The 108,757-nt window shown below is 34.7% G+C and overlaps 1 protein-coding gene and 1 pseudogene across 1 annotated transcript; both read right to left on the bottom strand.

Annotated features, from left to right (window-relative positions):
* Positions 1 to 4,394: 4,394 nt before the first annotated feature.
* On the bottom strand, positions 4,395 to 65,933 carry LOC138321367 (inositol 1,4,5-trisphosphate-gated calcium channel ITPR2-like). The gene is made up of 51 exons (XM_069265012.1): positions 65,815 to 65,933; positions 65,277 to 65,384; positions 64,952 to 65,062; positions 64,759 to 64,827; positions 64,068 to 64,200; positions 62,770 to 62,855; positions 62,440 to 62,571; positions 61,809 to 61,938; positions 61,364 to 61,457; positions 60,853 to 60,907; positions 60,453 to 60,574; positions 59,395 to 59,482; positions 58,937 to 59,044; positions 58,101 to 58,237; positions 57,053 to 57,120; positions 51,282 to 51,337; positions 51,006 to 51,167; positions 50,429 to 50,667; positions 49,852 to 49,933; positions 31,330 to 31,517; positions 30,813 to 30,926; positions 30,288 to 30,366; positions 29,738 to 29,824; positions 29,346 to 29,450; positions 29,066 to 29,137; positions 28,576 to 28,705; positions 28,025 to 28,163; positions 27,659 to 27,811; positions 27,072 to 27,228; positions 25,249 to 25,346; positions 24,613 to 24,712; positions 24,202 to 24,288; positions 23,638 to 23,853; positions 22,529 to 22,843; positions 19,642 to 19,743; positions 19,435 to 19,542; positions 18,994 to 19,062; positions 17,783 to 17,809; positions 17,232 to 17,343; positions 16,710 to 16,828; positions 15,481 to 15,650; positions 14,718 to 14,825; positions 14,352 to 14,507; positions 13,854 to 13,968; positions 13,304 to 13,427; positions 12,922 to 13,100; positions 12,353 to 12,502; positions 11,852 to 11,929; positions 9,113 to 9,232; positions 7,655 to 7,831; positions 4,395 to 7,216 (listed from the first exon to the last, which is right to left on the bottom strand). The coding sequence occupies exons 1-51, from the start codon at positions 65,908 to 65,910 to the stop codon at positions 7,139 to 7,141; spliced, it is 6,108 nt and encodes a 2,035-aa protein (XP_069121113.1). The 5' UTR covers positions 65,911 to 65,933; the 3' UTR covers positions 4,395 to 7,138.
* A 15,214-nt stretch (positions 65,934 to 81,147) lies between these two features.
* On the bottom strand, positions 81,148 to 92,745 carry LOC138322247 (armadillo repeat-containing protein 3-like; annotated as a pseudogene).
* Between the last annotated feature and the right edge of the window lie 16,012 nt (positions 92,746 to 108,757).

The raw sequence follows: 108,757 nt of genomic DNA, 5'->3' as shown, positions 1-108,757 counted from the left end.
CGGTCTTTTTAGTACAGTTATACAGAGGTGGCCGCTGAAGCAGGTTTTAATGTAAGATCGCGTACGATAAAAATATAACAAAGTCCTTTATAAGATTTTTTAACAATGAAGTACGTTTCTGCAACGATTAAAAACGAAAACATATTATATTTTAATGTTGTCAGTAATTATGGTAAAGAGCATGCTGAAGTTTTGTTTGAGGTGTCAATGTTTTCTTTACCATAGTCGATATACATGAAAATATCATCATTGACCACATTTAAAGAATTTTTCTACCATATGTTTTGCTCATATACATTTTTTTATATATATTGTTACAGAGACAGGCGTATCACTTTTATTCTATATATGTACAGTGTACGAGGGGTGTTCCAAAAGTAATGACACTTGCCTATTTCTCAAAAATTATGAATGTTTTGATTATTTTAATTTTCCATGTCTTTCACAATACGCACCAACTGCATAAATGCACCTTTTTAGACAGTCAATCCAATTTTGAAAGCATTGTTCATAGTCTTCAATAGGCACACTCCTAGGAAACTGATAAGAAGCAGACACAATGGTATTTCTTGACTCATGTCCCTTTCCTGACAGTTGAGATTTTAGTTTGGGAAACAGAAAGTAATCGCTGGGACCAAGTCGGGTGAATGAGGAGGACGGTAACTTTTTCCGATTCTAAAAACTCCGTCACAAGGCGTGCTTTATGAGCAGGAGGCGTTATCTTGCAAAAGCTACTTGCGTCCTGTTTTGGGACGGCGACTCTTGAAGCAAGCCTTCATTTTTTCAAAACAACTTTTTTGTAAAATGTTGATGTGACCGTTCTGCCCCTTGGTACATGTATTGACATAGTTGGACCCTTAATATCGAAAAAATACCTAAAACTTTCTTGATCGTACGTTGTCGATTGGCAATTCTTGGGCGTCTTGCATTTTTGGTTGCCCATATTTTGTTGGAACATTTCCGTTTTTTGGTTCGAAATAGTAAACCCATGTCTCATTACCAGTAACTAAATTGTCGAAAGCTTTTTTGTTATATTTTGGATACATTTTGCAGAAGTTTTTGTGTGTTTGCGACACGGGATCTCTTCTGTTCATTTGTTAACAAATGGGGTATCCATCTAGCATTTATCTTTCTTGAAAAGTTTTAGATGTTTCTTTAAAATACCATGAACTCGCGCTAAAGACAAGTTCGTCCATCACGCTAAATCCCTCACAGTGTATCGCACATCTTTTTTTCAGCATATTGTTGATTTCTCCAATGTTGTTCTTTGTTGTAGTTGAGGCAGGACATCCTGGACGAGCAGCATCTCTTAGCTGCTGTTATCCAGTCTTAAATTTAACTACTCACCTACAAGTAGACCTACGAGACTTTATACCTTCCCCATAATTGTCACACACTTTACCTTGGATATAAATCAGTTTTACGCCGATTAGCGACCTACCTCATATGTTGCCTCTAATTTCAATCGCACATTAGAGATCTGTTCCTCCGTCATATTGAGTATAGTGTAATAAATGCGTTATAAAGCAATTTGCACTATAGCAAGGTCAGTCAAGTTATGAAGATGATTTTTACCTTTGTTATGCTCCATTGATCATCCAGAGGTGGTTTTGAGTAAATAGGGCATGTCCTCAAAATAGAAGCCAGATGACATTATTTATGGAACACCCCTCGTATGTACCAAATGAAGACTGACAATTACAACACCTAGCACACAACATAAAGTGCTACGTAAGTTTTGTACACGTTTCATATTTCAGTCCATCACCTGATGATGGTGGGCTTATTGGAATCGTCCTATTCCATTGTTCCGTTCATAAACAATGCTTGTTAACAACCATTTCTAATGATTTACATGTATATATAAAAGAAATAAAGGGGGTCTTTTCCAGATTTCATACGTAGGTTACCTTTGGTCCCTAGTTCCAGATCTGATGCACTTAAGGTTCTGACTCCGACATCCTGGAGGTAGAAGAGGAGGGCAAAGCACGGACAGTGGCGTAGGAAGATGAAACGTAATGGGGGGGCAAAGGTCCTCAATATTTTGTAAACCCCCCCCCCCCCGCCGTCGCACCTTCAGGAGGAGATTAACTCCCAACCATATATGCTTTATGTACATTTTTCATATATCATTAAATTTAATCCTTGTACACATTTATAGACAGTGGGGTCGCTAAAAGGAAATTAACGAATAATTAACAAAGATTTTGGTGTTTTAGGGGTCGGAGGGTGACCCCCGGGAAAAATATTGTAATTTAGAATGGCTGAGATGAGTTTTACAATGTATTTTGATGATTTTGCGAGCGCCCGATAGCGCGAGATTTTGGTGGATTTTTTTTTTTGTTTTTTTTTTTTTTGGGGGGGGGGGGGGGGGTCTCTCCCCGGAAAAAAATTACGATTTAGAATGGCTTAGATGAGGTTTTATTTACGATGCATTTTGATGAATTTGTGAGCGCCCAAAGGCGCGAGAATTTGGTGTTAGGGGGGTCCGGGGGGGGGGGGGGGTCCCCCGAGAAAAAAAATTACGATTTAGAATGGCTGAGATGAGTTTTTTTAATGATTATAAAGCGTTCTTAACATGGTAATTTTTCGATTTAAAGCTACCTGCATTTAGAAATGATAATTTTGTCGTCATAACATTATGCAACCCTACTCGATCTGAATATACCGGCTTCACACCATCGGCACATTGTTGTGTAACATAAACAAATGAATTTATTGTCTCGCTAAGACATATAAATAAATTGATCTTTTAGAGACATTTTTTTAAATAGTACATAGAATCCCTTGATGGACATTTTTAGTCTAGTTTGTGTGCATTGAATTTTTACTATTTAAAGATGCCCCACCGCTGACAAATGGTATTTTTTCATTATCACAAACAGGAGTAGACGATTTAGTATTTTTCTTCAGTAACAAAAGTTACTTACTTTACACATTTATCACCATTGAAAAGTTTGAGCTTCTTATTTTACTTCAAGTTAAAAATATGAAAAATAATTAATTGCATCCCGAAAAAATTCCATGTCACTATATTCTATATGAAATGAAGTACTGATTGCGCATGCACCAATGGCGAAACAAATCATTTTATTTTTTGTGTGTGTTAATTAGGCATATATATACACGATTAAACACCAATTATTATTCAAATGATGAATATCATTTTTACTCTGTCGGCGGTGGAGCATCTTTAAGGTTTGGCATCATGTGCTTGAACGTTTTAGGAAATGCGCCGCGCAGCGGAAAATTTTCTGGAATGAAGTACGAAAAATGTGCAGGAGGACCCTTTTTTCTTTCAAATAAGCATTTTTTAGAAAATTTCAGTTGGCGAAAATGGGGGGGCAAAAAGACATGTTTGCCCCCCGTCCTGGGGAACGGGGGGGCAGTTGCCCCCCTGCCCCCCCGCTTCCTACGCCCCTGACGGACATTTAGCAAGCCTGTAAGGCCAAGACCATCTGTAGGTAGACTTTTATAGTCTATATACCGCGCTAAATACGTTTTGACAAAGTATCCTGTATATCGGTTTTCTGTTAGGTTTGTGAAGTAGGATAAGTGGTGGAAAGGACAGTTGAGAAGCGAGTCTTCCATACAGGACAGGGAACAATCATGGGAGATGAAGATGGACAAGGGTGTGAAGCTTTTATCCTAAATATAAAGTCGTGATGATCATGGGGAAAAGGTAATGAAGGAGCCAATGAAGGAAGAGGACAAAGTACGACGAGCTGAAGTGCAGGACCAAGAGATGACTGTGTGGCTCTTCCCTGGGGAAGTAGGTTGCATATCTAGACATCCTAGAACGAATAACCGTTCTCTCCCGACAATGACATCTAGAACTGTCGCCAGAGTGGACGACTAATACCCCCGCTGCACACATTTAGTAATGCCAATAAGGGACATTAATATTGCAGAACCCTACATGTATTTCTCAACTCCCCTTTATGTCCGGGTTCTGTGTACCAAATTTCATCAAAATCTGTAGTAGTTTAGGAGTTCACCGGACAAAGATGTGTATACCGACAGACGGACAACCCGATTTCAGTATACCCCATCAATTAATTTCGTTGCGGAAGATTTAAAAATCTTTCGTCCGTCGCCCAGAGCTAAATATGTATGTGATCGCAGCGTTGAAAACACGGGGACTTGGCACGATTTTTTAACCAACAGTATACATATATATGTATCATAGTATATATGTATACTTTTGGTTAAAGTGTTCGTGCCAGGTCCCTGTGTTTAGGAATACTGCATACACCTGGGGTGACAGACAGAGCCAGACATGCAGTCATCAGACGTTTGACAGAAGCTGCAGAGCGAGCAACGTGCTATATTGGCAACCGACGAGACATAACTATTGCACGCCATTTCATATGTGTAAAGGACAAACAAAACCATTTTCTAAAACATTTTATTGAAATCTTACATATCTAACAATTAGAAGAGCAATCAAAATATATCACAACAACTCACATGATATAATGCCTGGACGGAATCAATGCTGAGGACGATTTTAAGACAAATTCACGCCTTCATAACCAGTTGGAAAACCGATGATAAAACTATTACATTATTTTTGTTCTAAAAAGTTGCTTGAATCGAAGGTGACATTGGTGTCATAGAAAAATGTGTTTATTTTCTTATAGCAGACGAAACCAACATTACTAGATTTTTTCCCTTTTTACATACTAAACTTCCCACCATCTGAATATCATTTGTATCTGTAATATGCTTGCTACATTCTTTTAATCTGCACGAGATACGTTTCCAAACTCATTACCATATATGTAAAAAAAATTCCAAAATCTCAAAGTAAGATTACATACACGTTTTACCAGCACACATAATAATCATGGTCAAATCGTCCATTGTGTAGCTTGATCCGATACCTTTCCTGCTGAATATCCTGACCAGAATTGATGGAAACTTTTGATGAAATGTTTGTGTTTTCTGTCACATTTCAAGCCATGATAATTAACATCATATACATGTACATACTCCTATAAAGATTTATCTTTAGGTTGTCCAAATACAAACCTTGTCAAATGGAATGAAAATAAGATTTGTTTGAATGGGTGATCTCTGAGCCAAGGGCCCTATATGAAAAATTCTGATGTAACTAGACAAACGATGAAAATATTGTTCATATTGGCATGTTTACCGGTATGACTTAAACACAAAGAAATGTGCAATTCAAAGATACTTGTATTTCTATTCAAAGTATAATTGTATATCTTCAATATTTTGTTTAGAAGAGATTTGTAATTTAATATTATTTTGTTTAGAAGAGATTTGTAATTTAATATATGTATTTAGAAAAGGATTTGTAAAAGTTTTAAAAGTTTTACACATTTTGATTTATCTCCAAGGATTTTTTCAGTAATGCTGTTTCCTAGGTTTCAATACACATCATGCAAAATGTTTCAGCATGAAATTATCTTCCCATTAACATTTAGAGAAAATTGTTCACAACATTCTTAATATGTTCACAAATGCAATTCTGATACAACTCTTAAGTACAAATGGATATCACCAATGAAAAAATAATTAAACAGCTGAATGGTCTACATCATGTCTGGATTGGCATAACATCAATCAAATTTCTACCCTGAGTTAAACAATTTGATTTAAACACTTATAGTGTATTTTTAGATTGTTCACAAACTTAATGATATGAGATGTAGCCTTATACTATGTTCTATTTGATCGGATGATTATGTGAGCTATATTTCTTTTCTGGACATATAATGTTGACACATCTGATGTGGACATATGCATTGATAAAATACTAATGTATTATATGACAAACTTATGAAATGAAATTATGATACATGTATGTTGACACATCTGAAGTGTACATATGCATTGACAAAATACTAATGTATTATATGACAAATTTATGAAATGAAATTATGATACATGTATGTTGACACATCTGAAGTGGACATATGCATTGATAAAATACTAATGTATTATATGACAAATTTATGAAATGAAATTATGATACATGTATGTTGACACATCTGAAGTGTACATATGCATTGATAAAATACTAATGTATTATATGACAAATTTATGAAATGAAATTATAATTACATGAAGTGACAATATATGAAAGACAAGCTAAAACTTGATGATAGCATGTATTATACAAATCTTTAAAATTTTATTTATTACATATACAAATGTAGATTGTTTTAGCGACAGAAGTTTATTTCAAATATTTTCTATTATAGCTATTATAACTAACATGCATTCAAACACATATTTTGATTTTTTTTTTCAATTCGAATTCTAAGTTGCAGGAATAATTGATTCAACACTTGGAAAAATTAATACTATCTTAAAATATAAATATATATAAATCTACATCAATTTCTACAAAATTGCCATTTTATCAAAACAATTTACACAATGCTTATATACTATAAACCGACTTTTGTTTTGCATGCGATTTACTTTCTCGAAGTTCTCGATCACAGTAACATCGCTTATATTGATATATATATTTCGATCAATTTTCGAATTCACGAAAATTAATCTTCATTAACTTGTTTTGAAATTGAAATCGCTTAATTTAGAAGCAGCAAAAGAAAGTTGGTTTACAGTAATAAACTTTACTGTATATATATATATATCTGGGAAAAGTCAATATCACAGTAATGCTATATATAAATATCTGCTAACCAATAGAACATTTACAAGTTGAATAAAGCTATTTTCTTTCATTTCTTGAATGATTTCTGTTACAATACTATATTTCTCATATTTAAAAATTCCCTAACAAATCCTCTCCTGTTCAGATGAAACAAATAAACTACAGATACTAAAATTACCAAAATGTCCAGCAATAGAATTTTCCTCATAGCTTGAGGATTTCTGGCAAACTTCACACATCCAAAGTACCTATTAGGATAATTTCTAGGAATTACTTAAAGCTCTCATTATAATAAAATATTTAGACTTTCCAAATGTCTATACAACAATACATATAGGTACGAGTAATTTAAAATGCAATGTGAGTAAACTTCTTTAAAAAAACATATTCAGAATTATTGGTCCTTAATATTCTTTTATTCCTTTTCAAGCACTAAATAAGAAACCTCTTCCTTTACGTCAGTGTCTATCATTTTGTGGTATTTCATTCACGTGGAGTTTTTTGAGTATCCTCCCATTCCTTCTGTTTTTTCTTTTCTCTCTCCTGAAGCTTATGTGCATCCTGAAATCATTTTTGAATTATTGTCACAGAAAAACATTTAGGAAAAAGATACAAAAAATGAGATTTTTTTTGTAAATGTAATGTAAAATCGCACCTGCACACTATATGCATATGGGCACTACATGTATATGAGCAAAACATATGATAGAAAGAAATCCTTTAAATATGGTCAATGAAGAAATTTACATGTATATCAACTATGGTAAAGAAAATATTGACAGCTTGAACAATACTTCAGTATGAACTTAACCATAATTACTGACATAGTAATGTTTCAAGAAATGAACTGGTAAAGTTGAAAATTAAAGCTTGTCAATATCTTACAGAGGGTATGAGATTCTCGATATCATTAAGTATTACATTAATTTTTGACATTTTTGATAATACTTCTTCCTTTAAGTTGCATCATTTAATGGGATAACGTAACAATTTACTCACATCTTCCTTAATTTTGTTGGCCATAAACTGGACCATCATCATTTGGTTGCTGAGTTTTAAATCTAATGCCTTGATGGAGAGCTGAAGCTGTTCTATCATCTCATCTGTATCGTACTTATCACTTTGGAGACAAAGAGCTCTGTTCAAGGGGAAGAACTCAAAGCGATTCAGGTCCAGCTGTTAAAATGGAATTCAAATAAAAATCACAATGGTTGTATAAAGATTTTTATAAAGCATATGAAAATTAATATGAATCATACTATTTAGTGATATGAATGCAACAGCTCAGAAACACTAATAATGTCTTTACAATACACCAAGGGGCAGGTTACAGCATAATGGGACTAACATAAGGACAAAAAAAATGTGAAATAAGCCAATTGGACCCCCCAATTGAACCCCGCCCCCAGGCACCCGGGGGTCTGCCCAATAATTTGTACGATATTTTGAATTCCTCATACACTATAAGTATGCTACCATTTGCATTTATGGGTGCTTATTTCATATGCTTGGTTTCAAGAGAAGATGTCGGTTTATATGGAAATAGCCAAATTGAACCCTTTTGACCCCGCCCCTCAGGACCCAAGGTGGGTAAGCCACATCATTTGTACATTTTTTAATCTCCTACCCATATAACGATTAAGACCATTTGCCATTATGGAGTGGCTACTTCACATGCCTTAGTTTCATGAGACAGAAGCTCGCTTTATATGGAAAGTAGCCAGATAGACCCCATTTGAGACCCCGGACCCCTACATGCCCCCGGGGGTCAGCCCCATCATTTGTACAATGTTGATCCCACCCACACTATATGGATTGCTCACCATTTGCTTTATTGGTGACTTATCCCATTGCTTGGTTTCAGAGAAGAAGTCGTTTATATGTAAATAGCCAAATGGAACCCATTTGACCACGCCAAAAAAGAGTCTAGTTTAGGGTTACCGACCGAATCTAATTTTTTACCCCTGACCCTAATTTTCCCCCCCACTTTTCTACGAAAAAATATAAAAACAGTAAGGATTTTGATCTCAGACTCCGGTTCCGGCCATCATTTTAGAGTGAAAAACACTAAAAAAAACAAAAGAAAAAAAATCCTCCCGACCCTATTTTTTTGCCAATGTAACCCTAAACAATTTTTTTTTTGGCCTAAGAATATAAATAATACATACAACAGTAAGACATGTTTATAACAAACATGCTTACAATACATTAATGGTTATAACAGTAATTTTCGTTCCCTGCCAAAGTTCCTATAAGATGTTTGTAATATGATTATAACAAACTATACTTATAACGAAGTGATTCTGCAAGTCCCCAGAAGTTCATTACAACCGTTTCACAGTAAATGCCCAATGATGGGGGCATAATAATAAAGGATATTTGACCTTGCATTGTAGTTACTTTTGATCAGGTTAATTGTACTCATAGGTTTTAAACATGGGATAGAAGAAACATTACCATGTTGTACACATGAAGCTCCAGAGCAGAGTAGTCATTGGGTCGGGTCTCGTCCAGATGGATAAAGAAGAAGAGGTAGGCCCACTGGTTATGTTCTGATTTCACATGCTTCTCAAATCCCTGTATAGAATACAGTGACAAATCAACAAAATACATGGAACTTATAAAGTAGGGGCAATAACTCTTTCAAATGCTTTTCATGTGAAAGAAATGCTCTACAATAAAATTTTAGTGGACTACAACAACACTGTTTATACTACCCTGGAAGACATAGTTTGCAAGTTACGGTAAGTGTTTTGGGGGACTGCTATAAGTTTATGTTATGGTTCTTTGAAATAGAGGGACTCTTGCCCATTTTTATAGTGCCTATCTCACTGAAGCATGTAGCCAGAGTCACACAGAACAAGCACATCCAATCCGGTCACATTATACTGACAATGGGTTACACAGAGAACAAGCACCTCCCAGACAGTCACATTATACTGACAATGGGTTACACAGAGAACAAGAACCTCCCAGCCAGTCACATTATACTGACAATGGGTTACACACAGAACAAGCACCTCCCAGCCAGTCACATTATACTGACAATGGGTTACACACAGAACAAGCACCTCCCAGCCAGTCACATTATATGGGTTACACAGAGAACAAGCACCTCCCAGCCAGTCACATTATACTGACAATGGGTTACACAGAGAACAAGCACCTCCCAGCCAGTCACATTATACTGACAATGGGTTACACACAGAACAAGCACCTCCCAGCCAGTCACATTATACTGACAATGGGTTACACACAGAACAAGCACCTCCCAGCCAGTCACATTATACTGACAATGGGTTACACACAGAACAAGCACCTCCCAGCCAGTCACATTATACTGACAATGGGATACACACAGAACAAGCACCTCCCAGCCAGTCACATTATACTGACAATGGGTTACACACAGAACAAGCACCTCCCAGCCAGTCACATTATACTGACAATGGGTTACACAGAGAACAAGCACCTCCCAGCCAGTCACATTATACTGACAATGGGTTACACACAGAACAAGCACCTCCCAGCCAGTCACATTATACTGACAATGGGTTACACAGAGAACAAGCACCTCCCAGCCAGTCACATTATACTGACAATGGGTTACACACAGAACAAGCACCTCCCAGCCAGTCACATTATACTGACAATGGGTTACACAGAGAACAAGCACCTCCCAGCCAGTCACATTATACTGACAATGGGTTACACACAGAACAAGCACCTCCCAGCCAGTCACATTATACTGACAATGGGTTACACACAGAACAAGCACCTCCCAGCCAGTCACATTATACTGACAATGGGTTACACACAGAACAAGCACCTCCCAGCCAGTCACATTATACTGACAATGGGTTACACACAGAACAAGCACCTCCCAGCCATTCACATTATACTGACAATGGGTTACAAAGAGAACAAGCACCTCCCAGCCAGTCACATTATACTGACAATGGGTTACACACAGAACAAGCACCTCCCAGCCAGTCACATTATACTGACAATGGGATACACACAGAACAAGCACCTCCCAGCCAGTCACATTATACTGACAATGGGTTACACACAGAACAAGCACCTCCCAGCCAGTCACATTATACTGACAATGGGTTACACAGAGAACAAGCACCTCCCAGCCAGTCACATTATACTGACAATGGGTTACACACAGAACAAGCACCTCCCAGCCAGTCACATTATACTGACAATGGGTTACACAGAGAACAAGCACCTCCCAGCCATTCACATTATACTGACAATGGGTTACAAAGAGAACAAGCACCTCCCAGCCAGTCACATTATACTGACAATGGGTTACACACAGAACAAGCACCTCCCAGCCAGTCACATTATACTGACAATGGGTTACACACAGAACAAGCACCTCCCAGCCAGTCACATTATACTGACAATGGGTTACACAGAGAACAAGCACCTCCCAGCCAGTCACATTATACTGACAATGGGTTACACACAGAACAAGCACCTCCCAGCCAGTCACATTATACTGACAATGGGTTACACACAGAACAAGCACCTCCCAGCCAGTCACATTATACTGACAATGGGTTACACACAGAACAAGCACCTCCCAGCCATTCACATTATACTGACAATGGGTTACAAAGAGAACAAGCACCTCCCAGCCAGTCACATTATACTGACAATGGGTTACACAGAGAACAAGCACCTCCCAGCCATTCACATTATACTGACAATGGGTTACAAAGAGAACAAGCACCTCCCAGCCAGTCACATTATACTGACAATGGGTTACACAGAGAACAAGCACCTCCCAGCCATTCACATTATACTGACAATGGGTTACACACAGAACAAGCACCTCCCAGCCATTCACATTATACTGACAATGGGTTACACACAGAACAAGCACCTCCCAGCCAGTCACATTATACTGACAATGGGTTACACACAGAACAAGCACCTCCCAGCCAGTCACATTATACTGACAATGGGTTACACACAGAACAAGCACCTCCCAGCCAGTCACATTATACTGACAATGGGTTACAAAGAGAACAAGCACCTCCCAGCCAGTCACATTATACTGACAATAGGTTGAGCCTTCTTCTTTTGATCTTGTCTAACCTATCCGGCAAAGTAAAGACTTCATTAATTACTTGAGCTTTTACATGGAACACACATGTAATGATTGTCTCTAAAATGTACCTTTCCCTGTCGCTCAAAGTCGTAACTCTCTCTGCTACAGATAAAACAGTTGTTCTGCATATCTTTGTCAATCTCCCACTGAAACATGAAGAATGTAAGTTTGCTTTAAATATTCTAAACAAATATTCTCAAAGTATAATATAATGTGAAAAAAGGATATTTTAAATAGCGTCCTGATGCTAAAACTGCTGAAAGAAAAGCAGGAAAACAGCATGTTTTAATAACAGTGTAAAGCATCTTCACAGTAAAACAAGAAACCAAAAACTTATATTCCCTTATCATTTCCCCTTGTTTGAAACTTAGACAAGAATCTAAATCAACAGGTTCAAACTATTGACAATTTTGATGTTCAGACTCTAGTCTATTTCTCTATGATTTTTTCAATTATTAGATATATGCTATACTGAAGTCTCTGAGACGATAGAACACATTTCATATTACTACAAACATAATGTTTGAGTCTCTTAGATTTAACAGAATAATCCTAATATTATACATTACCTTGGAATCTCTGAGTTGAGAGAAGGTATCGACGATGACACCAAAGATGATGTTCAGGCCGATGGTGGTGATGAGTATGAAGAAGGTTACATCAATAGCTGATAACATTATCACATCATTTATATCACTGTCCATGGCACCCTCAAACGTCTACAAGGAAATACAAAAATTCATTTCACTAGATAGCTTGTCAAGGTTCCCATAACATTGACCTGAGTTCAGTACTCATTACTAAGCTTAAACATAAGCTAAGGTTAAACGAACATAGAATACCAAAATGATGCAGGAGCAAAACAATTACCAATGTTTGAAATATTAACAAAGAACAGTAAGTAACTCTATATATTAAAAATTAACTTTTCTTTTTTTAACTAACCTGTGTCATAAGAGTACTTGTCTATAATTTGACAAGACTGTTATCTGATTTAATATTTTGTTCAGGTCTAGAGAGAGTAGTTTAAAACATAAGTAACAGTACAAATTTGAGAGTATAGTATTTGTTTGGAAAAATGCTGTGAAAACTAATGGGCTATCAATCCGGACACTACAGTATATCATTCTTTACTTACGGTGTAAGGTACATCCACAAAGCCATGATGGGTGATGGTCACAAAGCACTGGGCTACTGTCCGACAGTGACGACCTTCATCCTCCTTGAAAAATCTCTCTCGCAGGAAAGCAAATCCAACCAAAGAGTAGATAAACATGATTGCCAAACCAAGCAAGGCAACCAACAATAGTGACATTCCTGTTTGATAGCAGAAAAACAATAAAATGTTATTACATTTGGAAGGCAACCAACAAAAGAATATCACATTTGTGAAGATTTAAATCCCAGCAGATGCATAATGTAATGTATATATTGTTTGGGCCTCTATAGCATGTTGTTCAGTGACGTAGCCATCAGTTACTGTAAAATGTCCCCGAATGTTAAATTCCTACTAGACTTACCGTTGGTTGTAACGGCCTGAATCACTCTTTTCAGCAGCTGGTTAAGCTCCGCGATGTGTAGGAGATGGAAGGAGAAGAAGTAGCCATAATAAATTGTTCCCAAAATAGAACAGGCCACAAATACCTGAAAGAGACAAAAATATTTCTGTATATCTACGAAGGCAGGCGGAAGTGTCTTTTGAAATAATTGATACTTTCACCCAAAAAGAACAAGAAAAATATTCAGAAATCAAATGTTTGTCAAACATCCTACATTTAAACCTGCCTTAGTTACCACTACTGTGTATAACTACCACCTGTCTAATATCCCAAATGACCAATCTTAATGTAATTTTACCTCTTTATACACACCACTTGAATGTAAAGATATTTTTTCTTCTTTGTCCTTGTAGTCTTTAAATACAGGTTTGATGAGTTTTTTTCATATTACTAACCTCTCCAAGTCAAACTTAAGAACAGAAGGAATTTATTTTAAAATTTTCTGATCTGATGAACATTTTAATTGAAGAACTTTAAATGTTCATATGTACATGTGTCATTGAAAACATACCACATAATACAGAGCTTTTATGCTGTAGATGTTCAACTCAAGGTTGTTGGTGTCATAAGGATTTTTTCTCTCATTCCAGGTCTTAAATTCCTCTTCTTTTTCATTGCTCTTCCCTCTGTCAAATAGAAGGCCCAGTATGAAAATACAACTTTGGGAAATAAATTATCCTCACTTATGTAAAATACATTTTTCAAATTATTCACCTAACAATATTTTCAAGCCCTCAGTCCCCTCCAAACATTCTTTTTAAAATGTCAATACCCATCAAAATCATTGTTTTTGCTGTTTTAAAATTTCATTCAATTTTTCTTTTAATTTGTTTATTTTTGTGTTTACTTTTCAACTCAACATCAATGACCTTACATTGTTATATTAATATAAGTACCTTGCATTAGAGACAATTTTGTGATTTACCTACAAAGTGGCAAGTGTTATTAACAAATACCTTGCCACATCTAGAATTAGGTTATAACCACTACAGTTGGTAACTTGACTTACATAAGCCTTAAGAAGAACTGCCATGGCGGAAAGCTAGGGTTGTTGGAGAGGAGGAAGGTGACATAGATACACACACTCAGGAAGTTGTGTATCCCACCTACTATATACAGGAAGTAGAAGTACATGTTCTCATCAATGCTGAAGATCGGCACTCGGCTGAAAAACAGACAACACTATTTGTTAAATACTACAGGCCATGGTCCCAGATCTCTCGACTGAAAAACACACAACACATGTAATACTATAGGCCAAGGTCCCAGATTTTCCAACTCATAGACAAAGACTTTCCAGAAGCAAAATAAGCTACAAATAAAGTGACTGAAAGTTTTGGGTTTTTTTTTCTCTAGAAGTACATGTGTAACAAACCTGTTGGTATCGGAATCTCCATTTTCATCCTTGGGATCACGCCAAGTGATCATGATGACTGTGCAGATCAAAATGCTCAGAAGTAATGCTGCATAGTTCATAGGCAACCTACAAGTTATAAACATAGTTTCAGCGAGTCATGATAGATTTTATACATTATCAGCATATTGTAATTGTCTAATTGTTAACACAATTAGTTCAACTATTAATATCATTTTTGATGTACAGATCAGAGAAAAATTGATAAGGATCATGTACTATAAATGCTCATATATCTTTGATGATTTTATATGTGAGATTCCCTAGTCGATGCAGGATCTGATAAAAGTTAAATAATTTTTATAAGCAAATAAAAGACCCACTACCTTTCCGAAGCGATTTCTATTTTTTTAAATGGGAATGTAAAACAAAATTGATAATTTTGTAGAGTCGCAAAAGTTTTTAGCTTAATGTTAATACTACATTTATCATCACCTTTTGAACAATCTAATTTCAATTAATTAAATGTTAATTTTCATTACACGGGTTGTATGTTTCCCTCCCTCGTCCTTATTTCCTCACGTTTGTTGACTGTAAAACAGCGAAATGAGTCTTCACAGTTAGCATATATTACGACAGGAATCTTGTTTTTGTTTCGGAAAGGTATTGGACCTTTGGCACTTTTAGATACTTAACTTCATCAACACAATAAAAAGGATAGGTTCCATACAGTGGAAAACTGAAGATTGCCTAATCTTCGAAAGTCAGAAAAGATAAAATTTACCACATCTTAATGAGGATTCTCCCGACAGGGTTGGCCAGGACTTTCCGTTGGTATTTGATGTCCTGCATGATATCACTGGACCAGTCCATGAAGCCTCGTATCTTGTTACTGGGAGTGGAACGGTCCACCTCATACTTAAACTTTTCCTTGATGTCTTCTCGCAGCACACTCTATCAGAAAGATAGCAAATATGTTATCTATAAATCTAGGCTGTCATATTCCTGGCATTTAACTTTTAATTTTGCTCAATGTCATGCTCAAACATCTTTGATCAATGTACATCCTCTGAATGCTGGAAAGGTCAGTCCCCTGATGCAAATTTATTAAACCAGAGGAGCTAGTGACCCAGGGAAGTATTATTACTGTCGTGTCGGTCTAACCGCTGACGATGAAAGTGATGTACTCACCGCGCAACTTGGGCAATACCTATTGCATACTGGGTTACAATATAATACTAGACGCGAGTTGATTGGTTTGTGGGCGTGGCTTATTGTATCGTGTGATATGTGTGACCCATGTGTGATAGATCCATCCTGAACTCATCGGGTGTTACCGTATTCATAGAACTGCATGGTGTACTACCTGTAGTTTTAACAACAGACGTTTCTTCAAAGAAGTGCAATTGTTGTGGAATGAAGTTCATAGCTGTGGCAATAAATGAGATAACGCAACAACGTAATGGCTGCTTTGAGGCCTGCCTCGCGGTAAGTTTACCTCTATTTGTATCTTTATCAATCAACTTTTAATTATCAATGCCGTCTAAAGTACTTTTGATTCACTACAGATTTATCGGCTGTTTATGGATTTCTTGCAGAATTTACCGATTTTCCCCCCAAACATTCAAGGTCAAACATCATACGCTCTTAGATCTAACGTTGTTATATTATTGTTAGGACTTCTAGTAATTTTGCTTGGGTTCCGATGAACAGGTGACTGGGTCAAATGTTCCCCGTGCAGTCACGTTCTTTACAATCAGCCATTTGCCTATCAAACTCTAGAACATTGTCAGATAAACTCTGCCCACTCGTTCTATTGCCTGACGTCGGGTAGGCTATCTTAACTCCACCCCTCCAGACAATTGACAGAACTATTCGACCAGTTGATAATACTGTCGCTCAACATACCGAGGTATTACATCATTTATTTTGTCAACGGTTAGACCGACACGACAGTAAAATCTGCCAGTAGAATACAAAATCGTCATACATCCAACCCTCTATCCCACTTACCTTGTCCCTGACCCTGAAGTATATTGTCTGAAGGTCCTCTCCTTTCAGTACCTCTATTGACATGGTTCCTTGATCAAAATAGTCCCAGGCTTCCTTGTCTATTTTCGTTTTCACAAAAACTACAAAATAACAAAAACTACAAAATAAATTATATTTTTATATTCTTATTATTTCAGATTTAAGATTTCCTAGCTTGTTCACATTTTTAATTCAAAGAGGTTGAAAAAGAATCTGAATTTGCTGTATTTCTCCTAATTGGACCCAATCCCTTCATCCAGGTGAGCTTAAATTTTTTTTCCCAAATTTCTCACTACCTCGTAATTTGATGAATGCCATTGCTTTTAAAAAGTCATAATTTATCGCTATAAACTAAAATTCCATGCATTTGGAAACTAGGATTTTCAATTGATTATACAAAAATAATCTATCATTCAGATCAGATTAATATGGCAAATGCAATATTTTTTATTGCTCTTTTTCTTTAATAGATTTTATTCCATAGGAAACACCACAATAACACACCTTCCTTGGTCATGCCTTTCTCTATAGCCAGCTTCCGCAGCAAAATTTGGAAATAGGCATAACCAACATCTTGTACCAAGTCACAGAGGTCATCATAGTCATCGTCTTTTCTCTGGAGTAAAATAAATCACACATTATAACCTACTGTATAATTCTAACTATAACTAAAGTTTTACACACTATATATTACAATGTGAGTCCGACTCATTAACGTACCACGTGATACCTGATAAGGTTTGTGCTGGACTATTGTTTCAATTGGTGATGGAATGAAGTTCAAAGAGGATATCCCACACTAATGACATTTCAGCGGGAAAATTACAAAGAGTTATGTTCTATTAACGTTGGAGATACTAGTCCTGCACAAATATTGGGTATCATGTGGTAGGTACATGAATAAGTCCAATTTCAAAATCACACAAACAATTCAATGTATTTTATGGTAAAATTAAGTCGGAAACAAAACCTAAAATATCTTAAAACATTAATGTCTATATGAATGCCAACTGGACAGAGGTAAATTCCATGAAGCATACTATGAATTGGCTTACCTCTTTTCTGGAAGCCTTAGTTAAATTCTGTAAAAAGAGAAACAAGAAAAACATCATTTTAATACTATCAAAAGCAAGTATTGTACCTATCTGAAGAAGCTCATGAATTCTGTGAACTATCTGCACTAAAATTGCAAAGCTTTTCAACAACCCATATTAAGGCCAAACAAAATTAATTCTTAGTTTCTCAGGCCCCGCCGCATCGACATTTACCCCCCGCACCAACGTTTTTATGCACCATAACTTAAAAATTAAAATTGAGACCGCCGCATCGAACGCACCCCAAATTTCCATTCGAACTCGCCCGAAATTTCCATTCGAAAACGCATCCAGAAATTGGCTCCAATTTTAGTATGCACCTTTCATTTCCGGTAAAAAATGGCTGCCGATGTCAGCATTTGCTCAAAACGAAATGTTTCCTCCAAGGATTATGTATTTTCAACTGGTTTTCTTTGGATATAGAGACGATTGAGATATTTAAAAGCTGTTCTTAAAGACTGAGTAAGAATTTACATTTTCTACACATGTTTTCATTGATTTTCATGTCCTTCAAGTGCCGCATTTGTTTTCAGAGAAATAAAAAATAAAAAATATTCCCGCCGCCCGCACTGACTTTTTAAAAAAGTGGCCTGAGAAACTAACAATTAATTTTTTTTGGCCTAAGTAGATAAAAATATGTGTTTTTTTAATAAGTCTACCATTAATTCATGTAAATTCAGAGGAATCCATGGCCAGAAAGTTGTATTCTCATGACAGTTATTTCAATAATAATGTTATTTTCATAAAATTATCTGTTACCAATTTTATCCTTCTTTATCTTTGCATTTCAACTCTGTGTCTATGCATCAATTAACCTTGATTTATTTGAATAAATTTTTTTTTTGAAATTTTTTGAAATTCTAAATATTATTTCATTATTGAAGAGTATTTTTTGCTGATATATAACATTATGTATATGACTGTATAAATTCATTAAGTTACAAAAAGACAATTCTATGCATGCTATTTACAATGGGAATAATTCACGTACCACATTATACCTGATAAAGCTTGTGTGGAACTATTGTTTCTTATGATGATGAAATGACATTAAAAGATTAAAGTCATTTCAGCAGGAAGATTACATAGTTCTGTTCCATCACCACTGGAGATACCAGTCCCAGACAAACATTATCGGGTATCATGTGGTACATATTTGAGTGAGATCTTACCATCATGTGGGTGTAGGCATCACTGAGTGTTTTCATCAGTATGTGTTCGTCCACTGATTCCATCACCTCCTGTAGAACAAACAGAAATAGTTTGCAGGAATGATATTTTTAAAATTTCATGGATCATCACCATGACCAAAATTTTGATCTGTGAAATATTTGGAATAAGTTGAAGTATATGTATACTTTTAAAGCCAAATTTTGAAACTTTGATTTGCTGAAATTTCAATTAACTAATTTCAGATTCAAATTATGAAATAAACAATTTTATTTTTTATTCAAATAATTATCCTTTTTCTTTTTTGAGTTTAGTTGACTACATCAAGGAGAGAGGGGGGCATTGATTGGGACACAGACTTTATGACTGTATGACTATATGCTACCGAATTTTAATCTGTAGTGTAATTCATATTTTACATTCTGTATGACTTTCAAACTAACCCTTGCAAGAGTGGCCAGTGGATTTTCTGTCTGGATGAAGTCCTGGGGAGCATTTTCTTCACTCATGGCTCGGATCACTGTAGCAATGGACATCTTCAGTCCGTACACCTGAAATGAAAATCATCATCATAAGTTATCATTTACACGAAGTCGGCTGTTTTATGTCTTATCTGACTAATATGAAAGTATTTTCAAAACTGTTCCTACCTCCATGTGACTGCAGCCTTTGAAGACACCCATTCTTAAGATGTGATTCATGTAGTCACAGATCTTGTTGTCAAACACACAAGCCTGATTGGCAAAGTTACCCTGTGAATAGGCAATGAAATACATAGGTAACTGAATTTATAGGGATTCAATCATTTTGATTTGATTCAAGGTCAAAGAGTACATCACATTTTAAGCAATGAAATAGGAACTTAAATGCAACATGTTTAAGAAACTTGGAGTGTAGTTTGGATCACCAAACTTAAATTCTAAAAAGAATTCACATACAAGATTTATGTTGTGAATCAATATGTACAAAGAAAGGTAAATGGCATTAAAAAGAAAAAAAGTGTCCCTAAACGACTAATTTAGACATTTCATGACCATTATTTATCAGCACCCTATATTCAGTATGGAGTCAGGCCAAAAGGCAATGGATCTTTACATTTTACAACTTCATATAAACCAACAGTATAGGCTCTGATTCAGATATTTATAGGGTAACAATAAACACCAACTTATTTTTGGTGCAATTATATTTCATATGCAATTAGATTTCATGAGAATAAATTATCAGCCACAAAAATCTTTCAACTACAAGAACAATATAGCTTTCAAACTGTAAGTGCAAAATTAAAGTGTACACGGAATGGTTTGGTATATAAGGCTTGACAAATGCGTCTTTGGATAAAATTTAGAATGGAGAAAGTACGAGTTTCATAGCGATTACGGTATTAGAGATAATGCGACTTTTCTCTAAAACACACCTGAAGCCCCAAGCCATTGACCCCGATTCGGGACCCCTGACCTGTGACGTCACCAGGACAACGGGACCTATTCTACTCGCATAAGATAGAGAGGCGATTTTTGGTGTCTGTCATGTATGTTTGTAAATATCGATTTTGAAGACACAAATACCTGTGTTCATGTCCGATACCTATTTAATATTATCCTTAATCACAGATATGAGTTTGAAAAACGCTTGAAAACAGGGATTTATGCCATGCATACATGTATATTGATGTACCTGTCTTAGATAAATGAACATCTCTACGCAATTACTGCATAATTTTACACAATAGAATCTTCATAATAATCCACGTACGTTGTATATCTGCGGTGGTTGGAACCACATATATGTGAGTATTATATCAAGGATTCTTGATTATGTTATCCAAAGCCCGACTGGGGTCTTTGAATGTCTACTGGTCAAACCCGCTTAACAGATTTCTGACTTTTTTTTTTTTATAAAACCTGCCCATACGATTAAGTTATGATTCCAAACAGAATTTTTTGCATATATGTAAATGCATCTACATCTGAAATCGATCTATTTGTTTTTTGACGAAATATATTCAGCTTACATATAATACATTACACTCGACGACTTGTTGATATTTCGCTCAAGTTCATTCATTAGTGTCTTTAATTGAAAAATAAATCATGCACGGGTCAGACGAAAACAATGAGACTGAAGATGTCTATGTGACAAGTCTAACCCAAGAAGCAGATATCAAATACAGAACAAAAACAGAACTGTCATTCCGAATAGCCAATGTCGTGCTGCGTTAATCTCTATACCTGTATACTGCAGTAACTAAACCGCGTGGTCAACCGAGACTAATGAGGGGGCTAACCAGATTACGTAAGAAAGGTGTTTAGTGACCTGTCACGCTTTGTTGATTAGCTCGCGTCAGGTGTCAAAAGTAAGATCACAGGTAAGTTAGCGATGGACCATCATGTAATTGTTGTATAATGTAATATTTGTTTACACTTAAAAATCCCTGGTTTACAGTAAAATATACCGTTCTAACATAACATATAAATGTAACAAGTGTATCAATTATATATATAATTACTAGATGTACAGTATATATTCCAGAAAGACTCATTATACATTTGTCTTGTTTATATGTTCTGGTTACACGTAAATGTATTTTTATAACAAAAACTACAAAATTATTTACAAATGGCATGTCGAGAAAGAAAAATGCAAATATAATGCTCAATGTCGGAATTTTGATATTTCTGATAGTAGATTTCGGATATCCATTTTTCACTCCCCTCCTAATTTATGTCTATGATATCTACGTGTATTGAACTATGAAAACATTTTCTTTTCGTTATGTTGGTTCTTGAAATCAGAAACATACATACATATTTCTATTGAAGTCCATAGGCCTAGAGAGAATTTTAATTTATACAGAAACATATTCAAATGAATAATTATATAACCATCATTTTTCTAATTCGTCTCTTTTTAGATCACATTATGAAAATGGGATATTCCCGAGGTTTGATAATTTAGAAAGTTGTTAAAACAGAGATAAGATCTCTAGTTAAATGTACCAGAAACATAAATAACGTATATATGTTTCCGCTTAACTACATATGTATTTAGCCTGATTTCAGTTGTAATATTTCCTATTATATATATAATTAAATCGTCAACATAACTGTATACTGTATATATATTTGTAAAATTCTCGTAACCCCATTTCAGGAATACATATATGTCCCCCTTTTTGCTATAACCCCACTACCAAACACCTCACTGCCGTTGTCCTCGTGACGGCACTTCCGGTTATTCCTCAAATCAGCGTGAGCGGCCGATTCCCCGATTAGCAGTCGATATACAGGTAAAAATCGAGCACTTAGGAGGGCTGTATCTCGGTACTGAAGCGGCCGATTTTTGTGTGGTTTTCAACATTCTTGTCAGGAGATCAAACAGAATAACATATCGAAATATTATTTTCCGTTCCTTGTACACTTTAAATTGCATAAAAAAGTTATTGTTGTTTGGTCTGAAAACATGAAATTAAGTCATGAAAATAATATGGTTTACAGTAACAAATTTAAAGAACAACAAAGATCTTAAAGGAATTACCGAACAAAACTCCACAAGTGTGTCAAAGAGCTGACATATGAGAGGCATGGACTTGCTGTTAACACTGCCGTATAAGATATCCAGGAACCTTGTTGTTTCTGCCACTAAGTTGGCAGACTTGATGTTGTCCGGTTGTTCTCTCAGGTAATCCTGTAAAGGACGATACTGGTTATCACACATAAGTCCTAATATCCTCAACACCAGTTCAATGTAACCGTCGTCCTCAAACTCCAGATCTCCTGTCTGGCCGAAATCCTCACCAAGCAGTTCTTTGATTTCATCTTCTCCCAGCTCTTCTTCCTCATCTTCTTCCTGCTGTAAAATCAATGGTTTAAATTCAGTAAATGAAATGTAAAGCTGACCATGTCTAAAAAGTCATTAAAGGCTCTGCGCAAAAATTCCAATGGCGTTGAATGCTCAATGTAATTCGCTGGGTTCCAATGAAACATGAAATCATAATAATGTTAGAGCCGAAAACAATGTATTGTTGGTAAAAAAAGAATCCAACAGGATTTCAGTAAGACTCTTCAATTTTGTTCATTGTTTTTGTAAATATCAAAACAAAAATTGATCTAAATTAAATAACAACTCTGAAGAAAAATCTATCATCAGTTATGGAAACAAAGTTATGATGAATTCCAAAGACAGGTACAATGTATATAACTGATTGTACAATAAAATAGTTTCTATAACAAGAATAATTCTTCAAACATTATGACTTTCAATTAAAGATGCTCCACCGCCGACAGAGCATAAATGATATTCATGATTTGAACAATAATTGGTGTTTAATTGAGTACATTTATGTCTAATTAACACAAAAAACAATATAAGATAATTTATTTTGCCTTTGGTGCATGCGTAATCAGTACTTTATTCCATATAGGATATAGTGCCACGGAATTTTTTCGGGATGCAATTAATTATTTTTTATATCTTTTACTTTAAATAAAAGCAGTAGCTTAAACTTTTCAATGGTGGTAATGGTGTAAATTAAGTAACTTTTGTAACTGAAGAAAAACGCTAAATCGTCTACTCCTGTTTTTGATAGTGAAAAAAAATACCATTTGTCAGCGGTGGAGCATCTTTAAAGTATTATGGACAGTTACCACTGGTTTCGTCATAGGCGATACTTTGGAAGTGACACCCACACCATTGGGCATAGGTGGTTTGACCGATACACTGGATGACAGAGCGCTGCCTCGTGGACTCTGTGAAATTGCTGGCGGGGGATCGCCATGGATACCATTAGCAACCACCAAAGACGTCCCAGGCTTGGGGGAGGTGGATGCATTGTCTCTAACAGACAAAGATGAACCAAGTTTCTTGTAAAATAAATCAAAATTAGACTGTTATTTCTTCATACCTTGTGGTATTAAATACATAACAATAGCAAGTGCAAGTGAATTTTTCTTCAAGTTTTCTTGCATACACAGATTGTGAGGTTTTCATTTAAACCTTATTTAATCTTTGAAATCAAACTGCAAATACAGGTATATATATTATAGTGTTAGATTTCTCTTCTATTAACTTACCGTTGAGGCACAGATACCATTCACATGAATCACTACTTAAACACAATACAGACAAATGATGCCAGAATCTACAAAATATTGATTTAATCATAAATTTGCAAGAGCCATAACATTTTGTTGAACTTCTGTGTTTTCTACCTGATTCAGAGCTGAGCCGAGATTGAGAGCTGACTTCTGCATGTTAGATGACAGGAAGGATCCAAAGTTATTGGCCTTGGTGATCTCCTGCAATCATAGAGTAATTGCTGGAATTTATCATGATCATACTAGTGTGTTTGTTACCAAGTATATAACATGTTAAGTAAACAGAACACTGGGTAAGTGTATAATTTATTTTTTTTGTACAAAGAGATTTGTTAAATTAGGAAAATTGCACAATATCCATTCAATTTACTCAAAATACAAAATGTATCGGCCATTTGTTCAAAATATAGTATAATTTACATATTTTGGTTGTGCAAAGTTTGCATTCAAAGTGTACCCTAAACTGACATTCACTAGAAACATCCACAGATTCTAAACTCAGTTATTGTTGGGTATTATACATACATTGGTGGCCAACTGTCCCGTTTTCATGGCAATCTTAAGAGCTTTGGCTTGTTGAATTGCGTCTTCCATTCGTGCTTGGTGCATTGCAAACAGATGACGTCTGTAAAATTAAGAATATGAAAATTATAAATATGCTGAGGATTTTATTTGTGAATTCTGGAGTAAATATGTTTATAACTTGGTCAACGGTTAAAATAGAAGATTTGTTAAAGATGCTCCATCACTGACAAACTGTGTTTTTCCTCTATCAAAAACAGGTGCAAACTTATTAGTATTTTTCTTCATTTACAAAAGTTACTTACTTTACACCATTAAAACAATTGAAAAAATTGAGCTTGTAATTACTTCAAGATAAAAACATTTAAAATAATAAATTTTAAATCCCAAAACAATTTCATGGCCCTACGTCCTATATGGAATGAAGTACTAATTACATATGCACCAAAAGCAAAATAAATTATCTGATATTAGATTTTGTGTTAATTAGACATACATATACAAGATTAAAAACCAATTATTGTTTAAATGAGGAGTATTGTTTATGCTTTGTCGACAGTGGAGCATCCTTAAGACTGACTTTTACATTTAAAAGAAATGTTGATTAAATTTCAATACAAGCTTGCAATGGAGACTCACTTTTCACGAGTAGCAATAGCAGACATAGTCATCCTGCCTTTGATGGAGAAGAAGAAAGTCTCCTCTCTGGTCCCTGTGAAGAAGTCTATTAGGCTGATCTGTGTGGAAATTAAACTGAATTACAATGTCATTTACTCTAAACAACATCAACTACCTCAAGAAAGTATGTATACATAAAAGTCTCAGATATAAAATAAGTCAGCAGGGCTATATGGTGAAACTTCAAGCATATGACTGTCAGTACCTGGAATTCAAACTCGCGACCACTTGGAATTCAAACTTGCAACCCAGAGATGGAGGGCTTGTGGTAATATGTTGAAACATCTAAACCACTTGGCCACCACCACCTGAGTTAAACAAGGTCTTTCAATTTGGGTTTAATTCAAATAGATAAGTCTGTTTTTTATCGAGTATATTTATCACTTAATTACTATCATGGAAAGAGTATTAATTGTTATAAGAAAAGAAAATGGCTGAACATTTCTTCAGACAGACTTATCGCCGGAAGGCTTTTTCTGGAACTCACTGCTAACATTGAGAAAATATTCCTGTATGTACATGAAAAGTTTCAGTGCTGAAGAAATTACATTACTGTTATATGCAGAATATTGTTGTACCTGGACAGACTCATTGTCGTTATATAATTTTGTTGTACCTACCTAGACAGACTCATTGTCGTTATATAATTTTGTTGTACCTACCTGGACAGATTCTTTGTTGTTATATAATTTTGTTGTACCTACCTGGACAAACTCTTTGTCGTTATATAATTTTGTTGTACCAAACTGAACAGACTCACTACCGTTATATAATTTTGTTGTACCTACCTGGACAGACTCGTTGTCGTTATATAATTTTGTTGAACCTACCTGGACAGACTCATTGTCGTTATATAATTTTGTTGTACCTACCAGGACAAACTCTTTGTCGTTATATAATTTTGTTGTACCTACCTAGACAGACTCATTGTCATTATATATAATTTTGTTGTACCTACCTAGACAGACTCATTGTCGTTATATATAATTTTGTTGTACCTACATGGACAGACTCATTGTCATTATATATAATTTTGTTGTACCTACCTAGACAGACTCATTGTCATTATATATAATTTTGTTGTACCTACCTAGACAGACTCATTGTCGTTATATAATTTTGTTGTACCTACCTGGACAGACTCATTGTCATTATATATAATTTTGTTGTACCTACCTAGACAGACTCATTGTCATTATATATAATTTTGTTGTACCTACCTAGACAGACTCATTGTCATTATATATAATTTTGTTGTACCTACCTGGACAGACCCATTGTCATTATATATAATTTTGTTGTACCTACCTAGACAGACTCATTGTCGTTATATAATTTTGTTGTACCTACCTGGACAGACTCATTGTCATTATATATAATTTTGTTGTACCTACCTAGACAGACTCATTGTCATTATATATAATTTTGTTGTACCTACCTAGACAGACTCATTGTCGTTATATAATTTTGTTGTACCTACCTGGACAGACTCATTGTCATTATATATAATTTTGTTGTACCTACCTAGACAGACTCATTGTCATTATATATAATTTTGTTGTACCTACCTAGACAGACTCATTGTCATTATATATAATTTTGTTGTACCTACCTAGACAGACTCATTGTCGTTATATATAATTTTGTTGTACCTACATGGACAGACTCATTGTCATTATATAATTTTGTTGTACCTACCTGGACAGACTCATTGTCATTATATATAATTTTGTTGTACCTACCTGGACAAATTCTTTGCCGTTAGATAATTTTGTTGTACCTACCTGGACAGACTCATTGCCGTTATAGAGAAGATTGGCCATGAAGACGAGGACTTCCCTCACCACTTCATCCTGTGGCCGTGATAAGTGGTCCAGTACACTGCCCACAGCTCCACAGTTGTCTAGGGCATCCTGTACCTGGTCAATCACACGCAGCTGTCTGTAACACACACGGTAATATCTCGGAGTTAAAATCAAGTACAATTCAAGATACATTACATCAAAAACAGTATCATTCCCCTTATATTGTTTCTGACGATAAAATGTGAACATATATCGGTATTTCTTAGTACAGGTATGCATGTGAGGCTGTATTTCTCTGGCTTCTTCAAGGGTATGGAAATTGTAAGTCTAATTTTTTCAACCAGATGTCTCTGTAACCAACCTTACCTTGGGCAAAACATGGCATTTAAAATCAGATAAACAAAATGAAAATTGTCTCATTGTCTGAACAAAGATTTGGACATTTTTTTAAAATATGATCTAATATAGGTAATTAAGTAGAATATGCAGTAGTTGATGGTAAAAGAATGAAGAACTCCAATGAAGTGAATTGATGATGAAATTGATTTACATTATAGGTTACTTACTTTCTGTGATCTGAGGAGTTCTGTTCCCAGCCCTCAGGGAGTTTACAGATCTCGTTGTAGATGAGGCCACGGAGAAGCTGCAGTGTCTTGATGTCCAGATTTACCTGATCTAACTTCTCTTTCTCACTTAAGTTTGTTAGACTTGACGAGATGCTGTTTAATGAAAAGTAAACCGTAACTACAGGTGACTATGAAACATTCATGTACATATTTATAATATTCAAATCCTTTCATCGATTTCTCAAAGGTGAAATAAGAAATATTACAAATAATTATAGCATTAGTTTTCTTAGATTCTTGTTTTCAATCAGAATCATATAACTTTGCATCTATTACCAGATTCAGTTGAGGACATTCATGACTTACGACATCATTTTGACGAGTTTACTGGCTAGGGCATATTTCTCCCGTGGTGTTTTTGCCTGCCTGTTGATAAAGCACTCTAGATGCTCCTGGAACTCGCTTCCGAGGGGGAGCTCCTCATCTCCACCCACTTCAGAATAGGCTGAAAACAAGTCCAGACATCACATTTAGTTCTATAAACACTACATTTATACAGATAAATCCTAAAATCCTAAAATTCCAAAATGCAAAAAAAAAAAAAAAAAAAAAAAACCACTCAAAAGCAGAACACTTACTTGATAATAATGAATGTCTATACATGTATTTTCTAAAAATTTTACTTCAGTACAAATTAACCAATAAATTTCAGATAATGTATTCAGCACTTCATTAATGACTTGACATGTCTGATTTAAAAAAAAATTAAAAGTCATCTGTAATTCCACACCAAACAAAACAAAACATTTTGTTCCACACCAAACAAAACAAAACAAAACATTATAAGAATCAATATGATAAAAAAAATAATTTGAAATAACATATGGGATATTAAGTATTTTTTTAAATAAACATACGCAAATCAGATGGAAATCCAATCTGTGCTTGTACAGTATTGTTTCCTCCATAAGTTTTCTTCATATTTAGGGAGAAGTCATTGAGTTGGTTGTTGATTTCATCCTCTGCCTCATAGTAACTATCATATGCCTGTAAAAAACAATATATCATTAGATCATTCCAGATTTTTGTTGTTTCTGTTTTAAGTCCAATTACAGAGTGTAAATAACGGGATCCCCTGGTATTGCTCCGTCATTGCTTCAATTCTGATTAACTACAGCATTTTCAATTAAGAAATATCGCCATAAGGTTATCAACTCTATCATTTGGCAAAATTTGAGTATTTTTTTTTACGATTAAAAATATTATGAAAACATAATAGGACTTAAACATTGCATTTGTAGCTTTTTTGATTATTTTAATAAGAATCCATCCATGATGTGAAAAGAATGACAATTTAAAACTTTTAAAGAAAGTTCTTTCACCCGGTATTGGACTAGCTTTGCTTACCTTTTTGCTGTCACTGCGGACATCGAGGTGTCCATTCCCATTGCCAATTTGCTCCTGGAACTCCTGAATTTCCTGTAAATCAGTAAATTTACTTCTGTTTGAAATCTTTTAATATTCCAAAATTGAACCTTCTATAACTCAGCGAACTTCCCAACAAAATTTTCTACTAAACATTAACCTAAATTCTTTGATAACCTCTAATACATATTTCCTTAAAGATGGGCGATACTGATTGGATATTTTGATAATATATATGGCACTTTGGTTTCCATGCACTTACTGTTATGGGGAGTGTAGAGGCAGACATCAAAGTCGTCATTACTGCATTAAGTTTCTTCATCTGTGCCTCGTTACTAATCAGCGGACCAATCACACTCATAAAATCCTGAAAATATCATATACTTCGTCCTAATACTGTCTCATAGCAACCTAAGAGACCTCATAATCAAATTTCATTTCAGATTTTCAGAAATTAAGACATTCGTGATAGTGATAGATTATAGTTGAACTGGAGTCCTGTTACCTCAGCAAGAGGGTGATACACATTCACTTAGTTTGCATATCAACCAGTTTAATGACAATAACTATAAATGGTATATTTTAGAAATGCAAAAGGTGACAAGCAATTAATTGACAAGTACAGACTTTAGGTTAATCATGTGAAGAGCTGACCTTGAAATTCCTTGCTAGGATGTCCATGTTCTGTGGTTCTGATGGATACATGGTCAGGTCAGGCTGGTAGTAGTTCTTACAGAAAATCTACAGGTAAAACAAACAACCATTGAAACACTTGTTTTCTTTCTCAGTTTGTTCTCTAGGGATTATTACTGGTGAACAAATCGACTAATGAATCATTAGAATTTTTCTTTAATTGCAATGACATGCAGTTTATCAAAGACATTTCATAAATAGAGGATCTTACATGAGTGGCTATGTGATATGAAATGAGTTCAATAATTTGATATGCCACGAGCCTTTAGGCGAGTGGCATATCAGATTATTTAATGAGTTTGATTAATTTCATATCACATAGTCACGAGTGTAAGATTCTATTTATCTCTGGACTTTGACTTTGGGGATACAGAGTAAGGAACTATAGAACTATCTGCATTCCCCCTGCGTCTAGATGAAACCTTGATGAGATATGGTAAGACATGACTAGCCAGGCCAGGACAGGACGGGCAGACCTTGGAACGACTAAGGAAGAAATATTCTTAATTACCTGTAGGAATGGCATAACTGCATCAAACAGGTAATGCATACTGCCTTGGATGATAATCTCTCTGGTCAGCTGTCTGGCACTGAAAACACCAAATACATGTAATTACATTAAAATACATGTAATTACATTAAAATACTCTCACAGTTTTCACAGACAACAAAGGCCTATACATGTAACTACTATATCTGTGTGACAGATAAAGTAACATTTCTGAAATTTGAATTTTTTTTTTTTAACAAGTGGAACAATATTTAATATTAATTCACCATTGCAAATTAATATGATAAAGGGAGATAATTAGAATGAATATTTTATTCGGTAGGATTGAAACAAATTGATTTTTCAAGGATTTCTGAGTCCTTTTATGTCATGTGTCAAACAAACATTAAAAATATTCAACATGTTTTGTTATAAGCCATAAAGAAACTGGTTTAACTAGCTGCAGTGTAATACTTTATTGTTATTATTCCTATCAACTAACATTTGTAACCAAAATGTAGACACATCATCAAGGTGTATACTCACACTTTTGGTGGTGCCTTCTTCACCAGTAGTTTGGCACTGCGTGGATTTTCGCGGCTGTAATCTGTGACAGCCTTCAGCGTCTTATTAAGGGTCTCTATGTAATTCCACATGGCTCTGTGTGAAGGAATAATTTTGATAATTTTTAACATTAAGTGTTGCTTTGTAGGTAAAAATAAAACACATACCAAGATTTATGGAATACAAAAAAAATTTGGATAAAATTTTATTCTTTAAAAAGTAGGTCTAAGGTCACTGTCAAGGTCAGCTTGGTGTCTGTAGTGGTAATAAGAAGTTTCTGGCACAAACAGATCAAAAACTTCACTCCTTTCCAATTGCAAAAGAAACATTTGTGAAATCTTAAACAAATATAAATGTATAATCTTCCACTTGCTATAACTTAACAAAATGTTTGGCTACTATGACAGCAGCCATTGTTGTGTTTGTGAAGAGAGTTACGTCAAATTTTTATATGGAGTCTTGGTGATATTTGTGATCAGAATATTGATGTTGAACTGACTTGTCATGTGGCAGGTCTCCAGCCCCACTTTCTATCATGCCACCAGCAGAATTGAGATACACCCAGAGAATAAAGCGCAGGAATGGCCTCTTGAGGTTGTCACTGACTTTGGGGTTATTCAAAATCCTCATCAGCTCAGGAATCTTGAAGATGGTCTGACAGATGGACTCAATGAACTGGTTCTCACCCTGGAAATGAATTTAGTAAAATTGATAATCTATATCTAATACAAGAGGCCCAAGAGGCCTTGACGGTCACCTGTGTGCTGCTACAGAAAAGCATTGCAAAGTTGGTTCAAATCTGTAAAAAGTATTTACGAATTAATATAAACTTTAAAGTTGAACCTTTTAGAATTTTTATTTTTTGTTTTTCATTTTGATAGTGTATTATGTTACCAAACCTTATGCTTAAAATTCCAATTTGCTTTGCCAATGTTAAAACAAAACCAAACTAGAAATTGTCACCGGGACAATTTGACGGGCTTTTCACCTAAAAGCTACTCCGTTCAAGGTCATTCATAACACACTTGGTAGTGCTTATAAGTTTCAACATACCAAAAGTCTAATACCAGGTCTTAGGCCTTTCAGAACTCTACAATAAGTCATTTGAAGATTTTAGGATTGTTAGCCCGAGTGCCCTTTGATATAGGTCCAGGTCAATCAAAATTAACAAACTTGGTAGGCATTTATGTCAGCATTGCTTCATGCTTAATATTAGGTCTCTAGGCCTTCTAGAAATTGAAAGAAGAAGATTTTTTTAATCATTTTGTCGAAAAATTGCATTTTTGAACTTTGTCCCTTATTTCCAACCGGAAGTTGACGTTTTACAGAAAAGTTGTAACAAAATGAATTGTTTCATTTTTTATTCTGCATAACCTTATCCAACAATGAAAGTGAAAGAAATTGGTTTTTGTGGTTAACGGAGCTAAGTGCTGTCTCATTGAACTGGAACTTTTCACAAGAATTATTTTTCAATTACTCCTACTATCAACTCGCACTCTGGGGACCTTTGGAGGACGTCCAATAGCTCGATTATTTTTCCAAACCCAGTATAGGTCCAAACTACCTAGAACTTTACATCATGCAAATTCATGAACGCCTCTATACTATGGTCGGAACTTTTGAAGAAGAGATTTTTTCAGTGGATTTTCACCGTAAAAGGTGGCGTATTTCCAATTATGAGGGATCAAGAGTGATGCACCCGGCTGTTTCGGCTCATTTTTAGAGAAAACATGTACAATTACAAGTTTCTCAGAATGCTATTCTTCTACCCTAACATGTAAATTATGAAAGTAATTGACTCAGTGGTTAAAGAATTATGGCTGTCTTGATAAAACCGGAAGTGACGTCACTGCGGCCATATTTGATTTTGAATCAACACCATATTAACAAGAATTGGTCACGTTGATAAGTGGAAGATCATGTGTGAGTTTGGGTTTAATCGGACTGGCGGAATCAGAGGAGATGTTTAAAATATAATTGTCGAAATTTGCAAAAAAATCTTTGTTAAAATATTAATTACATCATAAAAAATTAATTAGTGGACCAATTTTTAAAATTTGAAGACATCAAAATCTTCAGAATGAGATACTGCATCGATGTATTGTAAAGCAGTTTTGAAAAAATTGAATAATAAAAAAAATCTAAAAATAGTCACTTTTTTGTAAACTTTGACCTCTAGCGAGCTTTTTAACGAGGACATATTTTGTGGAAACATGTCATGAGTTAAAAGTTAGCTATGTTCATCTCCCTACAATAAATAATACCTTCAGATTTAAAATAGCTTTCATACTTATTGTGTTATAGCAGATTTGGTGTTTTTAGGTTTTCCGTCATGGCGGCCATTTTGGAGGGAATTTTGACCTACAGAGAAGTAATTTTGTTCATGGAAGCACACCTTCAGATGTTTGGTTAAAACATACTGAAATCATTTTTAAACTGTTTTTTTGTTTACCGTTTTGACCGACTAGAGCGTTCACAAAAACAGGGAAGAAGAATAATAAGAATAATACTAGAAATTGTCACCGGTGACAATTTGACGGGCTTTTCACCTAAGAGCTACTCCGTTCAAGGTCATTCATAACACACTTGGTAGCGCTTAGTTTCAACGTACCAAAAGTCCAATACCAGGTCTTAGGCCTTTCAGAACTTTACAATAAGTCATTTGAAGATTTTAGGATTGTTAGCCCGAGTGCCCTTTGATATAGGTCAAGGTCAATCACATTAACAAACTTGGTAGGCATTTATGTCAGCATTGCTTCATGCTTAATATTAGGTCTCTAGGCCTTCTAGAAATTGAGGAGAAGATTTTTTAATGATTTTGTCAAAAAATTGCATTTTTGAACTTTGTCCCTTATTTCCAACCGGAAGTTGACGTTTTACAGAAAAGTTGTAATTAAATGAATTGTTTCATTTTCGATTCTACATAACATATCCAAAAATGAAAGTAATTGGCTTTGTGGTTAACGAGCTACGGCTGTCTCAATGAGCTGAATTTTCACAGGATCATTTTCATAACTCTACAATCACACGCACTCTGTGACCTTGGATGAAGGTCAAGCTCGTTTTTTTTTTCAAACCCGATAGTCAAGTACCTAAGCTTACTTCATGCAAAACATGAAGCCTCTATACTATGTAGAACTTGAGAAGAAGATTTTTTCGTGATTTTCACCGAAAACGGCGATTTTGCACTATGAGTCAATAAACAACCGGAAGTTGACATTTTAGAGAAAAATGTACAATTACAGAGTTTCTTAGTATGCTATTCTACATAACATATCCAAAAATGAAAGTAATTGGCTGTGTGGTTAACGAGCTACGGCTGTCTCAATGAGCTGAATTTTCACAGGATTATTTTCATAACTCTACAATCACACGCACTCTGTGACCTTGGATGAAGGTCAAACTCGTTTATTTTTTCAAACCCGATAGTCAACTACCTAAGCTTACTTCATGCAAAACAGCAAGGCTCTATACCATGTAGAACTTGACAAGAAGATTTTTTCGTAATTTTCACCGAAAACGGCGATTTTGCAGTATGAGTCAATAAACAACCGGAAGTTGACATTTTAGAGAAAAATGTACAATTACAAAGGTTCTCAGTATGCTATTCTACATAACATATAAAAAAAATGAAAGAAATTGGCTCAGTGGTTAACGAGTTATGGCTGTCTAGGTTAAACCGGAAGTGACGTCATTGCGGCCATATTTGAATTTGAATCAACACCATATTAACAAGAATTAGTCACGGTAATAAGTGGAAGATCTTGTGTGAGTTTGGGCTTGATCGGACTGGTGAAATCAGAGGAGATGTTTAAAATATAATTGTCGAAATTTGCAAAAAAATCTTAGTTAAATATTAATTACGTCATAAAAAATTAATAAGTGGACCAATTTTATTTTTGAAGACATCCAAACCTTCAAAATGACATCCTGAATCGATGTATTGAAAAAAATTGGGGAAAAATGAATAATAAAAAAAAAATCTAAAAATAGTCATTTTTGGTAAACTTTGACCTAATAGCGAGCTTTTTAACGAGACATATTTTGTTGAAAAATGTCATGGGTAAAAGTTAGATATGTTCATTCCCTACAATAAAATATCTTCGGATTTGAAATAGCTTCCATACTTTTCGAATTATAGCAGAGTTTGTGTTTTTAGGTTTTACGTCTTGGCGGCCATTTTGGAATTTTTTGACCTACTTAATTTTGTTCATGGAACACCTTCAGATACATGGTTTAAACATACTGAAATCATTTTTATCCTATGTCTTACCGTTTGACCGATAGAGCGTTCACAAAAACAGGAAGAAGAATAATAAGAATAAGAATAATAACTAGAAATTGTCACCGGGACAATTTGACGGGCTTTTCACCTAAAAGCTACTTCGTTCAAGGTCATTTATAAAACACTTGGTAGCGCTTAGTTTCAACGTACCAAAAGTCCAATACCAGGTCTTAGGCCTTTCAGAACTTTACAATAAGTCATTTGAAGATTTTAGGATTGTTAGCCCGAGTGCCCTTTGATATAGGTCAAGGTCAATCACATTAACAAACTTGGTAGACATTTATGTCAGCATGCTTCATGCTTAATATTAGGTCTCTAGGCCTTCTAGAAATTGAGAAGAAGATTTTTTAATGATTTTGTCGAAAAATTGCATTTTTGAACTTTGTCCCTTATTTCCAACCGGAAGTTGACGTTTTACAGAAAAGTTGTGACAAAATGAATTGTTTCATTTTTTATTCTACATAACATATCCAAAAATGAAAGTAATTGGCAGTGTGGTTAACGAGCTACGGCTGTCTCAATAAACTGAATTTTCACAGGATTATTTTCATAACTCTACAATCACACGCACTCTGTGACCTTGGATGAAGGTCAAGCTCGTTTATTTTTTCAAACCCGATAGTCAACTACCTAAGCTTACTTCATGCAAAACATGAAGCCTCTATACTTTGTAGAACTTGAGAAGAAGATTTTTTCGTGATTTTCACCGAAAATGGCGATTTTGCATTATGAGTCAATAAACAACCGGAAGTTGACATTTTAGAGAAAAATGTACAATTACAAAGTTTCTCAGTATGCTATTCTACACAACATATAAAAAACTGAAAGAAATTGGCTCAGTGGTTAACGAGTTATGGCTGTCTAGGTTAAACCGGAAGTGACGTCATTGCGGCCATATTTGAATTTGAATCAACACCATATTAACAAGAATTAGTCACGGTAATAGGTGGAAGATCTTGTGTGAGTTTGGGCTTGATCGGACTGGTGGAATCAGAGGAGATGTTTAAAATATAATTGTCGAAATTTGCAAAAAAATCTTAGTTAAATATTAATTACGTCATAAAAAATTATTTAGTGGACCAATTTTTAATTTTGAAGACATCAAAACCTTCAGAATGACATACTGCATTGATTTGATGCAAAAAGGTTTGGAAAAAATTGAATAATAAAAAAAATTCTAAAAATAGTCACTTTTTTGTAAACTTTGACCTTAGCGAGCTTTTTAACGAGACATATTTTGTGGAAACATGTAATGGGTAAAAGTTAGATATGTTCATTCCCTACAATAAAATACCTTCAGATTTGAAATAGCTTTCATACTTTTTGAGTTATAGCAGTTTTTGTGTTTTTAGGTTTTACGTCATGGCGGCCATTTTGGAATTTTTGACCTACTTAATTTTGTTCATGGATCACCTTCAGATACATGGTTTAAACATACTGAAATCATTTTTATCCTATGTCTTACCGTTTGACCGATAGAGCGTTCACAAAAACAAGGAAGAAGAATAATAATAACTAGAAATTGTCACCGGGACAATTTGACGGGCTTTTCACCTAAAAGCTACTTCGTTCAAGGTCATTTATAAAACACTTGGTAGCGCTTAGTTTCAACGTACCAAAAGTCCAATACCAGGTCTTAGGCCTTTCAGAACTTTACAATAAGTCATTTGAAGATTTTAGGATTGTTAGCCCGAGTGCCCTTTGATATAGGTCAAGGTCAATCACATTAACAAACTTGGTAGGCATTTATGTCAGCATGCTTCATGCTTAATATTAGGTCTCTAGGCCTTCTAGAAATTGAGAAGATTTTTTAATGATTTTGTCGAAAAATTGCATTTTTGAACTTTGTCCCTTATTTCCAACCGGAAGTTGACGTTTTACAGAAAAGTTGTACAAAAATGAATTGTTTCATTTTTGATTCTACATAACATATCCAAAAATGAAAGTAATTGGCTTTGTGGTTAACGAGCTACGGCTGTCTCAATGAGCTGAATTTTCACAGGATTATTTTCATAACTCTACAATCACACGCACTCTGTGACCTTGGATGAAGGTCAAGCTCGTTTATTTTTTCAAACCCGATAGTCAACTACCTAAGCTTACTTCATGCAAATCATGAAGCCTCTATACTATGTAGAACTTGACAAGAAGATTTTTTTCGTGATTTTCACCGAAAATGGCGAATTTCCATTATGAGTCAATGATCAACCGGAAGTTGACATTTTAGAGAAAAATGTACAATTACAAAGTTTCTCAGTATGCTATTCTACATAACATACAAAAACATGAAAGGAATTGGCTCAGTGGTTAACGAGTTATGGATGTCTAGGTTAAACCGGAAGTGACGTCATTGCGGCCATATTTGAATTTGAATCCACACCATATTAACAAGAATTGGTCACGGTGACAAGTGGAAGATTTGTAGTGCGTTTGGGCTTGATCGCACTGGTGGAATCAGAGGAGATGTTTAAAATATAATTGTCGAAATTTGAAAAAAAATCTTAGTTAAATATTAATTACGTCATAAAAAATTATTTAGTGGACTAATTTTTAATTTGAAGACATCAAAGCCTTCAGAATGAGATACTGCATCGATGCAATGGAAAAAATTTGGAAAAAATTGAATAATAAAAAAATTCTAAAAATAGTCACTTTTTTGTAAACTTTGACCTCTAGCGAGCTTTTTAACAAGACATATTTTGTGGAAACATGTCATGGGTAAAAGTTAGATATGTTCATTCCCTACAATAAAATACCTTCAGATTTGCAATAGCTTTCATATTTTTTGAGTTATAGCAGTTTTTGTGGTTTTTAGGTTTTACGTCATGGCGGCCATTTTGGAATTTTTGACCTACTTAATTTTGTTCATGGAACACCTTCAGATGTTTGGTTAAAACATACTGAAATCATTTTTAACCTGTGTGTTACCGTTTGACCGAGAGAGCGTTCACAAAAACGGAGGAAGAATAATAATAATAATAATAACTAGAAATTGTCACCGGGACAATTTGACGGGCTTTTCACCTAAAAGCTACTTCGTTCAAGGTCATTTATAAAAAACTTGGTAGCGCTTAGTTTCAACGTACCAAAAGTCCAATACCAGGTCTTAGGCCTTTCAGAACTTTACATTAAGTCATTTGAAGATTTTAGGATTGTTAGCCCGAGTACCCTATGTTATAGGTCAAGGTCAATCACATTAACAAACTTGGTAGGCATTTATGTCAGCATGCTCCATGCTTAATATTAGGTCTCTAGGCCTTCTAGAAATTGAGGAGAAGATTTTTTAATGATTTTGTCAAAAAATTGCATTTTTGAACTTTGTCCCTTATTTCCAACCGGAAGTTGACGTTTTACAGAAAAGTTGTAATAAAATGAATTGTTTCATTTTTGATTCTACATAACATATCCAAAAATGAAAGTAATTGGCTTTGTGGTTAACGAGCTACGGCTGTCTCAATGAGCTGAATTTTCACAGGATCATTTTCATAACTCTACAATCACACGCACTCTGTGACCTTGGATGAAGGTCAAGCTCGTTTATTTTTTCAAACCCGATAGTCAACTACCTAAGCTTACTTCATGCAAAACATGAAGCCTCTATACTATGTAGAACTTGAGAAGAAGATTTTTTCGTGATTTTCACCGAAAACGGCGATTTTGCACTATGAGTCAATAAACAACCGGAAGTTGACATTTTAGAGAAAAATGTACAATTACAGAGTTTCTCAGTATGCTATTCTACATAACATATCCAAAAATGAAAGTAATTGGCGTTGTAGTTAACGAACTACGGTTGTCTCAATGAGCTGAATTTTCACAGGATTATTTCCAAACTCTACAATCACACGCACTCTGTGACCTTGGATGAAGGTCAAGCTCCTTTATTTTTTCAAACCCGATAGTCAACTACCTAAGCTTACTTCATGCAAAACATGAAGCCTCTATACTATGTAGAACTTGAGAAGAAGATTTTTTCGTGATTTTCACCGAAAACGGCGATTTTGCACTATGAGTCAATAAACAACCGGAAGTTGACATTTTAGAGAAAAATGTACAATTACAAAGTTTCTAAGTATGCTATTCTACATCACATATAAAAAAATGAAAGAAATTGGCTCAGTGGTTAACGAGTTATGGCTGTCTAGGTTAAACCGGAAGTGACGTCATTGCGGCCATATTTGAATTTGAATCCACACCATATTAACAAGAATTGGTCACGGTGACAAGTGGAAGATTTGTAGTGCGTTTGGGCTTGATCGCACTGGTGGAATCAGAGGAGATGTTTAAAATATAATTGTCGAAATTTGAAAAAAAATCTTAGTTAAATATTAATTACGTCATAAAAAATTATTTAGTGGACTAATTTTTAATTTGAAGACATCAAAGCCTTCAGAATGAGATACTGCATCGATGTAATGGAAAAAATTTGGAAAAAATGAATAATAAAAAAATTCTAAAAATAGTCACTTTTTTGTAAACTTTGACCTCTAGCGAGCTTTTTAACAGACATATTTTGTGGAAACATGTCATGGGTAAAAGTTAGATATGTTCATTCCCTACAATAAAATACCTTCAGATTTGCAATAGCTTTCATATTTTTTGAGTTAAAGCAGTTTTTGTGGTTTTAAGGTTTTACGTCATGGCGGCCATTTTGGAATTTTTGACCTACTTAATTTTGTTCATGGAACACCTTCAGATGTTTGGTTAAAACATACTGAAATCATTTTTAACCTGTGTGTTACCGTTTGACCGAGAGAGCGTTCACAAAAACAGGAAGAAGAATAATAAGAATAATAATAATAAGAACTAGAAATTGTCACCGGGACAATTTGACGGGCTTTTCACCTAAAAGCTACTTCGTTCATGGTCATTTATAAAACACTCGGTAACGCTTAGTTTCAACGTACCAAAAGTCCAATACCAGGTCTTAGGCCTTTCAGAACTTTACAATAAGTCATTTGAAGATTTTAGGATTGTTAGCCTGAGTGCCCTTTGATATAGGTCAAGGTCAATCACATTAACAAACTTGGTAGGCATTTATGTCAGCATGCTTCATGCTTAATATTAGGTCTCTAGGCCTTCTAGAAATTGAGAAGATTTTTTTAATGATTTTGTCGAAAAATTGCATTTTTGAACTTTGTCCCTTATTTCCAACCGGAAGTTGACGTTTTAACAGAAAAATGATACAAAACTAATTGTTTCATTTTTGATTCTACATAACATATCCAAAAATGAAAGTAATTGGCTGTGTGGTTAACGAGCTACGGCTGTCTCAATGAGCTGAATTTTCACAGGATTATTTTCATAACTCTACAATCACACGCACTTTGTGACCTTGGATGAAGGTCAAGCTCGTTTATTTTTTCAAACCCGATAGTCAACTACCTAAGCTTACTTCATGCAAATCATGAAGCCTCTATACTATGTAGAACTTGACAAGAAGATTTTTTTCGTGATTTTCACCGAAAATGGCGAATTTCCATTATGAGTCAATGATCATTCGGAAGTTGACATTTTAGAGAAAAATGTACAATTACAAAGTTTCTCAGTATGCTATTCTACATAACATACAAAAACATGAAAGGAATTGGCTCAGTGGTTAACGAGTTATGGATGTCTAGGTTAAACCGGAAGTGCCGTCATTGCGGCCATATTTGAATTTGAATCAACACCATATTAACAAGAATTGGTCACGGTGACAAGTGGAAGATTTGTAGTGCGTTTGGGCTTGATTGCACTGGTGGAATCAGAGGAGATGTTTAAAATATAATTGTCGAAATTTGAAAAAAAAATCTTAGTTAAATATTAATTACGTCATAAAAAAATTATTTAGTGGACTAATTTTTAATTTGAAGACATCAAAGCCTTCAGAATGAGATACTGCATCGATGCAATGGAAAAAATTTGGAAAAAATTGAATAATAAAAAAAATTCTAAAAATAGTCACTTTTTTGTAAACTTTGACCTCTAGCGAGCTTTTTAACAAGACATATTTTGTGGAAACATGTCATGGGTAAAAGTTAGATATGTTCATTCCCTACAATAAAATACCTTCAGATTTGCAATAGCTTTCATATTTTTTGAGTTAAAGCAGTTTTTGTGGTTTTAAGGTTTTACGTCATGGCGGCCATTTTGGAATTTTTGACCTACTTAATTTTGTTCATGGAACACCTTCAGATGTTTGGTTAAAACATACTGAAATCATTTTTAACCTGTGTGTTACCGTTTGACCGAGAGAGCGTTCACAAAAACAGGAAGAAGAATAATAAGAATAATAATAATAAGAAGAATAAGAAACTTAACGAAAACAATAGGTCTTTTCACCAAAAAGTGAAAAGCCCTAATAACTAGAAATTGTCACCGGGACAATTTGACGGGCTTTTCACCTAAAAGCTACTTCGTTCAAGGTCATTTATAAAACACTTGGTAGCGCTTAGTTTCAACGTACCAAAAGTCCAATACCAGGTCTTAGGCCTTTCAGAACTTTACAATAAGTCATTTGAAGATTTTAGGATTGTTAGCCCGAGTGCCCTTTGATATAGGTCAAGGTCAATCACATTAACAAACTTGGTAGGCATTTATGTCAGCATGCTTCATGCTTAATATTAGGTCTCTAGGCCTTCTAGAAATTGAGAAGAAGATTTTTTTAATGATTTTGTCGAAAAATTGCATTTTTGAACTTTGTCCCTTATTTCCAACCGGAAGTTGACGTTTTACAGAAAAGTTGTAACAAAATGAATTGTTTCATTTTTGATTCTACATAACATATCCAAAAATGAAAGTAATTGGATTTGTGGTTAACGAGCTACGGCTGTCTCAATGAGCTGAATTTTCACAGGATTATTTTCATAACTCTACAATCACACGCACTCTGTGACCTTGGATGAAGGTCAAGCTCGTTTATTTTTTCAAACCCGATAGTCACCTACCTAAGCTTACTTCATGCAAAACATAAAGCCTCTATACTATGTAGAACTTGACAAGAAGATTTTTTTCGTGATTTTCACCAAAAATGGCGAATTTCCATTATGAGTCAATGATCAACCGGAAGTTGACATTTTAGAGAAAAAATGTACAATTACAAAGTTTCTCAGTATGCTATTCTACATAACATACAAAAACATGAAAGGAATTGGCTCAGTGGTTAACGAGTTATGGATGTCTAGGTTAAACCGGAAGTGACGTCATTGCGGCCATATTTGAATTTGAATCCACACCATATTAACAAGAATTGGTCACGGTGACAAGTGGAAGATTTGTAGTGCGTTTGGGCTTGATCGCACTGGTGGAATCAGAGGAGATGTTTAAAATATAATTGTCGAAATTTGAAAAAAAAATCTTAGTTAAATATTAATTACGTCATAAAAAATTATTTAGTGGACTAATTTTTAATTTGAAGACATCAAAGCCTTCAGAATGAGATACTGCATCGATGCAATGGAAAAAATTTGGAAAAAATTGAATAATAAAAAAATTCTAAAAATAGTCACTTTTTTGTAAACTTTGACCTCTAGCGAGCTTTTTAACAAGACATATTTTGTGGAAACATGTCATGGGTAAAAGTTAGATATGTTCATTCCCTACAATAAAATACCTTCAGATTTGCAATAGCTTTGTTATTTTTTGAGTTATAGCAGTTTTTGTGGTTTTTAGGTTTTACGTCATGGCGGCCATTTTGAAATTTTTGACCTACTTAATTTTGTTCATGGAACACCTTCAGATGTTTGGTTAAGACATACTGAAATCATTTTTTATCCTATGTCTTACCGTTTGACCAATAGAGCGTTCACAAAAAGAAGAATATAGGAAGAAGAAGAATAATAATAATAAGAATAAGAAACTTAACGAAAACAATAGGTTCAGTTTCACCAAAAATAATAAGAAGAATAAGAAACTTAACTTACAAAAAGTCAATAGGGTCTTTTCACAAAAAAGGTCAAGAAGATTTAGGTGTTAGCTCGTTTATTTTTTCAAACCCACATAATCAACTACCTAAGCTTACTTCATGCAAAACATGAAGCTTCTATACTATGTTAGAACTTGAGAAGAAGATTTTTTTCGTGATTTTCACCGAAAACGGCGATTTTTGCACTATGAGTCAATAAACAACCGGAAGTTGACATTTTAGAGAAAAATGTACAATTACAGAGTTTCTCAGTATGCTATTCTACATAACATATCCAAAAATGAAAGTAATTGGCGTTGTAGTTTAAGGAGCTACGGTTGTCTCAATGAGCTGAATTTTCACAGGATTATTTTTCCAAACTCTACAATCACACGCACTCTGTGACCTTGGATGAAGGTCAAGCTCCTTTATTTTTTCAAACCCGGATAGTCAACTACCTAAGCTTACTTCATGCAAAACATGAAGCCTCTATACTATGTAGAACTTGAGAAGAAGATTTTTTCGTGATTTTCACCGAAAACGGCGATTTTGCACTATGAGTCAATAAACAACCGGAAGTTGACATTTTAGAGAAAAATGTACAATTACAAAGTTTCTAAGTATGCTATTCTACATCACATATAAAAAAATGAAAGAAATTGGCTCAGTGGTTAACGAGTTATGGCTGTCTAGGTTAAACCGGAAGTGACGTCATTGCGGCCATATTTGAATTTGAATCAACACCATATTAACAAGAATTAGACACGGTAATAAGTGGAAGATCTTGTGTGAGTTTAGGTTTGATCGGACTGGTGGAATCAGAGAAGATGTTTAAAATGGAATTGTCGAAATTTGCAAAAAAGTCTTAGTTAAATATTAATTACTTCATAAAAAAATAATTAATGGACCAATTTTAAGTTTGAAGACATCAAAATCTTCAAAATGTCATACTGCATCGATTTAATGCAAAAATTTTGGAAAAAAATGAATAATAAAAAAATTCTAAAAATAGTTACTTTTTTGTAAACTTTGACCTCTAGCGAGCTTTTTAACGAGACATATTTTGTGGAAACATGTCATGGGTAAAAGTTAGATATGTTCATTTCCTACAATAAAATACCTTCAGATTTGAAATAGCTTTCATACTTTTTGAGTTATAGCAGTTTTTGTGTTTTTAGGTTTTACGTCATGGCGGCCATTTTGGAATTTTTGACCTACTTAATTTTGTTCATGGAACACCTTCAGATGTTTGGTTAAAACATACTGAAATCATTTTTAACCTGTGTGTTACCGTTTGACCGAGAGAGCGTTCACAAAAACAGGAAGAAGAATAATAAGAATAATAATAACTAGAAATTGTCACCGGGGACAATTTGACGGGCTTTTCACCTACCTAAACCAACTACTCCGTTCAAGGTCTTTCATAACACACTTGGTAGCGCTTAGTTTCAACGTACCAAAAGTCCAATACCAGGTCGTAGGCCTTTCAGAACTTTACAATAAGTCATTTGAAGATTTTAGGATTGTTAGCCCGAGTGCCCTTTGATATAGGTCAAGGTCAATCACATTAACAAACTTGGTAGGCATTTATGTCAGCATGCTTCATGCTTAATATTAGGTCTCTAGGCCTTCTAGAAATTGAGAAGAAGATTTTTTTAATGATTTTGTCGAAAAATTGCATTTTTGAACTTTGTCCCTAATTTCCAACCGGAAGTTGACGTTTTAACAGAAAAGTTGTCACAAAATGAATTGTTTCATTTTTGATTCTACATAACATATCCAAAAATGAAAGTAATTGGATTTGTGGTTTACGAGCTACGGCTGTCTCAATGAGCTAAATTTTCACAGGATAATTTTCATAACTCTACAATCACATGCACTCTGTGACCTTGGATGAAGGTCAAGCTCGTTTATTTTTTCAAACCCGATAGTCACCTACCTAAGCTTACTTCATGCAAAACATAAAGCCTCTATACTATGTAGAACTTGACAAGAAGATTTTTTTTGTGATTTTCACCAAAAATGGCGAATTTCCATTATGAGTCAATGATCAACCGGAAGTTGACATTTTAGAGAAAAATGTACAATTACAAAGTTTCTCAGTATGCTATTCTACATAACATACAAAACATGAAAGGAATTGGCTCAGTGGTTAACGAGTTATGGATGTCTAGGTTAAACCGGAAGTGACGTCATTGCGGCCATATTTGAATTTGAATCCACACCATATTAACAAGAATTGGTCACGGTGACAAGTGGAAGATTTGTAGAGCGTTTGGGCTTGATCGCACTGGTGGAATCAGAGGAGATGTTTAAAATATAATTGTCGAAATTTGAAAAAAAAATCTTAGTTAAATATTAATCACGTCATAAAAAATTATTTAGTGGACTAATTTTTAATTTGAAGACATCAAAGCCTTCAGAATGAGATACTGCATCGATGCAATGGACAAAATTTGGAAAAAATTGAATAATAAAAAAAATTCTAAAAATAGTCACTTTTTTGTAAACTTTGACCTCTAGCGAGCTTTTTAACAAGACATATTTTGTGGAAACATGTCATGGGTAAAAAGTTAGATATGTTCATTCCCTACAATAAAATACCTTCAGATTTGCAATAGCTTTGTTATTTTTTGAGTTATAGCAGTTTTTGTGGTTTTTAGGTTTTACGTCATGGCGGCCATTTTGAAATTTTTGACCTACTTAATTTTGTTCATGGAACACCTTCAGATGTTTGGTTTAGACATACTGAAATCATTTTTATCCTATGTCTTACCGTTTGACCGATAGAGCGTTCACAAAAACAGGAAGAATAATAATAATAATAATAAGAATAAGAAACTTAACGAAAACAATAGGTCTTTTCACCAAAAAGTGAAAAGCCCTAATAATAATAAGAAGAATAAGAAACTTAACAAAAACAATAGGTCTTTTCACCAAAAAAGGTCAAGCTCGTTTATTTTTTCAAACCCGATAATCAACTACCTAAGCTTACTTCATGCAAAACATGAAGCTTCTATACTATGTAGAACTTGAGAAAGAAGATTTTTTTCGTGATTTTCACCGAAAACGGCGATTTTGCACTATGAGTCAATAAACAACCGGAAGTTGACATTTTAGAGAAAAATGTACAATTACAGAGTTTCTCAGTATGCTATTCTACATAACATATCCAAAAATGAAAGTAATTGGCGTTGTAGTTAAGGAACTACGGTTGTCTCAATGAGCTGAATTTTCACAGGATTATTTCCAAACTCTACAATCACACGCACTCTGTGACCTTGGATGAAGGTCAAGCTCCTTTATTTTTTCAAACATGATAGTCAACTATCTAAGCTTACTTCATGCAAAACATGAAGCCTCTATACTATGTAGAACTTGAGAAGAAGATTTTTTCGTGATTTTCACCGAAAACGGCGATTTTGCATTATGAGTCAATAAACAACCGGAAGTTGACATTTTAGAGAAAAATGTACAATTACAAAGTTTCTAAGTATGCTATTCTACATCACATATGAAAAAATGAAAGAAATTGGCTCAGTGGTTAACGAGTTATGGCTGTCTAGGTTAAACCGGAAGTGACGTCATTGCGGCCATATTTGAATTTGAATCAACACCATATTAACAAGAATTAGACACGGTAATAAGTGGAAGACCTTGTGTGAGTTTAGGTTTGATCGGACTGGTGGAATCAGAGAAGATGTTTAAAATGGAATTGTCGAAATTTGCAAAAAAGTCTTAGTTAAATATTAATTACTTCATAAAAAAATAATTAATGGACCAATTTTAAGTTTGAAGACATCAAAATCTTCAAAAATGTCATACTGCATCGATTTAATGCAAAAATTTTGGAAAAAAATGAATAATAAAAAAATTCTAAAAATAGTTACTTTTTTGTAAACTTTGACCTCTAGCGAGCTTTTTAACGAGACATATTTTGTGGAGACATGTCATGGGTAAAAAGTTAGATATGTTCATTTCCTACAATAACATACCTTCAGATTTGCAATAGCTTTGTTATTTTTTGAGTTATAGCAGTTTTTGTGGTTTTTTAGGTTTTACGTCATGGCGGCCATTTTGGAATTTTTGACCTACTTAATTTTGTTCATGGAACACCTTCAGTTGTTTGGTTAAAACATACTGAAATCATTTTTAACCTGTGTGTGTTACCGTTTGACCAAGAGAGCGTTCACAAAAAACAGGAAGAAGAATAATAAGAATAATAATAATAATAATAAGAAGAATAAGAAACTTAACAAAAACAATAGGTCTTTTCACCAAAAAGTGAAAAGCCCTAATAAGAATAAGAAACTTAACGAAAACAATAGGTCTTTTCACAAATAGTGAAAAGCCCTAATAAGAAGTCAGTCAATGTCAGTCATTTCATAAATTTCACTTTTTAATCTATGAAGATTATTTGGTTCCATCAAATCTGTGAATTCAGAATAAGATTTTTGAAGTTTTAGCCTATTTGACCCCTTTTGGCCCTGCCCCTCTGGCCCCTGGGGGTCAGCCTGAGGCCTGGACAAATATGGATATGGTGTTAAATTCTATTTCAGGCTAATAATTCTAACTCAGTTTGACTAATTTCCAATGAAAAACAAAGCAAATAATGTTCATAAATGTGTTTTTTCCTATATAAACTATAGTAAATTTGACGCCCTACACCCCAGGGGAAAAACTGAGATCCCAGGGCAATGAGATTCACAATTTTTGTAAAGGGCCTTAAGACCTTCCAATCTATGAAGAGTATCAGGTTCCATCAAATCTGTGAATTCAGAAGAAGATTTTTTAAGTTTTAGCCTATTTGACCCTTTTTTGACCCCGCCCCTAAGGCCCCTGGAGGTCAGCCAGGACCAATATGGTTATGACGATAAAATGCTATCTCAGGCTAAACATTCTAACCCAGTTTTACTAATTTCCTATGAAAAAAAGCAAAAAACATTCATAAATGTGTTTTTTTCCTATATAAACTATAGTTAACTTGACCCCCTCCCCAGGGGGAAACATGAGAACCCAGGGTCATATAATTCACAATTTTTGTAAATGACCTTAAGACCTTTCCATCTATGAAGAGTATTTGATTCTACCAGTTCCAGAATTTTAGAAGAAGATTTTTGAAGTTTTTAGCCTATTTGATCCATTTTGGCCCCGCCCCTATGGCCCCTGGGAGTCAGTCATGGAAAATTTGTTAATAGGATTCAATGGCCATTTCATAGGGATAATTCTGACAACATTTAACTAATTTTCTATTATAAATGACCAAGTAATGCTCCAAAATGTGTTTTCACTATATAAACTATAGTAAACTTAACCCCCTCCCCAGGGGGAAACCTGAGACCCCAGGGTCATATAATTCACAATTTTTGTAGAGGGCCTTAAGACCTTTCTATCTATGAAGAGTATTTGATTCTACCACATCTGTGAGTGGAGAAGAAGATTTTTGAAATTTTAGTCAATTTTACCCCTTTTGGCCCCTCCCACAGCCCCCTGGGGGGTGGGGGGTCATATAATTCACAATTTTGATTGGCCTTATGCCTTAGAAGGTTTGTGCAAAATTTCATTGAAATTGCTTCAGCGGTTTTTGTTAAGAAGTCGAAAATGTAAATTGTTTACGAACACACGATGGACGACGCACTACGCACACCGCACGACGACGGACAAAAGGTGATTAGAAAAGGTCACTTGAGACTTCGTCTCAGGTGACCTAAAAACAAAAACTTTCTGGACAAAATACATTGTTTGTCAACCATCATGTGTGTATGATGATAATAATAAAGATTTCCAAGTTTGTTCCATTTGTTCCATTATATACAAATTAAGTATAATACAAATATGGTGATCAACAAATAAGCCCATGTTCACAAATAAGTTCATGTTCACAAATCAGCCCAGATATATATATTCACAAATATTAGCCCATGTTTACAATTCTATCTTCATAAATATGCCTATGTCCACAAATAAGCCCATGTCCACAAATAAGTACTTGTATATATTCACAAATAGGCCCATACATGTTCACAAATAAGTCCATGTTTAAAAACAAGAGGCCCAAGAGGCCTTGTCGGTCACCTGAGTGTTGCTACGGAAAGAGCATTGCAAAGTTGGTTCAAATCTGTCAAAAGTATTAACGAATCAGAAAAAACTTTAAAGTTGGAACCTTCGTATTAGAATTTTTATTTTTTTTGTTTTTCATTTTGATAGTTAGTGTATTATGTTACCAAATCTTATGCTTAAAATTCAAATTTGCTTTGCCAACGTTAAACAACAAAACCAAACTAGAAGTCATTCAGTGTCAGTGATTTTATAAATTTCACTTTTTAATCTATGAAAAGTATTTAGTTCCATTAAACCTGTGAATTCAGAAGCAGATTTTTGAAATTTAAGCCATTTTGACCCATTTTGGCCCCGCCCCTCTGGTCCCTGGGGGTCAGCCAGGACCAATATGGATATGGTGTTAAAATGCTATTTCAGGCTAGTAATTCTAACCCAGTTTGACTCATTTCATTAAAACTTTGCAAATAATGTTCATAAATGTATTTTCTTATATAAACTATAGTAAATTTGACCCCCTCCCCAGGGGAAAGTCTGAGATCCCAGAACCATGGAATTCACAACTTTTGTAAAGGGCCTTATGACCTTCCAATCTATGAAGAGTATTTGATTCTACCAGTTCCATAATTTTAGAAGAAGATTTTTGAAGTTTTAGCCTATTTGACCCCTTTTGGCCCCGCCCCTAAGGCCCCTGGACTACGGACAAAAGGCGATTAGAATGGGTCACTTGAGACTTTGTCTCAGGTGACCTAAAAACACATCTAAAACTAAGTTTGTGCTACATGGAGACTGACCTCAGCACAAGTGGCCAACATATCCATCATGGCCACCAGGTATTGTAGGTCCTTATGGCTGTTATCCATCAGGATCTTCTCCCTATCAAATGTCAAGTAGATATTAAACTATATTAGTAAGATAGTACATGTATCATATTTATAAGAAAGTGTTCTTATGACTTAAAAAAGATAAAACAATGTTGGAACGTAGTACTTGTACTCAAGATTTCATAATGAACTTGGTTGCTTACTATTATCTATGCTTTTGGCTTAAAGTATTCCTGACAAATTCTACAAGGACAAAACAGCTGTATGATGTTGTCTATTTCATTTCATAAAGGTGCTAAAATAATTGTCTCATACTGTCATTTGAGCAATACAAAGGTAGATGTGTGAGCTAGACAGGCAAAAGTACTGTCAAAATAACATGAGAAGCACCACACATGATTTATATGTGTGGCACTTTCATCAGTGTATATAGTTGCAACCTTTTTTTTTAGTTGTGACACTTTCTAATTCTAATGGAAGTTTAGAGAAATTTTAGAAAAGTGACAATATTGAGGGGACAATATACATAGGGAGTTCAGTCAGTTACCTTGCCGACTCATCCTGGTCTATGACATAGGCTACATCTGCTCTGAACTGCATGAAGTACTGCATGACAAAGCCCTGATTACGCTTGATGGGTAAGTCCAACTCCTCGACCTTGACGACGGCATTGAGAAGGTCGAGGAACTGTGGGACAGTCTCCTTACATCGTGCCACCATTGACATGACGGTCTGTACCTGTTTCCCTGTGATCTTCATACAGGTTTTCGTGTTCCCCACAAACAGCTGCACATATAGGAATTAACTTGCCATTTGAAACTTTTAGTTAATATTTTCTATCTTCTGCAAGTCAGTGCTGTACAACACATCTCATAATCCATCACTTATTGTAAAATGTATGCGTGGTAAATAAATTGTACGCTTAGACATTTTGCTATGAATTGAGATAATGTATATCCTCCCCATTAGAAAAAAATTCACATGTATTAAGATCTTCAGAGTTTGCTTGAAAGTGAACAAAGTGCAAAAGCCATGTAAAAGTTAGATTTAAAGTATGATAATGAGAAATCTGAAATCCATATCTTATTGAGTTTGTAATAGATGAATAAAACATGCTGCTTTACCTCAGCAATACATTCAGCTAGCTCCACTTCTACACCCTGTACTTTCAGCAAGAGATCCAGACGGTCAAACAGTCGGTTTTGTACAAGTTTGTTCAATCGAGCCATGAGTTTCAGCAATATAAAAGTCTTCCCAAAAATCTTCTGCTGTCCAGAATACTGGGCCTGTGTCACGAAGTGAAGAAAGACTTCAAATTACTTATTTATCTTTGAAAAAATTATCAAATGGCAAGATAATCTTATAAATAAACATTGTAAGTATTCAACTAATCTACTTACCAGCAACTTGGTGTCAATCTTCTGTGTCAGAATGGTGAAACACAGTTCAATAATACCTGCAAACAAGAGAGAGATCACTTATAAAAATTGTAATATAATTTGTAATATAACTTATACAGAAATAAACAGCTACAATGTATTAAACACATATATTTACGCCCCCTCCCCCTGATAATTGAAAAAAAAACAAACAAGAGGCCCAGAGGGCCTGTATCGCTCACCTGGTTTGTAATGCCTAGGAATATTCTGAATTCAAGTTCATTGTTTCTTTTCTGAATTCCCCTATTAGGCCCCATCTTTCTGCTCCAGGGGGTCAAAGCCAAAATTTATACAAATTCTGTTAACCCCAAGGATGTTTCTGGGCCAAATTTGGTTAAAATCCAAGCAGAACTATATGACTATTAGCGATTTACAGGATTTACCTCTATTTCCCCTATTGGGCCCCGCCCCTCCTGCCCCCGGGGGTCAGAGCCAAATTTATACAATTTTCTGTTCTCTTTTGTTCTGTACTTTATACAATCTTTCAGAGCAAAATTATACAAGTTCTGTTCCCCTTCCCCAAAGGATGTTTCTGGTCAAATTTGGTTACAATCCATGCAGAACTCTAGGACAAGTAGCAATTTATAAGATTACCTCTATTTCCCCTATTGTGCCCCGCCCCTCCTGCCCCCGGGGGGTCAGAGCATAAATTTATGCAAGTTCTGTTCCCCTTCTGCCAAGGATGTTTGTGGCCAAATTTGGTTACAATCCATGCAGAACTCTGGGACAAGTAGCAATTTATAAGATTTACCTCTATTTCCCCTATTGGGCCCCGCCCCTCCTGCCCCCGGGGGGTCAGAGCATAAATTTATACAAGTTCTGTTCCCCTTTCCCCAAGGATGTTTGTGGCCAAATTTGGTTACAAGCCATGCAGAACTCTAGACAAGTCACAAGCCATGCAGGCAGAACTCTAGGACAAGTTAGCGATTTATAGGATTTACTTCTATTTCCCCTATTGGGCCTCACCCCTCTTGCCCTCATGGGGTCAGAGCCGAAATTTATACAAGTTCTGTTCCCCTTCCCCCAAGGATGTTTGTGGCCAAATTTGGTTGCAATCCATGCAGAACTCTAGGACAAGTGGCTATTTATAGGATTTACCTCTATTTCCCCTATTGGGCCCCGCCCCTCCTGCCCCTAAGGGGTCAGAGCCAAAATTTATACAAGTTCTGTTCCCCTTCCCCAAAGGATGTTTGTGGCAAAATTTGGTTACAATCCATGCAGAACTCTAGGACAAGTAGCGTTTAATAGGATTTACCTCTATTTCCCTTATTGGGCCCGCCCCCCTGCCCCCCCTCTCCTATCCTGCCCCCAGGGGGTCAGAGCCAAAATTTATGCAAGTTCTGTTCCCCTTCTCCCAAGGATGTTTGTGGCCAAATTTGGTTACATTCCATGCAGAACTCTAGGACAAGTAGCGTTTTATAGGATTTACCTTTATTTTCCCTATTGGGCCCCGCCCCTCCTGCCCCTGGGGGGTCAGAGCCAAAATTTATACAAGTTCTGTTCCCCTTCCCCCAAGGATGTTTGTGGCCAAATTTGGTTACAATCCATGCAGAACTCTATGACAAGTAGCGATTTAAAGGAAGTGTTGACGGACGGACGGACGGACGGACGCCGCGCCATGACATAAGCTCACCGGCGCTTCGGGCCAGGTGAGCTAAAAAATGATATGCTTATGATATATTGAATAAGAAAATCAGTAGACTGACCGTGGCTGTAGAAGATGTGTTATAATTCTATTATGGCCCATTTCAGAGGAAACTGTTCCTGACGGTAAGGGCTATAATAGATTTAGTACGTCACATGACATTCATTATGACGTCATATATTTGGTCACGTGCTCAAACCCGGGGGACTACACTTTGGTATAGTTTCAGTAGTCAGGTATAGTCTCCCGTATACGTAGTCAAGAAGGAGAGAAAACTGTCGCAAAATTGATCATGGCTGTTATCCAATTGCATTCCTAGTAATTATCATGTGACGTACTAAAACAGAATTACACTGACCAAGGTTGTAGAAAATGTGTTATTAACAGAATTACACTGACTGTGGTTGAAGAGAATGTGTTTTAACAGAATTACACTGACTGTGGTTGAAGAGAATGTGTTTTAACAGAATTACACTGACCGTGGTTGTAGAGGTTGTGTTATAACAGAATTACACTGACCATGGTTGTAGAGAATGTGTTATAACAGAATTACACTGACCATGGTTGTAGAGAATGTGTTATAACAGAATTACACTGACCATGGTTGTAGAGAATGTGTTATAACAGAATTACACTGACCATGGTTGTAGAGAATGTCTATAACAGAATTACACTGACCATGGTTGTAGAGGATGTGTTATAACAGAATTACACTGACCATGGTTGTAGAGAATGTGTTACAACAGAATGACACTGGTTGTAAAGGATGTATTATAACAGAATTACACTGACCATGGTTGTAGAGAATGTGTTACAACAGAATTACACTGAACATGGTTGTAGAGAATGTGTTATAACAGAATTACACTGACCATGGTTGTAGAGAATGTGTTATAACAGAATTACACTGACCGTGGTTGTAGAGAATGTGTTACAACAAATTACACTGACCATGGTTGTAGAGAATGTGTTACAAACAGAATTACACTGACCGTGGTGGAGAATGGTTATAACAGAATTACACTGACCGTGGTTGTAGAGAATGTGTTATAACAGAATTACACTGACCATGGTTGTAGAGAATGTGTTATAACAGAATTACACTGACCATGGTTGTAGAGAATGTGTTATAAACAGAATTACACTGACCATGGTTGTAGAGGAATGTGTTATAACAGAATTACACTGACCATGGTTGTAGAGAATGTGTTATAACAGAATCACACTGACCATGGTTGTAGGGAATGTATTATAACAGAATTACACTGACCATGGTTGTAGAGAATGTGTTACAACACAATTACACTGAACATGGTTGTAAGAGAATGTGTTATAACAGAATTACACTGACCATGGTTGTAGAGAATGTGTTATAACAGAATTACACTGACCATGGTTGTAGAGAATGTGTTATAACAGAATTACACTGACCATGGTTGTAGAGAATGTGTTACAACAGAATTACACTGACCATGGTTGTAGAGAATGTGTTATAACAGAATTACATTGACCATGGTTGTAGAGAATGTGTTATAACAGAATTACACTGACCATGGTTGTAGAGAATGTGTTATAAACAGAATTACACTGACCATGGTTGTAGAGAATGTGTTATAACAGAATTACACTGACCATGGTTGTAGAGAATGTGTTATAACAGAATTACACTGACCATGGTTGTAGAGAATGTGTTATAACAGAATTACACTGACCGTGGTTGTAGAGAATGTGTTACAACAGAATTACACTGACCATGGTTGTAGAGAATGTGTTATAACAGAATTACACTGACCATGGTTGTAGAGAATGTGTTATAACAGAATTACACTGACCATGGTTGTAGAGAATGTGTTATAACAGAATTACACTGACCATGGTTGTAGAGAATGTGTTATAACAGAATTACACTGACCATGGTTGTAGAGAATGTGTTATAACAGAATTACACTGACCATGGTTGTAGAGAATGTGTTATAACAGAATTACACTGACCATGGTTGTAGAGAATGTATTATAACAGAATTACACTGACCATGGTTGTAGAGAATGTGTTATAACAGAATTACACTGACCATGGTTGTAGAGAATGTGTTATAACAGAATTACACTGACCATGGTTGTAGAGAATGTGTTATAACAGAATTACACTGACCATGGTTGTAGAGAATGTGTTATAACAGAATTACACTGACCATGGTTGTAGAGAATGTGTTACAACAGAATTACACTGACCATGGTTGTAGAGAATGTGTTATAACAGAATTACACTGACCATGGTTGTAGAGAATGTGTTATAACAGAATTACACTGACCATGGTTGTAGAGAATGTGTTATAACAGAATTACACTGACCATGGTTGTAGAGAATGTGTTATAACAGAATTACACTGACCATGGTTGTAGAGAATGTGTTATAACAGAATTACACTGACCATGGTTGTAGAGAATGTGTTATAACAGAATTACACTGACCATGGTTGTAGAGAATGTGTTACAACAGAATTACACTGACCATGGTTGTAGAGAATGTATTATAACAGAATTACACTGACCATGGTTGTAGAGAATGTTTTATAACAGAAATTACACTGACCATGGTTGTAGAGAATGTGTTATAACAGAATTACACTGACCATGGTTGTAGAGAATGTATTATAACAGAATTACACTGACCATGGTTGTAGACCATGGTTGTAGAGGATGTTATAACAGAATTACACTGACCATGGTTGTAGAGAATGTGTTATAACAGAATTACACTGACCATGGTTGTAGAGGATGTTATAACAGAATTACACTGACCGTGGTTGTAGAGGATGTTATAACAGAATTACACTGACCGTGGTTGTAGAGAATGTGTTACAACAGAATTACACTGACCATGGTTGTAGAGGATGTTATAACAGAATTACACTGACCGTGGTTGTAGAGGATGTTATAACAGAATTACACTGACCGTGGTTGTAGAGGATGTTATAACAGAATTACACTGACCGTGGTTGTAGAGGATGTGTTATAACAGAATTACACTGACCGTGGTTGTAGAGGATGTTATAACAGAATTACACTGACCGTGGTTGTAGAGGATGTTATAACAGAATTACACTGACCGTGGTTGTAGAGGATGTTATAACAGAATTACACTGACCGTGGTTGTAGAGGATGTTATAACAGAATTACACTGACCATGGTTGTAGAGGATGTTATAACAGAATTACACTGACCATGGTTGTAGAGGATGTTATAACAGAATTACACTGACCGTGGTTGTAGAGGATGTTATAACAGAATTACACTGACCATGGTTGTAGAGGATGTTATAACAGAATTACACTGACCATGGTTGTAGAGAATGTGTTATAACAGAATTACACTGACCATGGTTGTAGAGAATGTGTTATAACAGAATTACACTGACCGTGGTTGTAGAGAATGTGTTACAACAGAATTACACTGACCATGGTTGTAGAGGATGTTATAACAGAATTACACTGACCGTGGTTGTAGAGAATGTGTTACAACAGAATTACACTGACCATGGTTGTAGAGAATGTGTTATAACAGGAATTACACTGACCATGGTTGTAGAGGATGTTATAACAGAATTACACTGACCATGGTTGTAGAGAATGTTTATAACAGAATTACACTGACCATGGTTGTAGAGGATGTTATAACAGAATTACACTGACCATGGTTGTAGAGGATGTTATAACAGAATTACACTGACCATGGTTGTAGAGGATGTTATAACAGAATTACACTGACCGTGGTTGTAGAGAATGTGTTATAACAGAATTACACTGACCATGGTTGTAGAGAATTGTAAGGATGTTATAACAGAATTACACTGACCATGGTTGTAGAGGATGTTATAACAGAATTACACTGACCATGGTTGTAGAGGATGTTATAACAGAATTACACTGACCATGGTTGTAGAGGATGTTATAACAGAATTACACTGACCGTGGTTGTAGAGAATGTGTTATAACAGAATTACACTGACCATGGTTGTAGAGAATGTTATAACAGAATTACACTGACCGTGGTTGTAGAGAATGTGTTACAACAGAATTACACTGACCGTGGTTGTAGAGAATGGTCTGGTTTACAGGGTGAGGTTCATCCTCCTCTCCGTCCAGATGACACGTCCTAACAAACAAACCAGGATTATATAACAAGTGTCTATAGAGAATTTATACTGTAGTTTCAAGTTTTGTTATAATAACATAATATTGATTAACATAAATAATTGATAATTGTAGAACATGATATTGATTGTCAATTTCAATCTTTTTACTAAATTTACAGTGGAACTCGGTTAATACCAACTCGAAGGGACAGAGATAAAACTTTGAGTTATCCGAGTGTTCAAATTAAGCGAGTTCTCATATCTACTGACAATCTCTTTACTTGGTATATATAGACTAGTTCCATGTCGTAAAATGATGTGAACAAGAGAGACGTCAAAATCGCCAATGGAAGTTGCAAAATTATAACAATGAAACCGAGATATATATTCTGAAATGCCGTTCTACGGCAGATTTATGAAAAAGAAATCAGCATTTTCCCCGATCTCGTTGTCCAAAAAATCTCCTTTGGAGTTATAAGAACATTTTATGTATGATATTTGTCATTCGAACCCAAAATTTACTTCGTATTATCCGAGTTCTCCGAGTTTTCCGAATTCAAATTATCCGAGGCCTTTAAACAAAGATAAAGAGGGAATTTGGCCGGGACTGACAGAGTACTTCGTATTAAGCCGGGTTTTCGAATCATCCGAGTTCGTATCAACCAAATTCCACTGTATTTGTAATTTTCATTTGATTGGAGGATAAAGGATTAAAAGATTATGTTGCAATCTGTTTGCATACAAAGAGAACATGGTTCATCAATATCCTTAAAGAAATATGCCTAGTACCCATCTTTGTACACCTATATACAATAATATATCTGTAGTTCTTAATAACTAAATCATATAACAAGAAAGTCTTTGTCAAAGCTTCCCCTACAAACTATTGTTTTTCTATTACTGAGTAAGCTAAATAATTTTCCATACTATATGAAAATATTTTCTATTGCTTTTTTTTGGTATTCTTTAGCAAGCTAATTAACCTCCCATCTCTACCTACTTTATGAGTGTATCCAGAATGGTACACAACTCGATCGTCTGCTCATCAGTCAGGCGGGCACTGGCATACAGCCTCATTTTGGGAAGTACTTTCTCCAGGATGTGGTATACCTCCACAGATCGGTCTGTGATACACACCTGGAATAAAATAAATATCTCAGTGATGTTACAAGCATTATTTCATCATCATTTATGTTAATACTCAAAAATTGAGTCAATTAAATTGGCAACAGTAACTACATCAACCTGATTTCATGCAAAATATGATGTATTGAATGTCATTATTTTCCTTAGCAGAGACAATATAACGGTTTTTCCTAAGCAGGGCCAAGTAAAACATTGCCTTTTAATGTTATGCTTCACATCCTTTAATACTCTGGGTCAGGCAATCTGTGCCAGCTAAAATACAACCATGGGTCAAAACATGGAAATGCATGATGTAATACTGTAAAAGGTTGGACAATTTTACTGGAAAACCTGCCAATTCTGTATAAAAACCTGCCAATTCTGTAAAGACCACCTCTGTATAAAGACCATCTGTTTAATAAGACCACAACTGTAAAATTCCAAATGGTCAATTTCAACACATTTCAACCTGTATAAGAGACCACCTGTCCCTTGGGTGATCTTTATAGACAGGTTTGAGTGTATGGCTTCGTAGAGCAAACCACACCCTCATATTTAGATGCTAATAACTTTTTTGCTTAATTTTTAGAATTATCATCAATGCATAACTGGTTGGATATTAAATGACCATTATTAGCTAAACTTTGCTTTAAGATACACTTGGTGAGTGGGCCTATAAGGAGAAGGGTTTTATTACAGTTCATGACATACCTGAGCCTGGACGGCCCTGGAGAAGAGGTCGTTGTAGGCAGAGTAGTACCTGTCCAATAGGTTCAAGGACTGTCGGATGATTTCATCATACTTGTAGTGAGTCAAGTCCTAAAATCAAAGTTAATTTATACAAAAGTTTAGCCAAGAAAACAAAAGGAATAGTTATATAAAGGGTTTTTTTCAATGAAAAGAGTTTTTTATGAAATGATATGGAAGAAAACATACCTATGAATGATTATTTTCATCTGCAAATAATGAGAATTTTCTAATCCATTTTTTTTTTAAGTAAAATGGTTTAATAATAATTTTACAAATTGTTTTGGCTTCAAACAGAATTAGGATTTTATTGTTTGTCAACAGTACTAGTGCTGCTATTTATGAAATCACCTTAAGGACTGATTAAAAGTGTATATTTGTATATTTTTTCTTTACCAAGATATGTCTTTGTTAAAACATACCTTCAAGACATCCACCAGGTTGTAGCCTTTCAGGAAGGATGTAGAATCAAAGATTTCTGCTAATCTCCTCAACGCAACCTTTACCAATCTATAACATTTTCACAAAATCATTGTTCAGAAAAATTCTTTCGTAAAATCCAAAATTCACTCCAAAACAATAACATTTTGTACCCAACATAACAATAACATTTTGTACCCACCATAACAATAATATTTCATACCCGCCATAACAATAACATTTTCAATAACTTTAAATCCTCAAAACTGTGAAGATAGTGAAGAAACATAAAACATTCAAAGTGTTCTTGCGAATGCTTATCTCTACGGGTTGTTAAAAGTATGCTCTAACCGTCAACAGTGCAGAAAACGTTTTCTGCATAGAAAGTAGGGGTGGTATTGAGGGTTTTGTTTTATGTGTGATGTAACGACAATAAATAATATGGAAATGTTTTTATTGTGCACTTCGTGGGGCTCGACCATGCCAATTTACGGGCATTCCATGTGAGGACATAGTTGCCGCAGAATGTTGTTCGGGTATTTACATATGCAAATTAGTTTGGATGTTGTGGGGGGGCGGGTTGGTTTTTGATGATAGCGCTAACTTAGGGGTATGGGGGGGTGGGATTTGGGTGGAGGCTTTGGTGGGGGGGTGTAAAGTAAGTTACTTTTGTAACCGAATAAAAATACTAAATTGTTTGCTCCTGTTTTTGATAGCGAAAAAATGCCATTTGTCAGCGGTGGAGCATCTTTAAATGCTTTTGTTCTTCCCAGACCTTGATGACTTGAACTGGTCTCAACTACTGTAAACCACTATATTTTCATGCATAGACTATTTTGAACCTTCACTATTTTCAACATGTTAACAAATACAAAACATATATTCGCGACCAAAATGTTTTACTGACATCAGTGCATTTATGTACAATTATTTGTGTAACATTTTAAATCGTGTTCGAGCTCTCTCACAAAATTACACAATGAAAATTATTCTTTTTCACAAATAAAAAAATGATTTACAGAAATTTCAATACCGAATGCTTTGAGGACAGCTGACTTACCCTGGTGACTTAAGAGGATCACAGTCTGAATAGACCATTGGAGCTAGTTCTGTCTTGTGACCAAAAAATCCTGACGGAGCGTTCATTTCTGTGTGGGTCACTTTAAACATGTTGATAAATTTCTGTAAATAATTACAAATCATCAAAGCATTACCAGGTGGAAATAACTCATGTTGTAAGAATTTGTTTGGTTGCCCATATATAATGGGTTAGAATGAAAATTCTGGACGTCTGAAACAGACTGACCTTTGATCTTCTTTGGGTAAAGATTAAAAAAAAAAAAAAAGAATTCCAGTAAACTGCTCACTTTTGCAAAATCATCCTGCTTTGGTAGCAATAGTGAATATACCACAACATAATTAACACTTGATAAGCCTTAAACCTAACAACTTTGTTATACCTCAAGTCTCTGGTTCAGGATGAAGTCAAAGAACAAATCCAGCACCTCAAGTGCCCTGCAAAACAAATACATAGTCTAAGATTTTAGAAGTTTTTCATTTAACTTTCAAGAACCGATCTAACTAGTTTGGTCCAATCTTCAGATATTTTTAAACATAAATTGTGTCACGATCTTCGAGTGTGATGCTGACAAACGACGATTATCTTGAAAAAAAAACATTTTTTACCACTATTAAAGCAGAATCAAAGTCTTAATTTGAATTCTACCTTTAGTTTGATCTATTGTCAGATATCTTTTTTCCAACTGTTGACTTTTGGTTCAAGAGAATTAGCAGTAAGTCTCTATCAAAACAAATTTCCAGTTTTTTGTGTTTTAAACTGGCCAAAAAACATACAACACGACATGTTCAATTCTTTGCCTTGTTTTCATATCGGACTGAAAACTCTACTTTATAATTGCATTAAGCTGATATTTTCATTGTATCCTTAACTTATCCTGAAACAATACTTACTGACATTTGGCATCAACAATAGCCTTGGTTTCCTGGCCTCTCTCATAACGACCAACTTTACGGAAATGTTTTAAAATCTCCTCTCCATCCTTGCCTACAAAAATCAGTTGATAAACTCAAGTTACATATCATCTGAATGGTGGGACAGTGTCGGTTTACTTGGTTTATGGTAATGTACAATTGACAGCAAGGGTCATTGAAGGTGGTTCTAGGTATAGAATGTGTCAGAAAGCTGAACAACCCAGAAAAAAAGAAAACATCAACCTATGGTCAGAACTTGACAACAGCCTAACATATGTTAGCTTTAAAATTTCACTACCCAGGCATTTTTGCCCCTGAGCAATGACAGTCTGTTAATATGCAAGCTTTCCCAAAACTATTTTTCACTATTGCGCAGCAACTATTTTAATTTCATATTAAATCAATTTAAATGTTAACAACTAACCTGATATGTTTGGGTAGGGCTTGTCGTTTCTTCCATCCAGCAGGCTCATCAGAGGTTCGAGCAGCTTTTTGATGTCCTCAATTTTGTAGTAGAATCCAAATGATACCAGGTAGTGCACAAGTCTCAGGACCTAGAGCAAAATATAAGTTTCATGGTACAGGAAAATCTTCATTATCTTAATTTGTAAGAGGAGTAGGGACAATGCACTGCCAGACCTCCAGATACTAGCCAGATATAACTCTATCAATTGAGCTACATGGCCGCCGATGACCTGATCCACTAATATTATACTCTTCCATCTGAACCTTTTATAATCTTAACCTCAAACACTCTATACAAAACCCAGGTTCAGATATCCCCTTGTCAAGCATTCACCTTACTTTAAGCCATATTTGGCCAGAGTACCAAATGTAGAAGGTGCAGAGTAATGTAATGCCAGCCTGGGGATCAAATCTAGGATCTCTGAACACAAGCCGGATGCTCTACCAATTGAGCTATACCTGGTCAATGGCAATCAACCCGATCCAGACCTGTTACATGTTTATCTTACAGGAAATCATAATATTCTCACTGGAAATCCTTCATGATGTAAGAAGTGCAGAGTAATTCTTAACAAATGTTTACTACCCACCTGTCTGACAAGCATGTTGTTTCCTATCTCAGACGCTGTCATGTCACTGTTCTTTCCCAGGAACTTGGAAATCCAATCATTCAGCGTGGGGAAGAATTGGTAGGTTGTGGATCCAGTACGATCCACCACATCCTGTCAAACATACAGAGATGAACAGATTCCCTAGATTGTACAAGCATAACACATGAAATTTCTTAATGAAATGTTCCTGTCATGTAATTGGAATAATTCAAATGAGCCTTAGGGGTAAATGAGTGAAAAGAATCAAGACACCTTAATTAAGTTTACTGAAATAGAAAGACTGATACTTATGGAGGGGAGATAACTTACCTCAATATTATCAACTTCTTCGTAGATATAAGATAGCTTGACTTTGTCTGTGACAGCCTGGTTCTCACTGATATCCACAAACATGGCTGCAAACAAGTGGATATTGATACAGATTATAATTGTCTAAAGCAAAATGTTGATATTCTATTCACAGGTTGTCTAAGGCAAGTTAGTAACCTTCAAAAGTTAAAGGTAGGTTTCGCCCAATGAAATATAAAGACTACGAAATTGAAATTTATCCTATACATAGATATAATCTTCAGATCATTTTCAATGCATACAGCGAACAATATGGGTGGTCAGTTGCCTAGCTTGACCAGGAAAATACTTCTCTAAAAATAGAGCGAAGTCAAGCTTCCCTACATAGAACATGACGTATTTTTTCCAAAACGAGGCCGCAGCAACAAACGGAAGCGTGCAACAAAATGTCGAGATGTCAGATGGAAGTGACAGTCTTGCCACGGCATGTTTAGTTAAAATACAACAACAACAAATCGAAGTGCGAGGGACTGTTTATACATATCATATAATCTAAAACACTTCATGTTACTTACATACGCTCGCTAACTTTGTACACCAAATATACATGTAGTTAGTCTGCGGCTATCTGTGCGCTGGCATATGCATATGTGTTGAAATTTAACTCACCACGTGCAATGCCGTTACACGAGTCCCAACAGATCCCGGCAAGTTCCGCTTGAGATGTGGCTTCTGTTTCTTCTATTGCTACATGCCATCTCTGAATTTAAATCCCTATAGATCTATCCTAGGGTGCTACCGAATCCATTATAATTTCCTCCACTTTGTTGCCGATTCAGATATATTTTTTTCATCTCACACACTTTTGTTCAGCCATTTTGTTTACTTTTAGTGCATGACAATGCGCATGCGCCAAACTTCGACAACGCAATCCATCGCAGCTTCATTTGCATATTATTTTGTCTGACGGACACCGTAATATTCCGAAGGATTTCCTTCAATTTTGTATTCAAGACACATTTGTTCAATCTCAAACACATAAAGAAATTAAATTGAGATATTTTAATATGTTTTTTCATCTTTTCTTCCGCTTATCGCATTTCACAAAAAAAATATTTATTTGGTTGGGCGAAACCTACCTTTAAAATACGTTCAAGTTATACCTGAACCTCAATGAAAAATAATGAAAACTGTTGCAAAAAGTGAACACAGTTTTAGCATCCTTTTTATATGGAGAGAAAATTGGTTTCATTCAAATTACACTGAATGAACATGTGAGGTAGGTTCAAATACATTTTTCATTTGAAATAATTCCTTACTTGTGATAAGCATGCAGTATCTGGCCCTGAGCTGGTCTGGTAGAACTTCATCACTGAGACAGGTGAAGGCTTCCTCCCACGTCAGGTAATTCAGCTCCTGGGTTATTACCTTGATGGAGAACTCGTTCTGACCCTGCAATGGCAGAATTACAAATCAGGGGAGACAATCGATAGCAATTCAGCTCATGTATTACCACCTTTTTAGAGCTTGTTCTTATCCTATAACAAGTTTTGAATCAGCCAAAGGGAGACAACTTATAAGTAATTCAGCTCCTGGGTTTTCACCTTTATAGATCAATTGGCTCTAACCCTAAAGCATCAGAATTATAAATAGAATTATAATTATAAATTCGAGAGACCATAACTCTGATGTAATATGTACGACAGCTGTAGAAAGGGGAGATAATGCAAAGGAGAGATAATCCAATGCAAATCAACAATTTAAAGATATTTAAAGGCATTCTGTACACATGTTGAAAGATGGTAGACAACTCAATGGTAACACAAATACAAACACCTTTGTAGTTAGATGATTTTTTGTCAAAGTGTTCATCATATTGAGGCACTACAATCTTTTAACTTTGAAATAATTTCATAATACATATATTGAAAGATAACATGTATAAAAGAAAGTATAAATGAGAATAAAATGAAGTATAAAGTTTTATTACTCAGATGCTTTATGACTTACATGACACAACATTCCATAAAGTTCCAGCTGATGTTCCAAGAACAGATAGGACTCGTCTGCACCCTCTCTCTGTAACAGGGAAGAAATAGAGGAGTCTAGGATTACAATCATCTATTAAATAAGCGATAACCATACGGACATTTTAATTTTTTAATGCGATTTTTTTTTTTTTTTTGTAAAGCCTATAACTGACCTGTACAAAGTCCCGGAGATCTGTCCAGGTGCGGCCCATGTTTGTGGAGACGTACACGACACCAGGCACCTTACCAATCTTCTGTCCAAGGTCGGTGTAGAAAACACAGTTCTGAAAATATACATTTTAAAGTAAGAAATCATGCTCTCTCTCTCTCATTATCTTTTCCGTTTTGTTTTCATTTAGAAAATATTTATACAACAACCAACATCAATTTTTACAGTATTATTAAACAGTCTTGATAAAGGATGTCTGTTCAAGACCACATTAGGTTTGTCCTTCATATTTATAATGTTACCATGGTCACTAGATTGGTGTAACTTACCCGATTTCCCTTCATCAGCCAGACTTCTGTGATGTACTTTTGGTTGTCGGAGATGTTGATATCTTCACAGACACACAACACACTCAGCAAATCAAGATAGCGATAATTCTGATCAAAAAGAAATATCTCTACATAGTACATATGATAAAACTGTATTTACTGTGTACAATAAGTAGTCAATCTATGTTGAACAGTTACGTATTCAAACCATCACTCGAGTGCCCACCATGTATAGAATCTCTAAGAAAAACTTGAAAATGCTTAATACTAATATGAAGCATGATTAAGCAACCGGAGGCTATGGAGGCCATTTTGAATGCTTTATTCAGTGAAAAATAGTGCAAAAATAAATATCTTGTTGATTATGATTGTGAACTGCAGAAATAGGTAAAATCTCTTATACTTACGACAATCAACAAATTGGTGACTATCAACAAATTTCAAACTGTAATTATGATAATGTTAAATTATCAGTAAAACGTTTTGGTGAATTGTTTAAGAGACAAGCCATTCAATGAAGATGACCAGACTGTGGTACCTTGTCCCTCTGTAGGAGGTCGATGAACGTGTCGATGTGTTTGTGGGTGATCCTGTCCACGATCTTACGGTTGTCTTTGATCAGTTCCATCACCATGTGGGCTGCATTGAGACCAATCTGGCCCTACAAAAGCGTATTTTAAATACCTATATATAATATGCACGTTGATTTGGCCCTGCAATACTTATCAACAGCAAATTGCAAGTACAGTCGAACTTGGTTGATACGAACTCAGATAATACCACAACCCGGCTTAATACAAAGTACTTTGCCAGTCCCGGACAAATTCCCTCTTTATCTTTGTTAAAAAAACTCAGAAAATTCTAATTAAGAAATTACTCGAAAAAAACTTGTTTAATACGAAGTAAATGTTTGGTCCGAATGACAAAAATCCTTCATAAAATGTTCGTATAATATGAAGTGAGATTTTTTGTGTGTAATAGTTTGCTGAAAATGCTGATTTAAAAAAAATATAGATGTTAGATGTTAAACAATTATCCTTAGTTATTGTATCAACAATCATCAGTGAATAATTTGTTGCAATTTTATTAAATCAATATTTTGGATTTGAAAAACAGAGAACCAACCAAAATGGGCTAATGGACCTTTTGCACCATTCGTAACAACTATGATTATTATCTGGTCTCCGTATCTAGTACTCTGCTAGGCGTCGCTCATCGTCAACAGTTGGTTTATCAATGAATTATATGCCAAATTAGACCATTATTCAACAAGACCTTATTATTATATTTTGAATACAGATACAGTCTTGATTCTGTATGGCATATAACATATAACCAATTCTGGATCATGTTGCGAAGTTCCTTGAGTGCTGTTCATTAACAATTCGCGTATGTACCTGCCTTGTTTTGGTTGGGTCCCGCAGACGATTACAACATAAAGTCGAAGATTCTGATGTATATATATAACATGAACCCTGTTCATCAAGTAATTACTCAACACTGTAGGGAGGATAACTACTCCGTTTTAAAAGTGTATCAATAGGAAAAAACAATTACAAGAAGATTCGGAAAATATTTAAAAATTAAATGTTGTTCGACCTTTTATGGGTCTTCAATCGCTTATTTCCATCGGCATATTTTATTATAGTGTTTTCCTAACTTAAGGTATGTCGATGAAATGCATTGGGACTCAGTCTCAAAATACCAATAAGCTCGTTATATGCTCTGGCAAATTACACCAATCACTGAAATTCTCAGGGACCCTAAAAAGGCAGGAAATATGCATGTATTTCCAGTGTTTCGGAATGATTTTGTACATTCTTTAGCGACCGTTATTGAACAATTTCAACGATATTTTCATGCCATAATAGGTCTAATAATATTTATTTAAAAACAATATATAGAATTTGATTTGGGACATACGAGAAATTTTTTGAAGATTGGGCGTTCATGAGTGACGACTTTACATAGAAAGACAGCTCTCAAAGATAGTTCATCGTCTACCACTAGTCTTATTCCAGTCTTTTGATTGACGAATTTCTGAGGGTCGTTCGGGATTTTTCCCACCAGCTTATAATTGATAACTTGTTGATTAAATAACACAGCTGTTAGTAAACACATTATCATTTCAAATGTTGGAGTCGGGGTAAATATAATACAGTAAATTATGCAATCTTATCCACCATCGAAAACGTTGCTTTAAATATACCTTATACTGATCAGCGCAGGATTCACGATTGTGCTACGCAATCTATCTTGCACGTCTGTCGGGATAGACTCCGTCTGGAGCATAATTGTTGATAACATTACGTACATTTACTAGCCATTGTGGACGTTAGTACACCGTGTGACGCTACGCTTCACTACTACTATATCTAGCGTAGGCTGGTAGCGTAAGGAATTAACCGGAAATTATTTACTGTTTTGCTCATGATATGCGACTCTTTATAACCATGCTTTCTTGTAATTATTCATTTTCAGTGTTTTATGATTATACGCACCACAAGTGACTGCGCTTCTATTTGTTTACGGGTATAGTCGATAAGCCGTAGCAACGTGGGGGTCCTTTTTTTTTTTCTGTTTTTCATGAACCCCACTTTGTGGTGGTAACCATATGAATGACTCGCTTTCCTTGCTCAGCTGTTCATATCGATATTCCGTTGACGATGACAGCTAGAAGAAAAAAAAAAATAAAAAAAACACATTCATCGGGTTATTTAAAAAAAAATTTGCCAATCTTTGCGACGAGAGAATTATATAATTATCCATTTTACTTGAAAAAACTGCTAAAAACTAAGGAATAGATTTTTATTGTGTCGTAGGTTCATGAGGGGTATATTGTTAATGGGACCCACGTGATAAATTTTATGTAACCCGGCTTCGCCATGGTTCTTACATAATATACACGTGCTCCATTATCGCATTATATCCTCATAATCTCAACAAATATAAAAATCTATTACCTTAAACAATATACCTTAGCTCGATGTATCTTTACACTTTTGCACTACCCCTGTAATGAAGACCACTGTATCAGTGCATGGGCAAAAGACATTTCACTACACAGTATTAGATACAGCGGATGATGTATTTAAAGGGCAATTATATGTTAGATCAATTGTACCTTATTTATTGTCCTGTTATAAAATTTTTAATGAAAATCTTTCTATTCTGATGTATTAGCAGCCTTTAATTAGGAATATATCATTCAGCTATATACCGGTATGATATAGTACCGCTAAATCCGTATTTTGTCATAATTACGTATACTTTTGTGAAATAACTATCTTTATTTCCCTAGATAGATCAGCAATCCCGATCAGCATATTAAAGAAGTTAATTTTAAGCCTAAGGTAGAAACGGATGCATAAAATTGTTTTAAATTCACATCTTTAAATTTTCGAAGCTTGACATTTGACATTTTTTAGACACATTTTAAAAGTGCTTTCTTAGATATTCAACAACTACTTATATGGTTTTCTGAAGATCATTTTGTACTCTTAACGAATTATTCTGATATAACTGCAGAGTAAATAAATGTATTAGCATAACCTTTGACTTTAAAACATTATAGCTGATTATATTGGTTCGGTCCTATAAATATTATTTGAGATGGCGATTGCTAATTGAAATGTGATTTTTTAAAAGACTAAAGTGATATCTAGTATACTTTGATTTAGATGTATTGGCACATGTACTAAAGGTTGAAAATATCAAAACAATATCCATTAACAGAAAATTATGCAATGCTCACTGAGTGCAAGCCTGCCTTAAGTAGAATTTTATTGAAGATACAACTGCAGTTTTTGTTTACCTTTCCGCTAACGGATATGGAATAAATTTGGAGATGTAGTGACTACGAATAAGAGAATCGTAAATACTGCTCGGAGCCTGTTGGACCAACTACTGAGGACACGATTTTAAAACTGCTTAGAGATCAATAGTTTTAGTTTTTATGTTATGAGCAGCCGAAAAACTGGTGATAACAAAGATAATTGATGATGTAAGCAAATCGCGGCGGTGTGTGTTAAATTTATTGGTAAATTATATATCAAGTTATTCTACAAATTCCTGATAACATAGCATACACTGTAAAGGAAAATATAGAAAAGTGAGCACTAGAATACATTCTGATAATAAAGTTTTGAAATACCCAGAAAAACCAGAGAACCAAGGGATAAAAACCAAAGACACCATGAGATGGAATCAAAAAATTGTTTCGCGTAAACGGGAAGTTATTACGATTTACAAACCATTTTAACCATCACTACTAAATAAGTCGTCATGAACTATTTTCAAATGTGGGTATAATAAGGGACCTGGCCCAGGATCATGGAACAATCTTATTTCAAAAAATGGCTTAGGTTAGACTAAGCCAATAAAAAATGACGTTACAAAATGTTACGTAATAATTGATTGGCTAAGCCTAAAGTCTAAGATTGTTTCATGATCCTGGAGACAGATGGTGTGTGATGACCGGCATTCTATAGATATCTGGACGGCATGTTAAATAGAAAAAAGGAGTTTTCACTATCGCAAAGGACAAACAATCTGAAAAACATACCGCAGCCTCCTATAATATACAGATATTCACACACAACGCACTGCAAATATAGGAGAGGCTGACTTTAAATGACTCTAGCTGCTGTTAATTGGTGGTTAACTCTTTCAATCACCCAATCAAATTTAAGAGTTATTAATTACAAGGGCTGATTGAAATGTTGTCTGACTTTGTGTTGAGGGGGGGTTAACAGGATTTTCCTTTTTTGTCCTATTACTGAAAAAGCATCTGGACAGCTGCCTTATTTATCGGACGGGTTATAGCAATAGTTCATATTGATCAAGAAAAGTGGCAGTTGAAGCCATTAGATATTGTTGATCATTGTTGCTTCGATCTAATTGAAATTATGATGAAAATTAAAAGCAATATTGCACCATGAAAAAGGTTTACTTTTATCCGCCCATCCATCGATCGTCTATCTGTCGTCTGTCATAAAAAACATGCAGGAGTTGATTGAATAACAACAAAGCTTGACTCAAGACTTCCACCAAAACCTTGCTTTGGTCAATTCTGGCAATTGGGCTTCTTGAATATTCTCAAAAATACATTCATTTTTCTTCTTTTTATTTATTGCCTATGCCCATCACAATAATTTTAGATAAAAATCATTGTAGAAATCAATGTAAGTTGTTACGATTAATTGCACTTTAAAACTTGCACCAAAACTTTAACCTGTCATTTCCAACGCCGACGCCGACGCCAGGGTGGTTCCATAAGGCCCTCTCTCTTCGAAAGGCGAGCTACATTTGTAATAAGCGAACGGTATTTGATACATTCCGAAGAATCTCGATGTAGATTACTTAATCACCGCTTGGGGACCTTTTCTTTTACAGTCAATCCTGTTTTTAACGACCTCCCAATGGACAAGGAAAAATGTCTTTATGGCCAGGTAGTCTTTATACACATGATAAATATGTTAACACTGGTCATTTGGTAGTGAAGAAAGTTGTATCATTACGAAGGCGGTCTTTATACACAGGTATCTGCTAAAACATGTTACTGCACAATGGAATCATCGGAACTGTGCGGACGTTTCAAGTTGACCGTGATTTGAATATTCTGTGTGCAGACGTCTGTTCTCTTGATGGGATGGGTCGGTCATGAAGGTCAGACAAAAAAACTCATAGTCATTGTATCTTCAACACACCAGGCAATTATTGTGCACAACGTCGTTATACGGCAGTCTCGTCAGAACGAGGCCTTGTATAAGGTTTGAAGCACACATTTGTTCCTCACAACGCGATGAGTCGACATACTCGCGCCACCCATGGTAGTTTTGGCGTCCAATACTATACGAGTAATAAGGTTTCTCCAGAACCGGTGAGGTGTCCTAGCGCGGTGATTTAAGTGCCTATTTCTGTCTCGTCCAGAGATATAGACCTGAAGTTATTGCAAATCTATTCTGAATTCATTTGGCAATTAAAGAAACTTATCTTGGCGATCACACCTTCCCTTCTATAGGCCAGGTTACTGTGACATGAATTTGCACACGGAGACTCTTTTTTCGATAATACGGGTGTCATGTCCCCCCCCCCCCCCCCCCCCCCCCCCCCCTTCCGCCCCCCAACACAGAGTCAGGGTGCTTCGTTTAAAAGTAAATAAACATTGTCTAGAGAAGCGATTAATTTTGAATATTGAAATATAAATTGAAAAAACTCATTTGGTACGTTTTCATCCCAGCTTATGTAGTGTACCATATTGAAAAATACTCTCCGTATTTGACATTTTATATACCTAATCAAAATATATCATAATTTAAAACCATTCACAATGTACAACATTTCAGATAACTACTTTGTTTACAGAACAATTAATCACAACGGGCAGGCAGCGGTCGTTACAATTGGAAAATGACGCGTCGGTTTTGGACATGTCACATCATGATTTTTGTGTTGTCCAACAGGCACAAACGGAAAGGCGATTTCCGTGCAAATTGTTTCCAGCTGTCTTCATTGAAACCGCTATAAAAGAGGACGGAAACAATTCCGATACTAAAATCTAATTTTATTGATGGTGAAAAGTTCGGCAGCTTGTGTTTTAAGGACCCAAAATGTGTCTAGATGTTAACATGGGCCATGGCGTTTTCTATTCGAAAAATTCTCATTCTTGCACACAGTTAACTTTACTGATGTCTTTTTACCGTTCATGAGCGACAGTCAAAACAAAAGACGTTATGAGTCAAATAAAACACATACTTTTTTTTCAATTTTCAATTACACCTCAGTGACTCTTTCTAGACAGGAAACCAGGAAGTTATTTTCACTTTGCGCAATTTTGTCAGTTAACGCCTTGTTAAAAAATTCGGAAATGGTAAAAAAAATGAACAAGGTAAAAGATGTAAACGGGATTGATTGTGATAGACATCTTGCGTCTAAAACCCGTTTTTGTCGGAACATTAATTGCCGATAACATTCAGTGGCAATTCTGCTAAGAAAATTACCGTTAAAATCATAGACTAAGGTCTTGAAAAAACAGTACCCTAACTTCTTGACACTCGAAACCACCACTTTTTCCATACTTGGTCTACCGGTATTACAAGCAAATTAGATCATTTTCTTGTCTAAATGCCACTAACGTTTGAAAATCCTTTTAATATTGCCTACGGATATCTTTACTGGATCCGAAAACGTTGATCTTGTTTCTCTTGGACAAAAATCTTTGTTGCTTATTTGATCAATGAACTAAGTTTCTTATAATGCGTCATAGTGTGTCAGTGAGATTTTGTACATTTACACTTATTATTTCTCTTAGTCGAGAATTTTTCGAAAAGATGTTCGCGATTGATCATTGTGTTTTGTTTTTATCCTTTGGCTTTTTTTATCCTCAATATATCAAGTTTTTCAATGTAAGCAACCAAAAGCATTGTTTTCATATTGTCATTGGAGTGAATGTATTTTATAGTAATAAAACTGAGACTCATTAAAATTCTATTTTGCAAATAAACTTCATGTCTTTTTAGCATTGAAGGTTTTGGGAAGATAGCTATAGTTCGGAGTATACACTTTCAATGCACACTCGGATTTTTTGACCGTCTTTGACTAATCGGTACACAATCATTAAGTTCCAACTATCACATGGAGACACAAACACACAATTATTATCATAAGCCTCCCCACAACATACTGACATTCACCACACCGCCAAATAAATTTTTCACACATAAGAGGCCAATCCAATAAAAGTAACATGGGGAATTTGGTAAAAGGACGTTAATATAACAAAATCCATACCCAGATTCAGATTACATGTAGTGTCTGCACTTGTTGGTTTCGGTAGAAAAACGTTTAACAGAGTACAAAATGATTTCCTCACACAAGGATTGTTGCTATATTTTTGGTTTGAAACCCCAACTAAAATATTGAACTCGGGCTAATTAGCAATACATCTGCCTCCTAGTGATCAGAGGAAAGGGATTTAGAATTGCGTAAACACATGGTGATTTAAGAACACTTCCCATGTTTCAGTTATTTGATAGCAGGACTGGGAATTATCTAAATAGGTGTCAATTGGTCACATATTATTGTTTTATCGTCGAAATAAGTTATCTCCCTTGATTGTTTTCTACCAAAAGTTTCGTTGTATGTAGTAGTAAACAGCACAAATGGGAGTTCGAAACCGGGAGCTCTCAGAAACACTTTGCCGGTTGCATCCTACCACAATTGAGCTTCAAGACTGGTCGGGCCGGGGAGAGACGTGGGAGAGACGTTTTACACAAGCTACTTCAGGATTTATAAAGGTGTAGCTTTAAACTGAACATTAGACACGACACCAGGTCATTCACCTTTCATTGGTGTCTAATATGGGACATAGATTTTGTTGATAAAACCCATTATCTCAATTTATTGCGAATAACTCCGCTTCCCCTCTCAACACACTCATCATCACCCAATCTCAAACAATCTCGGATAAATTTTCCGGCTAATCTTCGTAGTGGATTATATTTCCGAAAATTGCACGGAATTCTTTTCCGAAACCCCAACCACATTTTATTCACAGCTATCAGACATTACATCTGCGGCCATTGTTGCATGAACATTCCTCTTAAATTATGTAATGAATTCCTTTAACTTTCTATTTCATCATAGAAAAGCTTTACACAAATCAAGGAAACAGAATCTTAAGTTTTAGGAAGCCTTCACTAAAAATATCTCTATCGCTTTCATTAAGGAGAATTTTTTAGTTATGGGGAAATTCATTGAAGGATGTGTTCGTGAAAAACGTGCGGTAATATTCTGACATTTTATTTCATTTCTCGATTAACAATTTGTTTCTTTATATTTGGATTGTCAAGTTTACAAACTATAGCTCAGCTGATAAAGATACTAGATACTTTTGGGTGTGATTTTGTCAAAATACAGCCTTGATTTACCCTTTCATCTCTTTTTTAAGTCAACTTCTCTTGTTTCAGTGGGGTGTGTCTCGTATCAGAAAACATTTGTTCTTTGTCTCTTGGGGTTTCCCTGTCTATTACACCAATTACCCATAATTACAACTAAACCCACCCCCCCCCCCCCCCCAGCAGAAAATATTTGTACTTTTGTCTCCTAGGTTCCCCTATCTATACACATATAACATTATTGCACCACACCATTTACAGGAGAAGACCCGCCGGAATTCATCGGAAGATTCAAATGAGTCATCCACAACTAATAATCTGGCCAAAAGTAGAAAAAAAACCCCCTTTTCAGAACATTGAATCTCTTACCAGTATTCCGAAATGGTGCTCATAATTGATGGGTTTGACGTAGGGTTAACGTATTTCAAATGTCATAAAATCACAAAGAAAATGGGGGATTTTCCCAAATTTATAGTATTAAACTATAATACAAAGATCTTCAGCTAATAATGGATTGTGAAATAAAACCTGTCCTGAAACATTACCGACATCGGGGATCTCCCTGCTGTCTACGGATGAAAAGGAAAACTTAATCTTGTAGTAACCATCCACAGTAATTTAATCCATAACTAAGGAATGATCCCATGTTTTACAAAATAATAATTAAGATAACATTTATGTAATGATGGATTTTGAGACAAATATTATTAAATCAGTTATACTGTATTTTCCCCCCCTTGATGTATGCATAGAAGTTTTGTTGTTGTTTTTCTCTCCTATTTTTTTTTTTTAATGTGTATATTAAGCTCTTTCTTGATTTTTTTTGGTTTTGTTTTGTATCGTTCACGGAAATCCACGATAAATGAAAACTTTTTTTAACATAGCAAGAATTTATGTTTTCCCTGGGGTTTTTTTTTCAGCAAAGGATATAAACGAAAAATGTCACAAATCCACTTCTTTAGTTAGAACACGTAGATTGTATGTCTGTCTCAGGTTAATTTAGTTGTTATAGTCTACCGGATGTGTGTTCTATTAACCCAGACCAATTTTACTGGAAACACAGCCGTCGGAACTATAACAGCGATATGTCCTGCTCATAGTTGTGTATAATTTATGTTTCCGACACAAAGGTCTGGGAGAATATATCGCCAACAGCTGTTTGAAGGGAAACATCCGGGGATCTTATGGAAATCACAGTAAAAAACATAAAGCAATATAAAATCAATTATGGGATGTTGGGACAGTGTCATTTTGTTGTCACCATTTTGACATGCGAAGGCTGGAGAGTTCAATCCTCCTGACCCCATATTTTTCTGCTCTGGAACGTCCTATCTAAAATCAGACATCGAAATTTTTTTTGAAAGTATCTTCCAAAACTAATTGACTTATCATTATGGCCACCATAGGACTGAGGGGTTACATGTAACAGTAAGTCGTCAGGAATTCTTCAACAAAAATGACGTCAAATAGCTAATCGTGATTATAAGTAGTAAGTACACAGTAGTTATTAAGGAAAAAATATCAGCAACTAGATGGCTCTTATAGATCACGGTTCACCATCTACTCTTAGATCTGCTACTCGTAAAAACAATTAATTTGCGCTAATTTCCATTCGCGTTGATATTTTTAGATGCCTGACGATTCCTGACGTATTATTAATTTATCAATCGCGTCGTTAATCTCCTCACGTAGATAAATTACCGCTGACCATGTAATGGAACGCCATATCTCGTATATAAACCACTGCTATTCTGACTGATTTCCTTATATTAGAAAATTTATCAATGCCAAGATGAAATATCGGCACACATTACAACCCGCAAACATACAGAGATATTTGGATGTCAAAGGTCAAGTTCTTCATTACTGATAATGGTTTAAAATGTCATCAAATAAAAATATTGCGGTATTACAGATGAAGTGTATCATTGTTTGATCCCGGTGGAACAGTAAATTCCGACGGTGAAATGAATTCTCAGAGTGCTAATATGCCTTGGTATATAACATTTCGACCTGAAATCTACAACTACAACTTCATAGCGATTGACTTTGACAGAATTCAAACCACTTGACACCGCGGTGCACACGTTGAAATATATTCCATCCACCCGCACTGGGACGAAATGTCCTAATTGGAAAGATGGTTTGCCGTCGCTGGTTTGAGAAATCAAACCATTTGAGTACGGAAAAAGTTAATACACTGCATGATTTCTATAAAATTTCTATGGGTGTATATATTTCTTTGTGACGTAAATTTTAAAATATAGCGCCATTAGCGTGTGACGAATATAACCTTCCCAAAAAAATGATATGCCCGTTATCAGCGAGATAAAGCTTTAAAACACTGGGTTTTGCAGGCGTCAACTTCACGGACAAAATGTGATTAAGTGTTCCTGTTACCAATGCCACATATGGGTTTAAATTTAACAGCAATTAATTTCAAAGTTATATTTGGAGTACGATGTGGTAATTAGCCTCGACTCAGCTATTTAACTGCACCGGGGGAGTGCGCGCGAGGCAACCCGATGGCTGAAAATATGCCACCATAAAATCAAACACAATCTGACGATCTCGGTATTTTTTGCACGTCGATTCAAACTAGTGGCTTCATTCACAAATGACATCGGAATCATTGAAATTTTCGTATCTTCATATTCTAATTTGGACTTTTTGTATCTATATGAAGGTTATTCGACTTTAAAAAAGCCGCCGGCACGGACGGGTGAAAGGTTAATGTTAGGGGTCACTTTTTTTTCTCCTGATTACGAGAGTTTTTTCTCCTGGCACTCCGGTTTTCCTTTCACCCCGAGAACCTTCTTTGCACCGCCATCGAAAGTAATTATGTATTTATAGCCAATAAACATGTTGTTATATAAACTTGAGTTCGCAGACGATGTGAAAATAATGTATTTTTTTTTAGTTTATTGATAATGAAACGTAAAAAACGTTATTTGAAAACAGATGAAAACATTTGTCATTGTTCATAATTGTAAGCTCTAAATCCGAAACAATTGCAATAACCCATTCACGTATGTGTATTTTACCAGCGCGGCGCTGCCAAATCATTTCTTAAGAACTGTTCGAATAATTTTTGACAATTTATCAACCTCTCACAGAGCTTTTACCAAATAAGCTCTCTAACATTTGTGAACAACTCCAGATTTTATAAACATTGCTATATTATTATTGAGGCCGTAACTATGGTTTCATTTCTCAACACGTCCTTGTAAGTAATATTATATATAAATCTTCCGTAAGAAAGAAATGATTAAAACTTTGTTTCTTGGGTTCTTTTATTTGATTTGGCCAAAAGAAAAATGTTTATATTACTTATGTTTCCACTTCAAGTGTACACGAAATGGTTTGGTATGAGTCTTGAATAAATGCACTGGACAAAGTTTAGAATGGACAATAAAAAAATAAGCGCACGTTGTTTTCATTCTGTGACCATAGCCCAATTAAATTATGCAGGACGGGCACGAGACACGGATATAGCATAATATCACAGGTAGGCCTTTTCGGCATTTAATCGTTGTGTTGGGTCATTTCCGGACGATATTTGGCTTCAAAACACACAATTTAACACAAAATCAATTGCATAAGGTACAGTAAAGTATGCTTTAATTTAGCAAAATCAAAAATGATTTTTGTTATAAAAAGTGGTCCTAAATAGATATTTCTTAGGTAGTTATTGGGTACTAGTGGGTACTACTAGGTACTATTGGGTGGGCTATTGGGTACTATTGGGTACTCTTGAGTATAATTGGGTAGTATTGCGTTTTCAGCCGTGTCGCTCTGCTGCGACCACAGGGGCTTAATTGATACAAAATCGAAACGACTTAGATAACATAAAACGCGGATCATATGCACATTTTTGTAAAAAATATATTGAAAATATCCTGAATATATTACAGTCCATACGTTGAGTAAGACTGACACCCTATGTATATATTAATACGAGTATAGTCTAGTGCAATATTAAAAATGCATCTTCTGAAAAGTCAAACATTAGAATCGATTCCTTTCGTTTTCATAAATAAAAATGAAATCTAAACTCGAATCAATCCATTATGTGCACTTTGAATGCAAAATGCTATTAAAATCAGTTGAATAATATATTTTTACCTGTATTCTTTTTTATGCAGAGATCTCCATATTCTAGCCATGTATTATTCGTTGCCAGTTTTTCGACATAATCATATTTCTTCACTTTAATGTTGGCTGGAAGTGGTATCCTCATGCAGTCGCAAGTCGTGTCGTACCTACACTTGTACAAAATGTACACGGTTATACACAAGTCGCCCGATAGTCGGATATGTTCTATGTTGTCCGCTCAGTTATAACTTACACGTGCACGTGTACACGTGTAATTACACGTGTAAGACACAAGAATCTGAGAACAAGTTAGCTATATCAATATATGGACCAACCAAAGTACCACACAGAACATTTGTATAGACGTTTTAGGGGTCCAAATAAAAGATTCGGTGATTTTTATCTAATTTATTTTTTCTTGACTAAGGGAAACGTCTTAATCTTCTATTATGGGCCGTAATGATTATAAACTTATAACTAATTCCCAGATCCCTGTGGGTGCCAGGTATAAAATAAAGTCGGATGAGTATATCGCACGTGCGCTTTACAGTAGGTGAGGCGAAAGTAATTCAATGATGGTGCGTTGATGCCTGTTGTATCAGAAGAGTACACGTGAAAATAAGTTTCATTAGTACCTGATTCAAGGGTGTTGTATGTAAATCGGAGGGTCTATGGACGGTTCAGAGAAGATATCTTTATTTGAAAATTGGATATGAATGTATTGGTGAAAGTAAATGTGGGGGAAAAACATATATACATGTCAATAGAAAAGGAGTAGTAGTCTGGTAAAATTTCAAAGCTTAACACCCAATTGAGGGTTATAAAATATGGGTACAATAAACATGTTTATTTAATGCGACAGAAATACAATGTCACGGAACTTTTCATTACCTATTTACATGTGAAGGACATGGTTTTTTTAGCTTTATTCGTTCACAGAAGTTTGACGTTCTCATTTTGATAATTTAGAAACTATAGTGCAATTGTATAAGTTTACATTGACATAACGTCAAAATCTACATGTATAATAATGTGTAATTGTGTAATATTAGAAAAGTTGATTGTTATATTTAGACAAGATTCCTGAACACAGGGGATCTGAAACACTAAGCTATTCAATTCGTTATTCAATTATGGCCCCCACCAGAAATTTTAGACCTTTTAAGGGATCGATACACATCGTACTGTTTTATGAATAATATCTGCTGTATTTTTCTATAATGTAAAATATAATGTTTTACCTATTTTTTTAAATCTAGATTCCAAAAACGTTTAAAAAATTGTTTTTTTTTTCTAGTGAGTTCCAAATGTTATCTTCTAGATTGTTTTTTATGTTAAACTCATCAATTGATTACCCAAAAATTCTAAATATAAGAGATCTCCATCGGAAAAAATACTACGACTTAACGTTAAAACGGCTGAGTTAAGTTTTACGATGTATTTTGATGATTGTTATGCGTTCTTAACATGGTAATTTTTTTTTTCGATTTTGCAAAGACATATAAACAAATTAATCTTTTAAAGACACATTTAAAAAATAAAATGTAGTATAATCCCTTGATGGACAGTTTTAATCTAGTTCATGTGTATTGACTTTTTCTTATGAAAAGTTTGAACATTATGTGCTTGAACGTTTTAGGAAATGCGCCCGCGTAGCGGAAATTTTCTATCTATATGAAGTACGAAAAATTCGCAGGAGGACATTTTTTCTTTCAAACGTGCATTTTCAGACCATTTCAGTCAGCGAAAATCGGGAGGGGGGGATATGTTTGATATATTAAGGTGTGTTTCCTTAACAGATTTTTTTTTTTTTTTTTTTTTTTTGCATACGTGTAGTTATATGCAAATTCATCTACTTTATTTGTGTTATGTCTTGAAATCAATCGTGTGACTTAATGCAACATTTTAATACTATTGCTTAATTACCCAGTATATACAATTATATATACATATTTGTTTTGTCATTTAGTTTATACTGAGATTTGGCGGATTTAATTCTAATATACCGATTTTTGAGAATCGTCATATCACAAATAGTGGAGTGATATTTTTCGATCCATTTGTTTTTTGACGAAATACATTCATCTTTCATAAAATACATTACATCCTAGAAACTGTTGATATTTCGCTTATTTGATTCTACCACATCTGTGAGTGGAGAAGAAGATTTTTGAAATTTTAGTCAATTTTACCCCTTTTGGCACTCCCACAGCCCCCTGCGGCTGGGTTAGGGGTCATATAATTCACAATTTTGATTGGCCTTTTGCCTTAGAAGATTTGTGCAAAATTTCATTGAAATTGCTTCAGCGGTTTTGGAGAAGTCGAAACTGTAAATTGTTTAAGAACACACGACGGAGAACGGACGACGACGGACAAAAGGCGATTAGAATAGGTCACTTGAGACTTCGTCTCATGTGACTTAAAAATGAAGAAGCAAACAAGGATGCAAACAAGCAGGCAAGGAAAGAAGGGATCAATCAAGCAAGAACCAGGAAGGGAGGGAGTGAGGAAAGAAGGAATAAGGGAAGGGATGTGTTTTGTAAATATTTTTCTTTTCGGTGTAGTATTAGATCCAGTAGTCCTAGGTTCAGTACTATGAATGGAGGCCATGATTTAAATGTATAGCAATCCTCTGCTTTCTGACATTTATTTATCTCAAGGGTCAGTTTCAGGAAGAAATTGAAACAAAACTTGTTGAAATGGGAGAAACTCCCGCTAAAATGAGAAATGACAAAAGATACATGTTGATTCATTTATTTGAAAGTAATGCATCTCCTATTCACAGAAGAATTACATACACATGTATATTATACAATTCATAATTCACATATAAATATTATACTAATTACACAAATCTTTGTATAGAAAAATATAACAATAGTTTGTAAAGAAACATTGTTCATATGAAAATTGGACAGCTTTTTATAAGTTATCAATACTCAAATACAAGTGTACATAATAAATTAATCTGTGTTGAAGTTCAAGCTATATTTCATATCTTAGAATGTTTGTGTATCACAGATATTGCTTGTCAACCTGTTCTTTGACAATCCATAAGTTCACCCATTCACCCCCGGATATATTTGGACTTTTCTCATTCTGAGGCTGGATCAGTCTATTATGAAATAACAAGGGGTGTATGAAAATGCGCAAAAAAGCAAAGTTCGGATGTTGTCGAGATATAATTCCAAATAAGACACTTACTTTTTGCATCACATTTTTTGTAACAACCGATGTCTCACATTTGTTTATTTATTGCTATGTATAATTATTTATTTTGGCTGACTATAACTTTCGGTATGTGATGGCCTCTGGGGTATCAGATTTCATTAGGTGTCCTGGCTCATGTATAAGGTCCACTATAAATGCTCTTGGTGGGAACTTGGGGGCACCAGGCTGTAAATAAATTAATCAATAAATGAATTAAATAAATATAAACACATAAATCAATAAACAAAATGGGTAAATAAATAAAACAGAAAATGTAAATCTTACATATGAAGGCACAGGTATAAAAACTTTTCAGTTTTTTTTTTTTTTTTTGGTTAATAGTGCCTATAATGGAAAACAAAGTTTGTTTTTCCTTCCTATTCCATTTTTTTTTCAAGGAATTCAGAAATACAACAACATATCTATCACACATTCCTTTTGATTTTCTCTGTTTTATCAAATTACAAAATCTCAAAATACTCATTTCAATACTGCAAAGTACATGTATATTATTTTTTGTGAATTAAATTTTGGTATCTTAAAAAACTTAACATATCTTTTTGTTTATCTTCATGTCAAAGGGTTAATCTAATTAAATGACTTTTGTATAATTAAACTGTACAATGACTGACCGTAGGGTCACTATCGGGCAGCATGACCTCGTTCCAGGCTCTGTTATACTCTCTCTCGGGTTCAGTGTACAGGGTACAGCTATCTGGTCAGCAAGGGTCTGGTAAAAAATATACAAAATAATACTAAGAGAAAATAATATGCTTTTGTAATTACAATTTTTTCTTTTAACATACAACCACCCCTTCTTATTTTGTTAAACTCTTCATGGTAAGAAGCTAGTTACAGCAGTAGAAAAAAATACTCAAAAACATCCATGGTTTCAGGAAGCATATATCTCCAACATAAAATGTAGCAGATTTATTCAAGGAATCTGTAGGTATTTTACCTTGAAGGAGCAGGGCTCGGTGGATGTGTATGCCAGTTTTGATCTTGCCGATTGGGACAACACGTTGGATTTCAGTTCAAACTTAAATCTGACCAATCGGCAATTCCCAGCTGAAGTTGGTGAGCTGTCCTTTCTCTATAGGGCCACCCCATCTTGTCAGCCACATATCTGGTGAAATATCCCAAAAATATACAATGTACATTTTTTATACGGCAACAAAAAAGGACGATAATTTTTTCCCCCAAATTGTCTTGTAATTTTTAGTTAAAATGTAATATTGTTTTCTTTCCATAGAAAATTTTAATTTTGCTGTCTTTCAATCTCTTCAGCCATCTTGATTTGATTGCCTTAATTGGGTACTACCACCCCATTTTGGAACAGAATCGCCAAGACACATTTTTTACTAAATGGTTATCTCCCTTTTGTATTTAACTCAATTCAAATAAAGATGTGGTTCTCTCGAGAATAAAAAAGATCCTTAATCTATTTTTTGATGACTTTGATAAGGGATTTCTAACAGACAAAAAAATTGTATCAACTCTCAAAATAAGGAATCCCCTGAAGTATTTTATGCTGACTACATGACATAAACAATTTAGTTATGAACAATAAAGACAATGTACTTTCCAGTGACAAACTTATATATTCATGTGCATTTTAAAATTTTTCCATCAAGAATGTTGATCTACGGTACTGTAGCTGGCTGCATAGAATACTTAATTAAGCAGTTAATTAGGAGTTTTAGGAGGTCAATTTATTTTGTAAGAATTAAATGATCATTGCGACCCTTACCTGGCCAGTGTGGTGACTTGTTCATGGTACAGAGGTAATTAGGCTGGATTTTTTTCTGTCACCTTCATCAATATATTTCAGTAGTGTTGGATCTGTAGGAAGTTTCGAATGGTTTGTATGTCTCGACCGCCCTGGGACTATGGCTTCTTTTAGTAACTGTGCCTGCATTTCTTCCTCCTTTCCCCCGGTACCCTCTTGCGCTGTTTTATCTTCTCGAATCTCTCTGCTGTCCAACAGACTCTTCGGTTGATGTGGTATAATTAAAACAGAATCATTCATAGAGGTTGCATGGTATTGTTGTATATGGGTTAGGGGGGGGGGCGTGTGATTAAACAATGCCTTCATTTTGGGGCGGGGAAAAATATGTAAAACACTTCGGGGGGGGGGGGGGGTTTAAGTCAAAATAAAGTATACTGGGGGGGGGGGGGGGGGGGGGGGGTTTTAGGTGGGTGGGAATAAACAATAAATTGTCAATAAAATTAATGCATTTTTGGGAACATCTAATTTTTATTTGTTCATGCCTTTTTCTAAAGAAAACGAGATGATTTGAAGACAACAAAATTACTACAGACCAGCATTAAATGTATTCATATTAAACATTTGTCATATATTTAATTTTTTTCTGTTTTAAACCACATTGAGCGGAGAAGGATGTCCGGATTGATATTCGGATTATACAATTATAAAAATGAATTTTTCACACAGCAAAACTTTTGCAACTAAAACACAATAACAAAGAATAGTCACTAGAAAATCAAATTTTCTTGGAGACCCCTGACACACTAATTATTACTTGGGTATTTGTTTTCATTCAATTTATTCCATCTTTGCAGATTAAGAGTTATCTGCCTTGCAGGAAGGTCTTGATTGCCATTGTTTCTTCGAGCGATTTTTACATCATTTTCTCTCAAAAAGATGGGGTTATATAATATATGTTCACAAACACATGACGTCACAATTCAATACCGACCTACAAGGGGAGATAATTAAACTCTTTATTTTTGCAAAGACAGAATGACGACAAACACTCAAACATTCTATGTAATAATCATATTATTTAGGCAGATTACCAGGTATAAAAGCGAGCTTTGTTTACCTTCACCATGTAACTTCACAATACAACAAATAAGCAGCTAAACAACTACACTGACATGTTTTTTGTTGTAAATTTTTATTAAAACAATTAGAGAAACAGATTTAAGAAAAAATTGCAAGAAGAATATATACTATTCTTTTTCTTTTACTCTTTTGTTTTGAATAATCCCAAATTTCAGTGAAAAATTGAAGCAATGTAACATCTATGTATTACATATTTAGGCATGTATACCGGTGCACTCATAATAATATCAAATTCTATGGAAATGTATCTTTTCATTCATACATTTGTATGAAATAGATAGTAGATGATTTATATTTCAGTGAAAATTATTTTTTCTTTAATTCAGAATATTGACACAAATGTTTCTTTTACTTTTATTAAATATCTTAATTTTCGTGATTGTTGCTTATAAACAACATGAAATTCTAAAATATCCCCTAATTGGGTTCATACTACTGAAATTCTTAATGGATTGATTAGTGAATTGAAAGGTTTCATATTTTTTTTTACATCTAAAACACATGACCGATATGTGAACTAAGCATTTAATATCTAAAAAACTAAACTAAAGCAAACAAGTTGAGGTAAATTTTTTTTACATGAAACTAGGATAATATTCCATATTCATTATCAAGTGGGAAACATAGTATATAATTACAACAGAACAATTAATTAGCATTAAACATTCATTCCACAGAAAACACACCTTGTTAAATTATAATACTATTGTATATGTAACAGTAACAGCTAGGCAGTATTAGAGAACTAAGTTACCATCGGGCAACTAGATGGTATGACGAACTAATTTGGGTTATGAACATACAATGATATAACTTACACTGGAGAACAGGTGTCTTCCCTGTAAATGTTACCAGATTTTAAGTTTAAATCCTAAACTGTCAACAGACTCATGCAAATATTAATATCTAAAGTTTTAATATGTTGATGTCACACGATCAGCAACAAGACCTGTACTGAAGAAGGGGAAAGTAACTCTAACTGTTCCAGCAACTACATAGTGTGGATAATTTAACTCATTCATCCCCTGAAAATTCCATAATGGACTGACCTAGTCATTGCTTTAGAAGAGCCTAAATCTGTATTCAGGGGTTAAATGAGTGAAATCCGAAAATTTGACAATGGAAAATATAGATTTTAGTTGTTTACAAAACGAGGGGGACACAATCTAAGAGTTTGAGAAAATGTGTTCATTTGAGTTATACTTAAAGTGAATAGTCTCGGGCAAAGAAAACCAGTCTAAATGCGGTTCATTGGCCTTCCTAAAGTTCTCACATATCAATAGGAACGGTAACAAGTTCTGCTTTACATTTCCCCAGTTTCTGACCATTGAAATAAATAAAAGTTGAAGCATTGAAAGCCAGGCCTGCGTGGAAAGGTGTAACCACCGATATTTTTTCAGGTCAGCCGGGCGAGGACGTTTTAGGATTCCTATACTTAAATTAATTTCTTCGTACGCAGACCGATTTTGACGCCGAAACCCCCACACCACAAAACACAAAATAACGAGATATTCTATTTCTATTTCACCCAGAAACCCACCCCCACCACAACAAACAGTTAAGAAATTACTGGATCCACACATTTCACACACGATTTTTACCGACTTGTAGCCATCCACTTGCCCGACTGTTCACTTTAATCTCTGCGATTGCTGGAATATAGTCCTCAATATTCAGTGTTACAACTACTATTTTTATTGACAACTTCTATAGGTAATTCCTTTGTCTACATGTATGTGTATGTCACTACAACTGATATTAGATCAGTACGTCCCTTTAAATGTGTATACGCTTGGTTCCTAATTTGGTTTTTACATTCTACTATCAATCTATTGGGTCCATTCAGGGTTTTACAGTATGAAAGTTAAGTGTGACCCAGAGGTCAAGGGGTATTCATAAAATAGAAGGTCAGACACCATAACCACACTACATGTCCCCTTAAATATAACACTACATGGCATAGTAAAATGATTTCAAAATAATTATTGGAGTGGACTTTAGGTAAAAATGTATACATTGAGGAGGAGACTGTAGGAATCATTAATGCAGAATGCATGCTAGAACCTGAGTGATTTTCTCCACATTTATATATGCATTTGTAGCAATTTCCATTTTTATAGTTTATAAATTTTATTTAAATTTTTACAAGTCAATGTTTTAAAAAATGATAGGGAGTAAAGATATACATCCTCATGAAAATTGATTTTTTTTTTCTTTTACTCATATTACAATTTTATGATTGTCGTCTATAAATTTATGATATTTCTGATATGATTGCTATATCAATATCAGTGCATGGACTTGGTACATTTGTATATCATGCAATATACTTTTATGAATTCAGTTTGATTACACAACATGCAATGGTAACTTCAACATCACATGCATATTTCATAAGTAGGAATGTCTGTCTATATTAATACAGACATGCCATATTCATGAGTATATCAAGTATATCATATTTAATGATGACAATATTCATGAGTAGAAATCGGAAGAAATTCACATCTCCCAGTTTTAAGACAATTGAAATTTCAATCTAAACTCGGTTACATGCATTTCAATTACACCAATACAGAAAACCGGCCACCTTTGTTAAAAAATTGGGATGAAATCTTGGATCTCTACTATTTAGATAAATGAAAATTTCAATCGGATGATTTTCTCCATGTCAAAAAATCTACTCCACATAACAAATTTATTTCAGTATTGTGCCTGCATGCTCTGATGATTTGTGATAAGTATGGGCCTTAGGCACGCTGGGAGTTATATAAGACGTTCCCATAGCCTTTAATAGTTAGCACACCTTAAAGGGGTTAATATTGGAATAAACAAATGGGTATAGATACCCAGAATATCTACAACTAATACAACAATATAGTTCTGAATTAATGGAGGGTTTCACAAGCATCGTAGATTTATAGGGCTCAGTTTCATAAAGAAATACAAATAATAATGGAGGGATTCAAACATCGTAGATTTATAAGGCTCAGTTCATATGAATTATTAATTTACATATTTTAAATCTGGGTTATTATTGGTAATTGATAATTTGCTACATCCATTTAAGTTTATTGGATATACATCTTGAAGTTTAACTTGGATGACCATGAGAACAGGACATACGGATAAAAAAAACAGAATTTAATTTCCTAAACATAGAAATGCTCATACATAATAGCAATTTAAAAGACAAAAGGTGTAGATATATCCTTTCACAATACATTTTGGACACATAAACATATATATTGCATTTTTACAAAAGCACTCAATATACTGAATACATACCATTGTATATATAATATATATATATGCATATGTACATACAAAAATTTACACAACATGCATTATAAAATACAGCCTTCACTTTAGGAGAATCTCTAAAACTGTGTGCTTATAGTGAAAACTAAATATCATTTCTGAAATAACATGGAGTCAATTTCTACCTATTTCTTGATTGCATTTTTTTCAAATAAAAAACTTTTGGAATCGGATATGAATATAAATTTAAAATTCAAAACCAATCAACACATCTAATTATAAAAAAAAGTCCATGGCAATATTTTTAATTGAAAAAAAGTGTCAAAAGTGTAAAAATTGGCAAAAAAAAAGCTGAAAAAAAGCAGACGCTACAAAAAACATATTCGAGTACGTCATGCATAACTATACATAAAATAATATCTTCTTGCATGCTGCAAACATCAAGCAAAAATTATTAATAGGGATCCCTCGAGGAGGGGCTCTGGGTCACAGGGGTGGGGCACCAGAGCCTTATATGGGCAGAAAGGCACACACAACAGATTAATGTGCTACTTACGGAGTGTGATGCACTGGAAGCAGGAAATGGACACGGTCAGTTAGTGATTGGTCAAAATTACCAAACATTTAAAACTTGACCAAATTAAAATTAATTTTTTTGTTCAGCTTATTTCAGATACTCCACTGGAGTTAGAAATATGAACACTACTATAGTCTATATAAGATAATGTAGATAATACTTTCTTCAGTGGTTCTCATTAAACATTCATATGAAAAACAAATTCCCAATCTACATCCCACTAGAGTCGATCTTATTTGTCATTATTTTGTGTATAAATTTAAATTTTTAGGATTCAACAATATAAAATTAACACATCAACAAAAATGATGGACATAAACCTTCTGAAAATACCCAGACAAAACCTATTTTCTTCTTCATTTAACTCCTTTTGACATACTGTAAAAGCTAAAGTGCTTAGGTTACTCTAATTTATTCATTACGTTCTCCTATACAAAATTAAGCATTGTAGTATCATCTTCAACATTGAACAAGAGAAACTTGCGCCACGTTATCTGAGCTCAGCAACGAGCTTCATGCCCATCTTGCTAAGTAGACTATTACTCCCCAAGTACATATGCAAGCTGTACTGATCATCAAGCCAGTCCATTTTTGGTCTTCATTTCTATCACACAAACATAGTTATTCTCATAATGAAAAACCATCAATAGCCTCATCTAAGCAATTTTTTCATTGAAATTGGACAATATTTCAAATTTTAACTCCATATAAATGCCCTGCCTTTTGGCAATCCGTGAATATTCCAGACCTCTTTTAAAAAAAATATGACCATGATCATCATAAAGTCAATGTCCCCAAAAACCTTGTCTGATCCACATTCTCAGCTCTTACTACCATTCTAGCCAATCTTCCAAAAATAATGCCCTTGAATATCTAGCTTTTCGAGAAAATTTTTTATGGAAACCCGATTCGTAACGAATTGAACAGTAACAGATGGGTACGAGCGATGCACAAACGGACATAACAGATTAACTCGATTGTGGAGCGCTCGCATACTATTCCCGTACTTATATGTAGTTCAGTTGCGTTAGTCAGTCTAACTGTGTACCCTCTGTGAACAACACAGCAGGTTACATAAGTTATAATGTACAAGACAACACGACACGGAATCAGTCTTATCATCTCAGCCCTCATTTATAATGTTTGTTTCTGATCTCACCATATTAAAAAATATTTAACTTGTTATAGAATAAAATCTAGTATATAATTTTATGTAAGGCTATGAAGAACTGAATAATTTAAATAGATATATGAAAGATAGTGTTCATGAATGCAATCCAAAGAGCAATTTCAAGGAAATACCATTCCCAAAAGATCTTAAGCAGCACAAACTTAAATTTTCTACAAAAGCAGAATCTTAATGCACCAAGAAATGCAGTAGTCTAAATATAAGAGCTTAAATGCATTTTACTGACAGAAAAAATCCCCAAGAAACTATCTTTTTTAATCTACCAGTAGCAAAGTTAAATAACTGGCTTTGAGATATTCTAATTAGGCAGAAGTAATAGCGAAGAATTAAACCCTTCGGAAAGAAATGTGTTTTTGATACATACGCTTTTGATTCGCGTCCTGTTCTTGATGACTTGCCCGAGACACTGGTTTTGGAACTCTCCTGTTTGACTTCCACTTCCTGCTGGGATGACGACTGTTGAGCGGCCGGGCTGAGAACACAGACGACACGACAGATATATACACAACACACCCCGCAACCAATTAGACCTTTTCCAAACAGCTTACTGATTACTGCGCTATCACTTACTTAAGTTTTACTCTCTCATAAAAATCAAGTCACAACACATGATTTTGATATCTGCTCACTCAAACAATTTGCTCAACTTTCCCATGTGTGTGAAAAAATTGCCATATATTTAAAAAAAGGTCTCTACAAATATCCATAACCATTTTATATACATACATACACTCAGCCAATATACCAGTATTATTAATTAAAACACACACACATTGATAATGCCATACTGTTTGTAAGTCTGTTTTACAAATCTTGACCAGGAAACATATATTTTGTACATTACACATAACGATATATACAGAAAGCATTAGTTTTACTGAACTGCAAACATTTTATGGACACACAGGGAAGCTTATTAATTACAAGGTAGGGGCTTATTCGTGAATAAGGAAAATTATAGACAGAAATTATCTGCCTTGCAATTAAGAATTAGAGACAATTGGAGCTACAGTTTTTGGGGTCAAATTGAATAAAAATATAGTAAGATTTTCCAATTTCAAAACAATAATGAACATGTATATTAAATTCATGTCTTTTTCATATATGACTTCAGAGCTAAACCAGGTACTTTTTACACAAGTTGTGGACACTTACGCTGCCTTGGCGTTGACCAGGAGAACAGCTCGCTTGTCGTTGAGCTCTTGTTGACAACAATCCTCAATTGTCATGAACTTGCTGCCTGTCCTTAATTGCCCAGCATCGTAGAAACCATTCTCTATGAGGTTTGTTGAGCCTGAAACAGTTCAGACATACAAATAGAGGATGTTTACTTAAATTAATATTGATTTCTCCTTCCAGGTTTCTAAAAGAGACAGATTTGATATTTATTTGCATGTTTATATTTAGAACCATAATCTTTAGAATAAAGGTTTTCTATGAGGGCATATACCTGGTTCCTGTGAGTGCAAATAGCTCCGGCTTAGAGATATATCATATATATATATACGTACTATACTTGCTTACAGGTATACTTACTGAGGTTTCCTGTTAGGGCGTACTTGGCCGATAGATTACTGTCCAGAAGGCGCTCCAAGGCTGCTTCAGCAAATGGATTCTTTCTTGTTCCAGACACCTGGATGTCCTGTAGGATTTCCATACCTCTGTAAATATAAATTTCGGACAAAAATGAATACCGACATATCTTTTTTCTAAAATAAAAATATAAAGAGAATCTCTAAGAAAAAGATATGCAAAAAGTTTTTGTAACATTAATTTTCAGTTAATTTTAAATGATAAAGAATAATACAACTGTTGAAAAAAAATGGGTAGAAAAAGTGCATTGGCAGTGTTTACGACTTTCTCTGTCAAAGGACGGTACAAAGGACTTACAAAATACATGCATTAACAACTTTGATAAATTTAGCGAAAGAAATGACATTAAGATATCCTAGCATTTCACCTTTAAAATATTTTTACAATTTTCTTACCCTAGCTTACAAACTTCTGTAGCTGTTGGTTCGTCTACTGCACACACTGTGATAGCCCACGATGCATTTCTCCGCACTTCATCATTCCCAGAATGCAACAGTATGACTAGGTTTTCGATTCCACTTGCATTTCGGAACTCTGCTCTAGAATCAGAGTCACACACGAAGGCGGCAACACACAAGGAGGTCTTGGCCTGGACCGTTGTGTTTCTGTCCAAGAAATACGGGAGGGTGAGACATATAGACATTACAACATAAATTTTGGTTTCATCAGTCGATACATTACAACATACAATAAAAACCTGTCTATAAAGGCCACCTAAGACACAAATCGTGGTCTTCATAAAATGTGAGATTGTGTTAAAATTGAAAATTTTGGACACCAACAATTTGGTTCTCAGTTTACTAATTTAACATCCTATTAACAGCCATGGTCTTTAAAGACAACAGATTGAATGGTGGAGGAAAGCCAGAGTACCCAGAGAAAAACCACCAACCACTCAGCCACAGCGGAGATGGTAGCTTTCAGTAACATAAAATTTACTCCTGCTCTATCTTCTATTTCTCTTTCCAGGTTATATAAACTCATTGTAAGGGTGTTATAAAGGAGAAGGTACGTTAAGACTCGAATATGGCCGCAAAATTAATTCTCCAGTAAAGAAAAACATAATTTGACATATAACAGTTGAATACATTTACTAACACATTACATCCCGAAAATTTCCCGCATGTGCCAATTATGTTCACTATGACGTCATCAACATGCAGTTTCCCGCCATTTTTCACAAAAATCCTTCAAAAATCATACTTTTTGAGTGGTTTTCTCTAAAAATGAATGTGGCCGCCGCCTCCGTGGAGCAGAAAGAGATTTTCACACGTTGTGTATCGTGTATTTACGCATATCCATGCAAAATATAAAGTTGCTCCAAGGTGGCGGCCAAATCCATTTCAAACCTTTTCTAACCTAAAGATGATGAATTTCTAGCAAAATTTGGCGAGAAGAGGAAAATCATCAATTTGATGACGTCATAGGTGGAGCACATCGTGTACATGGTTATAAAAAGTTATGTTTTGATGAATGGCAAGTATGAGAGTATTTGTTGATGTGAAATTGATGTGGATCAGAGTTAATATTTTTCGGCCTGAAAAATTAAGGCCAAATACTGGTCCTATTATATATACTCCTTTGTTGAGGACTTACTTGGATTTAAGGCCTTCTATCAGCGTGGTGACGACCCCTTTCCCCTGGGCCTCCATACGGAGAGCCTCCTCTGTAGCCATATTGGTAAGGACACAAGCAGCATTAGCCACCGCCTCCTCCCGAGGGTCTGTCAGCAGATTTACTAGAATCTCTGTACCACTGAAATTGCTGACCTCGCTGCAATTAAATCAGATTTAGACCTTAAATATACAGAAAAGTTTTATCCCCTCACAAATTTAGGTTTTTAGTAAATGATTGTATTAATCAACCTTTCCGGTTTTAATTTTTTCTTCTTAATCTCAGTCAGTGTAACTGTTCCCTAATAGGATCCATAATTTTAAATACCAATCAACTTATTTGTTTAACATAATGCAATACTGAAAGAAAACATAAATGGAAAACTATTACAACTGATTGAGCAACTTCAACAATATGGAAAATATGAAACACAAACATCAAAATCCAAGATGGCGGCCAGTTGGCCATCTTGTTAACAGATCAGTCCTAAAAAGTAATAAAGCAATAAACTAGGGTCCTTGGGAACCTACATATGAAATTTTAGAAAGATCCTTGCGGTACTTTCTGAGAAATAGCGGTAAAAACTTTCACTATCAAAATCCAAGAGAGCGGCCTTGTGGCCATCATGTTAATTATCCTCCCATCACGGTGATCTGGCGCGACGCGTCGTCACCATCAAAGGGTTGCGATGATCCCCCGCGATGGGCCGATGTATCACCGAGGTTCCGTCACCGAGTATCCTCGTGACCATCGCGTGTTGCGATGACCTCCGCGATCCCCCGCGATCGTAGCACGATCGGTCACCGAGTGTCAGCAGGGATCATGGCGAATGGCTAAAATTTACCTGTAAAGTTGGTTGTCGGCAGCGGTCGTATGTTCGCTGATTTGTAACTGTTTTTTTTGTTTTGGCAAGGTATTGATTCATTTGAGATACTGTTTGTTATAATTTCTGTCAAAAATGTTTGTTGACTGACCTAAATAAATTATTAATGTATATATATATGTGTGTGTGTATGTGTGTTATAATGGCAGAAATAAGTTTTTACTGCACGTGTCAACCTCCCTGAGCTGAATCTGTACTGACATTTTCTTACTGATCGTTCGTTTTTGTCCATTTACTAGGTAACAGATAATACAGAAATACGGTATAATGTTTTTAAATCTATTATTTGATTTTCGATTTTCAGTTAGACACTGCCGTAAATTCGGCATCCTATACAGTAGCAGCCAACAAAATGATACTTTAATTATAAGAAACTGAAAGATGAATACATTTGTAATTATTTGTGAATTTCGCTCTGGTGTACAGAGGAATTACATATTTTGTATTACCTTGATAAATACAAAGGGATTAGGCACAAGATATTACAACTTATGACGTCTTATCCAATCATCGTAAAATATTTACAGATGATGACATACAATCACGTGCTGTGAACAAATGAATATACCGAGTTAAATCCACAAAATGTATAGTAGATTGAACAAAATATTTACCGGTATGCATGGTTCTAAATACATGTACTGAATATGCATATTATTATAACTATAAGTGAATTGTATTTCTTAATTTCAAATATTAACTGTACATTTATAAGCGATGTTGACAAAATGTGTTCCATTGTAATACAAGCACACTCGGGTCTTGTTTCTGTATTAACATGTATGTCATAAAAGTTGTGCACATTACAGAGAATTTCAAAAGATTATAAGTTATTCATCTTGCTTAACGATTGTTTACGATCGATATGGGTTTCCCCGCTTTGTCACTGGATTGAGTGCACTAAATATTGCTATCGTAATGTCTCGGAGTAAAAGAAAATCTGAAAATATTTTGCATTGTATCTTATTTTATATTGGCGTAATGTTACCGAAAATATCGAACATCGTCCCAACGACCACTAATAAGCACTAAATTCACCCTTTTCAATTCTCCTATTTAATTCAATTTATTCCGTGGACCTTACGGTCCATAAGTGCAAATTACAACATTTCAAATATACTTTATATTACAAAAGAGATGATTTCACACCCACATTCTTTGGCTATTACAAACTCGATTGAAACACAGTATCTACTAAGTTAAAGTACATGTATTTGTACTAGTGTACATAATCTAAGGGTAGAATGCTTTACAATTCTATGTAACTATTGAAAACCTTTTTAGATTAATTTTGTAAATTACGAAATAAAATAAATTATCATTTAGATTTGTGACCAATAATTACCCTCCTAAATTCTCACGAAATCAATTGACATCTAAGTGTTTATTCATAATAGCGATAAAAAAGATAGCTTGACACTGGCCATTAATAAGTTTCAATTACCACAAATTCCTTTTATGTAATCGGTGCGTTAATGACGTGCCAGTGTCAGAGGTTGGGACATGTTGTTTTAGTAATTTAGTAACTCCTTTCGCTGAATACTCTAATTATGGTGCTATATGTGAACAACAAGAACTTAATCGGTTTCTCAATACTCATTGTGTAATGAAGATGACCTTTATTTTAAGATAAATGTGTGCAACCCTCATCCGCAGACTACACTCTTCAGCCTCCCGCTGTGATAGACAGATTTACCTGTGTCCGGCCGGCTAACTGGTCATCGGAAGCAAGGACGTATGTCGCCACGTGCCGAAAAATGTCCAAATATAACCACTGCAGCTTGACACGTATGTGTTGTCATAGCGACGGCTGCCCCAGATCATAGCCACAGGCGTTTACCTGTAGACTTTTTTCAAAATGTAGCGTGTGCAGTCAGTTATGGTACATTGGTTTTCGATAGAAGATCAAACTTTAGTACGGTTATTGTACATGTGGTATTATCCAGATTATCGGAGCTCCACTGCTACATTAAACTCAGATGTACGAATGTACAGATAAACATTTATGATTTCAATTTAGATACAACTTTTCGTTCACAATTAAAGATTGTGATGATGAGTTCTATGTATATACATCCTTAAAATAATTTTATATCGGTTAGACGATGTATTCTGGTAAGTAGTAATACACCGTACATAATAGCTAGGACATGATCATATTATAAAAAATATACATTAAATAGTAATTACAATTATTTATGTCTCAAGGATTTACAAGATGATGTCTCCTGTATAAGAAAAATTTATACAACTTTTGATTTGTCTGATGCAATTTTTACATTAAAAAATTGCAGCGGAGATTTGTAATTGTCCTGGTGTGCGGACTAACGTGTGAGTGATTATCTCTACTTATTTAAATGATCTAATTACATTTTGTTACCCTATAGCACCATTTTGGTGTTTCAACGAACAATATGTATCGTAAAGGTATTTTTAAATCATCCATCATGTCATGTTATATTCCTTTCTAGAATTTCACTTATTGTTTACCACTTCTACAAATTGTATCCAAGTGTAAAAAAAATCTTGACATCATTGGATCACGGTAGAAAGTAAGACTCGGTATTTCCCTGTGTAAGAGGTACATGACCCTTGTCTTGGTCACACGACGATCTACCAGCGAAACCCATGTATGGTATTTGAATCACAGGTAGTGCAAACACATATAGTGCACCTGAATATCTTGATTATATATGCAATTAAAAATTAATAAATTTAATGTTATCCTTTCATATTCATGTCTCAAGGATTTACAAGATGATGTCTCTGTATAGAAAAAAAAATTCACACTTTGATTTGCTGATGCAATTTTGAAAAAAAATGCAGAATTGTTTCGATTTGTAATTCTGGTGTGGACTACGGTGAGTGATTATCTCTACTTATTTAAATGATCTAGTTTAAATTGTTAGAATAGCACATTTTGGTGTTCAACAACAATATGTATGGTAAAGGTATTTTTAATCATCCATCATGTCATGCTTAATATTCCAGGTTCAATAATTTCACTTCTTGTTACACTTACAATTGTATCCAAGTGTAAAAACTCTTGACATCTTGGATCACGGTAGGTATTTCCCTGTGCTAAGAGGTATGACCCTTGTCTTGGTCACACGACGATCTACCAGCGAAACCATGTACTGGTATTTGACATCACAGGTAGTGCACATATAGTGCAGAATCTCTAGATATATATGAATTAAAAATTAATAAATTAATGTTATCCTTTTATTCACTAAACACGTACTATGGATCAGAAGATTTCAAATATATCGGCAGATTTAGTTAATTAACAGTCATATATCGCCAATCGCTGTCTCTCTGGTTCTCATTCGGACACTTAAATTTAGCTGAAATTAAAGCGCCGTTTAAATTAATTAAGAAAAAACCCGTAAAAATCGCATGGCCTTATGCACATCTCAGGAAAAATCGTCTGGGCAAGGATTTATAAGTCTCATATACGTCCTTGGTCTTGGCAACGATACCGCTGTCGAAGTACCTCGCTCATATGGCTCATGTTGACTCGCTTATGTTGTACACGGAAAGGAAAATTATATTTTGATATTTTATTCTGTTAAATTTCCTGACAATGATATCAAAACCGCATAAAAATCGGCCGCTATACCGAGATACCTCCCTCAAAATTGCTCATTTTGTACCTGTATAACGACTCATGCGACTGCTGATTTGGGGGAATAACCGAACTTGTGACGTCATTACCGGCAGTGGGCTGTTTTGTAGTGTAAAGTACAAATAATGTATGTCTGATATGGGGCTATGATAATTTACAACTATATATATACACACACACAATTATACCTGATCCTCGGTATGATTAAGCTATAAGCTTCTTGACCAATTAGGATGATGATATGATTATATGAATATATTACGAAGTATTGCATTTGAACTAATGCTAAAATAATAGTCTAAAGGGATCACCTTGTATACGTATTAGATGTGTGCGGCTCGTAATCCTGATATTCATTTGAATATGTTCTGTTCAATATACGTGATTTTCTTTCTTTAAAGCAAAGATTTGGATAGTATATCAAACTATTCTAAATATCTGTTTTAAGCAATCATCTACAGAGTGATGCAGTACGTTTATTGGTCATATGAATTATCATTATTATCATATGTATATCAAATAATGATCGATATTGACCAAAACTCACAAAGAATTGAATATCCGAAATCTAGCAATTATCAGAAATATCATTTCTGACATTATGCATTACTTTTGATAAGGAATTATTAGTTTTCACTTATAAATCCTTGCTTTTGAATAGTTCTTTTTTCGATATGCCATTGTAAATAATATTACTGTTCCTAGTATAAATACATCAATCTGATTGAAAAATACATACACATGATACACTTGCTATATGTAATGTACAAATTGGGCCAAGACCTGTGTACAGTGTGAATTGAAATTACATGATGGTCAATTTGCTCACTCCCGTGGATAGTTTCTCTTTCTTACGTAATCTGGCCCCTCTCATGAGACCGTATTGAGACGATGTTGACCAGCGAAGTATACAGTTAGAGATTACAACACAGCGTGACATCAGCTAAGAAGTCTCTAGTCTCAGTTTTTTCTTCACATCCGTGCATGATCTGTTTTATAAATAAAGACACTAATTAATGAATGAATTTCAGCAAAATATGAACAAGTCATGTACAGTATGAAAGCTGAATGGTTTTTTTTTTTGTCAGAAAAAAATGGATCGATATATATCACTCCACTAAATGATACATATATGTATTTGTGTTATGGCGGTTCTCAAAACTTTATATGTATAATTAAAGCCGCCAATTCACGAAAATGAAATAAATCTGCTCTCAAGATATATTGTTAGACATAATTACTTATATACAAAACGTTCGGTTTAGAATCATGCCATATATCATGAAAGAACTAGGAGACATCAGCTTACCCGGGTCGGGTCTTGGATAACATAATGAAGGACGTATCAGTCCTTGATATGATACATGTATTCATGTGTATGTGTAGTCACTGGGAATATTGGAATTTTACCAAAGAAATAATAATCACTTTTGATTACAGAAAACAATTGACTTTTCCCTTAATTACCAAGATCGGTAGCAGAAATATTAGTTCGTAATATTTACACAACGGTATGTTTACATGTATGAAAATAAAATCATTGTCACAGCTTGAAAGTTTCCTCCGCCTGTATACAAGGTTGGTTAATTTTATTATTGTAAATAATACGAAATAATACTTCACGATATATAATAATATATCAAGGACGAATATATAAATAAAACTCATCATCGAAATTTCAATGGTGCTGCTAAATGTTCACAGACATGATGTCTATCGATAATCAAAAACCATAACTGACTGCACACCCTACATTTTGAAAAAAAAGTCTACAGGTAAACGCCCGTGGCTATGATCTGGGGCAGCCGTCGCTATGACAACACATACGTGTCAAGCTGTAGTGGTTATATTTGGACATTTTTCGGCACGTGACGACATACCTACGTAAAATTCGTCCGGAATATTGCAAGAATTTTATTAATGAACAACATTACGTATAACTTAACGCCAGAGACAGATGATACTGACGGCTTCTGGATAATCTTCCGACATGGATTTATTCGTCCTTGCTTCCGATGACCAGTTAGCTGGCCGGACACAGGTAAATCTGTCTATCACAGCGGGAGGCTGAAGAGTGTAGTCTGCGGATGAGGGTTGCACACATTTATCTTAAAATAAAAGTCATCTTCATTTCACAATGTGTATGAAACTTATATTTAGAAACCGATTTTATTTTAAGTTCTTATTGTAAACATCAATCCTTGTAAACATGAATTCTTGGAAGTATATTGGTGTAGTTATAAAGCGGTCGTAAGCTACATTAGAGACGATACACTATACATACACAAGACCGTTCTATTAGTTATCGACCTCAAACTATTTTCTTTAGACCTGGCTATAATTTAAGACAGGTGCACGATGAAATAGACTATACTAGCTAGTGACGGCAAGTTTAGATAAGGTCGTCGTAATTCGGCCGTCGAATAAATTCAAGACATAGATAATAAGTGATATTTTTTTTTTAGAAAATGGTGTCAAAATTCAAACTAGTAGAGAAGCTTTTAAAACACAAAATAAGGACATGTCAATGAACTCCTTTGAACCTTCAATATTTGACCCAAGGCCGTCTCTATGATATTTGACTGATGTCACCAACATTAGTCCCGGTCGCTGAAAATTTGGCCACCACTATAAAATTAGACTGAGGTCATCAAAATTCGACCCGGTCGTTAAAATTAGATAATTGCTGTAATATTAGACTGAGCCATCACAATTTGACCCAGTCGCTAAAAATTAGACTCGTCACTGAAACTTAGACCACCACTATAAAATTAGGCTTGGGTCATCAAAATTAGACCCGCCACTGAAAATTAGATCACCGCTGCAATATTCGACTCGGTCACCAAATTAGACACGAAGTCTTAAATAAGACGGTCTCTATATAGACTGATGTCATCAAAAAATAGGGGGTTTGGGAATTAGTACACGAACTATGGCATGTATTTCTAGACAATTTTGTTCAGAATTATTAGATCAATTTTCCATAAATATAAGACCAAATCGAAGAAAAAAAAAAAATAGTACTTTGTATTGTGTTTAAGTGTATATGCTCACACAAACACTGCGTAATTTGTGAGGTACATATATGGTATCTATACGATACGTATATGGTAAATATAGTTATGTATCAATCAAAATCAATACTATGAAATATTCCATTTTATACGGAATGCTTAAGCAGCACCCATACAAAAGGACGGAAAGATTCATTTTAAAATAATAACTTATAAAATTGAGAAGCGCATTCGTAAAGTAAAAAGTTTTTAATTCACGATTTCTTCTTTATTTTCCGATCTTTCCTAAATATCATACACCAAAATTGAGATTGGATTATTCCCTTTCCAATGCTGTCTTCCAATTTTTGCTGACATTTCTGTATCGATAGTTATCAACTTACCTGTATTTTACTCACTATATGGCTCTACTCTCCACACATGCAACCAGCTGTGAAGTATACAGGTACATAACTCACCGCGGAAGGAGGAAGGGGTGTTAGGACACACGTGTAATTAACACATCCCATGGTGATATATGGTATCTATAATCTATACGATACGTATATGGTAAATAGAGTTATGTATCAATCAAAATCAATAGTATGAAATATTCCATTTTACACGGAATGCTTAAGCAGCGCCCATACAAAAGGACGGAAAGATTCATTTTAAAATAATAACTTATAAAATTGAGAAGCGCAATCGTAAAGTAAAAAGTTTTTAATTCACGATTTCTTCTTTATTTACCGACCGATCCTAAATGTCATACACCAAAATGGAGATTGGATTATTCCCTTTCCAATGCTGTCTTCCAAGTTTTGCTGACATTTCTGCATAGATAGTTACAGTACCTGAACCGTTTAACGTTCCCAGCCTAACGCAAACGTAACTCAAAAAATCCGTCCGTTAGCTAACGCTAACGATTGCTAACGATTAACGATCAACGATTAACGCAATAACGATTTACGCAAAACGCTAAACGATCGGCAAGCATAGACCGGAAATACCATTGTTATAATCACGGAAATGGCTTGACGGTAAATAAATTACGGATCTTGACGTTCTGAAATACAAACGAAAGTATAAAAAACGGGAGTATGTTTAGGATTAAAATTTCTGTATACCATATAAACATTTGCCTATGAAAACTATATGGACACGATGAGGTCAAAGACGACAGCACTCAATACGAAGTTTCCACTTTACAGGTACAAAATGTACGTTTACAAAATGAATTACATGTGCAACTGTATGTATTAAGAAAGAATGGTATTATTCTAAAGTGTCTCATTCACCCGATATTTTAAGAATAACAAATTATTACAACATCTCTTTACTGATAATAACACAATGAAGTAAAAAACGACTGAACTCGATATGAAGTTTCCACTTTACACGTACATGTGTACGTTTACAAATTACGTGTACAACCGTATGTATTAAGAGAGAATTGTATTATTGCAAGGGTCATATTTATCCGATATTTTAAGAAATAACAAACAAATTGTTACAACAACACTTTATTGATAATATTATCGTCACAATGTCATAATTTTAGTGAAGCGATCAGGCGTATACCGGTACTTTAAATAGTATCATGGTGTCGAAATGACGAATAAACGATTTTCACACAAACACATTTAAAATGCATTATTAGTACATCAAATTTCCATCTATATGCTTGATTTCTATTATCGATATTTCATAACTCAACAATTGTAATAAGTAACATTTTATAGTGTTTCCCGCATCAATCACAAGTTTACGTTTGTTTTATTTTTCAGATTGTCGAAAGGCTCTTCCGCTTACCATGGAAAACGTATTCTCGGAATATTTTTCATAAAGGATTATACATTGTATTACTAGGGTGTGCATTTATAATTATAGATATACAGTATATGTGTACATAAAAGTTCATTGCTTACAATTGACTAGGCATCGATTTTAGGATCGCACATGTACATTTAAAAATGTACGTACTACATGTACATACATGTACGCCACAGTACAGCTACTGTAATAAAGATTAAACATTTGAATTCGTGTTTCGCCATTTGCAGTTCTCTCATTATATAGTTCATGCATATAGTCAAGATATAAAGAATGAAAATATTCCCCTTCCAGTTATCTATATTCAAATTAAGTCAATTATGCAAAATCATTGATGACAACAACGATGAAGATAGTGATGCAGATGTACACTGAAGATTACTGTAAAATTGCATTGCGACAATTTTCTACGTATATTTGTAACCGGTGTAAGAAACAAAGTTATTTGATCACATTCCACATCAAGCAACTCTGCAATTAACAGTTACAAACAAATAATTATTCATACAATGTATAAGTGTAATAAGCTAATTCATTCCAACGTAATCTATAAGAAAGCATATTGTAAACATCAAAACTTTGAAATACGACAGTACGTGAAATGTACTGTCACATTGTACGGGGCACAGGTAAGTTGGGTATAAAGTTAATCTCCCTCCCAAGAAGGTGTTAATTACAGGTGAACTCCGCCCGTGGCCAGCGACAGGGGGTCGACACAAGGTAACACCTGTCGTGACCTTTATACCTGTACAGGTAAAATACCCGTGCGCGTCACGCTGGGAATTGAAGAGATTCAAGGTACAAATAACAACGAACACGTGTGAGAAGTTAATTGTCCAGGTTTTTTTTTATTGATATGAACAAAAACGTATACGTATCCGTGTCTGATTTGACACGCGTACAGTACGTGTGAAGGCTTACAATATAACGTACCTGCTCAGTTCGAATTCTGAACACGTGTTCTACATGTAGATGTAGGTATACTCGTACATTACGGACATTCTTGTATCTGAAGAAATGCAAACGTTTACATCTTTTTATTCCCTTTTCCATTTTCATATAAATACAAGTACTAATATATAAATAATTGCGTTTAAAAAATATTTACATGTAGATGCCAAATCTCACCTCTTTCCGTGTTCAAACTCGTCATGTTAATGATTTTTAAACTTCACGAATTTATTTACAAATCTCCCGAGTTGCGTTCTTCGTACGTTGATAATTTTCAACATAACGAGAACAATATTACCCAGCGTGTCTGTAATATCGTTTTTATATTTTTATTATCTGTTTTAGCTATTTTCGTGAGTAATCTTTCAATTGTCGTGGATTTTTTCTAAAAAATTGCTTTGGACATTAATGTTCTGTAAGACAGTTTCGTTAATATTTGAATTGCTTTCGCAGAAATAATAATAACAGAAACATATATACATATATGATATATGCTTCTGATAATAATAATAAAAAAGTGAAAATCACATTAAGTTTTGTAGTTTTGATAATTAATACATTTATTATTTCTGTCGGGAGGAGGAAGGGGTGTTAGGACGCGTGTAATTAACACATCCCATGGTGATCGCTGTTGTACAGGTAAATGACGAGCTATATCCTATTTTAATAAGGACGAATAGAGAACAATAGGGGCTAATTACAGGTAAGTTATAGTCTCTTTTAGAAAACGATTTACCAGTGAAACACCTGTGCGATAAAGTCACAGCAAGAACATTAGTACTCTTCTGACTTTTTTATTACATTTTCTTTTCAAAATCACATTATCAACATGCATATCTATTATACCAAAAATATACGTAACTTAATTTCCCACATCTTATATCATGAAAATCTTACAATCCTGAATTATTATATATCCATTTTGCCTGAAATATTTATAATAAATATTTAGAGATTTACGGCATATGCATCGCTAACTATATGAAGCATTAGCGGCTAAATACTACAATTTTACATCTATAACACATTTATCTGAAGCTTCATATCTCTTATCCTCGGTTTCTTATAAAATTCAAGATCATTCAGATAAGCCACATTGAAATTAAACCCATCGCTAAGTAAAAAAAACTTTAATGTAAAACAATGCGGTAGTTATTTTATCAACGCTGTATTCGAATTAGGACAGCTATGCAGTACGGTAACATACAAATGTAGAAAGTCGATTATTCACCTTAAATACTCTAAACATGTATGTATTTCATGAGACAAGCAAATACTTGTACGATTGTCTTTTTATACGTATATGAATACGTTTTTATGACTCTTGAATACATTGATTAATAAAAAAGAGATTTTGAAAAACATATATTCATGTTACAGCAACGCTTTCTATCGACAGAGGATTTGCTTTGGTCAGCCAATCATAAAAAAAAATGTTTTCCACTGAGTGTCACCGATCAGTGTGGGACATAAAAACAGCTTTATTATTTTCTAGGGTTAGGGTTAGGATTAGGTTAACCCTTAACCATTCATACAAAAGGGCAGTGAAAAACATATAGAACACACAGTATATTTAAACAACAAGTTAAACAATTATCAAGGCCGCTTTCCTCAGAGTTTTTAATAAAGAGGCCTAAATCCTGTAGAAATTGTAGATCATTAGAAGACAAAAAATTTCTGATTGAAAACGTATTTTTCTCGCTGTAAAGTTAACGGTTCGCTTAAAATGAAGTTGGTTTCATTCTCAATGTCGTTACAAAATATGCCAGAAGACGGGGAATCTTTTTAGTGACAGAAGTTATTTACCGTTACAGGTTCTGCTAAATAAATATTGCAAGTTTTGCTGGATTAATATTCATAAAATTGCCCACCAATGAACAAGCGTGTCCAAGTTATCGGTCACTTGTGTTAGAGAAAAACAAAAGCTTTAAAAACATTGGAAATTTCTGATTGAAAAACGTATCTTACGATCACATTAAAATATGAAAAAGATTATCAATTATTTATATTCATATCGTATTCTATAATGAACTGTTCTATATTTTCGATATGACTCAACATTTTCACCGTCTGCCGACGGAACACATATCTCAGGTAATCTTTGCCAGCGTAACACTGACACCGTGACACTCAGGGACTGTGCTACCGCGATCCGCGGAGGACCGCCCGCTTTGAAGATCCGCGATGAAACGATCGCCGCGGATCATGGTGACATGGCGGATCACCGTGATCACGATGGGTCGCGGAGACGCCGCTTTGAAGATTCTCGGTGACGATTCATGGTGACATGTCACCGCGATTGTCCCCCTTGAGAGATAAGCCGACGCGGAGACAGCGAGACATTTCGAATAATTTTAATGGACCGATCTGTAATTATTAACAATGCATAAGGATATGTACATTACAATATTAATTTCCATGCGAACAAGACATTTTTCTATATGTAATCGTGGGTAAAAGGGGAAATTGTCACAATCCTTTAAATTACCCTTTCAAGAATGACAATCTGTTAATCAAAATCAGACTAACCAATGGTATTCAATAACCAGGAAAGTTAAATATGTAATACTGTAACAAAAATGTAAACTAGTACATGAAATCTGAATTTTAAAAAATTTCCTACATGGACCAAATTAATGGTAATTAAAATTCCAGCCATGGAAAGTACTTCAACCTTATAAGACTTATCTTGTTATCAATTTTAGTCAGGTTGTGTTACAGATTTTATTAAGATACTATTTATATTTGGCATTAACTAGATTGCATGATTTACATAAAAATAATCTCAATAACTGGCATATTAAATGGACCAAAAAGATACCACAAACAGAACCTTGATACACTTGGTGAGTGGGACCTTTATAAATAAGTGTTTTATTATAAGTTCAATTGACATCAAGCCATCACATGTACCTAACAGGTCCAAATAAAGTAGTTAAAAAGGATTACATGTTCTAACCCAATCAAGTTGTATTTGTCCTACTTGTAAATTTAAAAACAAGTTTAGAATTAGCATTTATTTATGTTTTAACTTACAAGAGCCACAAAACATTAGTTATATAGAGTTTTAGAACCAAACATCATATTACAAATTGTAGTGATGTTATGCCGATTACCCAATTACCATATTCGCACTATTGTACACTTTGCATCATATTTTTCTATTACGAACCCCTTTTATCCCTATTTGTTGTAGAAAGTAAAATTTATCATTTAAATCAATGTTTAGTTTATTTGATATTTCCTTTTTTACAAACAGTCATGTCATATTATTTTTTTCCACTGCAAATTATCATAAAATAAGTTTATCCCAGAAAAAATATTGTAATTCCTACAGTGATAAAATTGTTTAATATGACATTAAAAAAAAACAAGAATTAATGAATTTCCTGTAATTGGACTGATTAAAAGATGTATCTTATTGTATAATTAAAACATACAAAGATTACATTGGCCCAAATTATTCCATACATTTATTCATCTGACAGTGTAAATGTAGATCTACTAAAATGTTTTAAATAATTATAATCAAATCAAACATGACTGTAAGTGGATTAGTTTTTTGAACAATTACATTTTGTTGTAAAATTTTCATGTATGTGCTAATAAACAAATTACTACAAATTCTCATTAAAATGTAAGGCTTGTCCATTCTTTTTAAAAAAGTTATCAATAAAAATTCTTTCCCCAACATATATCCCAAAATTAAACCATTTTAATCACCATTAACATATCCAACCAACTAAATGCAAAATTTTCATAATCAGCCAAAATCATAAATTAAATACCCCATGTAATTGTTCACCATTCCATTTCATTACATAGTCACTAAAATATTTATTACGAAACCCACCATAACTTCAAAATTATACCCATCTCCATAACCCAACATGTAAAATTATTTTCTGTTTAATTGACAAACAATACAGCCAACAAATGCATACTAAGTCAAGTATAACATAACAGAGTAAAATGTCTTACCCACCATAAAAGTAAATTTTCATACCCACCATAAAATAACATTTATCAATACCATACAATAACCATTTCATAATTATACTTACACTTGCTAAATTTAACTTATAAATTTTATAATTTCGATACATAATTTAAAGAGATTCATACCCACCATAACAATAATATTTCATATACCCGCCATAACAATAACATTTCCATACCCACCATAAACAATAATATTTCATCATACCCGCCATACACAATAACATTTCATACCCGCCATAACAATAAATATTTCATTACCCCGCCATTAACAATAATCATTTCATACCCACCATAACAATAACGATTTCATACCCGCCATAACAATAACATTTCATACCCCCATAACAATAAAATTTCATACCGCCATAACAATAACATTTCATACCTGCCATAACAATAATATTTCATACCTGCCATAACAATAACATTTCATACCTGCCATATCAATAACTATTTCATACCCACCATAACAATAATATTTTCATACCCGCCATAACAATAACATTTCATACCCACCATAACAATACTATTTCATACCCGCCATAACAATAATATTTCATACCCACCATAACAATAACATTTCATACCCGCCATAACAATAATACATATCATACCCACCATAAACAATATATACTTTCATACGCCATAACATACATAACCCAATAACAATTTCATACCCACCATAACAATAATATTTCATACCCGCCATAACAATAACATTTTCATACCCGCCATAACAATAATTATTTCATACTGCCATAAACAATAACATTCATACCCACCATAACAATAACAATTTCATACCCTACCATAACAATAACATTTCATACCCGCCATAACAATAATATTTTCATACCCGCCATAACAATAATACATTTCATACCCACCATAACAATAACATTTCATACCCGCCATAACAATAATATTTCATACCCACCATAACAATAACATTTCATTAACAACATATCAAAAACATTTCATACCCACCATAACAATAACATTTCAATACCCACCATAACAATAACATTTCATACCCCCATAACAATAACATTTTCATACCCGCCATAACAATAACATTTCATACCCGCCATAACAATAACATTTCATACCCGCCATAACAATAACTATTTCATACCTGCCATAACAATAACATTTCATACCCGCCATAACAATAATATTTCATACCGCCATAACAATAATATTTCATACCCGCCATAACAATAACATTTCATACCCGCCATAACAATAACATTTCATACCTCCATAACAATAATATTTCATACCTGCCATAACAATAACATTTCATACCCGCCATAACAATAACATTTCATACCCGCCATAACAATAACATTTCATACCTGCCATAACAATAACATTTCATACCTGCCATAACAATAACATTTCATACCCCATAACAATAACATTTCATACCTGCCATAACAATAATATTTCATACCCGCCATAACAATAACATTTCATACCCGCCATAACAATAACATTTCATACCCGCCATAACAATAACATTTCATACCTGCCATAACAATAACATTTCATACCTGCCATAACAATAACATTTCATACCCGCCATAACAATAACATTTCATACCCGCCATAACAATAACATTTCATACCCGCCATAACAATAATATTTCATACCCGCCATAACAATAACATTTCATACCTGCCATAACAATAACATTTCATACCTGCCATAACAATAACATTTCATACCTGCCATAACAATAACATTTCATACCCGCCATAACAATAACATTTCATACCTGCCATAACAATAATATTTCATACCTGCCATAACAATAACATTTCATACCCGCCATAACAATAATATTTCATACCCGCCATAACAATAACATTTCATACCTGCC

The sequence above is a fragment of the Argopecten irradians genome, chromosome 4 (genome assembly GCF_041381155.1).
Source record: "Argopecten irradians isolate NY chromosome 4, Ai_NY, whole genome shotgun sequence".
Taxonomy (NCBI): Eukaryota; Metazoa; Mollusca; class Bivalvia; order Pectinida; family Pectinidae; genus Argopecten; species Argopecten irradians.
This window is presented reverse-complemented; position numbering and strand designations above follow the sequence as displayed.

Excerpts from the sequence above, each read along its gene's own strand:
- LOC138321367 (XM_069265012.1), bottom strand. The coding sequence starts at position 65,910 with ATGGTGATGGAACTGATCAAAGACAACCGTAAGATCGTGGACAGGATC. Across the intron at positions 29,451-29,737 it reads TCCTAGCAAGGAATTTCAAG|GATTTTATGAGTGTGATTGG; the intron begins GTCAGCTCTTCA and ends TGATATTTTCAG. Across the intron at positions 13,428-13,853 it reads TAAAAGCTCTGTATTATGTG|GTATTTGTGGCCTGTTCTAT; the intron begins GTATGTTTTCAA and ends TGTCTCTTTCAG.